The sequence below is a fragment of the Phalangium opilio genome, unplaced genomic scaffold (assembly GCF_054372755.1).
Source record: "Phalangium opilio isolate 3A_F unplaced genomic scaffold, DU_Popi_V2 ptg000390l_1, whole genome shotgun sequence".
Classification (NCBI taxonomy): Eukaryota; Metazoa; Arthropoda; class Arachnida; order Opiliones; family Phalangiidae; genus Phalangium; species Phalangium opilio.
In genome coordinates this window covers 4861910-5001654 of record NW_028324234.1, presented here as the reverse complement: position 1 = coordinate 5001654, position 139745 = coordinate 4861910, and the positions used below count along the sequence as shown (strand labels likewise).

The following is a 139745-nucleotide window of genomic DNA, read 5'->3' as shown; positions in this document are numbered from 1 at the left end:
TTAACAGTTTTTTGAATGAATATCGTTACATTTGCTTGAATTAAAGCAAAAAGTACAAAAATTATGGTTTCAGTCTTTATATTTTAAAATAGTGAAGAAATACTCAAAATATGCTTCTCTGGCCGTGAAATGTCGATTTTGAAAATGTTATTAAAAATCGAGGTACATTTTTATTAATTGTTCAATCGAGATGAAATCACTTTTAATGAGTATTTTATAAGGAATTAAGCTGAATTCGGTCAAAAATTTGTTCAGAAAAAAATGCATCCAAAAGTGTACCGAAAAAATCGCATGTTTTTTTTCCTTCAAGATGCAAAATCCGTGACAACGATTTCTTATTGAAAATTGAATTTTAACACTTTTTTGAATGAATATCGTCACATTTGCTTGAATTAAAGCAAAAAGTACAAAAATTATGGTTTCAGTGGTTATATTTGAAAATAGTGAAGAAATACTCAAAATATGCTTCTCTGGCCGTGAAACGTCGATTTTGAAAATGTTATTAAAAATCGAGGTACATTTTTATTTATTGTTCAATCGAGATGAAATCACTTTTAATGAGTATTTTATAGGGAATTAAGCTGATTTCGGCCAGACATTTGTCCAGAAAAAAATGCATTCAAAAGTGTACCGAAAAAATCGCATGTTTTTTTTTCTTCAAGATACGAAATCCGTGACAACGATTTCTTATTGAAAATTGAATTTTAACAGTTTTGTGAATGAATATCGTTACATTTGCTTGAATTAAAGCAAAAAGTACAAAAATTATGGTTTCAGTGGTTATATTTGAAAATAGTGAAGAAATACTCAAAATATGCTTCTCTGGCCGTGAAATGTCGATTTTGAAAATGTTATTAAAAATCGAGGTACATTTTTATTTATTGTTCAATCGAGATGAAATCACTTTTAATGAGTATTTTATAAGGAATTAAGCTGAATTCGGTCAAAAATTTGTTCAGAAAAAAATGCATCCAAAAGTGTACCGAAAAAATCGCATGTTTTTTTTCCTTCAAGATGCAAAATCCGTGACAACGATTTCTTATTGAAAATTGAATTTTAACACTTTTTTGAATGAATATCGTCACATTTGCTTGAATTAAAGCAAAAAGTACAAAAATTATGGTTTCAGTGGTTATATTTGAAAATAGTGAAGAAATACTCAAAATATGCTTCTCTGGCCGTGAAACGTCGATTTTGAAAATGTTATTAAAAATCGAGGTACATTTTTATTTATTGTTCAATCGAGATGAAATCACTTTTAATGAGTATTTTATAGGGAATTAAGCTGATTTCGGCCAGACATTTGTCCAGAAAAAAATGCATTCAAAAGTGTACCGAAAAAATCGCATGTTTTTTTTTCTTCAAGATACGAAATCCGTGACAACGATTTCTTATTGAAAATTGAATTTTAACAGTTTTTTGAATGAATATCGTTACATTTGCTTGAATTAAAGCAAAAAGTACAAAAATTATGGTTTCAGTGGTTATATTTGAAAATAGTGAAGAAATACTCAAAATATGCTTCTCTGGCCGTGAAATGTCGATTTTGAAAATGTTATTAAAAATCGAGGTACATTTTTATTTATTGTTCAATCGAGATGAAATCACTTTTAATGAGTATTTTATAAGGAATTTAGCTGAATTCGGTCAAAAATTTGTCCAGAAAAAAATGCATTCAAAAGTGTACCGAAAAAATCGCATGTTTTTTTTCTTCAAGATACAAAATCCGTGACAACGATTTCTTATTGAAAATTGAATTTTAACAGTTTTTTGAATGAATATCGTTACATTTGCTTGAATTAAAGCAAAAAGTACAAAAATTATGGTTTCAGTCTTTATATTTTAAAATAGTGAAGAAATACTCAAAATATGCTTCTCTGGCCGTGAAATGTCGATTTTGAAAATGTTATTAAAAATCGAGGTACATTTTTATTTATTGTTCAATCGAGATGAAATCACTTTTAATGAGTATTTTATAAGGAATTAAGCTGAATTCGGTCAAAAATTTGTTCAGAAAAAAATGCATCCAAAAGTGTACCGAAAAAATCGCATGTTTTTTTTCCTTCAAGATGCAAAATCCGTGACAACGATTTCTTATTGAAAATTGAATTTTAACACTTTTTTGAATGAATATCGTCACATTTGCTTGAATTAAAGCAAAAAGTACAAAAATTATGGTTTCAGTGGTTATATTTGAAAATAGTGAAGAAATACTCAAAATATGCTTCTCTGGCCGTGAAACGTCGATTTTGAAAATGTTATTAAAAATCGAGGTACATTTTTATTTATTGTTCAATCGAGATGAAATCACTTTTAATGAGTATTTTATAGGGAATTAAGCTGATTTCGGCCAGACATTTGTCCAGAAAAAAAAGCATTCAAAAGTGTACCGAAAAAATCGCATGTTTTTTTTTCTTCAAGATACAAAATCCGTGACAACGATTTCTTATTGAAAATTGAATTTTAACAGTTTTTTGAATGAATATCGTTACATTTGCTTGAATTAAAGCAAAAAGTACAAAAATTATGGTTTCAGTGGTTATATTTGAAAATAGTGAAGAAATACTCAAAATATGCTTCTCTGGCCGTGAAATGTCGATTTTGAAAATGTTATTAAAAATCGAGGTACATTTTTATTTATTGTTCAATCGAGATGAAATCACTTTTAATGAGTATTTTATAAGGAATTTAGCTGAATTCGGTCAAAAATTTGTCCAGAAAAAAATGCATTCAAAAGTGTACCGAAAAAATCGCATGTTTTTTTTCCTTCAAGATGCAAAATCCGTGACAACGATTTCTTATTGAAAATTGAATTTTAACACTTTTTTGAATGAATATCGTCACATTTGCTTGAATTAAAGCAAATAGTACAAAAATTATGGTTTCAGTGGTTATATTTGAAAATAGTGAAGAAATACTCAAAATATGCTTCTCTGGCCGTGAAACGTCGATTTTGAAAATGTTATTAAAAATCGAGGTACATTTTTATTTATTGTTCAATCGAGATGAAATCACTTTTAATGAGTATTTTATAAGGAATTTAGCTGAATTCGGTCAAAAATTTGTCCAGAAAAAAATGCATTCAAAAGTGTACCGAAAAAATCGCATGCTTTTTTTCCTTCAAGATGCAAAATCCGTGACAACGATTTCTTATTGAAAATTGAATTTTAACAGTATTTTGAATGAATATCGTTACATTTGCTTGAATTAAAGCAAAAGGTACAAAAATAATGGTTTCAGTGGTTATATTTGAAAATATTGAAGAAATACTCAAAATATGCTTCTCTGGCCGTGAAACGTCGATTTTGAAAATGTTATTAAAAATCGAGGTACATTTTTATTTATTGTTCAATCGAGATGAAATCACTTTTAATGAGTATTTTATAGGGAATTAAGCTGATTTCGGCCAGACATATGTCCAGAAAAAAATGCATTCAAAAGTGTACCGAAAAAATCGCATGTTTTTTTTTCTTCAAGGTACAAAATCCGTGACAACGATTTCTTATTGAAAATTGAATTTTAACAGTTTTTTGAATGAATATCGTTACATTTGCTTGAATTAAAGCAAAAAGTACAAAAATTATGGTTTCAATGGTTATATTTGAAAATAGTGAAGAAATACTCAAAATATGCTTCTCTGGCCGTGAAATGTCGATTTTGAAAATGTTATTAAAAATCGAGGTACATTTTTATTTATTGTTCAATCGAGATGAAATCACTTTTAATGAATATTTTATAAGGAATTTAGCTGAATTCGGTCAAAAATTTGTCCAGAAAAAAATGCATTCAAAAGTGTACCGAAAAAATCGCATGCTTTTTTTCCTTCAAGATGCAAAATCCGTGACAACGATTTCTTATTGAAAATTGAATTTTAACAGTTTTTTGAATGATTATCGTTACATTTGCTTGAATTAAAGCAAAAGGTACAAAAATACTGGTTTCAGTGGTTATATTTGAAAATATTGAAGAAATACTCAGAATATGCTTTTCTGGCCGTGAAACGTCGATTTTGAAAATGTTATTAAAAATCGAGGTACATTTTTATTTATTGTTCAATCGAGGTGAAATCACTTTTAATGAGTATTTTATAGGGAATTAAGCTGAATTCGGTCAAAATTTATCCAGAAAAAAATGCATTCAAAAGTGTACCGAAAAAATCGCATGCTTCTTTTCCTTCAAGATACAAAATCTGTTACAACGATTTCTTATTGAAAATTGAATTTTAACAGTTTTTTGAATGAATGTCGTTACATTTGCTTGAATTAAAGCAAAAAGTACAAAAATAATGGTTTCAGTGGTTATATTTGAAAATAGTGAAGAAATACTCAGAATATGCTTCTCTGGCCGTGAAACGTCGATTTTGAAAATGTTATTAAAAATCGAGGTACATTTTTATTTTTTGTTCAATCGAGATGAGCATTTTATAAGGAATTAAGCTGAATTCGGTCAAAATCTATCCAGAAAAAAATGCATTCAAAAGTGTACCGAAAAAATCGCATGTTTTTTTCCTTCAAGATACAAAATCCGTGACAACGATTTCTCATTGAAAATTGAATTTTAACAGTTTTTTGAATGAATATCGTTACATTTGCTATAATTAAAGCAAAAAGTACAAAAATTATGGTTTCAGTGGTTATATTTGAAAATAGTGAAGATATACTCAAAATATGCTTCTCTGGCCGTGAAACGTCGATTTTGAAAATGTTATTAAAAATCGAGGTACATTTTTATTTTTCTTCAATCGAGATGAAATCACTTTTAATGAGTATTTTATAGGGAATTAAGCTGATTTCGGCCAGAAATTTGTCCAGAAAAAAATGCATTCAAAAGTGTACCGAAAAAATCGCATGTTTTTTTCTTCAAGATACAAAATCCGTGACAACGATTTCTCATTGAAAATTGAATTTTAACAGTTTTTTGAATGAATATCGTTACATTTGCTATAATTAAAGCAAAAAGTACAAAAATTATGGTTTCAGTGGTTATATTTGAAAATAGTGAAGATATACTCAAAATATGCTTCTCTGGCCGTGAAACGTCGATTTTGAAAATGTTATTAAAAATCGAGGTACATTTTTATTTATTGTTCAATCGAGATGAAATCACTTTTAATGAGTATTTTATAAGGAATTTAGCTGAATTCGGTCAAAAATTTGTCCAGAAAAAAATGCATTCAAAAGTGTACCGAAAAAATCGCATGTTTTTTTTCCTTCAAGATGCAAAATCCGTGACAACGATTTCTTATTGAAAATTGAATTTTAACACTTTTTTGAATGAATATCGTCACATTTGCTTGAATTAAAGCAAATAGTACAAAAATTATGGTTTCAGTGGTTATATTTGAAAATAGTGAAGAAATACTCAAAATATGCTTCTCTGGCCGTGAAACGTCGATTTTGAAAATGTTATTAAAAATCGAGGTACATTTTTATTTATTGTTCAATCGAGATGAAATCACTTTTAATGAGTATTTTATAAGGAATTTAGCTGAATTCGGTCAAAAATTTGTCCAGAAAAAAATGCATTCAAAAGTGTACCGAAAAAATCGCATGCTTTTTTTCCTTCAAGATGCAAAATCCGTGACAACGATTTCTTATTGAAAATTGAATTTTAACAGTATTTTGAATGAATATCGTTACATTTGCTTGAATTAAAGCAAAAGGTACAAAAATAATGGTTTCAGTGGTTATATTTGAAAATATTGAAGAAATACTCAAAATATGCTTCTCTGGCCGTGAAACGTCGATTTTGAAAATGTTATTAAAAATCGAGGTACATTTTTATTTATTGTTCAATCGAGATGAAATCACTTTTAATGAGTATTTTATAAGGAATTTAGCTGAATTCGGTCAAAAATTTGTCCAGAAAAAAATGCATTCAAAAGTGTACCGAAAAAATCGCATGTTTTTTTTCCTTCAAGATGCAAAATCCGTGACAACGATTTCTTATTGAAAATTGAATTTTAACACTTTTTTGAATGAATATCGTCACATTTGCTTGAATTAAAGCAAATAGTACAAAAATTATGGTTTCAGTGGTTATATTTGAAAATAGTGAAGAAATACTCAAAATATGCTTCTCTGGCCGTGAAACGTCGATTTTGAAAATGTTATTAAAAATCGAGGTACATTTTTATTTATTGTTCAATCGAGATGAAATCACTTTTAATGAGTATTTTATAAGGAATTTAGCTGAATTCGGTCAAAAATTTGTCCAGAAAAAAATGCATTCAAAAGTGTACCGAAAAAATCGCATGCTTTTTTTCCTTCAAGATGCAAAATCCGTGACAACGATTTCTTATTGAAAATTGAATTTTAACAGTATTTTGAATGAATATCGTTACATTTGCTTGAATTAAAGCAAAAGGTACAAAAATAATGGTTTCAGTGGTTATATTTGAAAATATTGAAGAAATACTCAAAATATGCTTCTCTGGCCGTGAAACGTCGATTTTGAAAATGTTATTAAAAATCGAGGTACATTTTTATTTATTGTTCAATCGAGATGAAATCACTTTTAATGAGTATTTTATAGGGAATTAAGCTGATTTCGGCCAGACATATGTCCAGAAAAAAATGCATTCAAAAGTGTACCGAAAAAATCGCATGTTTTTTTTTCTTCAAGGTACAAAATCCGTGACAACGATTTCTTATTGAAAATTGAATTTTAACAGTTTTTTGAATGAATATCGTTACATTTGCTTGAATTAAAGCAAAAAGTACAAAAATTATGGTTTCAATGGTTATATTTGAAAATAGTGAAGAAATACTCAAAATATGCTTCTCTGGCCGTGAAATGTCGATTTTGAAAATGTTATTAAAAATCGAGGTACATTTTTATTTATTGTTCAATCGAGATGAAATCACTTTTAATGAATATTTTATAAGGAATTTAGCTGAATTCGGTCAAAAATTTGTCCAGAAAAAAATGCATTCAAAAGTGTACCGAAAAAATCGCATGCTTTTTTTCCTTCAAGATGCAAAATCCGTGACAACGATTTCTTATTGAAAATTGAATTTTAACAGTTTTTTGAATGATTATCGTTACATTTGCTTGAATTAAAGCAAAAGGTACAAAAATACTGGTTTCAGTGGTTATATTTGAAAATATTGAAGAAATACTCAGAATATGCTTTTCTGGCCGTGAAACGTCGATTTTGAAAATGTTATTAAAAATCGAGGTACATTTTTATTTATTGTTCAATCGAGGTGAAATCACTTTTAATGAGTATTTTATAGGGAATTAAGCTGAATTCGGTCAAAATTTATCCAGAAAAAAATGCATTCAAAAGTGTACCGAAAAAATCGCATGCTTCTTTTCCTTCAAGATACAAAATCTGTTACAACGATTTCTTATTGAAAATTGAATTTTAACAGTTTTTTGAATGAATGTCGTTACATTTGCTTGAATTAAAGCAAAAAGTACAAAAATAATGGTTTCAGTGGTTATATTTGAAAATAGTGAAGAAATACTCAGAATATGCTTCTCTGGCCGTGAAACGTCGATTTTGAAAATGTTATTAAAAATCGAGGTACATTTTTATTTTTTGTTCAATCGAGATGAGCATTTTATAAGGAATTAAGCTGAATTCGGTCAAAATCTATCCAGAAAAAAATGCATTCAAAAGTGTACCGAAAAAATCGCATGTTTTTTTCCTTCAAGATACAAAATCCGTGACAACGATTTCTCATTGAAAATTGAATTTTAACAGTTTTTTGAATGAATATCGTTACATTTGCTATAATTAAAGCAAAAAGTACAAAAATTATGGTTTCAGTGGTTATATTTGAAAATAGTGAAGATATACTCAAAATATGCTTCTCTGGCCGTGAAACGTCGATTTTGAAAATGTTATTAAAAATCGAGGTACATTTTTATTTTTCTTCAATCGAGATGAAATCACTTTTAATGAGTATTTTATAGGGAATTAAGCTGATTTCGGCCAGAAATTTGTCCAGAAAAAAATGCATTCAAAAGTGTACCGAAAAAATCGCATGTTTTTTTCTTCAAGATACAAAATCCGTGACAACGATTTCTCATTGAAAATTGAATTTTAACAGTTTTTTGAATGAATATCGTTACATTTGCTATAATTAAAGCAAAAAGTACAAAAATTATGGTTTCAGTGGTTATATTTGAAAATAGTGAAGATATACTCAAAATATGCTTCTCTGGCCGTGAAACGTCGATTTTGAAAATGTTATTAAAAATCGAGGTACATTTTTATTTATTGTTCAATCGAGATGAAATCACTTTTAATGAGTATTTTATAAGGAATTTAGCTGAATTCGGTCAAAAATTTGTCCAGAAAAAAATGCATTCAAAAGTGTACCGAAAAAATCGCATGCTTTTTTTCCTTCAAGATGCAAAATCCGTGACAACGATTTCTTATTGAAAATTGAATTTTAACAGTATTTTGAATGAATATCGTTACATTTGCTTGAATTAAAGCAAAAGGTACAAAAATAATGGTTTCAGTGGTTATATTTGAAAATATTGAAGAAATACTCAAAATATGCTTCTCTGGCCGTGAAACGTCGATTTTGAAAATGTTATTAAAAATCGAGGTACATTTTTATTTATTGTTCAATCGAGATGAAATCACTTTTAATGAGTATTTTATAGGGAATTAAGCTGATTTCGGCCAGACATATGTCCAGAAAAAAATGCATTCAAAAGTGTACCGAAAAAATCGCATGTTTTTTTTTCTTCAAGGTACAAAATCCGTGACAACGATTTCTTATTGAAAATTGAATTTTAACAGTTTTTTGAATGAATATCGTTACATTTGCTTGAATTAAAGCAAAAAGTACAAAAATTATGGTTTCAATGGTTATATTTGAAAATAGTGAAGAAATACTCAAAATATGCTTCTCTGGCCGTGAAATGTCGATTTTGAAAATGTTATTAAAAATCGAGGTACATTTTTATTTATTGTTCAATCGAGATGAAATCACTTTTAATGAATATTTTATAAGGAATTTAGCTGAATTCGGTCAAAAATTTGTCCAGAAAAAAATGCATTCAAAAGTGTACCGAAAAAATCGCATGCTTTTTTTCCTTCAAGATGCAAAATCCGTGACAACGATTTCTTATTGAAAATTGAATTTTAACAGTTTTTTGAATGATTATCGTTACATTTGCTTGAATTAAAGCAAAAGGTACAAAAATACTGGTTTCAGTGGTTATATTTGAAAATATTGAAGAAATACTCAGAATATGCTTTTCTGGCCGTGAAACGTCGATTTTGAAAATGTTATTAAAAATCGAGGTACATTTTTATTTATTGTTCAATCGAGGTGAAATCACTTTTAATGAGTATTTTATAGGGAATTAAGCTGAATTCGGTCAAAATTTATCCAGAAAAAAATGCATTCAAAAGTGTACCGAAAAAATCGCATGCTTCTTTTCCTTCAAGATACAAAATCTGTTACAACGATTTCTTATTGAAAATTGAATTTTAACAGTTTTTTGAATGAATGTCGTTACATTTGCTTGAATTAAAGCAAAAAGTACAAAAATAATGGTTTCAGTGGTTATATTTGAAAATAGTGAAGAAATACTCAGAATATGCTTCTCTGGCCGTGAAACGTCGATTTTGAAAATGTTATTAAAAATCGAGGTACATTTTTATTTTTTGTTCAATCGAGATGAGCATTTTATAAGGAATTAAGCTGAATTCGGTCAAAATCTATCCAGAAAAAAATGCATTCAAAAGTGTACCGAAAAAATCGCATGTTTTTTTCCTTCAAGATACAAAATCCGTGACAACGATTTCTCATTGAAAATTGAATTTTAACAGTTTTTTGAATGAATATCGTTACATTTGCTATAATTAAAGCAAAAAGTACAAAAATTATGGTTTCAGTGGTTATATTTGAAAATAGTGAAGATATACTCAAAATATGCTTCTCTGGCCGTGAAACGTCGATTTTGAAAATGTTATTAAAAATCGAGGTACATTTTTATTTTTCTTCAATCGAGATGAAATCACTTTTAATGAGTATTTTATAGGGAATTAAGCTGATTTCGGCCAGAAATTTGTCCAGAAAAAAATGCATTCAAAAGTGTACCGAAAAAATCGCATGTTTTTTTCTTCAAGATACAAAATCCGTGACAACGATTTCTCATTGAAAATTGAATTTTAACAGTTTTTTGAATGAATATCGTTACATTTGCTATAATTAAAGCAAAAAGTACAAAAATTATGGTTTCAGTGGTTATATTTGAAAATAGTGAAGATATACTCAAAATATGCTTCTCTGGCCGTGAAACGTCGATTTTGAAAATGTTATTAAAAATCGAGGTACATTTTTATTTTTGTTCAATCGAGATGAAAGCACTTTTAATGAGTATTTTATAAGGAATTTAGCTGAATTCGGTCAAAAATTTGTCCAGAAAAAAATGCATTCAAAAGTGTACCGAAAAAATCGCATGTTTTTTTTCTTTAAGATACAAAATCTGTTACAACGATTTCTTATTGAAAATTGAATTTTAACAGTTTTTTGAATGAATGTCGTTACATTTGCTTGAATTAAAGCAAAAAGTACAAAAATAATGGTTTCAGTGGTTATATTTGAAAATAGTGAAGAAATACTCAGAATATGCTTCTCTGGCCGTGAAACGTCGATTTTGAAAATGTTATTAAAAATCGAGGTACATTTTTATTTATTGTTCAATCGAGATGAGCATTTTATAAGGAATTAAGCTGAATTCGGTCAAAATCTATCCAGAAAAAAATGCATTCAAAAGTGTACCGAAAAAATCGCATGTTTTTTTCCTTCAAGATACAAAATCCGTGACAACGATTTCTCATTGAAAATTGAATTTTAACAGTTTTTTGAATGAATATCGTTACATTTGCTATAATTAAAGCAAAAGGTACAAAAATAATGGTTTCAGTGGTTATATTTGAAAATATTGAAGAAATACTCAAAATATGCTTCTCTGGCCGTGAAACGTCGATTTTGAAAATGTTATTAAAAATCGAGGTACATTTTTATTTATTGTTCAATCGAGATGAAATCACTTTTAATGAGTATTTTATAGGGAATTAAGCTGATTTCGGCCAGACATTTGTCCAGAAAAAAATGCATTCAAAAGTGTACCGAAAAAATCGCATGTTTTTTTTTCTTCAAGGTACAAAATCCGTGACAACGATTTCTTATTGAAAATTGAATTTTAACAGTTTTTTGAATGAATATCGTTACATTTGCTTGAATTAAAGCAAAAAGTACAAAAATTATGGTTTCAGTGGTTATATTTGAAAATAGTGAAGAAATACTCAAAATATGCTTCTCTGGCCGTGAAATGTCGATTTTGAAAATGTTATTAAAAATCGAGGTACATTTTTATTTATTGTTCAATCGAGATGAAATCACTTTTAATGAGTATTTTATAAGGAATTTAGCTGAATTCGGTCAAAAATTTGTCCAGAAAAAAATGCATTCAAAAGTGTACCGAAAAAATCGCATGCTTTTTTTCCTTCAAGATGCAAAATCCGTGACAACGATTTCTTATTGAAAATTGAATTTTAACAGTTTTTTGAATGAATATCGTTACATTTGCTTGAATTAAAACAAAAGGTACAAAAATACTGGTTTCAGTGGTTATATTTGAAAATATTGAAGAAATACTCAGAATATGCTTTTCTGGCCGTGAAACGTCGATTTTGAAAATGTTATTAAAAATCGAGGTACATTTTTATTTATTGTTCAATCGAGGTGAAATCACTTTTAATGAGTATTTTATAGGGAATTAAGCTGAATTCGGTCAAAATTTATCCAGAAAAAAATGCATTCAAAAGTGTACCGAAAAAATCGCATGTTTTTTTCCTTCAAGATGCAAAATCCGTGACAACGATTTCTTATTGAAAATTGAATTTTAACACTTTTTTTAATGAATATCGTCACATTTGCTTGAATTAAAGCAAATAGTACAAAAATTATGGTTTCAGTGGTTATATTTGAAAATAGTGAAGAAATACTCAAAATATGCTTCTCTGGTCGTGAAACGTCGATTTTGAAAATGTTATTAAAAATCGAGGTACATTTTTATTTATTGTTCAATCGAGATGAAATCACTTTTAATGAGTATTTTATAGGGAATTAAGCTGATTTCGGCCAGACATTTGTCCAGAAAAAAATGCATTCAAAAGTGTACCGAAAAAATCGCATGTTTTTTTTCTTCAAGATACAAAATCCGTGACAACGATTTCTTATTGAAAACTGAATTTTAACAGTTTTTTGAATGAATATCGTTACATTTGCTTGAATTAAAGCAAAAGGTACAAAAATAATGGTTTCAGTGGTTATATTTGAAAATATTGAAGAAATACTCAAAATATGCTTCTCTGGCCGTGAAACGTCGATTTTGAAAATGTTATTAAAAATCGAGGTACATTTTTATTTATTGTTCAATCGAGATGAAATCACTTTTAATGAGTATTTTATAGGGAATTAAGCTGATTTCGGCCAGACATTTGTCCAGACATTTGTCCAGAAAAAAATGCATTCAAAAGTGTACCGAAAAAATCGCATGTTTTTTTTTCTTCAAGATACAAAATCCGTGACAACGATTTCTTATTGAAAATTGAATTTTAACAGTTTTTTGAATGAATATCGTTACATTTGCTTGAATTAAAGCAAAAAGTACAAAAATTATGGTTTCAGTGGTTATATTTGAAAATAGTGAAGAAATACTCAAAATATGCTTCTCTGGCCGTGAAATGTCGATTTTGAAAATGTTATTAAAAATCGAGGTACATTTTTATTTATTGTTCAATCGAGATGAAATCACTTTTAATGAGTATTTTATAGGGAATTAAGCTGATTTCGGCCAGACATTTGTCCAGAAAAAAATGCATTCAAAAGTGTACCGAAAAAATCGCATGTTTTTTTTCTTCAAGATACAAAATCCGTGACAACGATTTCTTATTGAAAATTGAATTTTAACAGTTTTTTGAATGAATATCGTCAGATTTGCTTGAATTAAAGCAAATAGTACAAAAATTATGGTTTCAGTGGTTATATTTGAAAATTGTGAAGAAATACTCAGAATATGCTTCTCTGGCCGTGAAACGTCGATTTTGAAAATGTTATTAAAAATCGAGGTACATTTTTATTTATTGTTCAATCGAGATGAGCATTTTATAAGGAATTAAGATGAATTCGGTCAAAATCTATCCAGAAAAAAATGCATTCAAAAGTGTACCGAAAAAATCGCATGTTTTTTTCCTTCAAGATACAAAATCCGTGACAACGATTTCTCATTGAAAATTGAATTTTAACAGTTTTTTGAATGAATATCGTTACATTTGCTATAATTAAAGCAAAAAGTACAAAAATTATGGTTTCAGTGGTTATATTTGAAAATAGTGAAGATATACTCAAAATATGCTTCTCTGGCCGTGAAACGTCGATTTTGAAAATGTTATTAAAATTCGAGGTACATTTTTATTTTTCTTCAATCGAGATGAAATCACTTTTAATGAGTATTTTATAGGGAATTAAGCTGATTTCGGCCAGAAATTTGTCCAGAAAAAAATGCATTCAAAAGTGTACCGAAAAAATCGCATGTTTTTTTCTTCAAGATACAAAATCCGTGACAACGATTTCTCATTGAAAATTGAATTTTAACAGTTTTTTGAATGAATATCGTCAGATTTGCTTGAATTAAAGCAAAAAGTACAAAAATTATGGTTTCAGTGGTTATATTTGAAAATAGTGAAGATATACTCAAAATATGCTTCTCTGGCCGTGAAACGTCGATTTTGAAAATGTTATTAAAAATCGAGGTACATTTTTATTTTTGTTCAATCGAGATGAAATCACTTTTAATGAGTAATTTATAGGGAATTAAGCTGATTTCGGCCAGAAATTTGTCCAGAAAAAAATGCGTTCAAAAGTGTACCGAAAAAATCGCATGTTTTTTTCTTCAAGATACAAAATCTGTTACAACGATTTCTTATTCAAAATTGAATTTTAACAGTTTTTTGAATGAATGTCGTTACATTTGCTTGAATTAAAGCAAAAAGTACAAAAATAATGGTTTCAGTGGTTATATTTGAAAATAGTGAAGAAATACTCAGAATATGCTTCTCTGGCCGTGAAACGTCGATTTTGAAAATGTTATTAAAAATCGAGGTACATTTTTATTTATTGTTCAATCGAGATGAGCATTTTATAAGGAATTAAGATGAATTCGGTCAAAATCTATCCAGAAAAAAATGCATTCAAAAGTGTACCGAAAAAATCGCATGTTTTTTTCCTTCAAGATACAAAATCCGTGACAACGATTTCTCATTGAAAATTGAATTTTAACAGTTTTTTGAATGAATATCGTTACATTTGCTATAATTAAAGCAAAAAGTACAAAAATTATGGTTTCAGTGGTTATATTTGAAAATAGTGAAGATATACTCAAAATATGCTTCTCTGGCCGTGAAACGTCGATTTTGAAAATGTTATTAAAATTCGAGGTACATTTTTATTTTTCTTCAATCGAGATGAAATCACTTTTAATGAGTATTTTATAGGGAATTAAGCTGATTTCGGCCAGAAATTTGTCCAGAAAAAAATGCATTCAAAAGTGTACCGAAAAAATCGCATGTTTTTTTCTTCAAGATACAAAATCCGTGACAACGATTTCTCATTGAAAATTGAATTTTAACAGTTTTTTGAATGAATATCGTTACATTTGCTATAATTAAAGCAAAAAGTACAAAAATTATGGTTTCAGTGGTTATATTTGAAAATAGTGAAGATATACTCAAAATATGCTTCTCTGGCCGTGAAACGTCGATTTTGAAAATGTTATTAAAAATCGAGGTACATTTTTATTTTTGTTCAATCGAGATGAAAGCACTTTTAATGAGTATTTTATAAGGAATTTAGCTGAATTCGGTCAAAAATTTGTCCAGAAAAAAATGCATTCAAAAGTGTACCGAAAAAATCGCATGTTTTTTTTCTTTAAGATACAAAATCTGTTACAACGATTTCTTATTGAAAATTGAATTTTAACAGTTTTTTGAATGAATGTCGTTACATTTGCTTGAATTAAAGCAAAAAGTACAAAAATAATGGTTTCAGTGGTTATATTTGAAAATAGTGAAGAAATACTCAGAATATGCTTCTCTGGCCGTGAAACGTCGATTTTGAAAATGTTATTAAAAATCGAGGTACATTTTTATTTATTGTTCAATCGAGATGAGCATTTTATAAGGAATTAAGCTGAATTCGGTCAAAATCTATCCAGAAAAAAATGCATTCAAAAGTGTACCGAAAAAATCGCATGTTTTTTTCCTTCAAGATACAAAATCCGTGACAACGATTTCTCATTGAAAATTGAATTTTAACAGTTTTTTGAATGAATATCGTTACATTTGCTATAATTAAAGCAAAAAGTACAAAAATTATGGTTTCAGTGGTTATATTTGAAAATAGTGAAGATATACTCAAAATATGCTTCTCTGGCCGTGAAACGTCGATTTTGAAAATGTTATTAAAAATCGAGGTACATTTTTATTTTTCTTCAATCGAGATGAAATCACTTTTAATGAGTATTTTATAGGGAATTAAGCTGATTTCGGCCAGAAATTTGTCAAGAAAAAAATGCATTCAAAAGTGTACCGAAAAAATCGCATGTTTTTTTCTTCAAGATACAAAATCTGTTACAACGATTTCTTATTCAAAATTGAATTTTAACAGTTTTTTGAATGAATGTCGTTACATTTGCTTGAATTAAAGCAAAAAGTACAAAAATAATGGTTTCAGTGGTTATATTTGAAAATAGTGAAGAAATACTCAAAATATGCTTCTCTGGCCGTGAAATGTCGATTTTGAAAATGTTATTAAAAATCGAGGTACATTTTTATTTATTGTTCAATCGAGATGAAATCACTTTTAATGAGTATTTTATAAGGAATTTAGCTGAATTCGGTCAAAAATTTGTCCAGAAAAAAATGCATTCAAAAGTGTACCGAAAAAATCGCATGCTTTTTTTCCTTCAAGATGCAAAATCCGTGACAACGATTTCTTATTGAAAATTGAATTTTAACAGTTTTTTGAATGAATATCGTTACATTTGCTTGAATTAAAACAAAAGGTACAAAAATACTGGTTTCAGTGGTTATATTTGAAAATATTGAAGAAATACTCAGAATATGCTTTTCTGGCCGTGAAACGTCGATTTTGAAAATGTTATTAAAAATCGAGGTACATTTTTATTTATTGTTCAATCGAGGTGAAATCACTTTTAATGAGTATTTTATAGGGAATTAAGCTGAATTCGGTCAAAATTTATCCAGAAAAAAATGCATTCAAAAGTGTACCGAAAAAATCGCATGTTTTTTTCCTTCAAGATGCAAAATCCGTGACAACGATTTCTTATTGAAAATTGAATTTTAACACTTTTTTTAATGAATATCGTCACATTTGCTTGAATTAAAGCAAATAGTACAAAAATTATGGTTTCAGTGGTTATATTTGAAAATAGTGAAGAAATACTCAAAATATGCTTCTCTGGTCGTGAAACGTCGATTTTGAAAATGTTATTAAAAATCGAGGTACATTTTTATTTATTGTTCAATCGAGATGAAATCACTTTTAATGAGTATTTTATAGGGAATTAAGCTGATTTCGGCCAGACATTTGTCCAGAAAAAAATGCATTCAAAAGTGTACCGAAAAAATCGCATGTTTTTTTTCTTCAAGATACAAAATCCGTGACAACGATTTCTTATTGAAAACTGAATTTTAACAGTTTTTTGAATGAATATCGTTACATTTGCTTGAATTAAAGCAAAAGGTACAAAAATAATGGTTTCAGTGGTTATATTTGAAAATATTGAAGAAATACTCAAAATATGCTTCTCTGGCCGTGAAACGTCGATTTTGAAAATGTTATTAAAAATCGAGGTACATTTTTATTTATTGTTCAATCGAGATGAAATCACTTTTAATGAGTATTTTATAGGGAATTAAGCTGATTTCGGCCAGACATTTGTCCAGAAAAAAATGCATTCAAAAGTGTACCGAAAAAATCGCATGTTTTTTTTTCTTCAAGATACAAAATCCGTGACAACGATTTCTTATTGAAAATTGAATTTTAACAGTTTTTTGAATGAATATCGTTACATTTGCTTGAATTAAAGCAAAAAGTACAAAAATTATGGTTTCAGTGGTTATATTTGAAAATAGTGAAGAAATACTCAAAATATGCTTCTCTGGCCGTGAAATGTCGATTTTGAAAATGTTATTAAAAATCGAGGTACATTTTTATTTATTGTTCAATCGAGATGAAATCACTTTTAATGAGTATTTTATAGGGAATTAAGCTGATTTCGGCCAGACATTTGTCCAGAAAAAAATGCATTCAAAAGTGTACCGAAAAAATCGCATGTTTTTTTTCTTCAAGATACAAAATCCGTGACAACGATTTCTTATTGAAAATTGAATTTTAACAGTTTTTTGAATGAATATCGTTACATTTGCTTGAATTAAAGCAAAAGGTACAAAAATAATGGTTTCAGTGGTTATATTTGAAAATATTGAAGAAATACTCAAAATATGCTTCTCTGGCCGTGAAACGTCGATTTTGAAAATGTTATTAAAAATCGAGGTACATTTTTATTTATTGTTCAATCGAGATGAAATCACTTTTAATGAGTATTTTATAGGGAATTAAGCTGATTTCGGCCAGACATTTGTCCAGAAAAAAATGCATTCAAAAGTGTACCGAAAAAATCGCATGTTTTTTTTTCTTCAAGATACAAAATCCGTGACAACGATTTCTTATTGAAAATTGAATTTTAACAGTTTTTTGAATGAATATCGTTACATTTGCTTGAATTAAAGCAAAAAGTACAAAAATTATGGTTTCAGTGGTTATATTTGAAAATAGTGAAGAAATACTCAAAATATGCTTCTCTGGCCGTGAAATGTCGATTTTGAAAATGTTATTAAAAATCGAGGTACATTTTTATTTATTGTTCAATCGAGATGAAATCACTTTTAATGAGTAATTTATAGGGAATTAAGCTGATTTCGGCCAGAAATTTGTCCAGAAAAAAATGCGTTCAAAAGTGTACCGAAAAAATCGCATGTTTTTTTCTTCAAGATACAAAATCTGTTACAACGATTTCTTATTCAAAATTGAATTTTAACAGTTTTTTGAATGAATGTCGTTACATTTGCTTGAATTAAAGCAAAAAGTACAAAAATAATGGTTTCAGTGGTTATATTTGAAAATAGTGAAGAAATACTCAGAATATGCTTCTCTGGCCGTGAAACGTCGATTTTGAAAATGTTATTAAAAATCGAGGTACATTTTTATTTATTGTTCAATCGAGATGAGCATTTTATAAGGAATTAAGATGAATTCGGTCAAAATCTATCCAGAAAAAAATGCATTCAAAAGTGTACCGAAAAAATCGCATGTTTTTTTCCTTCAAGATACAAAATCCGTGACAACGATTTCTCATTGAAAATTGAATTTTAACAGTTTTTTGAATGAATATCGTTACATTTGCTATAATTAAAGCAAAAAGTACAAAAATTATGGTTTCAGTGGTTATATTTGAAAATAGTGAAGATATACTCAAAATATGCTTCTCTGGCCGTGAAACGTCGATTTTGAAAATGTTATTAAAATTCGAGGTACATTTTTATTTTTCTTCAATCGAGATGAAATCACTTTTAATGAGTATTTTATAGGGAATTAAGCTGATTTCGGCCAGAAATTTGTCCAGAAAAAAATGCATTCAAAAGTGTACCGAAAAAATCGCATGTTTTTTTCTTCAAGATACAAAATCCGTGACAACGATTTCTTATTGAAAATTGAATTTTAACAGTTTTTTGAATGAATATCGTTACATTTGCTATAATTAAAGCAAAAAGTACAAAAATTATGGTTTCAGTGGTTATATTTGAAAATAGTGAAGATATACTCAAAATATGCTTCTCTGGCCGTGAAACGTCGATTTTGAAAATGTTATTAAAAATCGAGGTACATTTTTATTTTTGTTCAATCGAGATGAAAGCACTTTTAATGAGTATTTTATAAGGAATTTAGCTGAATTCGGTCAAAAATTTGTCCAGAAAAAAATGCATTCAAAAGTGTACCGAAAAAATCGCATGTTTTTTTTCTTTAAGATACAAAATCTGTTACAACGATTTCTTATTGAAAATTGAATTTTAACAGTTTTTTGAATGAATGTCGTTACATTTGCTTGAATTAAAGCAAAAAGTACAAAAATAATGGTTTCAGTGGTTATATTTGAAAATAGTGAAGAAATACTCAGAATATGCTTCTCTGGCCGTGAAACGTCGATTTTGAAAATGTTATTAAAAATCGAGGTACATTTTTATTTATTGTTCAATCGAGATGAGCATTTTATAAGGAATTAAGCTGAATTCGGTCAAAATCTATCCAGAAAAAAATGCATTCAAAAGTGTACCGAAAAAATCGCATGTTTTTTTCCTTCAAGATACAAAATCCGTGACAACGATTTCTCATTGAAAATTGAATTTTAACAGTTTTTTGAATGAATATCGTTACATTTGCTACAATTAAAGCAAAAAGTACAAAAATTATGGTTTCAGTGGTTATATTTGAAAATAGTGAAGATATACTCAAAATATGCTTCTCTGGCCGTGAAACGTCGATTTTGAAAATGTTATTAAAAATCGAGGTACATTTTTATTTTTCTTCAATCGAGATGAAATCACTTTTAATGAGTATTTTATAGGGAATTAAGCTGATTTCGGCCAGAAATTTGTCAAGAAAAAAATGCATTCAAAAGTGTACCGAAAAAATCGCATGTTTTTTTCTTCAAGATACAAAATCTGTTACAACGATTTCTTATTCAAAATTGAATTTTAACAGTTTTTTGAATGAATGTCGTTACATTTGCTTGAATTAAAGCAAAAAGTACAAAAATAATGGTTTCAGTGGTTATATTTGAAAATAGTGAAGAAATACTCAGAATATGCTTCTCTGGCCGTGAAACGTCGATTTTGAAAATGTTATTAAAAATCGAGGTACATTTTTATTTATTGTTCAATCGAGATGAGCATTTTATAAGGAATTAAGCTGAATTCGGTCAAAATCTATCCAGAAAAAAATGCATTCAAAAGTGTACCGAAAAAATCGCATGTTTTTTTCCTTCAAGATACAAAATCCGTGACAACGATTTCTCATTGAAAATTGAATTTTAACAGTTTTTTGAATGAATATCGTTACATTTGCTATAATTAAAGCAAAAAGTACAAAAATTATGGTTTCAGTGGTTATATTTGAAAATAGTGAAGTAATACTCAAAATATGCTTCTCTGGCCGTGAAATGTCGATTTTGAAAATGTTATTAAAAATCGAGTTACATTTTTATTTATTGTTCAATCGAGATGAAAGCACTTTTAATGAGTATTTTATAAGGAATTTAGCTGAATTCGGTCAAAAATTTGTCCAGAAAAAAATGCATTCAAAAGTGTACCGAAAAAATCGCATGCTTTTTTTCCTTCAAGATGCAAAATCCGTGACAACGATTTCTTATTGAAAATTGAATTTTAACACTTTTTTGAATGAATATCGTCACATTTGCTTGAATTAAAGCAAATAGTACAAACATTATGGTTTCAGTGGTTATATTTGAAAATAGTGAAGAAATACTCAAAATATGCTTCTCTGGCGGTGAAACGTCGATTTTGAAAATGTTATTAAAAATCGAGGTACATTTTTATTTATTGTTCAATCGAGATGAAATCACTTTTAATGAGTATTTTATAAGCAATTTAGCTGAATTCGGTCAAAAATTTGTTCAGAAAAAAATGCATTCAAAAGTGTACCGAAAAAATCGCATGCTTTTTATCCTTCAAGATGCAAAATCCCTGACAACGATTTCTTATTGAAAATTGAATTTTAACACTTTTTTGAATGAATATCGTCACATTTGCTTGAATTAAAGCAAATTGTACAAAAATTATGGTTTCAGTGGTTATATTTGAAAATAGTGACGAAATACTCAAAATATGCTTCTCTGGCCGTGAAACGTCGATTTTGAAAATGTTATTAAAAATCGAGGTACATTTTTATTTATTGTTCAATCGAGATGAAATCACTTTTAATGAGTAATTTATAGGGAATTAAGCTGATTTCGGCCAGAAATTTGTCCAGAAAAAAATGCATTCAAAAGTGTACCGAAAAAATCGCATGTTTTTTTCTTCAAGATACAAAATCCGTTACAACGATTTCTAATTGAAAATTGAATTTTAACAGTTTTTTGAATGAATATCGTTACATTTCCTTGAATTAAAGCAAAAAGTACAAAAATTATGGTTTCAGTGGTTATATTTGAAAATAGTGAAGAAATACTCAAAATATGCTTCTCTGGCCGTGAAATGTCGATTTTGAAAATGTTATTAAAAATCGAGGTACATTTTTATTTATTTTTCCATCGAGATGAAAGCACTTTTAATGAGTAATTTATAGGGAATTAAGCTGATTTCGGCCAGAAATTTGTCCAGAAAAAAATGCATTCAAAAGTGTACCGAAAAAATCGCATGTTTTTTTCTTCAAGATACAAAATCTGTTACAACGATTTCTTATTGAAAATTGAATTTTAACAGTTTTTGAATGAATGTCGTTACATTTGCTTGAATTAAAGCAAAAAGTACAAAAATAATGGTTTCAGTGGTTATATTTGAAAATAGTGAAGAAATACTCAGAATATGCTTCTCTGGCCGTGAAACGTCGATTTTGAAAATGTTATTAAAATCGAGGTACATTTTTATTTATTGTTCAATCGAGATGAAATCACTTTTAATGAGTATTTTATAAGGAATTTAGCTGAATTCGGTCAAAAATTTGTCCAGAAAAAAATGCATTCAAAAGTGTACCGAAAAAATCGCATGCTTTTTTCCCTTCAAGATGCAAAATCCGAGACAACGATTTCTTATTGAAAATTGAATTTTAACACTTTTTTGAATGAATATCGTCACATTTGCTTGAATTAAAGCAAATAGTACAAAAATTAAGGTTTCAGTGGTTATATATTTGAAAATAGTGAAGAAATACTCAAAATATGCTTCTCTGGCGGTGAAACGTCGATTTTGAAAATGTTATTAAAAATCGAGGTACATTTTTATTTATTGTTCAATCGAGATGAAATCACTTTTAATGAGTATTTTATAAGCAATTTAGCTGAATTCGGTCAAAAATTTGTTCAGAAAAAAATGCATTCAAAAGTGTACCGAAAAAATCGCATGCTTTTTTTCCTTCAAGATGCAAAATCCCTGACAACGATTTCTTATTGAAAATTGAATTTTAACACTTTTTTGAATGAATATCGTCACATTTGCTTGAATTAAAGCAAATAGTACAAAAATTATGGTTTCAGTGGTTATATTTGAAAATAGTGACGAAATTCTCAAAATATGCTTCTCTGGCCGTGAAACGTCGATTTTGAAAATGTTATTAAAAATCGAGGTACATTTTTATTTATTGTTCAATCGAGATGAAATCACTTTTAATGAGTAATTTATAGGGAATTAAGCTGATTTCGGCCAGAAATTTGTCCAGAAAAAAATGCATTCAAAAGTGTACCGAAAAAATCGCATGTTTTTTTCTTCAAGATACAAAATCCGTTACAACGATTTCTAATTGAAAATTGAATTTTAACAGTTTTTTGAATGAATATCGTTACATTTCCTTGAATTAAAGCAAAAAGTACAAAAATTATGGTTTCAGTGGTTATATTTGAAAATAGTGAAGAAATACTCAAAATATGCTTCTCTGGCCGTGAAATGTCGATTTTGAAAATGTTATTAAAAATCGAGGTACATTTTTATTTATTTTTCCATCGAGATGAAAGCACTTTTAATGAGTAATTTATAGGGAATTAAGCTGATTTCGGCCAGAAATTTGTCCAGAAAAAAATGCATTCAAAAGTGTACCCAAAAAATCGCATGTTTTTTTCTTCAAGATACAAAATCTGTTACAACGATTTCTTATTGAAAATTGAATTTTAACAGTTTTTGAATGAATGTCGTTACATTTGCTTGAATTAAAGCAAAAAGTACAAAAATAATGGTTTCAGTGGTTATATTTGAAAATAGTGAAGAAATACTCAGAATATGCTTCTCTGGCATTGAAACGTCGATTTTGAAAATGTTATTAAAAATCGAGGTACATTTTTATTTATTGTTCAATCGAGATGAAATCACTTTTAATGAGTATTTTATAAGCAATTTAGCTGAATTCGGTCAAAAATTTGTTCAGAAAAAAATGCATTCAAAAGTGTACCGAAAAAATCGCATGCTTTTTTTCCTTCAAGATGCAAAATCCCTGACAACGATTTCTTATTGAAAATTGAATTTTAACACTTTTTTGAATGAATATCGTCACATTTGCTTGAATTAAAGCAAATAGTACAAAAATTATGGTTTCAGTGGTTATATTTGAAAATAGTGAAGAAATACTCAAAATATGCTTCTCTGGCGGTGAAACGTCGATTTTGAAAATGTTATTAAAAATCGAGGTACATTTTTATTTATTGTTCAATCGAGATGAAAGCACTTTTAATGAGTAATTTATAGGGAATTAAGCTGATTTCGGCCAGAAATTTGTCCAGAAAAAAATGCATTCAAAAGTGTACCGAAAAAATCGCATGTTTTTTTCTTCAAGATACAAAATCTGTTACAACGATTTCTTATTGAAAATTGAATTTTAACAGTTTTTGAATGAATGTCGTTACATTTGCTTGAATTAAAGCAAAAAGTACAAAAATAATGGTTTCAGTGGTTATATTTGAAAATAGTGAAGAAATACTCAGAATATGCTTCTCTGGCCGTGAAACGTCGATTTTGAAAATGTTATTAAAAATCGAGGTACATTTTTATTTATTGTTCAATCGAGATGAAATCACTTTTAATGAGTATTTTATAAGCAATTTAGCTGAATTCGGTCAAAAATTTGTTCAGAAAAAAATGCATTCAAAAGTGTACCGAAAAAATCGCATGCTTTTTTTCCTTCAAGATGCAAAATCCCTGACAACGATTTCTTATTGAAAATTGAATTTTAACACTTTTTTGAATGAATATCGTCACATTTGCTTGAATTAAAGCAAATAGTACAAAAATTATGGTTTCAGTGGTTATATTTGAAAATAGTGAAGAAATACTCAAAATATGCTTCTCTGGCGGTGAAACGTCGATTTTGAAAATGTTATTAAAAATCGAGGTACATTTTTATTTATTGTTCAATCGAGATGAAATCACTTTTAATGAGTATTTTATAAGCAATTTAGCTGAATTCGGTCAAAAATTTGTTCAGAAAAAAATGCATTCAAAAGTGTACCGAAAAAATCGCATGCTTTTTTTCCTTCAAGATGCAAAATCCCTGACAACGATTTCTTATTGAAAATTGAATTTTAACACTTTTTTGAATGAATATCGTCACATTTGCTTGAATTAAAGCAAATAGTACAAAAATTATGGTTTCAGTGGTTATATTTGAAAATAGTGACGAAATTCTCAAAATATGCTTCTCTGGCCGTGAAACGTCGATTTTGAAAATGTTATTAAAAATCGAGGTACATTTTTATTTATTGTTCAATCGAGATGAAAGCACTTTTAATGAGTAATTTATAGGGAATTAAGCTGATTTCGGCCAGAAATTTGTCCAGAAAAAAATGCATTCAAAAGTGTACCGAAAAAATCGCATGTTTTTTTCTTCAAGATACAAAATCTGTTACAACGATTTCTTATTGAAAATTGAATTTTAACAGTTTTTGAATGAATGTCGTTACATTTGCTTGAATTAAAGCAAAAAGTACAAAAATAATGGTTTCAGTGGTTATATTTGAAAATAGTGAAGAAATACTCAGAATATGCTTCTCTGGCCGTGAAACGTCGATTTTGAAAATGTTATTAAAAATCGAGGTACATTTTTATTTATTGTTCAATCGAGATGAAATCACTTTTAATGAGTATTTTATAAGCAATTTAGCTGAATTCGGTCCAAAATTTGTTCAGAAAAAAATGCATTCAAAAGTGTACCGAAAAAATCGCATGCTTTTTTTCCTTCAAGATGCAAAATCCCTGACAACGATTTCTTATTGAAAATTGAATTTTAACACTTTTTTAATGAATATCGTCACATTTGCTTGAATTAAAGCAAATAGTACAAAAATTATGGTTTCAGTGGTTATATTTGAAAATAGTGAAGAAATACTCAAAATATGCTTCTCTGGCGGTGAAACGTCGATTTTGAAAATGTTATTAAAAATCGAGGTACATTTTTATTTATTGTTCAATCGAGATGAAATCACTTTTAATGAGTATTTTATAAGCAATTTAGCTGAATTCGGTCAAAAATTTGTTCAGAAAAAAATGCATTCAAAAGTGTACCGAAAAAATCGCATGCTTTTTTTCCTTCAAGATGCAAAATCCCTGACAACGATTTCTTATTGAAAATTGAATTTTAACACTTTTTTGAATGAATATCGTCACATTTGCTTGAATTAAAGCAAATAGTACAAAAATTATGGTTTCAGTGGTTATATTTGAAAATAGTGACGAAATTCTCAAAATATGCTTCTCTGGCCGTGAAACGTCGATTTTGAAAATGTTATTAAAAATCGAGGTACATTTTTATTTATTGTTCAATCGAGATGAAATCACTTTTAATGAGTAATTTATAGGGAATTAAGCTGATTTCGGCCAGAAATTTGTCCAGAAAAAAATGCATTCAAAAGTGTACCGAAAAAATCGCATGCTTTTTTTCCTTCAAGATGCAAAATCCATGACAACGATTTCTTATTGAAAATTGAATTTTAACACTTTTTTGAATGAATATCGTCACATTTTCTTGAATTAAAGCAAATAGTACAAAAATTATGGTTTCAGTGGTTATATTTGAAAATAGTGAAGAAATACTCAAAATATGCTTCTCTGGCGGTGAAACGTCGATTTTGAAAATGTTATTAAAAATCGAGGTACATTTTTATTTATTGTTCAATCAAGATGAAATCACTTTTAATGAGTAATTTATAGGGAATTAAGCTGATTTCGGCCAGAAATTTGTCCAGAAAAAAATGCATTCAAAAGTGTACCGAAAAAATCGCATGTTTTTTTCTTCAAGATACAAAATCCGTTACAACGATTTCTAATTGAAAATTGAATTTTAACAGTTTTTTGAATGAATATCGTTACATTTCCTTGAATTAAAGCAAAAAGTACAAAAATTATGGTTTCAGTGGTTATATTTGAAAATAGTGAAGAAATACTCAAAATATGCTTCTCTGGCCGTGAAATGTCGATTTTGAAAATGTTATTAAAAATCGAGGTACATTTTTATTTATTTTTCCATCGAGATGAAAGCACTTTTAATGAGTAATTTATAGGGAATTAAGCTGATTTCGGCCAGAAATTTGTCCAGAAAAAAATGCATTCAAAAGTGTACCGAAAAAATCGCATGTTTTTTTCTTCAAGATACAAAATCTGTTACAACGATTTCTTATTGAAAATTGAATTTTAACAGTTTTTGAATGAATGTCGTTACATTTGCTTGAATTAAAGCAAAAAGTACAAAAATAATGGTTTCAGTGGTTATATTTGAAAATAGTGAAGAAATACTCAGAATATGCTTCTCTGGCCGTGAAACGTCGATTTTGAAAATGTTATTAAAAATCGAGGTACATTTTTATTTATTGTTCAATCGAGATGAAATCACTTTTAATGAGTATTTTATAAGCAATTTAGCTGAATTCGGTCAAAAATTTGTTCAGAAAAAAATGCATTCAAAAGTGTACCGAAAAAATCGCATGCTTTTTTTCCTTCAAGATGCAAAATCCCTGACAACGATTTCTTATTGAAAATTGAATTTTAACACTTTTTTGAATGAATATCGTCGCATTTGCTTGAATTAAAGCAAATAGTACAAAAATTATGGTTTCAGTGGTTATATTTGAAAATAGTGACGAAATTCTCAAAATATGCTTCTCTGGCCGTGAAACGTCGATTTTGAAAATGTTATTAAAAATCGAGGTACATTTTTATTTATTGTTCAATCGAGATGAAATCACTTTTAATGAGTAATTTATAGGGAATTAAGCTGATTTCGGCCAGAAATTTGTCCAGAAAAAAATGCATTCAAAAGTGTACCGAAAAAATCGCATGCTTTTTTTCCTTCAAGATGCAAAATCCGTGACAACGATTTCTTATTGAAAATTGAATTTTAACACTTTTTTGAATGAATATCGTCACATTTTCTTGAATTAAAGCAAATAGTACAAAAATTATGGTTTCAGTGGTTATATTTGAAAATAGTGAAGAAATACTCAAAATATGCTTCTCTGGCGGTGAAACGTCGATTTTGAAAATGTTATTAAAAATCGAGGTACATTTTTATTTATTGTTCAATCGAGATGAAATCACTTTTAATGAGTATTTTATAAGCAATTTAGCTGAATTCGGTCAAAAATTTGTTCAGAAAAAAATGCATTCAAAAGTGTACCGAAAAAATCGCATGCTTTTTATCCTTCAAGATGCAAAATCCCTGACAACGATTTCTTATTGAAAATTGAATTTTAACACTTTTTTGAATGAATATCGTCACATTTGCTTGAATTAAAGCAAATTGTACAAAAATTATGGTTTCAGTGGTTATATTTGAAAATAGTGACGAAATACTCAAAATATTCTTCTCTGGCCGTGAAACGTCGATTTTGAAAATGTTATTAAAAATCGAGGTACATTTTTATTTATTGTTCAATCGAGATAAAATCACTTTTAATGAGTAATTTATAGGGAATTAAGCTGATTTCGGCCAGAAATTTGTCCAGAAAAAAATGCATTCAAAAGTGTACCGAAAAAATCGCATGTTTTTTTCTTCAAGATACAAAATCCGTTACAACGATTTCTAATTGAAAATTGAATTTTAACAGTTTTTTGAATGAATATCGTTACATTTCCTTGAATTAAAGCAAAAAGTACAAAAATTATGGTTTCAGTGGTTATATTTGAAAATAGTGACGAAATTCTCAAAATATGCTTCTCTGGCCGTGAAACGTCGATTTTGAAAATGTTATTAAAAATCGAGGTACATTTTTATTTATTGTTCAATCGAGATGAAATCACTTTTAATGAGTAATTTATAGGGAATTAAGCTGATTTCGGCCAGAAATTTGTCCAGAAAAAAATGCATTCAAAAGTGTACCGAAAAAATCGCATGCTTTTTTTCCTTCAAGATGCAAAATCCGTGACAACGATTTCTTATTGAAAATTGAATTTTAACACTTTTTTGAATGAATATCGTCACATTTTCTTGAATTAAAGCAAATAGTACAAAAATTATGGTTTCAGTGGTTATATTTGAAAATAGTGAAGAAATACTCAAAATATGCTTCTCTGGCGGTGAAACGTCGATTTTGAAAATGTTATTAAAAATCGAGGTACATTTTTATTTATTGTTCAATCGAGATGAAATCACTTTTAATGAGTATTTTATAAGCAATTTAGCTGAATTCGGTCAAAAATTTGTTCAGAAAAAAATGCATTCAAAAGTGTACCGAAAAAATCGCATGCTTTTTATCCTTCAAGATGCAAAATCCCTGACAACGATTTCTTATTGAAAATTGAATTTTAACACTTTTTTGAATGAATATCGTCACATTTGCTTGAATTAAAGCAAATTGTACAAAAATTATGGTTTCAGTGGTTATATTTGAAAATAGTGACGAAATACTCAAAATATTCTTCTCTGGCCGTGAAACGTCGATTTTGAAAATGTTATTAAAAATCGAGGTACATTTTTATTTATTGTTCAATCGAGATGAAATCACTTTTAATGAGTAATTTATAGGGAATTAAGCTGATTTCGGCCAGAAATTTGTCCAGAAAAAAATGCATTCAAAAGTGTACCGAAAAAATCGCATGTTTTTTTCTTCAAGATACAAAATCCGTTACAACGATTTCTAATTGAAAATTGAATTTTAACAGTTTTTTGAATGAATATCGTTACATTTCCTTGAATTAAAGCAAAAAGTACAAAAATTATGGTTTCAGTGGTTATATTTGAAAATAGTGAAGAAATACTCAAAATATGCTTCTCTGGCGGTGAAACGTCGATTTTGAAAATGTTATTAAAAATCGAGGTACATTTTTATTTATTGTTCAATCGAGATGAAATCACTTTTAATGAGTATTTTATAAGCAATTTAGCTGAATTCGGTCAAAAATTTGTTCAGAAAAAAATGCATTCAAAAGTGTACCGAAAAAATCGCATGCTTTTTATCCTTCAAGATGCAAAATCCCTGACAACGATTTCTTATTGAAAATTGAATTTTAACACTTTTTTGAATGAATATCGTCACATTTGCTTGAATTAAAGCAAATTGTACAAAAATTATGGTTTCAGTGGTTATATTTGAAAATAGTGACGAAATACTCAAAATATTCTTCTCTGGCCGTGAAACGTCGATTTTGAAAATGTTATTAAAAATCGAGGTACATTTTTATTTATTGTTCAATCGAGATAAAATCACTTTTAATGAGTAATTTATAGGGAATTAAGCTGATTTCGGCCAGAAATTTGTCCAGAAAAAAATGCATTCAAAAGTGTACCGAAAAAATCGCATGTTTTTTCTTCAAGATACAAAATCCGTTACAACGATTTCTAATTGAAAATTGAATTTTAACAGTTTTTTGAATGAATATCGTTACATTTCCTTGAATTAAAGCAAAAAGTACAAAAATTATGGTTTCAGTGGTTATATTTGAAAATAGTGACGAAATTCTCAAAATATGCTTCTCTGGCCGTGAAACGTCGATTTTGAAAATGTTATTAAAAATCGAGGTACATTTTTATTTATTGTTCAATCGAGATGAAATCACTTTTAATGAGTAATTTATAGGGAATTAAGCTGATTTCGGCCAGAAATTTGTCCAGAAAAAAATGCATTCAAAAGTGTACCGAAAAAATCGCATGCTTTTTTTCCTTCAAGATGCAAAATCCGTGACAACGATTTCTTATTGAAAATTGAATTTTAACACTTTTTTGAATGAATATCGTCACATTTTCTTGAATTAAAGCAAATAGTACAAAAATTATGGTTTCAGTGGTTATATTTGAAAATAGTGAAGAAATACTCAAAATATGCTTCTCTGGCGGTGAAACGTCGATTTTGAAAATGTTATTAAAAATCGAGGTACATTTTTATTTATTGTTCAATCGAGATGAAATCACTTTTAATGAGTATTTTATAAGCAATTTAGCTGAATTCGGTCAAAAATTTGTTCAGAAAAAAATGCATTCAAAAGTGTACCGAAAAAATCGCATGCTTTTTATCCTTCAAGATGCAAAATCCCTGACAACGATTTCTTATTGAAAATTGAATTTTAACACTTTTTTGAATGAATATCGTCACATTTGCTTGAATTAAAGCAAATTGTACAAAAATTATGGTTTCAGTGGTTATATTTGAAAATAGTGACGAAATACTCAAAATATTCTTCTCTGGCCGTGAAACGTCGATTTTGAAAATGTTATTAAAAATCGAGGTACATTTTTATTTATTGTTCAATCGAGATGAAATCACTTTTAATGAGTAATTTATAGGGAATTAAGCTGATTTCGGCCAGAAATTTGTCCAGAAAAAAATGCATTCAAAAGTGTACCGAAAAAATCGCATGTTTTTTTCTTCAAGATACAAAATCCGTTACAACGATTTCTAATTGAAAATTGAATTTTAACAGTTTTTTGAATGAATATCGTTACATTTCCTTGAATTAAAGCAAAAAGTACAAAAATTATGGTTTCAGTGGTTATATTTGAAAATAGTGAAGAAATACTCAAAATATGCTTCTCTGGCCGTGAAATGTCGATTTTGAAAATGTTATTAAAAATCGAGGTACATTTTTATTTATTTTTCCATCGAGATGAAAGCACTTTTAATGAGTAATTTATAGGGAATTAAGCTGATTTCGGCCAGAAATTTGTCCAGAAAAAAATGCATTCAAAAGTGTACCGAAAAAATCGCATGTTTTTTTCTTCAAGATACAAAATCTGTTACAACGATTTCTTATTGAAAATTGAATTTTAACAGTTTTTGAATGAATGTCGTTACATTTGCTTGAATTAAAGCAAAAAGTACAAAAATAATGGTTTCAGTGGTTATATTTGAAAATAGTGAAGAAATACTCAGAATATGCTTCTCTGGCCGTGAAACGTCGATTTTGAAAATGTTATTAAAAATCGAGGTACATTTTTATTTATTGTTCAATCGAGATGAAATCACTTTTAATGAGTATTTTATAAGCAATTTAGCTGAATTCGGTCAAAAATTTGTTCAGAAAAAAATGCATTCAAAAGTGTACCGAAAAAATCGCATGCTTTTTTTCCTTCAAGATGCAAAATCCCTGACAACGATTTCTTATTGAAAATTGAATTTTAACACTTTTTTGAATGAATATCGTCACATTTTCTTGAATTAAAGCAAATAGTACAAAAATTATGGTTTCAGTGGTTATATTTGAAAATAGTGAAGAAATACTCAAAATATGCTTCTCTGGCGGTGAAACGTCGATTTTGAAAATGTTATTAAAAATCGAGGTACATTTTTATTTATTGTTCAATCGAGATGAAATCACTTTTAATGAGTATTTTATAAGCAATTTAGCTGAATTCGGTCAAAAATTTGTTCAGAAAAAAATGCATTCAAAAGTGTACCGAAAAAATCGCATGCTTTTTATCCTTCAAGATGCAAAATCCCTGACAACGATTTCTTATTGAAAATTGAATTTTAACACTTTTTTGAATGAATATCGTCACATTTGCTTGAATTAAAGCAAATTGTACAAAAATTATGGTTTCAGTGGTTATATTTGAAAATAGTGACGAAATACTCAAAATATGCTTCTCTGGCCGTGAAACGTCGATTTTGAAAATGTTATTAAAAATCGAGGTACATTTTTATTTATTGTTCAATCGAGATGAAATCACTTTTAATGAGTAATTTATAGGGAATTAAGCTGATTTCGGCCAGAAATTTGTCCAGAAAAAAATGCATTCAAAAGTGTACCGAAAAAATCGAATGTTTTTTTCTTCAAGATACAAAATCCGTTACAACGATTTCTAATTGAAAATTGAATTTTAACAGTTTTTTGAATGAATATCGTTACATTTCCTTGAATTAAAACAAAAAGTACAAAAATTATGGTTCAGTGGTTATATTTGAAAATAGTGAAGAAATACTCAAAATATACTTCTCTGGCCGTGAAATGTCGATTTTGAAAATGTTATTAAAAATCGAGGTACATTTTTATTTATTTTTCCATCGAGATGAAAGCACTTTTAATGAGTAATTTATAGGGAATTATGCTGATTTCGGCCAGAAATTTGTCCAGAAAAAATGCATTCAAAAGTGTACCGAAAAAATCGCATGTTTTTTTCTTCAAGATACAAAATCTGTTACAACGATTTCTTATTGAAAATTGAATTTTAACAGTTTTTGAATGAATGTCGTTACATTTGCTTGAATTAAAGCAAAAAGTACAAAAATAATGGTTTCATTGGTTATATTTGAAAATAGTGAAGAAATACTCAGAATATGCTTCTCTGGCCGTGAAACGTCGATTTTGAAAATGTTATTAAAATCGAGGTACATTTTTATTTATTGTTCAATCGAGATGAAATCACTTTTAATGAGTATTTTATAAGGAATTTAGCTGAATTCGGTCAAAAATTTGTCCAGAAAAAAATGCATTCCAAAGTGTACCGAAAAAATCGCATGCTTTTTTTCCTTCAAGATGCAAAATCCGTGACAACGATTTCTTATTGAAAATTGAATTTTAACACTTTTTTGAATGAATATCGTCACATTTGCTTGAATTAAAGCAAATAGTACAAAAATTATGGTTTCAGTGGTTATATTTGAAAATAGTGAAGAAATACTCAAAATATGCTTCTCTGGCGGTGAAACGTCGATTTTGAAAATGTTATTAAAAATCGAGGTACATTTTTATTTATTGTTCAATCGAGATGAAATCACTTTTAATGAGTATTTTATAAGCAATTTAGCTGAATTCGGTCAAAAATTGTTCAGAAAAAAATGCATTCAAAAGTGTACCGAAAAAATCGCATGCTTTTTTTCCTTCAAGATGCAAAATCCGTGACAACGATTTCTTATTGAAAATTGAATTTTAACACTTTTTTGAATGAATATCGTCACATTTGCTTGAATTAAAGCAAATAGTACAAAAATTATGGTTTCAGTGGTTATATTTGAAAATAGTGACGAAATTCTCAAAATATGCTTCTCTGGCCGTGAAACGTCGATTTTGAAAATGTTATTAAAAATCGAGGTACATTTTTATTTATTGTTCAATCGAGATGAAATCACTTTTAATGAGTAATTTATAGGGAATTAAGCTGATTTCGGCCAGAAATTTGTCCAGAAAAAAATGCATTCAAAAGTGTACCGAAAAAATCGAATGTTTTTTTCTTCAAGATACAAAATCCGTTACAACGATTTCTAATTGAAAATTGAATTTTAACAGTTTTTTGAATGAATATCGTTACATTTCCTTGAATTAAAACAAAAAGTACAAAAATTATGGTTTCAGTGGTTATATTTGAAAATAGTGAAGAAATACTCAAAATATACTTCTCTGGCCGTGAAATGTCGATTTTGAAAATGTTATTAAAAATCGAGGTACATTTTTATTTATTTTTCCATCGAGATGAAAGCACTTTTAATGAGTAATTTATAGGGAATTAAGCTGATTTCGGCCAGAAATTTGTCCAGAAAAAATGCATTCAAAAGTGTACCGAAAAAATCGCATGTTTTTTTCTTCAAGATACAAAATCTGTTACAACGATTTCTTATTGAAAATTGAATTTTAACAGTTTTTGAATGAATGTCGTTACATTTGCTTGAATTAAAGCAAAAAGTACAAAAATAATGGTTTCATTGGTTATATTTGAAAATAGTGAAGAAATACTCAGAATATGCTTCTCTGGCCGTGAAACGTCGATTTTGAAAATGTTATTAAAAATCGAGGTACATTTTTATTTATTGTTCAATCGAGATGAAATCACTTTTAATGAGTATTTTATAAGCAATTTAGCTGAATTCGGTCAAAAATTGTCCAGAAAAAAATGCATTCAAAAGTGTACCGAAAAAATCGCATGCTTTTTTTCCTTCAAGATGCAAAATCCGTGACAACGATTTCTTATTGAAAATTGAATTTTAACACTTTTTTGAATGAATATCGTCACATTTGCTTGAATTAAAGCAAATAGTACAAAAATTATGGTTTCAGTGGTTATATTTGAAAATAGTGAAGAAATACTCAAAATATGCTTCTCTGGCGGTGAAACGTCGATTTTGAAAATGTTATTAAAAATCGAGGTACATTTTTATTTATTGTTCAATCGAGATGAAATCACTTTTAATGAGTATTTTATAAGCAATTTAGCTGAATTCGGTCAAAAATTGTTCAGAAAAAAATGCATTCAAAAGTGTACCGAAAAAATCGCATGCTTTTTTTCCTTCAAGATGCAAAATCCGTGACAACGATTTCTTATTGAAAATTGAATTTTAACACTTTTTTGAATGAATATCGTCACATTTGCTTGAATTAAAGCAAATAGTACAAAAATTATGGTTTCAGTGGTTATATTTGAAAATAGTGACGAAATTCTCAAAATATGCTTCTCTGGCCGTGAAACGTCGATTTTGAAAATGTTATTAAAAATCGAGGTACATTTTTATTTATTGTTCAATCGAGATGAGTATTTTATAAGGAATTAAGCTGAATTCGGTCAAAATTTATCCAGAAAAAAATGCATTCAAAAGTGTACCGAAAAAATCGCATGTTTTTTTTTCCTTCAAGATGCAAAATCCGTGACAACGATTTCTTATTGAAAATTGAATTTTAACACTTTTTTGAATGAATATCGTCACATTTGCTTGAATTAAAGCAAATAGTACAAAAATTATGGTTTCAGTGGTTATATTTGAAAATAGTGAAGAAATACCCAAAATATGCTTCTCTGGCCGTGAAACGTCGATTTTGAAAATGTTATTAAAAATCGAGGTACATTTTTATTTATTGTTCAATCGAGATGAAATCACTTTTAATGAGTATTTTATAGGGAATTAAGCTGAATTCGGTCAAAAATTTGTCCAGAAAAAAATGCATTCAAAAGTGTACCGAAAAAATCGCATGTTTTTTTTCCTTCAAGATACAAAATCCGTGACAACGATTTCACATTGAAAATTGAATTTTAACAGTTTTTTGAATGAATATCGTTACATTTGCTTGAATTAAAGCAAAAAGTACAAAAATTATGGTTTCAGGGGTTACATTTGAAAATAGTGAGAAATACTCAAAATACGCTTCTTTGGCCGTGAAACGTCGATTTTGAAAATGTTATTAAAAATCGAGGTACTATTTTATTTATTGTTCAATCGAGATGAAATCACTTTCAATGAGTATTTTATAAGGAATTAAGCTGAATTCGGTCAAAAATTTGTCCAGAAAAAAATGCATTCAAAAGTGTACCGAAAAAATCGCATGTTTTTCTTCCTTCAAGATGCAAAATCCGTGACAACGATTTCTTATTGAAAATTGAATTTTAACACTTTTTTGAATGAATATCGTCACATTTGCTTGAATTAAAGCAAATTGTACAAAAATTATGGTTTCAGTGGTTATATTTGAAAATAGTGAAGAAATACCCAAAATATGCTTCTCTGGCCGTGAAACGTCGATTTTGAAAATGTTATTAAAAATCGAGGTACATTTTTATTTATTGCTCAATCGAGATGAAATCACTTTTAATGAAAAATTTATAGGGAATTAAGCTGATTTCGGCCAGAAATTTGTCCAGAAAAAAATGCATTCAAAAGTGTACCGAAAAAATCGCATGTTTTCCTTCTTCCATATACAAAATCTGTTACAACGATTTCTTATTCAAAATTGAATTTTAACAGTTTTTTGAATGAATGTCGTTACATTTGCTTGAACTAAAGCAAAAAGTACAAAAATAATGGTTTCAGTGGTTATATTTGAAAATAGTGAAGAAATACTCAGAATTTGCTTCTCTGGCCGTGAAACGTCGATTTTGAAAATGTTATTAAAAATCGAGGTACATTTTTATTTATTGTTCAATCGAGATGAGTATTTTATAAGCAATTTAGCTGAATTCGGTCAAAAATTTGTCCAGAAAAAAATGCATTCAAAAGTATACCGAAAAAATCGCATGTTTTTTTTCCCTTCAAGATGCAAAATCCGTGACAACGATTTCTTATTGAAAATTGAATTTTAACACTTTTTTGAATGAATATCGTCACATTTGCTTGAATTAAAGCAAATAGTACAAAAATTATGGTTTCAGTGGTTATATTTGAAAATAGTGAAGAAATACCCAAAATATGCTTCTCTGGCCGTGAAACGTCGATTTTGAAAATGTTATTAAAAATCGAGGTACATTTTTATTTATTGTTCAATCGAGATGAAATCACTTTTAATGAGTATTTTATAGGGAATTAAGCTGAATTCGGTCAAAAATTTGTCCAGAAAAAAATGCATTCAAAAGTGTACCGAAAAAATCGCATGTTTTTTTTCCTTCAAGATACAAAATCCGTGACAACGATTTCACATTGAAAATTGAATTTTAACAGTTTTTTGAATGAATATCGTTACATTTGCTATAATTAAAGCAAAAAGTACAAAAATTATGGTTTCAGTGGTTATATTTGAAAATAGTGAAGATATACTCAAAATATGCTTCTCTGGCCGTGAAACGTCGATTTTGAAAATGTTATTAAAAATCGAGGTACATTTTTATTTTTGTTCAATCGAGATGAAATCACTTTTAATGAGTATTTTATAAGCAATTTAGCTGAATTCGGTCAAAAATTTGTCCAGAAAAAAATGCATTCAAAAGTGTACCGAAAAAATCGCATGTTTTTTTCCTTCAAGATGCAAAATCCGTGACAACGATTTCTTATTGAAAATTGAATTTTAACACTTTTTTGAATGAATATCGTCACATTTGCTTGAATTAAAGCAAATGGTACAAAAATTATGGTTTCAGTGGTTATATTTGAAAATAGTGAAGAAATACTCAAAATATGCCTCTCTGGCCGTGAAACGTCGATTTTGAAAATGTTATTAAAAATCGAGGTACATTTTTATTTATTGTTCAATCGAGATGAAATCACTTTTAATGAGTATTTTATAAGGAATTAAGCTGAATTCTGTCAAAAATTTATCCAGAAAAAAATGCATTCAAAAGTGTACAGAAAAAATCGCATGTTTTTTTTCCTTCAAGATACAAAATCCGTTACAACGATTTCTTATTGAAAATTGAATTTTAACAGTTTTTTGAATGAATATCGTTACATTTGCTTGAATTAAAGCAAAAAGTACAAAAATAATGGTTTCAGTAGTTATATTTGAAAATAGTGAAGAAATACTCAGAATATGCTTCTCTGGCCGTGAAACGTCGATTTTGAAAATGTTATTAAAAATCGAGGTACTATTTTATTTATTGTTCAATCGAGATGAAATCACTTTTAATGAGTATTTTATAAGGAATTGAGCTGAATTCGGTCAAAAATTTGTCCAGAAAAAAATGCATTCAAAAGTGTACCGAAAAAATCGCATGTTTATTTTGCTTCAAGATACAAAATCCGTGACAACGATTTCTTATTGAAAATTGAATTTTAACACTTTTTTAATGAATATCGTCACATTTGCTTGAATTAAAGCAAAAAGTACAAAAATTATGGTTTCAGTGGTTATATTTGAAAATAGTGAAGAAATACCCAAAATATGCTTCTCTGGCCGTGAAACGTCGATTTTGAAAATGTTATTAAAAATCGAGGTACATTTTTATTTATTGTTCAATCGAGATGAGTATTTTATAAGGAATTAAGCTGAATTCGGTCAAAATTTGTCCAGAAAAAAATGCATTCAAAAGTGTACCGAAAAAATCGCATGTTTTTTTTCCTTCAAGATGCAAAATCCGTGACAACGATTTCTTATTGAAAATTGAATTTTAACAGTTTTTTGAATGAATATCGTTACATTTGCTTGAATTAAAGCAAAAAGTACAAAAATTATGGTTTCAGTGGTTACATTTGAAAATAGTGAGAAATACTCAAAATACGCTTCTTTGGCTGTGAAACGTCGATTTTGAAAATGTTATTAAAAATCGAGGTACTATTTTATTTATTGTTCAATCGAGATGAAATCACTTTCAATGAGTATTTTATAAGGAATTAAGCTGAATTCGGTCAAAAATTTGTCCAGAAAAAATGCATTCAAAAGTGTACCGAAAAAATCGCATGTTTTTCTTCCTTCAAGATGCAAAATCCGTGACAACGATTTCTTATTGAAAATTGAATTTTTTTTCCTTCAAGATGCAAAATCCGTGACAACGATTTCTTATTGAAAATTGAATTTTAACACTTTTTTGAATGAATATCGTCACATTTGCTATAATTAAAGCAAAAAGTACAAAAATTATGGTTTCAGTGGTTATATTTGAAAATAGTGAAGATATACTCAAAATATGCTTCTCTGGCCGTGAAACGTCGATTTTGAAAATGTTATTAAAAATCGAGGTACATTTTTATTTTTGTTCAATCGAGATGAAATCACTTTTAATGAGTATTTTATAAGCAATTTAGCTGAATTCGGTCAAAAATTTGTCCAGAAAAAAATGCATTCAAAAGTGTACCGAAAAAATCGCATGTTTTTTTCCTTCAAGATGCAAAATCCGTGACAACGATTTCTTATTGAAAATTGAATTTTAACACTTTTTTGAATGAATATCGTCACATTTGCTTGAATTAAAGCAAATGGTACAAAAATTATGGTTTCAGTGGTTATATTTGAAAACAGTGAAGAAATACTCAAAATATGCCTCTCTGGCCGTGAAACGTCGATTTTGAAAATGTTATTAAAAATCGAGGTACATTTTTATTTATTGTTCAATCGAGATGAAATCACTTTTAATGAGTATTTTATAAGGAATTAAGCTGAATTCTGTCAAAAATTTATCCAGAAAAAAATGCATTCAAAAGTGTACAGAAAAAATCGCATGTTTTTTTTCCTTCAAGATACAAAATCCGTTACAACGATTTCTTATTGAAAATTGAATTTTAACAGTTTTTTGAATGAATATCGTTACATTTGCTTGAATTAAAGCAAAAAGTACAAAAATAATGGTTTCAGTAGTTATATTTGAAAATAGTGAAGAAATACTCAGAATATGCTTCTCTGGCCGTGAAACGTCGATTTTGAAAATGTTATTAAAAATCGAGGTACTATTTTATTTATTGTTCAATCGAGATGAAATCACTTTCAATGAGTATTTTATAAGGAATTAAGCTGAATTCGGTCAAAAATTTGTCCAGAAAAAAATGCATTCAAAAGTGTACCGAAAAAATCGCATGTTTTTCTTCCTTCAAGATGCAAAATCCGTGACAACGATTTCTTATTGAAAATTGAATTTTAACACTTTTTTGAATGAATATCGTCACATTTGCTTGAATTAAAGCAAATTGTACAAAAATTATGGTTTCAGTGGTTATATTTGAAAATAGTGAAGAAATACCCAAAATATGCTTCTCTGGCCGTGAAACGTCGATTTTGAAAATGTTATTAAAAATCGAGGTACATTTTTATTTATTGTTCAATCGAGATGAGTATTTTATAAGCAATTTAGCTGAATTCGGTCAAAAATTTGTCCAGAAAAAAATGCATTCAAAAGTGTACCGAAAAAATCGCATGTTTTTTTTTCCTTCAAGATGCAAAATCCGTGACAACGATTTCTTATTGAAAATTGAATTTTAACACTTTTTTGAATGAATATCGTCACATTTGCTTGATTTAAAGCAAATAGTACAAAAATTATGGTTTCAGTGGTTATATTTGAAAATAGTGAAGAAATACCCAAAATATGCTTCTCTGGCCGTGAAACGTCGATTTTGAAAATGTTATTAAAAATCGAGGTACATTTATTTATTGTTCAATCGAGATGAAATCACTTTTAATGAGTATTTTATAGGGAATTAAGCTGAATTCGGTCAAAAATTTGTCCAGAAAAAAATGCATTCAAAAGTGTACCGAAAAAATCGCATGTTTTTTTTCCTTCAAGATACAAAATCCGTGACAACGATTTCACATTGAAAATTGAATTTTAACAGTTTTTTGAATGAATATCGTTACATTTGCTATAATTAAAGCAAAAAGTACAAAAATTATGGTTTCAGTGGTTATATTTGAAAATAGTGAAGATATACTCAAAATATGCTTCTCTGGCCGTGAAACGTCGATTTTGAAAATGTTATTAAAAATCGAGGTACATTTTTATTTTTGTTCAATCGAGATGAAATCACTTTTAATGAGTATTTTATAAGCAATTTAGCTGAATTCGGTCAAAAATTTGTCCAGAAAAAAATGCATTCAAAAGTGTACCGAAAAAATCGCATGTTTTTTTCCTTCAAGATGCAAAATCCGTGACAACGATTTCTTATTGAAAATTGAATTTTAACACTTTTTTGAATGAATATCGTCACATTTGCTTGAATTAAAGCAAATGGTACAAAAATTATGGTTTCAGTGGTTATATTTGAAAATAGTGAAGAAATACTCAAAATATGCCTCTCTGGCCGTGAAACGTCGATTTTGAAAATGTTATTAAAAATCGAGGTACATTTTTATTTATTGTTCAATCGAGATGAAATCACTTTTAATGAGTATTTTATAAGGAATTAAGCTGAATTCTGTCAAAAATTTATCCAGAAAAAAATGCATTCAAAAGTGTACAGAAAAAATCGCATGTTTTTTTTCCTTCAAGATACAAAATCCGTTACAACGATTTCTTATTGAAAATTGAATTTTAACAGTTTTTTGAATGAATATCGTTACATTTGCTTGAATTAAAGCAAAAAGTACAAAAATAATGGTTTCAGTAGTTATATTTGAAAATAGTGAAGAAATACTCAGAATATGCTTCTCTGGCCGTGAAACGTCGATTTTGAAAATGTTATTAAAAATCGAGGTACTATTTTATTTATTGTTCAATCGAGATGAAATCACTTTTAATGAGTATTTTATAAGGAATTGAGCTGAATTCGGTCAAAAATTTATCCAGAAAAAAATGCATTCAAAAGTGTACCGAAAAAATCGCATGTTTATTTTCCTTCAAGATACAAAATCCGTGACAACGATTTCTTATTGAAAATTGAATTTTAACACTTTTTTAATGAATATCGTCACATTTGCTTGAATTAAAGCAAAAAGTACAAAAATTATGGTTTCAGTGGTTATATTTGAAAATAGTGAAGAAATACCCAAAATATGCTTCTCTGGCCGTGAAACGTCGATTTTGAAAATGTTATTAAAAATCGAGGTACATTTTTATTTATTGTTCAATCGAGATGAGTATTTTATAAGCAATTTAGCTGAATTCGGTCAAAAATTTGTCCAGAAAAAAATGCATTCAAAAGTGTACCGAAAAAATCGCATGTTTTTTTTTCCTTCAAGATGCAAAATCCGTGACAACGATTTCTTATTGAAAATTGAATTTTAACACTTTTTTGAATGAATATCGTCACATTTGCTTGATTTAAAGCAAATAGTACAAAAATTATGGTTTCAGTGGTTATATTTGAAAATAGTGAAGAAATACCCAAAATATGCTTCTCTGGCCGTGAAACGTCGATTTTGAAAATGTTATTAAAAATCGAGGTACATTTATTTATTGTTCAATCGAGATGAAATCACTTTTAATGAGTATTTTATAGGGAATTAAGCTGAATTCGGTCAAAAATTTGTCCAGAAAAAAATGCATTCAAAAGTGTACCGAAAAAATCGCATGTTTTTTTCCTTCAAGATACAAAATCCGTGACAACGATTTCACATTGAAAATTGAATTTTAACAGTTTTTTGAATGAATATCGTTACATTTGCTATAATTAAAGCAAAAAGTACAAAAATTATGGTTTCAGTGGTTATATTTGAAAATAGTGAAGATATACTCAAAATATGCTTCTCTGGCCGTGAAACGTCGATTTTGAAAATGTTATTAAAAATCGAGGTACATTTTTATTTTTGTTCAATCGAGATGAAATCACTTTTAATGAGTATTTTATAAGCAATTTAGCTGAATTCGGTCAAAAATTTGTCCAGAAAAAAATGCATTCAAAAGTGTACCGAAAAAATCGCATGTTTTTTTTCCTTCAAGATGCAAAATCCGTGACAACGATTTCTTATTGAAAATTGAATTTTAACACTTTTTTGAATGAATATCGTCACATTTTCTTGAATTAAAGCAAATGGTACAAAAATTATGGTTTCAGTGGTTATATTTGAAAATAGTGAAGAAATACTCAAAATATGCCTCTCTGGCCGTGAAACGTCGATTTTGAAAATGTTATTAAAAATCGAGGTACATTTTTATTTATTGTTCAATCGAGATGAAATCACTTTTAATGAGTATTTTATAAGGAATTAAGCTGAATTCTGTCAAAAATTTATCCAGAAAAAAATGCATTCAAAAGTGTACAGAAAAAATCGCATGTTTTTTTTCCTTCAAGATACAAAATCCGTTACAACGATTTCTTATTGAAAATTGAATTTTAACAGTTTTTTGAATGAATATCGTTACATTTGCTTGAATTAAAGCAAAAAGTACAAAAATAATGGTTTCAGTAGTTATATTTGAAAATAGTGAAGAAATACTCAGAATATGCTTCTCTGGCCGTGAAACGTCGATTTTGAAAATGTTATTAAAAATCGAGGTACTATTTTATTTATTGTTCAATCGAGATGAAATCACTTTTAATGAGTATTTTATAAGGAATTGAGCTGAATTCGGTCAAAAATTTATCCAGAAAAAAATGCATTCAAAAGTGTACCGAAAAAATCGCATGTTTATTTTCCTTCAAGATACAAAATCCGTGACAACGATTTCTTATTGAAAATTGAATTTTAACACTTTTTTAATGAATATCGTCACATTTGCTTGAATTAAAGCAAAAAGTACAAAAATTATGGTTTCAGTGGTTATATTTGAAAATAGTGAAGAAATACCCAAAATATGCTTCTCTGGCCGTGAAACGTCGATTTTGAAAATGTTATTAAAAATCGAGGTACATTTTTATTTATTGTTCAATCGAGATGAGTATTTTATAAGCAATTTAGCTGAATTCGGTCAAAAATTTGTCCAGAAAAAAATGCATTCAAAAGTGTACCGAAAAAATCGCATGTTTTTTTTTCCTTCAAGATGCAAAATCCGTGACAACGATTTCTTATTGAAAATTGAATTTTAACACTTTTTTGAATGAATATCGTCACATTTGCTTGATTTAAAGCAAATAGTACAAAAATTATGGTTTCAGTGGTTATATTTGAAAATAGTGAAGAAATACCCAAAATATGCTTCTCTGGCCGTGAAACGTCGATTTTGAAAATGTTATTAAAAATCGAGGTACATTTATTTATTGTTCAATCGAGATGAAATCACTTTTAATGAGTATTTTATAGGGAATTAAGCTGAATTCGGTCAAAAATTTGTCCAGAAAAAAATGCATTCAAAAGTGTACCGAAAAAATCGCATGTTTTTTTTCCTTCAAGATACAAAATCCGTGACAACGATTTCACATTGAAAATTGAATTTTAACAGTTTTTTGAATGAATATCGTTACATTTGCTATAATTAAAGCAAAAAGTACAAAAATTATGGTTTCAGTGGTTATATTTGAAAATAGTGAAGATATACTCAAAATATGCTTCTCTGGCCGTGAAACGTCGATTTTGAAAATGTTATTAAAAATCGAGGTACATTTTTATTTTTGTTCAATCGAGATGAAATCACTTTTAATGAGTATTTTATAAGCAATTTAGCTGAATTCGGTCAAAAATTTGTCCAGAAAAAAATGCATTCAAAAGTGTACCGAAAAAATCGCATGTTTTTTTTCCTTCAAGATGCAAAATCCGTGACAACGATTTCTTATTGAAAATTGAATTTTAACACTTTTTTGAATGAATATCGTCACATTTTCTTGAATTAAAGCAAATGGTACAAAAATTATGGTTTCAGTGGTTATATTTGAAAATAGTGAAGAAATACTCAAAATATGCCTCTCTGGCCGTGAAACGTCGATTTTGAAAATGTTATTAAAAATCGAGGTACATTTTTATTTATTGTTCAATCGAGATGAAATCACTTTTAATGAGTATTTTATAGGGAATTAAGCTGAATTCGGTCAAAAATTTGTCCAGAAAAAAATGCATTCAAAAGTGTACCGAAAAAATCGCATGTTTTTTTTCCTTCAAGATACAAAATCCGTGACAACGATTTCACATTGAAAATTGAATTTTAACAGTTTTTTGAATGAATATCGTTACATTTGCTATAATTAAAGCAAAAAGTACAAAAATTATGGTTTCAGTGGTTATATTTGAAAATAGTGAAGATATACTCAAAATATGCTTCTCTGGCCGTGAAACGTCGATTTTGAAAATGTTATTAAAAATCGAGGTACATTTTTATTTTTGTTCAATCGAGATGAAATCACTTTTAATGAGTATTTTATAAGCAATTTAGCTGAATTCGGTCAAAAATTTGTCCAGAAAAAAATGCATTCAAAAGTGTACCGAAAAAATCGCATGTTTTTTTTCCTTCAAGATGCAAAATCCGTGACAACGATTTCTTATTGAAAATTGAATTTTAACACTTTTTTGAATGAATATCGTCACATTTTCTTGAATTAAAGCAAATGGTACAAAAATTATGGTTTCAGTGGTTATATTTGAAAATAGTGAAGAAATACTCAAAATATGCCTCTCTGGCCGTGAAACGTCGATTTTGAAAATGTTATTAAAAATCGAGGTACATTTTTATTTATTGTTCAATCGAGATGAAATCACTTTTAATGAGTATTTTATAAGGAATTAAGCTGAATTCTGTCAAAAATTTATCCAGAAAAAAATGCATTCAAAAGTGTACCGAAAAAATCGCATGTTTATTTTCCTTCAAGATACAAAATCCGTGACAACGATTTCTTATTGAAAATTGAATTTTAACACTTTTTTAATGAATATCGTCACATTTGCTTGAATTAAAGCAAAAAGTACAAAAATTATGGTTTCAGTGGTTATATTTGAAAATAGTGAAGAAATACTCAAAATATGCTTCTCTGGCCGTGAAACGTCGATTTTGAAAATGTTATTAAAAATCGAGGTACTATTTTATTTATTGTTCAATCGAGATGAAATCACTTTTCATGAGTATTTTATAAGGAATTTAGCTGAATTCGGTCAAAAATTTGCCCAGAAAAAAATGCATTCAAAAGTGTACCGAAAAAATCGCATGTTTTTTTTCCTTCAAGATGCAAAATCCGTGACAACGATTCCTTATTGAAAATTGAATTTTAACACTTTTTTGAATGAATATCGTCACATTTGCTTGAATTAAAGCAAATAGTACAAAAATTATGGTTTCAGTGGTTATATTTGAAAATAGTGAAGAAATACCCAAAATATGCTTCTCTGGCCGTGAAACGTCGATTTTGAAAATGTTATTAAAAATCGAGGTACATTTTTATTTATTGTTCAATCGAGATGAGTATTTTATAAGGAATTAAGCTGAATTCGGTCAAAATTTGTCCAGAAAAAAATGCATTCAAAAGTGTACCGAAAAAATCGCATGTTTTTTTTCCTTCAAGAAGCAAAATCCGTGACAACGATTTCTTATTGAAAATTGAATTTTAACACTTTTTTGAATGAATATCGTCACATTTGCTTGAATTAAAGCAAATAGTACAAAAATTATGGTTTCAGTGGTTATATTTGAAAATAGTGAAGAAATACCCAAAATATGCTTCTCTGGCCGTGAAACGTCGATTTTGAAAATGTTATTAAAAATCGAGGTACATTTTTATTTATTGTTCAATCGAGATGAGTATTTTATAAGGAATTAAGCTGAATTCGGTCAAAATTTGTCCAGAAAAAAATGCATTCAAAAGTGTACCGAAAAAATCGCACGTTTTTTTTCCTTCAAGATGCAAAATCCGTGACAACGATTTCTTATTGAAAATTGAATTTTAACACTTTTTTGAATGAATATCGTCACATTTGCTTGAATTAAAGCAAATGGTACAAAAATTATGGTTTCAGTGGTTATATTTGAAAATAGTGAAGAAATACTCAAAATATGCCTCTCTGGCCGTGAAACGTCGATTTTGAAAATGTTATTAAAAATCGAGGTACATTTTTATTTATTGTTCAATCGAGATGAAATCACTTTTAATGAGTATTTTATAAGGAATTAAGCTGAATTCTGTCAAAAATTTATCCAGAAAAAAATGCATTCAAAAGTGTACAGAAAAAATCGCATGTTTTTTTTCCTTCAAGATACAAAATCCGTTACAACGATTTCTTATTGAAAATTGAATTTTAACAGTTTTTTGAATGAATATCGTTACATTTGCTTGAATTAAAGCAAAAAGTACAAAAATAATGGTTTCAGTAGTTATATTTGAAAATAGTGAAGAAATACTCAGAATATGCTTCTCTGGCCGTGAAACGTCGATTTTGAAAATGTTATTAAAAATCGAGGTACTATTTTATTTATTGTTCAATCGAGATGAAATCACTTTTAATGAGTATTTTATAAGGAATTGAGCTGAATTCGGTCAAAAATTTGTCCAGAAAAAAATGCATTCAAAAGTGTACCGAAAAAATCGCATGTTTATTTTCCTTCAAGATACAAAATCCGTGACAACGATTTCTTATTGAAAATTGAATTTTAACACTTTTTTAATGAATATCGTCACATTTGCTTGAATTAAAGCAAAAAGTACAAAAATTATGGTTTCAGTGGTTATATTTGAAAATAGTGAAGAAATACCCAAAATATGCTTCTCTGGCCGTGAAACGTCGATTTTGAAAATGTTATTAAAAATCGAGGTACATTTTTATTTATTGTTCAATCGAGATGAGTATTTTATAAGCAATTTAGCTGAATTCGGTCAAAAATTTGTCCAGAAAAAATGCATTCAAAAGTGTACCGAAAAAATCGCATGTTTTTTTTTCCTTCAAGATGCAAAATCCGTGACAACGATTTCTTATTGAAAATTGAATTTTAACACTTTTTTGAATGAATATCGTCACATTTGCTTGATTTAAAGCAAATAGTACAAAAATTATGGTTTCAGTGGTTATATTTGAAAATAGTGAAGAAATACCCAAAATATGCTTCTCTGGCCGTGAAACGTCGATTTTGAAAATGTTAATAAAAATCGAGGTACATTTATTTATTGTTCAATCGAGATGAAATCACTTTTAATGAGTATTTTATAGGGAATTAAGCTGAATTCGGTCAAAAATTTGTCCAGAAAAAAATGCATTCAAAAGTGTACCGAAAAAATCGCATGTTTTTTTTCCTTCAAGATACAAAATCCGTGACAACGATTTCACATTGAAAATTGAATTTTAACAGTTTTTTGAATGAATATCGTTACATTTGCTATAATTAAAGCAAAAAGTACAAAAATTATGGTTTCAGTGGTTATATTTGAAAATAGTGAAGATATACTCAAAATATGCTTCTCTGGCCGTGAAACGTCGATTTTGAAAATGTTATTAAAAATCGAGGTACATTTTTATTTTTGTTCAATCGAGATGAAATCACTTTTAATGAGTATTTTATAAGCAATTTAGCTGAATTCGGTCAAAAATTTGTCCAGAAAAAAATGCATTCAAAAGTGTACCGAAAAAATCGCATGTTTTTTTTCCTTCAAGATGCAAAATCCGTGACAACGATTTCTTATTGAAAATTGAATTTTAACACTTTTTTGAATGAATATCGTCACATTTTCTTGAATTAAAGCAAATGGTACAAAAATTATGGTTTCAGTGGTTATATTTGAAAATAGTGAAGAAATACTCAAAATATGCCTCTCTGGCCGTGAAACGTCGATTTTGAAAATGTTATTAAAAATCGAGGTACATTTTTATTTATTGTTCAATCGAGATGAAATCACTTTTAATGAGTATTTTATAAGGAATTAAGCTGAATTCTGTCAAAAATTTATCCAGAAAAAAATGCATTCAAAAGTGTACCGAAAAAATCGCATGTTTATTTTCCTTCAAGATACAAAATCCGTGACAACGATTTCTTATTGAAAATTGAATTTTAACACTTTTTTAATGAATATCGTCACATTTGCTTGAATTAAAGCAAAAAGTACAAAAATTATGGTTTCAGTGGTTATATTTGAAAATAGTGAAGAAATACTCAAAATATGCTTCTCTGGCCGTGAAACGTCGATTTTGAAAATGTTATTAAAAATCGAGGTACTATTTTATTTATTGTTCAATCGAGATGAAATCACTTTTCATGAGTATTTTATAAGGAATTTAGCTGAATTCGGTCAAAAATTTGCCCAGAAAAAAATGCATTCAAAAGTGTACCGAAAAAATCGCATGTTTTTTTTCCTTCAAGATGCAAAATCCGTGACAACGATTCCTTATTGAAAATTGAATTTTAACACTTTTTTGAATGAATATCGTCACATTTGCTTGAATTAAAGCAAATAGTACAAAAATTATGGTTTCAGTGGTTATATTTGAAAATAGTGAAGAAATACCCAAAATATGCTTCTCTGGCCGTGAAACGTCGATTTTGAAAATGTTATTAAAAATCGAGGTACATTTTTATTTATTGTTCAATCGAGATGAGTATTTTATAAGGAATTAAGCTGAATTCGGTCAAAATTTGTCCAGAAAAAAATGCATTCAAAAGTGTACCGAAAAAATCGCATGTTTTTTTTCCTTCAAGAAGCAAAATCCGTGACAACGATTTCTTATTGAAAATTGAATTTTAACACTTTTTTGAATGAATATCGTCACATTTGCTTGAATTAAAGCAAATAGTACAAAAATTATGGTTTCAGTGGTTATATTTGAAAATAGTGAAGAAATACCCAAAATATGCTTCTCTGGCCGTGAAACGTCGATTTTGAAAATGTTATTAAAAATCGAGGTACATTTTTATTTATTGTTCAATCGAGATGAGTATTTTATAAGGAATTAAGCTGAATTCGGTCAAAATTTGTCCAGAAAAAAATGCATTCAAAAGTGTACCGAAAAAATCGCACGTTTTTTTTCCTTCAAGATGCAAAATCCGTGACAACGATTTCTTATTGAAAATTGAATTTTAACAGTTTTTTGAATGAATATCGTTACATTTGCTATAATTAAAGCAAAAAGTACAAAAATTATGGTTTCAGTGGTTATATTTGAAAATAGTGAAGAAACACTCAAAATATGCTTCTCTGGCCGTGAAACGTCGATTTTGAAAATGTTATTAAAAATCGAGGTATATTTTTATTTATTGTTCAATCGAGATGAAATCACTTTTAATGACTATTTTATAAGGAATTAAGCTGAATTCGGTCAAAAATTTGTCCAGAAAAAAATGCATTCAAAAGTGTACCGAAAAAATCGCATGTTTTTTTCCTTCAAGATACAAAATTCGTGACAACGATTTCTTATTGAAAATTGAATTTTAACAGTTTTTTGAATGAATATCGTTACATTTGCTATAATTAAAGCAAAAAGTACAAAAATTATGGTTTCAGTGGTTATATTTGAAAATAGTGAAGATATACTCAAAATATGCTTCTCTGGCCGTGAAACGTCGATTTTGAAAATGTTATTAAAAATCGAGGTACATTTTTATTTTTGTTCAATCGAGATGAAATCACTTTTAATGAGTATTTTATAAGCAATTTAGCTGAATTCGGTCAAAAATTTGTCCAGAAAAAAATGCATTCAAAAGTGTACCGAAAAAATCGCATGTTTTTTTTCCTTCAAGATGCAGAATCCGTGACAACGATTTCTTATTGAAAATTGAATTTTAACACTTTTTTGAATGAATATCGTCACATTTGCTTGAATTAAAGCAAATAGTACAAAAATTATGGTTTCAGTGGTTATATTTGAAAATAGTGAAGAAACACTCAAAATATGCTTCTCTGGCCGTGAAACGTCGATTTTGAAAATGTTATTAAAAGTCGAGGTACATTTTTATTTATTGTTCAATCGAGATGAAATCACTTTTAATGAGTATTTTATAAGGAATTAAGCTGGATTCGGTCAAAAATTTGTCCAGAAAAAAATGCATTCAAAAGTGTACCGAAAAAATCGCATGTTTTTTTCCTTCAAGATACAAAATTCGTGACAACGATTTCTCATTGAAAATTGAATTTTAACAGTTTTTTGAATGAATATCGTTACATTTGCTATAATTAAAGCAAAAAGTACAAAAATTATGGTTTCAGTGGTTATATTTGAAAATAGTGAAGATATACTCAAAATATGCTTCTCTGGCCGTGAAACGTCGATTTTGAAAATGTTATTAAAAATCGAGGTACATTTTTATTTTTGTTCAATCGAGATGAAATCACTTTTAATGAGTATTTTATAAGCAATTTAGCTGAATTCGGTCAAAAATTTGTCCAGAAAAAAATGCATTCAAAAGTGTACCGAAAAAATCGCATGTTTTTTTTTCCTTCAAGATGCAAAATCCGTGACAACGATTTCGTATTGAAAATTGAATTTTAACACTTTTTTGAATGAATATCGTCACATTTGCTTGAATTAAAGCAAATAGTACAAAAATTATGGTTTCAGTGGTTATATTTGAAAATAGTGAAGAAATACCCAAAATATGCTTCTCTGGCCGTGAAACGTCGATTTTGAAAATGTTATTAAAAATCGAGGTACATTTTTATTTATTGTTCAATCGAGATGAAATCACTTTTAATGAGTATTTTATAAGGAATTAAGCTGAATTCGGTCAAAAATTTGTTCAGAAAAAAATGCATTCAAAAGTGTACCGAAAAAATCGCATGTTTTTTTCCTTCAAGATACAAAATCCGTTACAACGATTTCTTATTGAAAATTGAATTTTAACAGTTTTTTGAATGAATATCGTTACATTTGCTTGAATTAAAGCAAAAAGTTCAAAAATTATGGTTTCAGTGGTTACATTTGAAAATAGTGAGAAATACTCAAAATACGCTTCTTTGGCCGTGAAACGTCGATTTTGAAAATGTTATTAAAAATCGAGGTACTATTTTATTTATTGTTCAATCGAGATGAAATCACTTTTAATGAGTATTTTATAAGGAATTAAGCTGAATTCGGTCAAAAATTTGTCCAGAAAAAAATGCATTCAAAAGTGTACCGAAAAAATCGCATGTTTTTTTCCTTCAAGATACAAAATTCGTGACAACGATTTCTCATTGAAAATTGAATTTTAACAGTTTTTTGAATGAATATCGTTACATTTGCTTGAATTAAAGCAAATAGTACAAAAATTATGGTTTCAGTGGTTATATTTGAAAATAGTGAAGAAATACCCAAAATATGCTTCTCTGGCCGTGAAACGTCGATTTTGAAAATGTTATTAAAACTCGAGGTACATTTTTATTTATTATTCAATCGAGATGAGTATTTTATAAGGAATTAAGCTGAATTCGGTCAAAATTTGTCCAGAAAAAAATGCATTCAAAAGTGTACCGAAAAAATCGCATGTTTTTTTTCCTTCAAGATACAAAATCCGTGATTGAATTTTAACAGTTTTTTGAATGAATATCGTTACATTTGCTTGAATTAAAGCAAAAAGTACAAAAATTATGGTTTCAGTGGTTATATTTGAAAATAGTGAGAAATACTCAAAATACGCTTCTTTGGCCGTGAAACGTCGATTTTGAAAATGTTATTAAAAATCGAGGTACATTTTTATTTATTGTACAATCGAGATGAAATCACTTTTAATGAGTATTTTATAGGGAATTAAGCTGAATTCGGCCAAAAATTTGTCCAGAAAAAAATGCATTCAAAAGTGTACCGAAAAAATCGCATGTTTTTTTTCTTCAAGATACAAAATCCGTTACAACGATTTCTTATTGAAAACTGAATTTTAACAGTTTTTTGAATGAATATCTTTACATTTGCTTGAATTAAAGCAAAAAGTACAAAAATAATGGTTTCAGTGGTTATATTTGAAAATAGTGAAGAAATACTCAAAATATGCTTCTCTGGCCGTGAAACGTCGATTTTTAAAATGTTATTAAAAATCGAGGTACATTTTTATTTATTGTTCAATCGAGATGAAATCACTTTTAGCGAGTATTTTATAAGGAATTAAGCTGAATTTGGTCAAAAATTTGTCCAGAAAAAAATGCATTCAAAAGTGTACCGAAAAAATTGCATGTTTTTTTTCTTCAAGATACAAAATCCGTTACAACGATTTCTTAGTCACTGGTAACAAGATCTAACTGCATTCTCGACGCTCCCACTACCGTGATTATTGCTATCTTTCTGTTGTGCCCTACTTGTGAGAAGTCAGTTCGCTTTCGCTCGTGATCGATTAGTTTTTTTGCCAAATCCGGCCCCATCAAAAACGAGTAACTAGCAAACCGTGTTAAAAATCTTCTGTTATTGCGTCGCATCCTAAAAAAACTGGCGTGTAAATTGAAGACCAACGTACTTTCGTGAAACATTCAACGCCCGCTATATAAAAAAAATAAAAAATAAAATCGAATATCTCTTATCTTATCAGCAACCGACGAAAAATTTGGAATCTCAATTTTTCACTCTTCAGAGCACCAGCCACTGTGAACAAGGACTAACTGTATTTTATCTTTCAGGTGGTATAGTATCTATTTTTTACACAATTATCTTTCACTGGTGCTCTCACAAAGAACTTATCCATCCACCGTAACTATGGCTGATACCCAATCAATCCTATCCGAATTACAAAAAATGAGGACAGAGGCTAGGAATGACAATACTGAAGTTGTTAAAAAAATTGAAGCTAACAATAGTAAAATTCCAGATACTAATATTAAGATAGATAAAATATGTCGGAAAGTAAACGAGCATGAATTGAGAATTGAAAAGCTAGAAAAACAGGTCGAGAAAATAGACACCTTAGAATTTGAAACAGGGGCTTAGCTGAAGAGGTAAATGGGAAGCTAGATCAGAAAAATAAGGAGATCCAGGAATTACAAAAACAACTTGATATTCTTGAAACTGACAATCGCAAAAATAATATAGTAATAACAGGTCTACCAGAAAAAACAGGTGAAGATAGAAATAATCTGGCCAAGGAAGTCAACACTGTACTTAAGGAGTTATTAGGAATTGATTTTAATTGATTTTAATTGATATCAAGTGTCTAGGAGAGGCGAAAACCGTCGAATAATCTTAAAGCTAGATAACGCCGAACTTAACTCTATAATTCTAAAAAATGCTTATAAATTAAGAGGTTCAAAAATCTATATATCGCATGACTTTACAATACGACAGGAACTTGCAAGGTATCACTTAAGAAATTTTGTTAGAGAAAAGGGGAAAGAACACGCCAAATTTAAAACTAATTTTACTGTGGAATTTGAACATAACATTTACCATTTTAACGAAACTAAGCTTAAAGTTCAAATAAAACACTAAAACCGCATAAAAACCAAAGCCTTTCGAATTTAATCCACATTTTTTTAACCTGTAATGAAAGCTGTTTATGCCAATATAAGAAGTGCGAATTTAAACTTCCCTAGCCTTGTTAGCCACTTTGCAAAGATAAAAATTGACATTTATGCTCTAACTGAAACATGGTTCCAGAATAATTATTCTGTCTACATCCCAAACTATCTTTTTACTGGTATTGGAAACAGACGAGGAGGTGGTGTGGGTTTTTATGTTCATAAGGACATAAATTTCTCTATTTTAGAGGGAACTTGCGTATTTAATAGCGATATTGAGAGTTATGGTATAAAATTGCAAGACACTGGGGACGTTTTTGTTATTATATATCGACCACATTCTTCAAATTTTGACACATTCATAATGACTTGCGAATCTATTTTATGCACTGCAGGCAACTGCAAAGTTAACAAAACTGTACTTGGAGACTTTAATTTCGATTTTAATTCAGATACTCCCTGCCCACAATCTATAATAGATCTCTATTCTAGCTACGGTCTCAAGAGAATGATTTATGCCGCAACTAGGGTAACCTTAAGTACCTCGAGTTGCATAGACAATATATTTACGAGCGCTCAGGCCAATGCTGAAATATTTAGTGATATTGATGTCTCAGACCACCTACCCATCCTCCTTACTTATGATAAAGTCACAACCGGGAAATTCCAGCAAATCAGAGACCTAAGTGAAGCAAATCTTTTAAAATTTGCCAACATTGTCCGTAATATTAATTGGACTGATCTGTACAGCCAGAAAGACTCAGACCTTGCTTATAACTTCTTTGAAGACAAGATAATCGCCGCCTATAATAATAGTTTCAAAATTAAAACTATAAAATTTTCCCCCGAATCCTGGATTACAGAAAACCTAAAACAATCAATTAGAATCAAAAGAAAACTGTTTAAAATTTACAGGAAAAAACCTACCATAGAAAACCATAAGGAATATACCACCTACAGAAATTCTTTAAATAACCAAATACGAAATGCTAGAAGTACATACATTAGAAATAAGATATCTAAGGCCACATCAAATAAATCCAAGTGGAAAATAATAAATGAAACAACCGGCAGGCTAAAATCGAATTCGAAGATTCCTGGTAGTATCAAACCTAACGCTATTAATATACATTTTACAACTGTTATTGATTCAACCCGAAATTTTAACGTACCGCTTATGTTTAAATCAAACCCATCAACCTTTGCCCTATTTAATACTTTTGAACTTGAGGTAAAGAATGTAATTGACGGTCTACCTCAATCATCTGCACCAGGAAAAGATGAAATACACCCCAAACCCTTAAAATTTGTAGCAAACTATTTAATAGGTCCCCTTGTCTTCCTAATCAACCTCTCGTTCGCTACAGGAGTTTATCCTGGACGGCTAAAACATGCAATGATAACACCAATTTTAAAAAAGGTGATCCTCTTATCCTTAGTAACTATAGACCTATATCTGTACTCTCGACATTTGCTAAAATTTATGACAAACTTTTTCTAAATAGGCTGAGCTCTTTTTGTGATAAATACAATATCTTATCGACAAACCAATTTGGGTTTCGTAAAGATAGTAGTACCGAGCTAGCCATTACTAACTTATATAAGTCAATTTTGAATGCACTTGACAAGTCATGGTATTGCCTAGGGATTTTTCTTGACCTTGAAAAAGCTTTCGATAGTGTGCCTCATAAAAGACTATTAGATAAACTGGATCGACTGGGTGTAAGAGGACTGTCTCTGAAATGGATATCAAGTTACCTCTCAAATCGGAAATGCTCAACCAAATTAAATAATAATATATCAGATTCGCAGGACATAACTATCGGTGTCCCTCAAGGTTCGGTATTATCCCCACTGCTTTTTAATCTATATATTAACGATATAGTAGAAAAGCTACCCAAAGAGCTTCTTCGTCTTTATGCAGATGACACAGTTTTACTATTGGAAAATAAGCACTTACCTGCTTTAATATTGCATGGAAACACGTATTTACAAATTATAAACTCTTGGCTAGAGGAAAACGGTCTAAAATTGAACAAATTAAAAACAGAATATATTGTTTTCGCCAACCATGGGAAAAGAATTGAGGACACTATCTGTAAGATAGAAATTGGTGGTACAGCTATAAATCGAGTATATACGTATAAGTACCTGGGGATATGGTTTGACCATCAAGTAAATTGGAATGAGCATATAAATTATCTTTGCAAAAAATTATCTAACACATCCTATCTTATCAAACAAGGTAGTATGTTATTCCCAAGGTGTATTCTATTCGAACTATACTATAGTATGTTCTATTCCTTATTGATATACGGCTCGGTCGCGTGGGGTAATACCTCTCAACACAAGTTAAACAGAATCAATATCCTGCAAAAAAGAGTTCTCAGAAGTATTTATAACGTGAACTGGATATCACATACAAAAATATTATATGCAAAAAGTAAAACGTTAGACATATTTCAAATTATTAAGTATAATAATCTAATATTTATTCATAAAAATATTAATGGTGTACATAAACTATTTAATACAACATCCTCTAACATACTAACAAGAACAAACAATATTTTAGAATGCCCCCAATGCAAAACTTCAAAAAAGCTAAACTCAATCTTTTATGTAGGAGTAAAACTATACAACCAAATTTATTTACTTATATGTGATACCAAATCCTTTGCTTTAGTTAAAAAAAAACTTAAAATTCATATACTTAATGGCAGTGTGTAGCCATCTTTGATCTATTTGTTTATTTATTTTTTTATTTATATATTTATTTAATCCTGATTTTATTGTTTTATTTAAAGAAAAACAATAACTCGTTTATATTTTATATTAAACGAAGTAAAAAAGTCGTGCTTTACAAAAGATATTAAACTATATTCATGTATTTGCAAAACTTTATTTAAATTTTAATTTATATTATTTTTTTATGGTTATTCTCTTTTAATGTTCTTTATCTAATTTTGTTGTCCAATTGACGTTAATCTTAAGAAATTTAAGGAGGGCAATAAGTCGCTTGAAGACTTGGTCCCTCCTCATGAGCTTTTGTACTAAACTATGCCAAATAAACTTTGAAACTTATTGAAAATTGAATTTTAACAGTTTTTTGAATGAATATCTTTACATTTGCTTGAATTAAAGCAAAAAGTACAAAAATAATGGTTTCAGTGGTTATATTTGAAAATAGTGAAGAAATACTCAAAATATGCTTCTCTGGCCGTGAAACGTCGATTTTTAAAATGTTATTAAAAATCGAGGTACATTTTTATTTATTGTTCAATCGAGATGAAATCACTTTTAATGAGTATTTTATAAGGAATTAAGCTGAATTCGGTCAAAAATTTATCCAGAAAAAAATGCATTCAAAAGTGTACCGAAAAATCGCATGTTTTTTTTCCTTCAAGATGCAAAATCCGTGACAACAATTTCTTATTGAAAATTGAATTTTAACACTTTTTTCAATGAATATCGTCACATTTGCTTGAATTAAAGCAAAAAGTACAAAAATTATGGTTTCAGTGGTTATATTTGAAAATAGTGAAGAAATACTCAGAATATGCTTCTCTGGCCGTGAAACGTCGATTTTGAAAATGTTATTAAAAATCGAGGTACATTTTTATTTATTGTTCAATCGAGGTGAAATCACTTTTAATGAGTATTTTATAAGGAATTAAGCTGAATTCGGTCAAAAATTTATCCAGAAAAAAATGCATTCAAAAGTGTACCGAAAAATCGCATGTTTTTTTTCCTTCAAGATGCAAAATCCGTGACAACGATTTCTTATTGACAATTGAATTTTAACAGTTTTTTGAATGAATATCGTTACATTTGCTTGAATTAAAGCAAAAAGTACAAAAATTATGGTTTCAGTGGTTATATTTGAAAATAGTGAAGAAATACTCAAAATATGATTCTCTGGCCGTGAAACGTCGATTTTGAAAATGTTATTAAAAATCGAGGTACATTTTTATTTATTGTTCAATCGAGATGAAATCACTTTTAATGAGTATTTTATAGGGAATTAAGCTGAATTCGGCCAAAAATTAGTCCAGAAAAAAAATGCATTCAAAAGTGTACCGAAAAAATCGCATGTTTTTTTCCTTCAAGATGCAAAATCTGTGACAACGATATCTTTTTGAAAATTGAATTTTAACAGTTTTTTGAATGGATCTCAAATGAAACGTAAAAAGCCAAAGTTTTTCCACAATACCTGACGACCATTTAATTTTTGGGCTTCCGTGGCGCAATGGTTAGCGCGTTCGGCTGTTAAACGAAAGGCTGGTGGTTCGAGCCCACCCGGGAGAGGTGTTGTGGGGTCTCAGATGTGACGTAAAAAGTCAAAGGTTTTCCACAATACCTGACGAACATTTCATTCCTGAGCTTCCTTGGCTCCATGAATAGCGCGTTCGGATGTTAACCAAAAGGTTGGTGGTTCAAGCCCACCCGGGAGCGGTGTTGTGAAGTCTCAAATGTAACGTAAAAAGCCAAAGTTTTTCCACAATACCTGACGACCATTTATTTTTTGGGCTTCCGTGGCGCGATGGTTAGCGCGTTCGGCTGTTAACCGAAAGGTTGGTGGTTCGAGCCCATCCGGGAGCGGTGTTGTGCAGTCTCAGATGTGACGTAAAAATTCAAAGTTTTTCCACAATACCTGACGACCATTTCATTCCTGAGCTTCCTTGGCTCCATGAATAGCGCGTTCGGATGTTAACCAAAAGGTTGGTGGTTCGAGCCCACCCGGGAGCGGTGTTGTGAAGTCTCAAATGTAACGTAAAAAGCCAAAGTTTTTCCACAATACCTGACGACCATTTAATTTTTGGGCTACCGTGGCACCATGGTTAGTGCGTTCAGCTGTTATTCAAAAGACTGGTGGTTTGAGCCCTCCCGGGAGCAGTGGTGTGAGGTCTCAGATGTAATTTGAAATGTCCGAGTTTTTCCACAATACCTGACGAACATTTAATTTTTGGGCTTCCGTGGCGCAATTGTTAGCGGTTCAGCTGTTAACCGAAAGGTTGGTGGTTCGAGCCCACCCGGGAGAGGTGTTGTGGGGTCTCAGATGTAGCGTAAAATTCAAAACTTTTCCACAATACGTGATAACCATTTAATTTCTGAGCTCAATGGTTAGCGCGTTCGGCTGTTAACCGAAAGGCTGGTGGTTCGAGCCCACCCGTGAGGGGTGTTGTGGGGTCTCAGATGTAGCGTAAAAAGTCAAAACCTTTCCATAATACCTGACGACCATTTAGTTTTTGGGCTTCCGTGGCGCAATGGTTAGCACGTTCGGCTGTTAACCGAAAGGTTAGTGGTTCGAGCCCATCCGGGAGCGGTGTTGTGAGGTCTCAGATGTGACGTAAAAAGTCATAGTTTTTCCACAATAACTGACGACCATTTCATTTCTGAGCTTCCTTGGCTCCATGGTTAGAGCGTTCGGATCTTAACCAAAAGGTTGGTGGTTCGAGCCCACCGGGAGAGGTGTTGTAAAGTCTCAAATGTAAAGTAAAAAGCCAAAGTTTTTCCACAATACCTGACGACCATTTAATTTTTGGGCTTCCGTGGCGCAATGGTTAGCGCGATCAGCTGTTATTCAAAAGACTGGTGGTTTGAGCCCTCCCGGGAGCGGTGTTGTGAGGCCTCAGATGTAACGTAAAATGTCAGAGTTTTTCCACAATACCTGACGAACATTTAATTTTTGGGCTTCCGTGGCGCAATGGTTAGCGGTTCAGCTGTTAACCGAAAGGTTGGTGGTTCGAGCCCACCCGAGAGAGGTGTTGTGGGGTCTCAGATGTAGCGTAAAAATTCAAAACTTTTCCACAATACGTGATAACAATTTAATTTCTGAGCTTCCGTGGCTCAATGGTTAGCGCGTTCGGCTGTTAACCAATAGGTTGGTGGTTCGAGCTCACCCGGTAGCGGTGTTTAGGATTCTCAAGTGTAACGTAAAAAGCCAAAGTTTTTAAACAATACCTGACGAACATTTCATTTCTGAGCTTCGTTGGCTCCATGGCTAGCGCGTTCGGATGTTAACCAAAAGGTTAATGGTTCGAGCCCACCCGGGAGCGGTGTTGTGAAGTCTCAAATGTGAAGTAAAAAGCCAAAGATTTCCACAATACCTGACGACCATTTAATTTTTGGGCTTCCGTGGCGCAATGGTTAGCGCGTTCGGCTGTTAACCGAAAGGCTGGTGGTTCGAGCCCACCCGGGAGGGGTGTTGTGGGGTCTCAGATGTAGCGTAAAAATTCAAAACTTTTCCACAATACGTGACAACCATTAAATTTCTGAGCTTCCGTGGCTCAATGGTTAGCGCGTTCGGCTGTTAACCAATAGGTTGGTGGTTCGAGCCCACCCGGGAGCGGTGTATTGGGGTCTCAAATGAAACGTAAAAAGCCAAAGTTTTTCCACAATACCTGACGACCATTTAATTTTTGGGCTTCCGTGGCGCAATGGTTAGTGCGTTCGGCTGTTAACCGAAAGGCTGGTGGTTCGAGCCCACCCGAGAGGGGTGTTGTGGGGTCTCAGATGTAGCGTAAAAAGTCAAAACTTTTCCACAATACGTGACAACCATTAAATTTCTGAGCTACCGTGGCTCAATGGTCAGCGCGTTCGGCTGTTATCCAATAGGTTTGTGGTTCGAGCCCACCCGGGAGCGGTGTTGTGGGATCTCAAATGAGACGTAAAAACCCAAAGTTTTTACACAATACCTGACGACCATTTAACTTTTGGGCTTCCGTGGCGCAATGGTTTGCGCGTTCGGCTTTTAACCGAAAGGCTGGTGGTTCTAGCCCATCCGAGAGCGGTGTTGTGAGGTCTCAGATGTGACGTAAAGAGTCAAGGTTTTTCCACAATACCTGACGACCATTTAATTTTTGGGCTTCCGTGGCGCAATGGTTAGCGCGTTCAGCTGTTATTCAAAGACTGGTGGTTTGAGCCCTCCCGGGTGCGGTGTTGTGAGGTCTCAGATGTAACGTAAAATGTCAGAGTTTTTCCACAATACCTGACGAACATTTAATTTTTGGGCTTCCGTGGCGATATGGTTAGCGCGTTCGGCTGTTAACTGAAAAGATGGTGGTTCGAGCCCATCCGGGAGCGGTGTTGTGAGGTCTCAGATGTGACGTAAAAAGTCAAGGTTTTTCCACAATACCTGACGACCATTTAATTTTTGGGCTTCCGTGGCGCAATGGTTAGCGCGATCAGCTGTTATTCAAAAGACTGGTGGTTTGAGCCCTCCCGGGAGCGGTGTTGTGAGGTCTCAGATGTAACGTAAAATGTCTGAGTTTTTCCACAATACCTGACGAACATTTAATTTTCGGGCTTCCGTGGCGCATTGGTTAGCGCGTTCAGCTGTTAACCGAAAGGTTGGTGGTTCGAGCCCACCCGGGAGAGGTGTTGTGGGGTCTCAGATGTAGCGTAAAAATTCAAAACTTTTCCACAATACGTGATAACCATTTAATTTCTGAGCTTCCGTGGCTCAATGGTTAGCGCGTTTGGCTGTTAACCAATAGGTTGGTGGTTCAAGCTCACCCGGTAGCGGTGTTGTGGGATCTCAAATGTAACGTAAAAAGCCAAAGTTTTTCCACAATACCTGACGACCATTTATTTTTTGGGCTATCGTGGCGCGATGGTTAGCGCGTTCGGCTGTTAACCGAAAGGTTGGTGGTTCGAGCTCATCCGGGAGCGGTGTTGTGGGGTCTCAGATGTAGCGTAAAAATTCTAAACTTTTCCACAAAACGTGATAACCATTTAATTTCTGAGCTTCCGTGGCTCAATGGTTAGCGCGTTCGGCTGTTAACCAATAGGTTGGTGGTTCCAGCCCACCCGGTAGCGGTGTTGTGGGATCTCAAATGTAACGTAAAAAGCCAAAGCTTTTCCACAATACCTGACGACCATTTAATTTTTGGGCTTCCGTGGCGCAATGGTTAGCGCGATCAGCTGTTATTCAAAAGACTGGTGGTTTGAGCCCTCACGGGAGCGGTGTTGTGAGGTCTCAGATGTGACGTAAAAAGTCAAGGTTTTTCCACAATACCTGACGAACATTTAATTTTCGGGCTTCCGTGGCGCATTGGTTAGCGCGTTCAGCTGTTAACCGAAAGGTTGGTGGTTCGAGCCCACCCGGGAGAGGTGTTGTGGGGTCTCAGATGTAGCGTAAAAATTCAAAACTTTTCCACAATACGTGATAGCAATTTAATTTCTGAGCTTCCGTGGCTCAATGGTTAGCGCGTTTGGCTGTTAACCAATAGGTTGGTGGTTCGAGCTCACCCGGTAGCGGTGTTGTGGGATCTCAAATGTAACGTAAAAAGCCAAAGTTTTTCCACAATACCTGAAGACCATTTATTTTTTGGGCTTCCGTGGCGCGATGGTTAGCGCGTTCGGCTGTTAACCGATAGGTTGGTGGTTCGAGCCCATCCGGGAGCGGTGTTGTGAGGTCTCAGTTAGACGTAAAAAGTCAAGGTTTTTCCACAAAACCTGACGACCATTTAAATTTTGGGCTTCCGTGGCGCAATGGTTAGCGCGATCAGCTGTTATTCAAAAGACTGGTGGTTTGAGCCCTCCCGGGAGCGGTGTTGTGAGGTCTCAGATGTAACGTAAAATGTCAGAGTTTTTCCACAATACCTGACGAAAATTTAATATTTGGACTTCCGTGGCGCAATGGTTAGCGCGTTCAGCTGCTAACCGAAACGTTGGTGGTTCGAGCCCACCCGGGTGAGGTGTTGTGGGGTCTCAGATGTAGCGTAAAAAGCCAAAGTTTTTCCACAATACCTGACGACCATTCAATTTTTGGGCTTCCGTGGCGCAATGGTTAGCGCGTTCGGCTGTTAACTGAAAAGATGGTGGTTCGAGCCCATCCGGGAGCGGTGTTGTGAGGTCTCAGATGTGACGTAAAAAGTCAAGGTTTTTCCACAATACCTGACGACCATTTAATTTTTGGGCTTCCGTGGCGCAATGGTTAGCGCGATCAGCTGTTATTCAAAAGACTGGTGGTTTGAGCCCTCCCGGGAGCGGTGTTGCGAGGTCTCAGATGTAACGTAAAATATCAGAGTTTTTCCACGATACCTGACGAAAATTTAATTTTTGGGCTTCCTTGGCGCAATGGTTAGCGCGATCAGCTGTTATTCAAAAGACTGGTGGTTTGAGCCCTCACGGGAGCGGTGTTGTGAGGTCTCAGATGTGACGTAAAAAGTCAAGGTTTTTCCACAATACCTGACGACCATTTAATTTTTGGGCTTCAGTGGCGCAATGGTTAGCGCGATCAGCTGTTATTCAAAAGACTGGTGGTTTGAGCCCTCCCGGGAGCGGTGTTGTGAGGTCTCAGATGTAACGTAAAATGTCTGAGTTTTTCCACAATACCTGACGAACATTTAATTTTCGGGCTTCCGTGGCGCATTGGTTAGCGCGTTCAGCTGTTAACCGAAAGGTTGGTGGTTCGAGCCCACCCGGGAGAGGTGTTGTGGGGTCTCAGATGTAGCGTAAAAATTCAAAACTTTTCCACAATACGTGATAACAATTTAATTTCTGAGCTTCCGTGGCTCAATGGTTAGCGCGTTCGGCTGTTAACCAATAGGTTGGTGGTTCGAGCTCACCCGGTATCGGTGTTGTGGGATCTCAAATGTAACGTAAAAAGCCAAAGTTTTTCCACAATACCTGACGACCATTTATTTTTTGGGCTTCCGTGGCGCGATGGTTAGCGCGTTCGGCTGTTAACCGATAGGTTGGTGGTTCGAGCCCATCCGGGAGCGGTGTTGTGAGGTCTCAGTTAGACGTAAAAAGTCAAGGTTTTTCCACAAAACCTGACGACCATTTAAATTTTGGGCTTCCGTGGCGCAATGGTTAGCGCGATCAGCTGTTATTCAAAAGACTGGTGGTTTGAGCCCTCCCGGGAGCGGTGTTGTGAGGTCTCAGATGTGACGTAAAAAGTCAAGGTTTTTAAACAATACCTGACGACCATTTAATTTTTGGGCTTCCGTGGCGCAATGGTTAGCGCGATCAGCTGTTATTCAAAAGACTGGTGGTTTGAGCCCTCCCGGGAGCGGTGTTGTGAGGTCTCAGATGTAACGTAAAATGTCTGAGTTTTTCCACAATACCTGACGAACATTTAATTTTCGGGCTTCCGTGGCGCATTGGTTAGCGCGTTCAGCTGTTAACCGAAAGGTTGGTGGTTCGAGCCCACCCGGGAGAGGTGTTGTGGGGTCTCAGATGTAGCGTTAAAATTCAAAACTTTTCCACAATACGTGATAACAATTTAATTTCTGAGCTTCCGTGGCTCAATGGTTAGCGCGTTCGGCTGTTAACCAATAGGTTGGTGGTTCGAGCTCACCCGGTAGCGGTGTTGTGGGATCTCAAATGTAACGTAAAAAGCCAAAGTTTTTCCACAATACCTGACGACCATTTATTTTTTGGGCTTCCGTGGCGCGATGGTTAGCGCGTTCGGCTGTTAACCGAAAGGTTGGTGGTTCGAGCCCATCCGGGAGCGGTGTTGTGAGGTCTCAGTTAGACGTAAAAAGTCAAGGTTTTTCCACAAAAACTGACGACCATTTAAATTTTGGGCTTCCGTGGCGCAATGGTTAGCGCGATCAGCTGTTATTCAAAAGACTGGTGGTTTGAGCCCTCCTGGGAGCGGTGTTGTGAGGTCTCAGATGTAACGTAAAATGTCAGAGTTTTTCCACAATACCTGACGAAAATTTAATATTTGGACTTCCGTGGCGCAATGGTTAGCGCGTTCAGCTGCTAACCGAAAGGCTGGTGGTTCGAGCCCACCCGGGTGAGGTGTTGTGGGGTCTCAGATGTAGCGTAAAAAGCCAAAGTTTTTCCACAATACCTGACGACCATTCAATTTTTGGGCTTCCGTGGCGCAATGGTTAGCGCGTTCAGCTGTTATCCAATAGGTTTGTGGTTCGAGCCCACCCGGGAGCGGTGTTGTGGGATCTCAAATGTAACGTAAAAAGCCAAAGTTTTTCCACAATACCTGACGACCATTTATTTTTTGGGCTATCGTGGCGCGATGGTTAGCGCGTTCGGCTGTTAACCGAAAGGTTGGTGGTTCGAGCCCATCCGGGAGCGGTGTTGAGGGGTCTCAGATGTAGCGTAAAAATTCTAAACTTTTCCACAAAACGTGATAACCATTTAATTTCTGAGCTTCCGTTTCTCAATGGTTAGCGCGTTCGGCTGTTAACCAATAGGTTGGTGGTTCCAGCCCACCCGGTAGCGGTGTTGTGGGATCTCAAATGTAACGTAAAAAGCCAAAGTTTTTCCACAATACCTGACGACCATTTAATTTTTGGGCTTCCGTGGCGCAATGGTTAGCGCGTTCGGCTGTTAACTGAAAAGATGGTGGTTCGAGCCCATCCGGGAGCGGTGTTGTGAGGTCTCAGATGTGACGTAAAAAGTCAAGGTTTTTCCACAATACCTGACGACCATTTAATTTTTGGGCTTCCGTGGCGCGATGGTTAGCGCGATCAGCTGTTATTCAAAAGACTGGTGGTTTGAGCCCTCCCGGGAGCGGTGTTGTGAGGTCTCAGATGTAACGTAAAATATCAGAGTTTTTCCACGATACCTGACGAAAATTTAATTTTTGGGCTTCCTTGGCGCAATGGTTAGCGCGATCAGCTGTTATTCAAAAGACTGGTGGTTTGAGCCCTCACGGGAGCGGTGTTGTGAGGTCTCAGATGTGACGTAAAAAGTCAAGGTTTTTCCACAATACCTGACGACCATTTAATATTTGGGCTTCCGTGGCGCAATGGTTAGCGCGATCAGCTGTTATTCAAAAGACTGGTGGTTTGAGCCCTCCCGGGAGCGGTTTTGTGAGGTCTCAGATGTAACGTAAAATGTCTGAGTTTTTCCACAATACCTGACGAACATTTAATTTTCGGGCTTCCGTGGCGCATTGGTTAGCGCGTTCAGCTGTTAACCGAAAGGTTGGTGGTTCGAGCCCACCCGGGAGAGGTGTTGTGGGGTCTCAGATGTAGCGTAAAAATTCAAAACTTTTCCACAATACGTGATAACAATTTAATTTCTGAGCTTCCGTGGCTCAATGGTTAGCGCGTTCTGCTGTTAACCAATAGGTTGGTGGTTCGAGCTCACCCGGTAGCGGTGTTGTGGGATCTCAAATGTAACGTAAAAAGCCAAAGTTTTTCCACAATACCTGACGAACATTTAATTTTCGGGCTTCCTTGGCGCAATGGTTAGCGCGTTCAGCTGTTAACCGAAAGGTTGGTGGTTCGAGCCCACCCGGGAGAGGTGTTGCGGGGTCTCAGATGTAGCGTAAAAATTCAAAACTTTTCCACAATACGTAATAACCATTTAATTTCTGAGCTTCCGTGGCTCAATGGTTAGCGCGTTTGGCTGTTAACCAATAGGTTGGTGGTTCAAGCTCACCCGGTAGCGGTGTTGTGGGATCTCAAATGTAACGTAAAAAGCCAAAGTTTTTCCACAATACCTGACGACCATTTATTTTTTGGGCTATCGTGGCGCGATGGTTAGCGCGTTCGGCTGTTAACCGAAAGGTTGGTGGTTCGAGCCCATCCGGGAGCGGTGTTGTGGGGTCTCAGATGTAGCGTAAAAATTCTAAACTTTTCCACAAAACGTGATAACCATTTAATTTCTGAGCTTCCGTGGCTCAATGGTTAGCGCGTTCGGCTGTTAACCAATAGGTTGGTGGTTCCAGCCCACCCGGTAGCGGTGTTGTGGGATCTCAAATGTAACGTAAAAAGCCAAAGTTTTTCCACAATACCTGACGACCATTTAATTTTTGGGCTTCCGTGGCGCAATGGTTAGCGCGTTCGGCTGTTAACTGAAAAGATGGTGGTTCGAGCCCATCCGGGAGCGGTGTTGTGAGGTCTCAGATGTGACGTAAAAAGTCAAGGTTTTTCCACAATACCTGACGACCATTTAATTTTTGGGCTTCCGTGGCGCAATGGTTAGCGCGATCAGCTGTTATTCAAAAGACTGGTGGTTTGAGCCCTCCCGGGAGCGGTGTTGTGAGGTCTCAGATGTAACGTAAAATATCAGAGTTTTTCCACGATACCTGACGAAAATTTAATTTTTGGGCTTCCTTGGCGCAATGGTTAGCGCGATCAGCTGTTATTCAAAAGACTGGTGGTTTGAGCCCTCACGGGAGCGGTGTTGTGAGGTCTCAGATGTGACGTAAAAAGTCAAGGTTTTTCCACAATACCTGACGACCATTTAATATTTGGGCTTCCGTGGCGCAATGGTTAGCGCGATCAGCTGTTATTCAAAAGACTGGTGGTTTGAGCCCTCCCGGGAGCGGTGTTGTGAGGTCTCAGATGTAACGTAAAATGTCTGAGTTTTTCCACAATACCTGACGACCATTTAATTTTTGGGCTTCAGTGGCGCAATGGTTAGCGCGATCAGCTGTTATTCAAAAGACTAGTGGTTTGAGCCCTCCCGGGAGCGGTGTTGTGAGGTCTCAGATGTAACGTAAAATGTCTGAGTTTTTCCACAATACCTGACGAACATTTAATTTTCGGGCTTCCGTGGCGCATTGGTTAGCGCGTTCAGCTGTTAACCGAAAGGTTGGTGGTTCGAGCCCACCCGGGAGAGGTGTTGTGGGGTCTCAGATGTAGCGTAAAAATTCAAAACTTTTCCACAATACGTGATAACAATTTAATTTCTGAGCTTCCGTGGCTCAATGGTTAGCGCGTTCGGCTGTTAACCAATAGGTTGGTGGTTCGAGCTCACCCGGTATCGGTGTTGTGTGATCTCAAATGTAACGTAAAAAGCCAAAGTTTTTCCACAATACCTGACGACCATTTATTTTTTGGGCTTCCGTGGCGCGTTGGTTAGCGCGTTCGGCTGTTAACCGATAGGTTGGTGGTTCGAGCCCATCCGGGAGCGGTGTTGTGAGGTCTCAGTTAGACGTAAAAAGTCAAGGTTTTTCCACAAAACCTGACGACCATTTAAATTTTGGGCTTCCGTGGTGCAATGGTTAGCGCGATCAGCTGTTATTCAAAAGACTGGTGGTTTGAGCCCTCCCGGGAGCGGTGTTATGAGGTCTCAGATGTGACGTCTCAGATGTGACGTCTCAGATGTGACGTAAAAAGTCAAGGTTTTTCCACAATACCTGACGACCATTTAATTTTTGGGCTTCCGTGGCGCAATGGTTAGCGCGATCAGCTGTTATTCAAAAGACTGGTGGTTTGAGCCCTCCCGGGAGCGGTGTTGTGAGGTCTCAGATGTAACGTAAAATGTCTGAGTTTTTCCACAATACCTGACGAACATTTAATTTTCGGGCTTCCGTGGCGCATTGGTTAGCGCGTTCAGCTGTTAACCGAAAGGTTGGTGGTTCGAGCCCACCCGGGAGAGGTGTTGTGGGGTCTCAGATGTAGCGTTAAAATTCAAAACTTTTCCACAATACGTGATAACAATTTAATTTCTGAGCTTCCGTGGCTCAATGGTTAGCGCGTTCGGCTGTTAACCAATAGGTTGGTGGTTCGAGCTCACCCGGTAGCGGTGTTGTGGGATCTCAAATGTAACGTAAAAGCCAAAGTTTTTCCACAATACCTGACGACCATTTATTTTTTGGGCTTCCGTGGCGCGATGGTTAGCGCGTTCGGCTGTTAACCGAAAGGTTGGTGGTTCGAGCCCATCCGGGAGCGGTGTTGTGAGGTCTCAGTTAGACGTAAAAAGTCAAGGTTTTTCCACAAAAACTGACGACCATTTAAATTTTGGGCTTCCGTGGCGCAATGGTTAGCGCGATCAGCTGTTATTCAAAAGACTGGTGGTTTGAGCCCTCCCGGGAGCGGTGTTGTGAGGTCTCAGATGTAACGTAAAATGTCAGAGTTTTTCCACAATACCTGACGAAAATTTAATATTTGGACTTCCGTGGCGCAATGGTTAGCGCGTTCAGCTGCTAACCGAAAGGTTGGTGGTTCGAGCCCACCCGGGTGAGGTGTTGTGGGGTCTCAGATGTAGCGTAAAAAGCCAAAGTTTTTCCACAATACCTGACGACCATTCAATTTTTGGGCTTCCGTGGCGCAATGGTTAGCGCGTTCAGCTGTTATCCAATAGGTTTGTGGTTCGAGCCCACCCGGGAGCGGTGTTGTGGGATCTCAAATGTAACGTAAAAAGCCAAAGTTTTTCCACAATACCTGACGACCATTTATTTTTTGGGCTATCGTGGCGCGATGGTTAGCGCGTTCGGCTGTTAACCGAAAGGTTGGTGGTTCGAGCCCATCCGGGAGCGGTGTTGTGGGGTCTCAGATGTAGCGTAAAAATTCTAAACTTTTCCACAAAACGTGATAACCATTTAATTTCTGAGCTTCCGTGGCTCAATGGTTAGCGCGTTCGGCTGTTAACCAATAGGTTGGTGGTTCCAGCCCAACCGGTAGCGGTGTTGTGGGATCTCAAATGTAACGTAAAAAGCCAAAGTTTTTCCACAATACCTGAAGACCATTTAATTTTTGGGCTTCCGTGGCGCAATGGTTAGCGCGTTCGGCTGTTAACTGAAAAGATGGTGGTTCGAGCCCATCCGGGAGCGGTGTTGTGAGGTTTCAGATGTGACGTAAAAAGTCAAGGTTTTTCCACAATACCTGACGACCATTTAATTTTTGGGCTTCCGTGGCGCAATGGTTAGCGCGATCAGCTGTTATTCAAAAGACTGGTGGTTTGAGCCCTCCCGGGAGCGGTGTTGTGAGGTCTCAGATGTAACGTAAAATATCAGAGTTTTTCCACGATACCTGACGAAAATTTAATTTTTGGGCTTCCTTGGCGCAATGGTTAGCGCGATCAGCTGTTATTCAAATGACTGGTGGTTTGAGCCCTCACGGGAGCGGTGTTGTGAGGTCTCAGATGTGACGTAAAAAGTCAAGGTTTTTCCACAATACCTGACGACCATTTAATATTTGGGCTTCCGTGGCGCAATGGTTAGCGCGATCAGCTGTTATTCAAAAGACTGGTGGTTTGAGCCCTCCCGGGAGCGGTTTTGTGAGGTCTCAGATGTAACGTAAAATGTCTGAGTTTTTCCACAATACCTGACGAACATTTAATTTTCGGGCTTCCGTGGCGCATTGGTTAGCGCGTTCAGCTGTTAACCGAAAGGTTGGTGGTTCGAGCCCACCCGGGAGAGGTGTTGTGGGGTCTCAGATGTAGCGTAAAAATTCAAAACTTTTCCACAATACGTGATAACAATTTAATTTCTGAGCTTCCGTGGCTCAATGGTTAGCGCGTTCTGCTGTTAACCAATAGGTTGGTGGTTCGAGCTCACCCGGTAGCGGTGTTGTGGGATCTCAAATGTAACGTAAAAAGCCAAAGTTTTTCCACAATACCTGACGAACATTTAATTTTCGGGCTTCCTTGGCGCAATGGTTAGCGCGTTCAGCTGTTAACCGAAAGGTTGGTGGTTCGAGCCCACCCGGGAGAGGTGTTGCGGGGTCTCAGATGTAGCGTAAAAATTCAAAACTTTTCCACAATACGTAATAACCATTTAATTTCTGAGCTTCCGTGGCTCAATGGTTAGCGCGTTTGGCTGTTAACCAATAGGTTGGTGGTTCAAGCTCACCCGGTAGCGGTGTTGTGGGATCTCAAATGTAACGTAAAAAGCCAAAGTTTTTCCACAATACCTGACGACCATTTATTTTTTGGGCTATCGTGGCGCGATGGTTAGCGCGTTCGGCTGTTAACCGAAAGGTTGGTGGTTCGAGCCCATCCGGGAGCGGTGTTGTGGGGTCTCAGATGTAGCGTAAAAATTCTAAACTTTTCCACAAAACGTGATAACCATTTAATTTCTGAGCTTCCGTGGCTCAATGGTTAGCGCGTTCGGCTGTTAACCAATAGGTTGGTGGTTCCAGCCCACCCGGTAGCGGTGTTGTGGGATCTCAAATGTAACGTAAAAAGCCAAAGTTTTTCCACAATACCTGACGACCATTTAATTTTTGGGCTTCCGTGGCGCAATGGTTAGCGCGTTCGGCTGTTAACTGAAAAGATGGTGGTTCGAGCCCATCCGGGAGCGGTGTTGTGAGGTCTCAGATGTGACGTAAAAAGTCAAGGTTTTTCCACAATACCTGACGACCATTTAATTTTTGGGCTTCCGTGGCGCAATGGTTAGCGCGATCAGCTGTTATTCAAAAGACTGGTGGTTTGAGCCCTCCCGGGAGCGGTGTTGTGAGGTCTCAGATGTAACGTAAAATATCAGAGTTTTTCCACGATACCTGACGAAAATTTAATTTTTGGGCTTCCTTGGCGCAATGGTTAGCGCGATCAGCTGTTATTCAAAAGACTGGTGGTTTGAGCCCTCACGGGAGCGGTGTTGTGAGGTCTCAGATGTGACGTAAAAAGTCAAGGTTTTTCCACAATACCTGACGACCATTTAATATTTGGGCTTCCGTGGCGCAATGGTTAGCGCGATCAGCTGTTATTCAAAAGACTGGTGGTTTGAGCCCTCCCGGGAGCGGTGTTGTGAGGTCTCAGATGTAACGTAAAATGTCTGAGTTTTTCCACAATACCTGACGAACATTTAATTTTCGGGCTTCCGTGGCGCATTGGTTAGCGCGTTCAGCTGTTAACCGAAAGGTTGGTGGTTCGAGCCCACCCGGGAGAGGTGTTGTGGGGTCTCAGATGTAGCGTAAAAATTCAAAACTTTTCCACAATACCTGATAACAATTTAATTTCTGAGCTTCCGTGGCTCAATGGTTAGCGCGTTCTGCTGTTAACCAATAGGTTGGTGGTTCGAGCTCACCCGGTAGCGGTGTTGTGGGATCTCAAATGTAACGTAAAAAGCCAAAGTTTTTCCACAATACCTGACGAACATTTAATTTTCGGGCTTCCTTGGCGCAATGGTTAGCGCGTTCAGCTGTTAACCGAAAGGTTGGTGGTTCGAGCCCACCCGGGAGAGGTGTTGCGGGGTCTCAGATGTAGCGTAAAAATTCAAAACTTTTCCACAATACGTAATAACCATTTAATTTCTGAGCTTCCGTGGCTCAATGTTTAGCGCGTTTGGCTGTTAACCAATAGGTTGGTGGTTCAAGCTCACCCGGTAGCGGTGTTGTGGGATCTCAAATGTAACGTAAAAAGCCAAAGTTTTTCCACAATACCTGACGACCATTTATTTTTTGGGCTATCGTGGCGCGATGGTTAGCGCGTTCGGCTGTTAACCGAAAGGTTGGTGGTTCGAGCCCATCCGGGAGCGGTGTTGTGGGGTCTCAGATGTAGCGTAAAAATTCTAAACTTTTCCACAAAACGTGATAACCATTTAATTTCTGAGCTTCCGTGGCTCAATGGTTAGCGCGTTCGGCTGTTAACCAATAGGTTGGTGGTTCCAGCCCACCCGGTAGCGGTGTTGTGGGATCTCAAATGTAACGTAAAAAGCCAAAGTTTTTCCACAATACCTGACGACCATTTAATTTTTGGGCTTCCGTGGCGCAATGGTTAGCGCGTTCGGCTGTTAACTGAAAAGATGGTGGTTTGAGCCCATCCGGGAGCGGTGTTGTGAGGTCTCAGATGTGACGTAAAAAGTCAAGGTTTTTCCACAATACCTGACGACCATTTAATTTTTGGGCTTCCGTGGCGCAATGGTTAGCGCGATCAGCTGTTATTCAAAAGACTGGTGGTTTGAGCCCTCCCGGGAGCGGTGTTGTGAGGTCTCAGATGTAACGTAAAATATCAGAGTTTTTCCACGATACCTGACGAAAATTTAATTTTTGTGCTTCCTTGGCGCAATGGTTAGCGCGATCAGCTGTTATTCAAAAGACTGGTGGTTTGAGCCCTCACGGGAGCGGTGTTGTGAGGTCTCAGATGTGACGTAAAAAGTCAAGGTTTTTCCACAATACCTGACGACCATTTAATTTTTGGGCTTCCGTGGCGCAATGGTTAGCGCGATCAGCTGTTATTCAAAAGACTGGTGGTTTGAGCCCTCCCGGGAGCGGTGTTGTGAGGTCTCAGATGTAACGTAAAATGTCTGAGTTTTTCCACAATACCTGACGAACATTTAATTTTCGGGCTTCCTTGGCGCAATGGGTAGCGCGTTCAGCTGTTAACCGAAAGGTTGGTGGTTCGAGCCCACCCGGGAGAGGTGTTGCGGGGTCTCAGATGTAGCGTAAAAATTCAAAACTTTTCCACAATACGTAATAACCATTTAATTTCTGAGCTTCCGTGGCTCAATGGTTAGCGCGTTTGGCTGTTAACCAATAGGTTGGTGGTTCAAGCTCACCCGGTAGCGGTGTTGTGGGATCTCAAATGTAACGTAAAAAGCCAAAGTTTTTCCACAATACCTGACGACCATTTATTTTTTGGGCTATCGTGGCGCGATGGTTAGCGCGTTCGGCTGTTAACCGAAAGGTTGGTGGTTCGAGCCCATCCGGGAGCGGTGTTGTGGGGTCTCAGATGTAGCGTAAAAATTCTAAACTTTTCCACAAAACGTGATAACCATTTAATTTCTGAGCTTCCGTGGCTCAATGGTTAGCGCGTTCGGCTGTTAACCAATAGGTTGGTGGTTCCAGCCCACCCGGTAGCGGTGTTGTGGGATCTCAAATGTAACGTAAAAAGCCAAAGTTTTTCCACAATACCTGACGACCATTTAATTTTTGGGCTTCCGTGGCGCAATGGTTAGCGCGTTCGGCTGTTAACTGAAAAGATGGTGGTTTGAGCCCATCCGGGAGCGGTGTTGTGAGGTCTCAGATGTGACGTAAAAAGTCAAGGTTTTTCCACAATACCTGACGACCATTTAATTTTTGGGCTTCCGTGGCGCAATGGTTAGCGCGATCAGCTGTTATTCAAAAGACTGGTGGTTTGAGCCCTCCCGGGAGCGGTGTTGTGAGGTCTCAGATGTAACGTAAAATATCAGAGTTTTTCCACGATACCTGACGAAAATTTAATTTTTGTGCTTCCTTGGCGCAATGGTTAGCGCGATCAGCTGTTATTCAAAAGACTGGTGGTTTGAGCCCTCACGGGAGCGGTGTTGTGAGGTCTCAGATGTGACGTAAAAAGTCAAGATTTTTCCACAATACCTGACGACCATTTAATTTTTGGGCTTCCGTGGTGCAATGGTTAGCGCGATCAGCTGTTATTCAAAAGACTGGTGGTTTGAGCCCTCCCGGGAGCGGTGTTGTGAGGTCTCAGATGTAACGTAAAATGTCTGAGTTTTTCCACAATACCTGACGAACATTTAATTTTCGGGCTTCCGTGGCGCATTGGTTAGCGCGTTCAACTGTTAACCGAAAGGTTGGTGGTTCGAGCCCACCCGGGAGAGGTGTTGTGGGGTCTCAGATGTAGCGTAAAAATTCAAAACTTTTCCCCAATACGTGATAACAATTTAATTTCTGAGCTTCCGTGGCTCAATGGTTAGCGCGTTCGGCTGTTAACCAATAGGTTGGTGGTTCGAGCTCACCCGGTAGAGTTTTTCCACGATACCTGACGAAAATTTAATTTTTGTGCTTCCTTGGCGCAATGGTTAGCGCGATCAGCTGTTATTCAAAAGACTGGTGGTTTGAGCCCTCACGGGAGCGGTGTTGTGAGGTCTCAGATGTGACGTAAAAAGTCAAGATTTTTCCACAATACCTGACGACCATTTAATTTTTGGGCTTCCGTGGCGCAATGGTTAGCGCGATCAGCTGTTATTCAAAAGACTGGTGGTTTGAGCCCTCCCGGGAGCGGTGTAACGTAAAATGTCTGAGTTTTTCCACAATACCTGACGAACATTTAATTTTCGGGCTTCCGTGGCGCATTGGTTAGCGCGTTCAGCTGTTAACCGAAAGGTTGGTGGTTCGAGCCCACCCGGGAGAGGTGTTGTGGGGTCTCAGATGTAGCGTAAAAATTCAAAACTTTTCCACAATACGTGATAACAATTTAATTTCTGAGCTTCCGTGGCTCAATGGTTAGCGCGTTCGGCTGTTAACCAATAGGTTGGTGGTTCGAGCTCACCCGGTAGCGGTGTTGTGGGATCTCAAATGTAACGTAAAAAGCCAAAGTTTTTCCACAATACCTGACGAACATTTAATTTTCGGGCTTCCTTGGCGCAATGGTTAGCGCGTTCAGCTGTTAACCGAAAGGTTGGTGGTTCGAGCCCATCCGGGAGCGGTGTTGTGGGGTCTCAGATGTAGCGTAAAAATTCTAAACTTTTCCACAAAACGTGATAACCATTTAATTTCTGAGCTTCCGTGGCTCAATGGTTAGCGCGTTCGGCTGTTAACCAATAGGTTGGTGGTTCCAGCCCACCCGGTAGCGGTGTTGTGGGATCTCAAATGTAACGTAAAAAGCCAAAGTTTTTCCACAATACCTGACGACCATTTAATTTTTGGGCTTCCGTGGCGCAATGGTTAGCGCGTTCGGCTGTTAACTGAAAAGATGGTGGTTCGAGCCCATCCGGGAGCGGTGTTGTGAGGTCTCAGATGTGACGTAAAAAGTCAAGGTTTTTCCACAATACCTGACGACCATTTAATTTTTGGGCTTCCGTGGCGCAATGGTTAGCGCGATCAGCTGTTATTCAAAAGACTGGTGGTTTGAGCCCTCCCGGGAGCGGTGTTGTGAGGTCTCAGATGTAACGTAAAATATCAGAGTTTTTCCACGATACCTGACGAAAATTTAATTTTTGGGCTTCCTTGGCGCAATGGTTAGCGCGATCAGCTGTTATTCAAAAGACTGGTGGTTTGAGCCCTCACGGGAGCGGTGTTGTGAGGTCTCAGATGTGACGTAAAAAGTCAAGGTTTTTCCACAATACCTGACGACCATTTAATTTTTGGGCTTCCGTGGCGCAATGGTTAGCGCGATCAGCTGTTATTCAAAAGACTGGTGGTTTGAGCCCTCCCGGGAGCGGTGTTGTGAGGTCTCAGATGTAACGTAAAATGTCTGAGTTTTTCCACAATACCTGACGAACATTTAATTTTCGGGCTTCCGTGGCGCATTGGTTAGCGCGTTCAGCTGTTAACCGAAAGGTTGGTGGTTCGAGCCCACCCGGGAGAGGTGTTGTGGGGTCTCAGATGTAGCGTAAAAATTCAAAACTTTTCCACAATACGTGATAACAATTTAATTTCTGAGCTTCCGTGGCTCAATGGTTAGCGCGTTCGGCTGTTAACCAATAGGTTGGTGGTTCGAGCTCACCCGGTAGCGGTGTTGTGGGATCTCAAATGTAACGTAAAAAGCCAAAGTTTTTCCACAATACCTGACGAACATTTAATTTTCGGGCTTCCTTGGCGCAATGGTTAGCGCGTTCAGCTGTTAACCGAAAGGTTGGTGGTTCGAGCCCACCCGGGAGAGGTGTTGCGGGGTCTCAGATGTAGCGTAAAAATTCAAAACTTTTCCACAATACGTAATAACCATTTAATTTCTGAGCTTCCGTGGCTCAATGGTTAGCGCGTTTGGCTGTTAACCAATAGGTTGGTGGTTCAAGCTCACCCGGTAGCGGTGTTGTGGGATCTCAAATGTAACGTAAAAAGCCAAAGTTTTTCCACAATACCTGACGACCATTTATTTTTTGGGCTATCGTGGCGCGATGGTTAGCGCGTTCGGCTGTTAACCGAAAGGTTGATGGTTCGAGCCCATCCGGGAGCGGTGTTGTGGGGTCTCAGATGTAGCGTAAAAATTCTAAACTTTTCCACAAAACGTGATAACCATTTAATTTCTGAGCTTCCGTGGCTCAATGGTTAGCGCGTTCGGCTGTTAACCAATAGGTTGGTGGTTCCAGCCCACCCGGTAGCGGTGTTGTGGGATCTCAAATGTAACGTAAAAAGCCAAAGTTTTTCCACAATACCTGACGACCATTTAATTTTTGGGCTTCCGTGGCGCAATGGTTAGCGCGATCAGCTGTTATTCAAAAGACTGGTGGTTTGAGCCCTCCCGGGAGCGGTGTTGTGAGGTCTCAGATGTAACGTAAAATGTCTGAGTTTTTCCACAATACCTGACGAACATTTAATTTTCGGGCTTCCGTGGCGCATTGGTTAGCGCGTTCAGCTGTTAACCGAAAGGTTGGTGGTTCGAGCCCACCCGGGAGAGGTGTTGTGGGGTCTCAGATGTAGCGTAAAAATTCAAAACTTTTCCACAATACGTGATAACAATTTAATTTCTGAGCTTCCGTGGCTCAATGGTTAGCGCGTTCGGCTGTTAACCAATAGGTTGGTGGTTCGAGCTCACCCGGTAGCGGTGTTGTGGGATCTCAAATGTAACGTAAAAAGCCAAAGTTTTTCCACAATACCTGACGAACATTTAATTTTCGGGCTTCCTTGGCGCAATGGTTAGCGCGTTCAGCTGTTAACCGAAAGGTTGGTGGTTCGAGCCCACCCGGGAGAGGTGTTGCGGGGTCTCAGATGTAGCGTAAAAATTCAAAACTTTTCCACAATACGTAATAACCATTTAATTTCTGAGCTTCCGTGGCTCAATGGTTAGCGCGTTTGGCTGTTAACCAATAGGTTGGTGGTTCAAGCTCACCCGGTAGCGGTGTTGTGGGATCTCAAATGTAACGTAAAAAGCCAAAGTTTTTCCACAATACCTGACGACCATTTATTTTTTGGGCTATCGTGGCGCGATGGTTAGCGCGTTCGGCTGTTAACCGAAAGGTTGATGGTTCGAGCCCATCCGGGAGCGGTGTTGTGGGGTCTCAGATGTAGCGTAAAAATTCTAAACTTTTCCACAAAACGTGATAACCATTTAATTTCTGAGCTTCCGTGGCTCAATGGTTAGCGCGTTCGGCTGTTAACCAATAGGTTGGTGGTTCCAGCCCACCCGGTAGCGGTGTTGTGGGATCTCAAATGTAACGTAAAAAGCCAAAGTTTTTCCACAATACCTGACGACCATTTAATTTTTGGGCTTCCGTGGCGCAATGGTTAGCGCGTTCGGCTGTTAACTGAAAAGATGGTGGTTCGAGCCCATCCGGGAGCGGTGTTGTGAGGTCTCAGATGTGACGTAAAAAGTCAAGGTTTTTCCACAATACCTGACGACCATTTAATTTTTGGGCTTCCGTGGCGCAATGGTTAGCGCGATCAGCTGTTATTCAAAAGACTGGTGGTTTGAGCCCTCCCGGGAGCGGTGTTGTGAGGTCTCAGATGTAACGTAAAATATCAGAGTTTTTCCACGATACCTGACGAAAATTTAATTTTTGGGCTTCCTTGGCGCAATGATTAGCTCGATCAGCTGTTATTCAAAAGACTGGTGGTTTGAGCCCTCACGGGTGAGGTGTTGTGGGGTCTCAGATGTAGCGTAAAAAGCCAAAGTTTTTCCACAATACCTGACGACCATTCAATTTTTGGGCTTCCGTGGCGCAATGGTTAGCGCGTTCAGCTGTTATTCAAAAGACTGGTGGTTTGAGCCCTCCCAGGAGCAGTGGTGTGAGGTCTCAGATGTAACGTAATATGTCCGAGTTTTTACACAATACCTGACGAACATTTAATTTTTGGGCTTCTGTGGCACAATGGTTAGCGCGTTCAGCTGTTAAGCGAAAGGTTGGTGGTTCGAGCCCACCCGGGAGAGGTATTGTGTGTTCTTAGATGTAGCGTAAAAATTCAAAACTTTTCCACAATACGTGATAATCATTTATTTTCTGAGCTTGCATGGCTCAATGGTTAGCGCGTTCGGCTGTTAACCGAAAGGCTGGTGGTTCGAGCCCATCCGGGAACGGTGTTGTGAGGTCTCAGATGTGACGGAAAAAGTCAAGGTTTTTCCACAATACCTGACGAAAATTTAAGTTTTGGGCTTCCGTAGCGCAATGGTTAGCGCGTTCAGCTGTTAACCGAAAGGTTGGTGGTTCGAGCCCACCCGGGTGAGGTGTTGTGGGGTCTCAGATGTAGCGTAAAAAGCCAAAGCTTTTCCACAATACCTGACGACCATTTAATTTTTGGGCTTCCGTGGCGCCATGGTTAGCGCGTTCAGCTGTTATTCAAAAGACTGGTGGTTTGAGCCCTCCCGGGAGCAGTGGTGTGAGGTCTCAGATGTAATTTAAAATGTCCGAGTTTTTCCACAATACCTGACGAACATTTAATTTTTGGGCTTCCGTGGCGCAATGGTTAGCGGTTCAGCTGTTAACCGAAAGGTTGGTGGTTCGAGCCCACCGGGAGAGGTGTTGTGGGGTCTCAGATGTAGCGTAAAATTCAAAACTTTTCCACAATACGTGATAACCATCTAATTTCTGAGCTTCCATGGCTCAATGGTTAGCGCTTTCGGCTGTTAACCGAAAGGCTGGTGGTTCGAGCCCACCCGTGAGGGGTATTGTAGGGTCTCAGATGTAGCGTAAAAAGTCAAAGACTTTCCACAATACCTGACGACCATTTAGTTTTTGGGCTTCCGTGGCGCAATGGTTAGAACGTTCGGCTGTTAACCGAAAGGTTGGTGGTTCGAGCCCATCCGGGAGCGGTGTTGTGGGATCTAAAATGTAACGTAAAAAGCCATAGTTTTTCCACAATACCTGACGACCATTTACTTTTTGGGCTTCCGTGGCGCAATGGTTAGCGCGTTCGGCTGTTAACCGAAAGGCTGGGGGTTCGAGCCCATCCGGGAGCGGTGTTGTGAGGTCTCAGATGTGACGTAAAAAGTCAAGGTTTTTCCACAATACCTGACGACCATTTAATTTTTGGGCTTCCGTGGCGCAATGGTTAGCGCGTTCAGCTGTTATTCAAAAGACTGGTGGTTTGAGCCCTCCCGGGTGCGGTGTTGTGAGGTCTCAGATGTAACGTAAAATCTCAGAGTTTTTCCACAATACCTGACGAAAATTTAAGTTTTGGGCTTCCGTAGCGCAATGGTTAGCGCGTTCAGCTGTTAACCGAAAGGTTGGTGGTTCGAGCCCACCCGGGTGAGGTGTTGTGGGGTCTCAGATGTAGCGTAAAAAGCCAAAGCTTTTCCACAATACCTGACGAACATTTAATTTTTGGGCTTCTGTGGCGCAATGGTTAGCGCGTTCAGCTGTTAACCGAAAGGTTGGTGGTTCGAGCCCAACCGGGAGCGGTGTTGTGAGGTCTCAGATGTAACGTAAAATGTCCGAGTTTTTCCACAATACCTGACGAACATTTAATTTTTGGGCTTCCGTGGCGTAATGGTTAGCGGTTCAGCTGTTAACCGAAAGGATGGTGGTTCGAGCCCACCCGGGAGAGGTGTTGTGGGGTCTCAGATATAGCGTAAAAATTCCAAACTTTTCCACAATACGTGATAACCATTTAATTTCTGAGCTTCCATGGCTCAATGGTTAGCGCGTTCGGCTGTTAACCGAAAGGCTGGTGGTTCGAGCCCACCCGGGAGGGGTGTTGTGGGGTCTCAGATGTAGCGTAAAAAGGCAAAACTTTTCCACAATACCTGACGACCATTTAATTTTTGGGCTTCCGTGGCGCAATGGTTAGCGGGTTCAGCTGTTATTCAAAAGACTGGTGGTTTGAGCCGTCCCAGGAGCAGTGGTGCGAGGTCTCTGATGTAACGTAAAATGTCCGAGTTTTTCCACAATACCTGACGAACATTTAATTTTTGGGCTTCTGTGGCGCAATGGTTAGCGCGTTCAGCTGATAACCGAAAGGTTGGTGGTTCGAGCCCAACCGGGAGCGGTGTTGTGAGGTCTCAGATGTAACGTAAAATGTCCGAGTTTTTCCACAATACCTGACGAACATTTAATTTTTGGGCTTCCGTGGCGTAATGGTTAGCGGTTCAGCTATTAACCGAAAGGATGGTGGTTCGAGCCCACCCGGGAGAGGTGTTGTGGGGTCTCAGATGTAGCGTAAAAATTCCAAACTTTTCCACAATACGTGATAACCATTTAATTTCTGAGCTTCCATGGCTCAATGGTTAGCGCGTTCGGCTGTTAACCGAAAGGCTGGTGGTTCGAGCCCACCCGGGAGGGGTGTTGTGGGGTCTCAGATGTAGCGTAAAAAGGCAAAACTTTTCCACAATACCTGACGACCATTTAATTTTTGGGCTTCCGTGGCGCAATGGTTAGCGGGTTCAGCTGTTATTCAAAAGACTGGTGGTTTGAGCCCTCCCAGGAGCAGTGATGCGAGGTCTCTGATGTAACGTAAAATGTCCGAGTTTTTCCACAATACCTGACGAACATTTAATTTTTGGTATTCTGTGGCGCAATGGTTAGCGCGTTCAGCTGTTAACCGAAAGGTTGGTGGTTCGAGCCCAACCGGGAGCGGTGTTGTGAGGTCTCAGATGTAACGTAAAATGTCCGAGTTTTTCCACAATACCTGACGAACATTTAATTTTTGGGCTTCCGTGGCGTAATGGTTAGCGGTTCAGTTGTTAACCGAAAGGATGGTGGTTCGAGCCCACCCGGGAGAGGTGTTGTGGGGTCTCAGATGTAGCGTAAAAATTCCAAACTTTTCCACAATACGTGATAACCATTTAATTTCTGAGCTTCCATGGCTCAATGGTTAGCGCGTTCGGCTGTTAACCGAAAGGCTGGTGGTTCGAGCCCACCCGGGAGGGGTGTTGTGGGGTCTCAGATGTAGCGTAAAAAGTCAAAACTTTTCCACAATACATGACGACCATTTAATTTTTGGGCTTCCGTGGCGCAATGGTTAGCGGGTTCAGCTGTTATTCAAAAGACTGGTGGTTTGAGCCCTCCCAGGAGCAGTGATGCGAGGTCTCTGATGTAACGTAAAATGTCCGAGTTTTTCCACAATACCTGACGAACATTTAATTTTTGGTATTCTGGGGCGCAATGGTTAGCGCATTCAGCTGTTAACCGAAAGGTTGGTGGTTCGAGCCCAACCAGGAGCGGTGTTGTTAGGTCTCAGATGTAACGTAAAATGTCCGAGTTTTTCCACAATACGTGACGACCATTTAATTTTTGGGCTTCCGTGGCGCAATGGTTAGCGCGTTCAGCTGTTATTCAAAAGACTGGTGGTTTGAGCCCTCCCGGGTGCGGTGTTGTGAGGTCTCAGATGTAACGTAAAATCTCAGAGTTTTTCCACAATACCTGACGAAAATTTAAGTTTTGGGCTTCCGTAGCGCAATGGTTAGCGCGTTCAGCTGTTAACCGAAAGGTTGGTGGTTCGAGCCCACCCGGGTGAGGTGTTGTGGGGTCTCAGATGTAGCGTAAAAAGCCAAAGCTTTTCCACAATACCTGACGAACATTTAATTTTTGGGCTTCTGTGGCGCAATGGTTAGCGCGTTCAGCTGTTAACCGAAAGGTTGGTGGTTCGAGCCCAACCGGGAGCGGTGTTGTGAGGACTCAGATGTAACGTAAAATGTCCGAGTTTTTCCACAATACCTGACGAACATTTAATTTTTGGGCTTCCGTGGCGTAATGGTTAGCGGTTCAGCTGTTAACCGAAAGGATGGTGGTTCGAGCCCACCCGGGAGAGGTGTTGTGGGGTCTCAGATGTAGCGTAAAAATTTCAAACTTTTCCACAATACGTGATAACCATTTAATTTCTGAGCTTCCATGGCTCAATGGTTAGCGCGTTCGGCTGTTAACCGAAAGGCTGGTGGTTCGAGCCCACCCGGGAGGGGTGTTGTGGGGTCTCAGATGTAGCGTAAAAAGGCAAAACTTTTCCACAATACCTGACGACCATTTAATTTTTGGGCTTCCGTGGCGCAATGGTTAGCGGGTTCAGCTGTTATTCAAAAGACTGGTGGTTTGAGCCGTCCCAGGAGCAGTGGTGCGAGGTCTCTGATGTAACGTAAAATGTCCGAGTTTTTCCACAATACCTGACGAACATTTAATTTTTGGGCTTCTGTGGCGCAATGGTTAGCGCGTTCAGCTGATAACCGAAAGGTTTCTTGGTTCGAGCCCAACCGGGAGCGGTGTTGTGAGGTCTCAGATGTAACGTAAAATGTCCGAGTTTTTCCACAATACCTGACGAACATTTAATTTTTGGGCTTCCGTGGCGTAATGGTTAGCGGTTCAGCTGTTAACCGAAAGGATGGTGGTTCGAGCCCACCCGGGAGAGGTGTTGTGGGGTCTCAGATTTAGCGTAAAAACTCCAAACTTTTCCACAATACGTGATAACCATTTAATTTCTGAGCTTCCATGGCTCAATGGTTAGCGCGTTCGGCTGTTAACCGAAAGGCTGGTGGTTCGAGCCCACCCGGGAGGGGTGTTGTGGGGTCTCAGATGTAGCGTAAAAAGTCAAAACTTTTCCACAATACCTGACGACCATTTAATTTTTGGGCTTCCGTGGCGCAATGGTTAGCGGGTTCAGCTGTTATTCAAAAGACTGGTGGTTTGAGCCCTCCCAGGAGCAGTGATGCGAGGTCTCTGATGTAACGTAAAATGTCCGAGTTTTTCCACAATACCTGACGAACATTTAATTTTTGGTATTCTGTGGCGCAATGGTTAGCGCGTTCAGCTGTTAACCGAAAGGTTGGTGGTTCGAGCCCAACCGGGAGCGGTGTTGTGAGGTCTCAGATGTAACGTAAAATGTCCGAGTTTTTCCACAATTCCTGACGAACATTTAATTTTTGGGCTTCCGTGGCGTAATGGTTAGCGGTTCAGCTGTTAACCGAAAGGATGGTGGTTCGAGCCCACCCGGGAGAGGTGTTGTGGGGGCTCAGATGTAGCGTAAAAATTCAAAACTTTTCCACAATACGTGATAACCATTTAATTTCTGAGATTCCATAGCTCAATGGTTAGCGCGTTCGGCTGTTAACCGATTGGTTGGTGGTTCGAGCTCATCCGGGAGCGGTTCTCAGATGTCACGTAAAATGTCAAAGTTTTTCCACAATACCTGACGACCAATTAATTTTGGGCTTAACCATCATCTTTATAAAACAATAACAAAAAGAAAAATGTTTGCTTTATTCAAATCTGGTTTAATTTAAAAGTGAAAAACCCAACGGCTCGCAGCGTTCCTAAGTGGTCTCCCTCCCAAGTACTGACTGCGCTCGACGCTGCTTAACTTCGGGGACCAGAGGAGAACCGGTGTTTTCAGCGTGATATGGCCGTTGCCGAGAGTACTAGTATTAATTCGAAGTAAAACAAATGAGACAAATTAACCTTCACTTTTTTAAAACAATAACAAAAAGAAAATATGTTTGCTTTATACATATCTGGTGGAATTTGAAAGAGGAAACAAAAGTAAAAAAGCCAACGGCTCGCAGTGTTCCTAAGTGGTCTCCCTCCCAAGTACTGACTGCGGTCGACGCTGCTTAACTTCGGTGATAGGGCGAGAAACGATGTTTTCAACTTGATGTGGCCGTTGCCGAGAGTACTAGTTAATAATTCGAATTTAAAACAAATGAGACAAATTATCCTTCATCTTATTAAAACAATAACAAAAAGAAAAAATTTTTGCTTTATTCAAATCTGGTTTAATTTAAAATGAAAACAAAAGTGAAAAAACAAACGGCTCGCAGTGTTCCTAAGTGGTCTCCGTCCCAAGTACTGACTGCGCTTGACGTTTCTCAACTTCGGGGATCGGACGAGAACCGGTGTTTCCAGCGTGATATGGCCGTTGCCGAGAGTACTAGTTTTTAATTCGAATTTAAAACAAATGAGACAAATTAACCTTCATTTTTTTAAAAAAATAACAAAAAGAAAATATGTTTGCTTTTTTCATATCTGGTGGAATTTGAAAGAGGAAACAAAAGTAAAAAAGCCAACGGCTCGCAGTGTTCCTAAGTGGTCTCCCTCCCAAGTACTGACTGCGGTCGACGCTGCTGAACTTCGGTGATAGGGCGAGAACCGATGTTTTCATCTTGATGTGGCCGTTGCCGAGAGTACTAGTTAATAATTCGAATTTAAAACATATGAGACAAATTATCCTTCATCTTATTAAAACAATAACAAAAAGAAAATATATGCGCTTTATTCATATCTGGTGGAATTTAAAAGAGGAAACAAAAGTGAAAAAGCCAACGGCTCGCAGCGTTCCTTAGTGGTCTCCCTCCCAAGTACTGACTGCGCTCGACGCTGCTTAACTTCGGTGATCGGGCGGGAACCGGTGTTTCCATCATGACATGGTCGTTGCCGAGTGTACTTGTTTATAATTCGAATTTAAAACAAATGAGACAAATTAACCTTCATCTTTACAAAACAATAACAAAAAGAAAAAGTGTTTGCTTTATTCAAATCTGGTTTAATTTAAAGTGGGAAACATAAGTGAAAAAACAAACGGCTCGCAGTGTTCCTAAGTGGTATCCGTCCCAAGTACTGACTGCGCTCGACGCTGCTTTACTTCGGTGATCGGACAGGAACCGGTGTTTCCATAATGACATGGTCGTTGCCGAGTGTTCTTGTTAATAATTCGAATTTAAAACAAATGAGACAAATTAACCTTCATCTTTACAAAACAATAACAAAAAGAAAAAGTGTTTGCTTTATTCAAATCTGGTTTAATTTAAAAGAGGAAACAAAAGTGAAAAAGCCAACGGCTCGCAGCGTTCCTAAGTGGTCTCCCTCCCAAGTACTGACTGGGCTCGACGCTGCTGAACTTCGGTGATCGGATGAGAAATGGTGTTTTCAGCGTGACATGGGCGTTGCTGAGAGTACTAATTAATAATTCGAATCTAAAACAAATGAGACAAATTAACCTTCATCTTTATAAAACAATAACAAAATGAAAAAATGTTTGTTTTATTCAAATCTGGTGGAGTTTAAAAGAGGAAACAAAATTGAAACAGCCAACGGCTTGCAGTGTATCTAAGTGGTCTCCCACCCAAGTGCTGACTGCGCTCGACGCTGCTTTACTTCGGTGATCGGGCGGGAACCGGTGTTTCCAGCGTGACATGGTCGTTGCCGAGAGTACTTGTTAATAAATCGAATTTAAAACAAATGAGACAAATTAACCTTCATTTTTTTAAAATAATAACAAAACGAAAATATGTTTGCTTTATTCATATCTGGTGGAATTTAAAAGAGGAAACAAAAGTGAAAAAGCCAACGGGTCGCAGCGTTCCTAAGTGTTCTCCGTCCCAAGTACTGACTGCGCTCGACGTTGCTTTACTTCGGTGATCGGGTGGGAACCGGTGCTTCCATCATGACATGGTCGTTGCCGAGTGTACTTGCTAATAATTCGAATTTAAAACAAATGAGACAAATTAACCTTCATCTTTACAAAACAATAACAAAAAGAAAAAGTGTTTGCTTTATTGAAATCTGGTTTAATTTAAAAGAGGAAACAAAAGTGAAAATGCCAACGGCTCGCAGCGTTCCTAAGTGGTCTCCCTCCCAAGTACTGACTGCGCTTGACGTTTCTCAACTTCGGGGATCGGACGAGAACCGGTGTTTCCAGCGTGATATGGCCGTTGCCGAGAGTACTAGTTAATAATTCGAATTTAAAACAAATGAGACAAAATATCCTTCATCTTATAAAAACAATAACAAAATGAAAAATGTTTGCTTTGCTCAAATCTGGTTTAATTTAAAAGAGGAAACAAAAGTGAAAAAGCCAACGGCTCGCTGCGTTCCTAAGTGTTCTCCCTCCCAAGTTATGACTGCGCTCGACGCTGCTTAACTTCGGGGACCAGACGAGAACCGGTGTTTTCAGCGTGATATGGCCGTTGCCGAGAGTACTAGTTTTTAATTCGAATTTAAAACAAATGAGACAAATTAACCTTCATTTTTTTAAAAAAATAACAAAAAGAAAATATGTTTGCTTTATTCATATCTAGTGGAATTTGAAAGAGGAAACAAAAGTAAAAAAGCCAACGGCTCGCAGTGTTCCTAAGTGGTCTCCCTCCCAGGTACTGACTGCGGTCGACGCTGCTGAACTTCGGTGATAGGGCGAGAACCGATGTTTTCATCTTGATGTGGCCGTTGCCGAGAGTACTAGTTAATAATTCGAATTTAAAACATATGAGACAAATTATCCTTCATCTTATTAAAACAATAACAAAAAGAAAATATATGCGCTTTATTCATATCTGGTGGAATTTAAAAGAGGAAACAAAAGTGAAAAAGCCAACGGCTCGCAGCGTTCCTTAGTGGTCTCCCTCCCAAGTACTGATTGCGCTCGACGCTGCTTAACTTCGGTGATCGGGCGGGAACCGGTGTTTCCATCATGACATGGTCGTTGCCGAGTGTACTTGTTTATAATTCGAATTTAAAACAAATGAGACAAATTAACCTTCATCTTTACAAAACAATAACAAAAAGAAAAAGTGTTTGCTTTATTGAAATCTGGTTTAAATTAAAAGAGGAAACAAAAGTGAAAAAGCCAACGGCTCGCAGCGTTCCTTAGTGGTCTCCCTCCCAAGTACTGACTGCGCTTGACGTTTCTCAACTTCGGGGATCGGACGAGAACCGGTGTTTCCAGCGTGACATGGCCGTTGCCGAGAGTACTTGTTAATAAATCGAATTTAAAACAAATGAGACAAATTAACCTTCATTTTTTTAAAACAATAACAAAAAGAAAATATGTTTGCTTTATTCATATCTGGTGGAATTTAATAGAGGAAACAAAAGTGAAAAAGCCAACGGCTCGCAGCGTTCCTAAGTGGTCTCCCTCCCAAGTACTGACTGTGGACGCTGCTTAACTTCGGGGACCGGACGAGAACCGGTGTTTTCAGCGTGATATGGCCGTTGCCGAGAGTACTAGTTAATAATTCGAATTTAAAACAAATGAGACAAATTAACCTTCATCTTTATAAAACAATAACAAAAAGAAAAATTTTTGCTTTATTCAAATCTGGTTTAATTTAAAAGAGGAAACAAAAGTGAAAAAGCCAACGGCTCGCAGCGTTCCTTAGTGGTCTCCCTCCCAAGTACTGACTGCGCTCGACGTTGCTTTACTTCGGTGATCGGGTGGGAACCGGTGCTTCCATCATGACATGGTCGTTGCCGAGTGTACTTGTTAATAATTCGAATTTAAAACAAATGAGACAAATTAACCTTCATCTTTACAAAACAATAACAAAAAGAAAAAGTGTTTGCTTTATTGAAATCTGGTTTAATTTAAAAGAGGAAACAAAAGTGAAAAAGCCAACGGCTCGCAGCGTTCCTAAGTGGTCTCCCTCCCAAGTACTGAATGCGCTCGACGCTGCGTTATTTCGGTGAGCGGACGAGAACTGGTTTTTTCCTCGTGATATGGCCGTTGCTGAGAGTACTAGTTAATAATTCGAATTTAAAACCAATGAGACAAATTAACTTTCATCTTTATAAAACAATAACAAAAAGAAAAAATGTTTGTTTTATTCAAATCTGGTGGAATTTGAAAGAGGAAACAAAATTGAAAAAGCCAACGGCACGCAGTGTTCCTAAGTGGTTTCCTCCCAAGTACTGACTGCGGTCGACGCTGCTGAACTTCGGTGATCGGACGAGAAATGGTGTTTTCAGCGTGATATGGCCGTTGCCGAGAGTACTAGTTAATAATTCGAATTTAAAACAAATGAGACAAATTATCCTTCATCTTAAAAAAACAATAACAAAATGAAAAAATGTTTGTTTTATTCAAATCTGGTGGAATTTAAAAGAGGAAACAAAATTGAAACAGCCAACGGCTTGCAGTGTATCTAAGTGGTCTCCCACCCAAGCACTGACTGCGCTCGACGCTGCTTTACTGCGGTGATCGAGCGTGAACCGGTGTTTCCATCATGACATGGGCGTTGCTGAGAGTACTAGTTAATAATTCGAATTTAAAACAAATGAGACAAATTAACCTTCATCTTTACAAAACAATAACAAAAAGAAAAAGTGTTTGCTTTATTGAAATCTGGTTTAATTTAAAAGAGGAAACAAAAGTGAAAAAGCCAACGGCTCGCAGCGTTCCTAAGTGGTCTCCCTCCCAAGTACTGAATGCGCTCGACGCTGCGTTATTTCGGTGAGCGGACGAGAACTGGTTTTTTCCTCGTGATATGGCCGTTGCTGAGAGTACTAGTTAATAATTCGAATTTAAAACCAATGAGACAAATTAACTTTCATCTTTATAAAACAATAACAAAAAGAAAAAATGTTTGTTTTATTCAAATCTGGTGGAATTTGAAAGAGGAAACAAAATTGAAAAAGCCAACGGCACGCAGTGTTCCTAAGTGGTTTCCTCCCAAGTACTGACTGCGGTCGACGCTGCTGAACTTCGGTGATCGGACGAGAAATGGTGTTTTCAGCGTGATATGGCCGTTGCCGAGAGTACTAGTTAATAATTCGAATTTAAAACAAATGAGACAAATTATCCTTCATCTTAAAAAAACAATAACAAAATGAAAAAATGTTTGTTTTATTCAAATCTGGTGGAATTTAAAAGAGGAAACAAAATTGAAACAGCCAACGGCTTGCAGTGTATCTAAGTGGTCTCCCACCCAAGCACTGACTGCGCTCGACGCTGCTTTACTGCGGTGATCGAGCGGGAACCGGTGTTTCCATCATGACATGGGCGTTGCTGAGAGTACTAGTTAATAATTCGAATCTAAAACAAATGAGACAAATTAACCTTCATCTTATTAAAACAATAACAAAAAGAAAAATGTTTGCTTTATTCAAATCTGGTTTAATTTAAAAGAGGAAACAAAAGTGAAAAAGCCATCGGCTCGCAGCGTTCATAATTGGTCTCCCTCCCAAGTACTGACTGCGCTTGACGTTTCTCAACTTCGGGGATCGGACGAGCATTAACCTTCATTTTTTTAAAACAATAACAACAAGTTGGGAAAACCAAAATATTACCTCTCCGAGTCAAGAGGAGGCCTACTTACAAACTTATTTACCCAGATATGGAAATGTTTCTTTTTTTAAGAACAAATACTGAAGTTCATTTTATGAAATATTAAAGAGGTATACAAAGCATAGCGAATGTACTGTAAATCAGACGACATTTTACATCCAATAAGGATATACTTGTACACATTAAAATCATCCGATGGGGGAAAAACGGGAAATAAAGAGATAAAACTTTGGAGGGCTATTACTTTTACGTGTTTGTAGAGGCCCAAATTTTCTACTCCTCAACTGTATACCCTCTATGTTCAAAACCAGATTCACAACAGGGTTGCAGTTTAAACATGACACTTCTAACAGCGCTGAGCTCTGCTGAACGCGGCCTAGATTTTCACCATGATGCTCTATTCAATTATAAAATCTAAGCCTGATTATTTAAAAGTGTATTTAACTTTCGGCTCACTCTGAACCGTTAATGTCTCTGCATTACAGAAACGAAAACCAAACCCAAGCGTTTACTTTTTGGTTCACTAGGCCTATTGACAAATAAAAGTTTATTAGGCCGACATAGTAGCGTTCTTCTCGTTATCAATAACGAAAGGATTATGCTATAAACAGATGTAGTATAGCTTAAGTAATATATAAACATCCATTTCAAATAATAATATAAAAAAATATTCTTGGGATATCAAAATGAAACAGAGGATTAAAGCTACAAAAGTACTAAATGCATCGTAATTACGAAAAAGATTTCCACATATTCACTTTATATTATGGAAAAAGTGAATATTAACACATCAAAACAAAGCGAACTGTTAAAGCGGCGCACTAGTGTGAAAACGGACAGACACACAAAGACAAAAAAATAGACTGCTTTTTAACTTTTCCGTATTAATTTTGAATTGAGAAACAAGATTGTCTTAAATATTAAAATAAATATAATTAATATTTAGTATTTTCTTCGTTAGTTGTTCGCCTTATTGAGCGTTACATCGTTTTAAAAAAGAATAATTAAACAACCTTGAGAGACTTGACTATTATTGACGTTTGAAATGAAGCATCCTCCTGTTGCTTCGCCTTGCTCAAATAGGTAGTATATAAAGGATTCGAATAGCAGCTGTAGACACGAACATCGCAATTGCGTGAACCTTGGAGGAAGACCCCTCCATTGGAAGGCTAGACGTTTCTCGTAACCCTAGCCGATCGCCGCGTATGTCTTAACCTTAAGGATGATGATGGAGTAGAAGCCAGGTGTACAGACTGGTGTCCATGTGGGATGGACAAAAACAAAGACCAGAAGATGGTGGTGTTAGAAGCCAGGTGTACAGACTGGTGTCCATGTGGGATGGACAAAAACAAAGACCAGAAGATGGTGGTGTTAGAAGCCAGGTGTACAGACTGGTGTCCATGTGGGATGGACAAAAACAAAGACCAGAAGGTGGTGGTGTTAGAAGCCAGGTGTACAGACTGGTGTCCATGTGGAATGGACAAAGAATAGAAGATGGTGGTGTTTAGAAGCCAGTAAGTACAGACTGGTGTTCATGTGGAATGGGCGAAAGACTAGAAGATGGTGGTGTATAGAAGTCAGTAAGTTCAGACTGGTGTCCATGTGGGGTGGACAAATGAACAGAGTTGTTAGACAGGCAATGGAGTAATAGCCTGTAAGTGGAATAAAATTTCCGGGACTGTAAATGCGGTCTGGAAATTGAATACACGTTTGCTCCGATTTGGAAACTGCGAACGCGGTCACGTGGGTGTAACAACGGACAGACAGACACACAGACACGTCGAAATTAGAACCTCTCCGTGACATACGTCACTCGGAGAGGTAAAAAGAAAATATGTTTGCTTTATTCATATCTGGTTGAATTTGAAAGAGGAAACAAAAGTAAAAAAGCCAACGGCTCGCAGTGTTCCTAAGTGGTCTCCCTCCCAAGTACTGACTGCGATCGACGCTGCTGAACTTCGGTGATCGGACGAGAAATGGTGTTTTCAGCGTGATATGGCCGTTGCCGAGAGTACTAGCAGAAGTGGATCATATTACAGCTCCCTAGAAGTACTGGACGATATAACATCGCCGTGCATCAGCATTGTCTCCTAGCACTGAAGAGAAAACGGTATATGCGAAACGCAGCGGCGAATTTGTGAACTAAACCAGAGGAATGATTTTGGCGCGAAAGAAATTTTTAATAAGCGGGCGAAGGAAACGGAAGTAAGTGGTACGCTGGTAGCCAATGAGGAAAGGTTTGAGAGAGAAGAGCGCGGAAGGAAACAAGTTGTTCCATACAAAGTGTTGGGTTCTGAATATAATAGTAGAAGTCCACTTTTTTTTAATAATTGGCGGTCTCTAGGTATTTTTTAAACGCTTGTGTTGAAAAGGAAATTAATATGAACTCAAATTATCAAAATAGCCCTCATCATGCTAGAATATTTTTCATGCATCCTTAATACAGCACTGAGCTTCCACCAAGTGTCCTCTGCTTCCACCGATTTAAAGGTTTTTAGCGGGGATAGTTGGACCGATTTATAACTAATTAAAGGTTGTGTTCGTCGACATAGAAATTTGTTTTCCTTTTGTAAGTGTGACAAATTTTTTCAATGGTAGAACGTTTTCCGTTTGCGAAAGATGCTGGTCAACATTTTTCAGTTTTACAAAACGTTTTTTTAGTTGCTTACGGTTAAGTGCTTTTAATATCGCATAGATCGTGTTCAGAAGTGTCTTTCATTTGGGCATGCGACGATTGCAATTAGTTACATTGATCCTAACATAAGCCATTCTAAATAAAAATTACAACACGATAATAAGCTTCACACAAATCACGACACTGACGGCGGTCTGACAGCCATTATCATCAACCGGAACTTCCGTATGTTAACCTAACTCAAGATCCGGGTTAATGGGAAAACTATACTTGTAAAACTGAGCTACAGATGGCGGGCTTGGATGTCTTGGAAGAAAACGCTGTTTACAAAAGCACAACCTACGTCCAGTACTTATAGGGAGCTGTAATATGATTCACTTATGGTACTAGTTAATAATTCAAATTTAAAACAAATGAGACAAATTAACCTTCATTTTTTTAAGACAAAAACAATAAGAAAATATGTTTGCTTTATTCATATCTGGTGGAATTTGAAAGAGGAAACAAAATTAAAAAAGCCAACGGCTCGAAGTGTTCCTAAGTGGTCTCCCTCCCAAGTACTGACTGCGGTCGACGCAGCTTAACTTCGGTGATAGGGCGAGAACCGATGTTTTCATCTTGATGTGGCCGTTGCCGAGAGTACTTGTTAATAATTCGAATTTAAAACAAATGAGACAAATTAACCTTCATCTTTATAAAACAATAACAAAAAGAAAAATGTTTGCTTTACTCAAATCTGGTTTAATTTAAAAGAGGAAACAAAAGTGAAAAAGCCAACGGCTCGCAGCGTTCCTAAGTGGTCTCCCTCCCAAGTACTGACTGCGCTCGACGCTACTTAACTTCGGGGACCAGACGAGAACCGGTGTTTTCAGCGTGATATGGCCGTTGCCGAGAGTACTAGTTTTTAATTCGAATTTAAAACAAATGAGACAAATTAACCTTCATTTTTTTAAAAAAATAACAAAAAGAAAATATGTTTGCTTTATTCATATCTGGTGGAATTTGAAAGAGGAAACAAAAGTAAAAAAGCCAACGGCTCGCAGTGTTCCTAAGTGGTCTCCCTCCCAAGTACTGACTGCGGTCGACGCTGCTGAACTTCGGTGATAGGGCGAGAACCGATGTTTTCATCTTGATGTGGCCGTTGCCGAGAGTACTAGTTAATAATTCGAATTTAAAACCTATGAGACAAATTATCCTTCATCTTATTAAAACAATAACAAAAAGAAAATATATGCGCTTTATTCATATCTGGTGGAATTTAAAAGAGGAAACAAAAGTGAAAAAGCCAACGGCTCGCAGCGTTCCTTAGTGGTCTCCCTCCCAAGTACTGACGGCGCTCGACGCTGCTTAACTTCGGTGATCGGGCGGGAACCGGTGTTTCATCATGACATGGTCGTTGCCGAGTGTACTTGTTTATAATTCGAATTTAAAACAAATGAGACAAATTAATCTTCATCTTTATAAAACAATAACAAAAAGAAAAATTTTTGCTTTATTCAAATCTGGTTTAATTTAAAAGAGGAAACAAAAGTGAAAAAGCCAACGGCTCGAAGCGTTCCTTAGTGGTCTCCCTCCCAAGTACTGACTGCGCTTGACGTTTCTCAACTTCGGGGATCGGACGAGAACCGGTGTTTCCAGCGTGACATGGTCGTTGCCGAGAGTACTTGTTAATAAATCGAATTTAAAACAAATGAGACAAATTAACCTTCATTTTTTTAAAATAATAACAAAACGAAAATATGTTTGCTTTATTCATATCTGGTGGAATTTAAAAGAGGAAACAAAAGTGAAAAAGCCAACGGGTCGCAGCGTTCCTAAGTGTTCTCCGTCCCAAGTACTGACTGCGCTCGACGTTGCTTTACTTCGGTGATCGGGTGGGAACCGGTGCTTCCATCATGACATGGTCGTTGCCGAGTGTACTTGCTAATAATTCGAATTTAAAACAAATGAGACAAATTAACCTTCATCTTTACAAAACAATAACAAAAAGAAAAAGTGTTTGCTTTATTGAAATCTGGTTTAATTTAAAAGAGGAAACAAAAGTGAAAAAGCCAACGGCTCGCAGCGTTCCTAAGTGGTCTCCCTCCCAAGTACTGACTGCGCTTGACGTTTCTCAACTTCGGGGATCGGACGAGAACCGGTGTTTCCAGCGTGATATGGCCGTTGCCGAGAGTACTAGTTAATAATTCGAATTTAAAACAAATGAGACAAATTATCCTTCATCTTATAAAAACAATAACAAAAAGAAAAATGTTTGCTTTACTCAAATCTGGTTTAATTTAAAAGAGGAAACAAAAGTGAAAAAGCCAACGGCTCGCTGCGTTCCTAAGTGTTCTCCCTCCCAAGTAATGACTGCGCTCGACGCTGCTTAACTTCGGTGATCGGGCGGGAACCGGTGTTTCCATCATGACATGGTCGTTGCCGAGTGTACTTGTTTATAATTCGAATTTAAAACAAATGAGACAAATTAACCTTCATTTTTTTAAAAAAATAACAAAAAGAAAATATGTTTGCTTTATTCATATCTGGTGGAATTTGAAAGAGGAAACAAAAGTAAAAAAGCCAACGGCTCGCAGTGTTCCTAAGTGGTCTCCCTCGCAAGTACTGACTGCGGTCTTCGCTGCTGAACTTCGTTGATAGGGCGAGAACCGATGTTATCATCTTGATGTGGCCGTTGCCGAGAGTACTAGTTAATAATTCGAATTTAAAACATATGAGACAAATTATCCTTCATCTTATTAAAACAATAACAAAAAGAAAATATATGCGCTTAATTCATATCTGGTGGAATTTAAAAGAGGAAACAAAAGTGAAAAAGCCAACGGCTCGCAGCGTTCCTTAGTGGTCTCCCTCCCAAGTACTGACTGCGCTCGACGCTGCTTAACTTCGGTGATCGGGCGGGAACCGGTGTTTCCATCATGACATGGTCGTTGCCGAGTGTACTTGTTTATAATTCGAATTTAAAACAAATGAGACAAATTAACCTTCATCTTTACAAAACAATAACAAAAAGAAAAAGTGTTTGCTTTATTGAAATCTGGTTTAATTTAAAAGAGGAAACAAAAGTGAAAAAGCCAACGGCTCGCAGCGTTCCTAAGTGGTCTCCCTCCCAAGTACTGAATGCGCTCGACGCTGCGTTACTTCGGTGAGCGGACGAGAACTGGTTTTTTCCTCGTGATATGGCCGTTGCTGAGAGTACTAGTTAATAATTCGAATTTAAAACAAATGAAACAAATTAACCTTCATCTTTATAAAACAATAACAAAAAGAAAAAATGTTTGTTTTATTCAAATCTGGTGGAATTTGAAAGAGGAAACAAAATTGAAAAAGCCAACGGCACGCAGTGTTCCAAAGTGGTTTCCTCCCAAGTACTGACTGCGGTCGACGCTGCTGAACTTCGGTGATCGGACGAGAAATGGTGTTTTCAGCGTGATATGGCCGTTGCCGAGAGTACTAGTTAATAATTCGAATTTAAAACAAATGAGAAAAATTATCCTTCATCTTATAAAAACAATATGAAAAAGAAAATATATGTGCTTTATTCATGTCTGGTGGAATTTAAAAAAGGAAACAAAAGTGAAAAAGCCAACGGCTCGCGGCGTTCCTTAGTGGTCTCCCACCCAAGTACTGACTGCGCTCGACGCTGCTTAACTTCGGGGACCGGACGAGAACCGGTGTTTTCAGCACGATATGGCCGTTGCCGAGAGTACTAGTTTTTAATTCGAATTTAAAACAAATGAGACAAATTATCCTTCATCTTATAAAAACAATAACAAAAAGAAAAGTTTTTTGCTTTATTCAAATCTGGTTTAATTTAAAATGGGAAACAACAGTGACAAAACAAACGGCTCGCAGTGTTCCTAAGTGTTCTCCGTCCCAAGTACTGACTGCGCTCGACGCTGCTTTACTTCAGTGATCGGGCGGGAACCGGTGTTTCCATCATGACATGGTCGTTGCCGAGTGTACTTGTTAATAATTCGAATTTAAAACAAATGAGACAAATTATCCTTCATCTTTACAAAACAATAACAAAAAGAAAAAGTGTTTGCTTTATTGAAATCTGGTTTAATTTAAAAGAGGAAACAAAAGTGAAAAAGCCAACGGCTCGCAGCGTTCCTTAGTGGTCTCCCTCCCAAGTACTGACTGCGCTCGACGCTGCTTAACTTCGGTGATCGGGCGGGAACCGGTGTTTCCATCATGACATGGTCGTTGCCGAGTGTACTTGTTTATAATTCGAATTTAAAACAAATGAGACAAATTAACCTTCATCTTTACAAAACAATAACAAAAAGAAAAAGTGTTTGCTTTATTGAAATCTGGTTTAATTTAAAAGAGGAAACAAAAGTGAAAAAGCCAACGGCTCGCAGCGTTCCTTAGTGGTCTCCCTCCCAAGTACTGACTGCGCTTGACGTTTCTCAACTTCGGGGATCGGACGAGAACCGATGTTTCCAGCGTGACATGGCCGTTGCCGAGAGTACTTGTTAATAAATCGAATTTAAAACAAATGAGACAAATTAACCTTCATTTTTTTAAAACAATAACAAAAAGAAAATATGTTTGCTTTATTCATATCTGGTGGAATTTAATAGAGGAAACAAAAGTGAAAAAGCCAACGGCTCGCAGCGTTCCTAAGTGGTCTCCCTCCCAAGTACTGACTGCGGACGCTGCTTAACTTCGGGGACCGGACGAGAACCGGTGTTTTGAGCGTGATATGGCCGTTGCCGACAGTACTAGTTTTTAATTCGAATTTAAAACAAATGAGACAAATTATCCTTCATCTTATAAAAACAATAACAAAATGAAAATATATGTGCTTTATTCATATCTGGTGGAATTTAAAAGAGGAAACAAAAGTGAAAAAGCCAACGGCTCGCAGCGTTCCTAAGTGGTCTCCCTCCCAAGTACTGACTGCGCTCGACGCTGCTTAACTTCGGGGACCGGACGAGAACCGGTGTTTTCAGCGTGATATGGCCGTTGCCGAGGGTACTAGATTTTAATTCGAATTTAAAACAAATGAGACAAATTATCCTTCATCTTATAAAAACAATAACAAAAAGAAAATATATGTGCTTTATTCATATCTGGTGGAATTTAAAAGAGGAAACAAAAGTGAAAAAGACAACGGCTCGCAGCGTTCCTAAGTGGTCTCCCTCCCAAATACTGACTGCGGACGCTGCTTAACTTCGGGGACCGGACGAGAACCGGTGTTTTCAGCGTGATATGGCCGTTGCCGAGAGTACTAGTTAATAATTCGAATTTAAAACAAATGAGACAAATTAACCTTCATCTTTATAAAACAATAACAAAAAGAAAAATTTTTGCTTTATTCAAATCTGGTTTAATTTAAAAGAGGAAACAAAAGTGAAAAAGCCAACGGCTCGCAGCGTTCCTTAGTGGTCTCCCTCCCAAGTACTGACTGCGCTCGACGTTGCTTTACTTCGGTGATCGGGTGGGAACCGGTGCTTCCATCATGACATGGTCGTTGCCGAGTGTACTTGTTAATAATTCGAATTTAAAACAAATGAGACAAATTAACCTTCATCTTTACAAAACAATAACAAAAAGAAAAAGTGTTTGCTTTATTGAAATCTGGTTTAATTTAAAAGAGGAAACAAAACTGAAAAAGCCAACGGCTCGCAGCGTTCCTAAGTGGTCTCCCTCCCAAGTACTGAATGCGCTCGTCGCTGCGTTATTTCGGTGAGCGGACGAGAACTGGTTTTTTCCTCGTGATATGGCCGTTGCTGAGAGTACTAGTTAATAATTCGAATTTAAAACCAATGAGACAAATTAACCTTCATCTTTATAAAACAATAACAAAAAGAAAAAATGTTTGTTTTATTCAAATCTGGTGGAATTTGAAAGAGGAAACAAAATTGAAAAAGCCAACGGCACGCAGTGTTCCTAAGTGGTTTCCTCCCAAGTACTGACTGTGGACGCTGCTTAACTTCGGGGACCGGACGAGAACCGGTGTTTTCAGCGTGATATGGCCGTTGCCGAGAGTACTAGTTTTTAATTCGAATTTAAAACAAATGAGACAAATTATCCTTCATCTTATAAAAACAATAACAAAATGAAAATATATGTGCTTTATTCATATCTGGTGGAATTTAAAAGAGGAAACAAAAGTGAAAAAGCCAACGGCTCGCAGCGTTCCTAAGTGGTCTCCCTCCCAAGTACTGACTGCGCTCGACGCTGCTTAACTTCGGGGACCGGACGAGAACCGGTGTTTTCAGCGTGATATGGCCGTTGCCGAGGGTACTAGATTTTAATTCGAATTTAAAACAAATGAGACAAATTATCCTTCATCTTATAAAAACAATAACAAAAAGAAAATATATGTGCTTTATTCATATCTGGTGGAATTTAAAAGAGGAAACAAAAGTGAAAAAGACAACGGCTCGCAGCGTTCCTAAGTGGTCTCCCTCCCAAGTACTGACTGCGGACGCTGCTTAACTTCGGGGACCGGACGAGAACCGGTGTTTTCAGCGTGATATGGCCGTTGCCGAGAGTACTAGTTAATAATTCGAATTTAAAACAAATGAGACAAATTAACCTTCATCTTTATAAAACAATAACAAAAAGAAAAATTTTTGCTTTATTCAAATCTGGTTTAATTTAAAAGAGGAAACAAAAGTGAAAAAGCCAACGGCTCGCAGCGTTCCTTAGTGGTCTCCCTCCCAAGTACTGACTGCGCTCGACGTTGCTTTACTTCGGTGATCGGGTGGGAACCGGTGCTTCCATCATGACATGGTCGTTGCCGAGTGTACTTGTTAATAATTCGAATTTAAAACAAATGAGACAAATTAACCTTCATCTTTACAAAACAATAACAAAAAGAAAAAGTGTTTGCTTTATTGAAATCTGGTTTAATTTAAAAGAGGAAACAAAAGTGAAAAAGCCAACGGCTCGCAGCGTTCCTAAGTGGTCTCCCTCCCAAGTACTGAATGCGCTCGTCGCTGCGTTATTTCGGTGAGCGGACGAGAACTGGTTTTTTCCTCGTGATATGGCCGTTGCTGAGAGTACTAGTTAATAATTCGAATTTAAAACCAATGAGACAAATTAACCTTCATCTTTATAAAACAATAACAAAAAGAAAAAATGTTTGTTTTATTCAAATCTGGTGGAATTTGAAAGAGGAAACAAAATTGAAAAAGCCAACGGCACGCAGTGTTCCTAAGTGGTTTCCTCCCAAGTACTGACTGTGGACGCTGCTTAACTTCGGGGACCGGACGAGAACCGGTGTTTTCAGCGTGATATGGCCGTTGCCGAGAGTACTAGTTTTTAATTCGAATTTAAAACAAATGAGACAAATTATCCTTCATCTTATAAAAACAATAACAAAATGAAAATATATGTGCTTTATTCATATCTGGTGGAATTTAAAAGAGGAAACAAAAGTGAAAAAGCCAACGGCTCGCAGCGTTCCTAAGTGGTCTCCCTCCCAAGTACTGACTGCGCTCGACGCTGCTTAACTTCGGGGACCGGACGAGAACCGGTGTTTTCAGCGTGATATGGCCGTTGCCGAGGGTACTAGATTTTAATTCGAATTTAAAACAAATGAGACAAATTATCCTTCATCTTATAAAAACAATAACAAAAAGAAAATATATGTGCTTTATTCATATCTGGTGGAATTTAAAAGAGGAAACAAAAGTGAAAAAGACAACGGCTCGCAGCGTTCCTAAGTGGTCTCCCTCCCAAGTACTGACTGCGGACGCTGCTTAACTTCGGGGACCGGACGAGAACCGGTGTTTTCAGCGTGATATGGCCGTTGCCGAGAGTACTAGTTAATAATTCGAATTTAAAACAAATGAGACAAATTAACCTTCATCTTTATAAAACAATAACAAAAAGAAAAATTTTTGCTTTATTCAAATCTGGTTTAATTTAAAAGAGGAAACAAAAGTGAAAAAGCCAACGGCTCGCAGCGTTCCTTAGTGGTCTCCCTCCCAAGTACTGACTGCGCTCGACGTTGCTTTACTTCGGTGATCGGGTGGGAACCGGTGCTTCCATCATGACATGGTCGTTGCCGAGTGTACTTGTTAATAATTCGAATTTAAAACAAATGAGACAAATTAACCTTCATCTTTACAAAACAATAACAAAAAGAAAAAGTGTTTGCTTTATTGAAATCTGGTTTAATTTAAAAGAGGAAACAAAAGTGAAAAAGCCAACGGCTCGCAGCGTTCCTAAGTGGTCTCCCTCCCAAGTACTGAATGCGCTCGTCGCTGCGTTATTTCGGTGAGCGGACGAGAACTGGTTTTTTCCTCGTGATATGGCCGTTGCTGAGAGTACTAGTTAATAATTCGAATTTAAAACCAATGAGACAAATTAACCTTCATCTTTATAAAACAATAACAAAAAGAAAAAATGTTTGTTTTATTCAAATCTGGTGGAATTTGAAAGAGGAAACAAAATTGAAAAAGCCAACGGCACGCAGTGTTCCTAAGTGGTTTCCTCCCAAGTACTGACTGTGGACGCTGCTTAACTTCGGGGACCGGACGAGAACCGGTGTTTTCAGCGTGATATGGCCGTTGCCGAGAGTACTAGTTTTTAATTCGAATTTAAAACAAATGAGACAAATTATCCTTCATCTTATAAAAACAATAACAAAATGAAAATATATGTGCTTTATTCATATCTGGTGGAATTTAAAAGAGGAAACAAAAGTGAAAAAGCCAACGGCTCGCAGCGTTCCTAAGTGGTCTTCCTCCCAAGTACTGACTGCGCTCGACGCTGCTTAACTTCGGGGACCGGACGAGAACCGGTGTTTTGAGCGTGATATGGCCGTTGCCGAGAGTACTAGTTTTTAATTCGAATTTAAAACAAATGAGACAAATTATCCTTCATCTTATAAAAACAATAACAAAATGAAAATATATGTGCTTTATTCATATCTGGTGGAATTTAAAAGAGGAAACAAAAGTGAAAAAGCCAACGGCTCGCAGCGTTCCTAAGTGGTCTCCCTCCCAAGTACTGACTGCGCTCGACGCTGCTTAACTTCGGGGACCGGACGAGAACCGGTGTTTTCAGCGTGATATGGCCGTTGCCGAGGGTACTAGATTTTAATTCGAATTTAAAACAAATGAGACAAATTATCCTTCATCTTATAAAAACAATAACAAAAAGAAAATATATGTGCTTTATTCATATCTGGTGGAATTTAAAAGAGGAAACAAAAGTGAAAAAGACAACGGCTCGCAGCGTTCCTAAGTGGTCTCCCTCCCAAGTACTGACTGCGGACGCTGCTTAACTTCGGGGACCGGACGAGAACCGGTGTTTTCAGCGTGATATGGCCGTTGCCGAGAGTACTAGTTAATAATTCGAATTTAAAACAAATGAGACAAATTAACCTTCATCTTTATAAAACAATAACAAAAAGAAAAATTTTTGCTTTATTCAAATCTGGTTTAATTTAAAAGAGGAAACAAAAGTGAAAAAGCCAACGGCTCGCAGCGTTCCTTAGTGGTCTCCCTCCCAAGTACTGACTGCGCTCGACGTTGCTTTACTTCGGTGATCGGGTGGGAACCGGTGCTTCCATCATGACATGGTCGTTGCCGAGTGTACTTGTTAATAATTCGAATTTAAAACAAATGAGACAAATTAACCTTCATCTTTACAAAACAATAACAAAAAGAAAAAGTGTTTGCTTTATTGAAATCTGGTTTAATTTAAAAGAGGAAACAAAAGTGAAAAAGCCAACGGCTCGCAGCGTTCCTAAGTGGTCTCCCTCCCAAGTACTGAATGCGCTCGTCGCTGCGTTATTTCGGTGAGCGGACGAGAACTGGTTTTTTCCTCGTGATATGGCCGTTGCTGAGAGTACTAGTTAATAATTCGAATTTAAAACCAATGAGACAAATTAACCTTCATCTTTATAAAACAATAACAAAAAGAAAAAATGTTTGTTTTATTCAAATCTGGTGGAATTTGAAAGAGGAAACAAAATTGAAAAAGCCAACGGCACGCAGTGTTCCTAAGTGGTTTCCTCCCAAGTACTGACTGTGGACGCTGCTTAACTTCGGGGACCGGACGAGAACCGGTGTTTTCAGCGTGATATGGCCGTTGCCGAGAGTACTAGTTTTTAATTCGAATTTAAAACAAATGAGACAAATTATCCTTCATCTTATAAAAACAATAACAAAATGAAAATATATGTGCTTTATTCATATCTGGTGGAATTTAAAAGAGGAAACAAAAGTGAAAAAGCCAACGGCTCGCAGCGTTCCTAAGTGGTCTCCCTCCCAAGTACTGACTGCGCTCGACGCTGCTTAACTTCGGGGACCGGACGAGAACCGGTGTTTTCAGCGTGATATGGCCGTTGCCGAGGGTACTAGATTTTAATTCGAATTTAAAACAAATGAGACAAATTATCCTTCATCTTATAAAAACAATAACAAAAAGAAAATATATGTGCTTTATTCATATCTGGTGGAATTTAAAAGAGGAAACAAAAGTGAAAAAGACAACGGCTCGCAGCGTTCCTAAGTGGTCTCCCTCCCAAGTACTGACTGCGGACGCTGCTTAACTTCGGGGACCGGACGAGAACCGGTGTTTTCAGCGTGATATGGCCGTTGCCGAGAGTACTAGTTAATAATTCGAATTTAAAACAAATGAGACAAATTAACCTTCATCTTTATAAAACAATAACAAAAAGAAAAATTTTTGCTTTATTCAAATCTGGTTTAATTTAAAAGAGGAAACAAAAGTGAAAAAGCCAACGGCTCGCAGCGTTCCTTAGTGGTCTCCCTCCCAAGTACTGACTGCGCTCGACGTTGCTTTACTTCGGTGATCGGGTGGGAACCGGTGCTTCCATCATGACATGGTCGTTGCCGAGTGTACTTGTTAATAATTCGAATTTAAAACAAATGAGACAAATTAACCTTCATCTTTACAAAACAATAACAAAAAGAAAAAGTGTTTGCTTTATTGAAATCTGGTTTAATTTAAAAGAGGAAACAAAAGTGAAAAAGCCAACGGCTCGCAGCGTTCCTAAGTGGTCTCCCTCCCAAGTACTGAATGCGCTCGTCGCTGCGTTATTTCGGTGAGCGGACGAGAACTGGTTTTTTCCTCGTGATATGGCCGTTGCTGAGAGTACTAGTTAATAATTCGAATTTAAAACCAATGAGACAAATTAACCTTCATCTTTATAAAACAATAACAAAAAGAAAAAATGTTTGTTTTATTCAAATCTGGTGGAATTTGAAAGAGGAAACAAAATTGAAAAAGCCAACGGCACGCAGTGTTCCTAAGTGGTTTCCTCCCAAGTACTGACTGTGGACGCTGCTTAACTTCGGGGACCGGACGAGAACCGGTGTTTTCAGCGTGATATGGCCGTTGCCGAGAGTACTAGTTTTTAATTCGAATTTAAAACAAATGAGACAAATTATCCTTCATCTTATAAAAACAATAACAAAATGAAAATATATGTGCTTTATTCATATCTGGTGGAATTTAAAAGAGGAAACAAAAGTGAAAAAGCCAACGGCTCGCAGCGTTCCTAAGTGGTCTTCCTCCCAAGTACTGACTGCGCTCGACGCTGCTTAACTTCGGGGACCGGACGAGAACCGGTGTTTTGAGCGTGATATGGCCGTTGCCGAGAGTACTAGTTTTTAATTCGAATTTAAAACAAATGAGACAAATTATCCTTCATCTTATAAAAACAATAACAAAATGAAAATATATGTGCTTTATTCATATCTGGTGGAATTTAAAAGAGGAAACAAAAGTGAAAAAGCCAACGGCTCGCAGCGTTCCTAAGTGGTCTCCCTCCCAAGTACTGACTGCGCTCGACGCTGCTTAACTTCGGGGACCGGACGAGAACCGGTGTTTTCAGCGTGATATGGCCGTTGCCGAGGGTACTAGATTTTAATTCGAATTTAAAACAAATGAGACAAATTATCCTTCATCTTATAAAAACAATAACAAAAAGAAAATATATGTGCTTTATTCATATCTGGTGGAATTTAAAAGAGGAAACAAAAGTGAAAAAGACAACGGCTCGCAGCGTTCCTAAGTGGTCTCCCTCCCAAGTACTGACTGCGGACGCTGCTTAACTTCGGGGACCGGACGAGAACCGGTGTTTTCAGCGTGATATGGCCGTTGCCGAGAGTACTAGTTAATAATTCGAATTTAAAACAAATGAGACAAATTAACCTTCATCTTTATAAAACAATAACAAAAAGAAAAATTTTTGCTTTATTCAAATCTGGTTTAATTTAAAAGAGGAAACAAAAGTGAAAAAGCCAACGGCTCGCAGCGTTCCTTAGTGGTCTCCCTCCCAAGTACTGACTGCGCTCGACGTTGCTTTACTTCGGTGATCGGGTGGGAACCGGTGCTTCCATCATGACATGGTCGTTGCCGAGTGTACTTGTTAATAATTCGAATTTAAAACAAATGAGACAAATTAACATTCATCTTTACAAAACAATAACAAAAAGAAAAAGTGTTTGCTTTATTGAAATCTGGTTTAATTTAAAAGAGGAAACAAAAGTGAAAAAGCCAACGGCTCGCAGCGTTCCTAAGTGGTCTCCCTCCCAAGTACTGAATGCGCTCGACGCTGCGTTATTTCGGTGAGCGGACGAGAACTGGTTTTTTCCTCGTGATATGGCCGTTGCTGAGAGTACTAGTTAATAATTCGAATTTAAAACCAATGAGACAAATTAACCTTCATCTTTATAAAACAATAACAAAAAGAAAAAATGTTTGTTTTATTCAAATCTGGTGGAATTTGAAAGAGGAAACAAAATTGAAAAAGCCAACGGCACGCAGTGTTCCTAAGTGGTTTCCTCCCAAGTACTGACTGCGGTCGACGCTGCTGAACTTCGGTGATCGGACGAGAAATGGTGTTTTCAGCGTGATATGGCCGTTGCCGAGAGTACTAGTTAATAATTCGAATTTAAAACAAATGAGACAAATTATCCTTCATCTTAAAAAAACAATAAGAAAAAGAAAATATATGTGCTTTATTCATATCTGGTGGAATTTAAAAGAGGAAACAAAAGTGAAAAAGCCAACGGCTCGCAGCGTTCCTTCGTGGTCTCCCTCCCAAGTACTGACTGCGGACGCTGCTTAACTTCGGGGACCGGACGAGAACCGGTGTTTTCAGCGTGATATGGCCGTTGCCGAGAGTACTAGTTAATAATTCGAATTTAAAACAAATGAGACAAATTAACCTTCATCTTTATAAAACAATAACAAAAAGAAAAATTTTTGCTTTATTCAAATCTGGTTTAATTTAAAAGAGGAAACAAAAGTGAAAAAGCCAACGGCTCGCAGCGTTCCTTAGTGGTTTCCCTCCCAAGTACTGACTGCGCTTGACGTTTCTCAACTTCGGGGATCGGACGAGAACCGGTGTTTCCAGCGTGACATGGTCGTTGCCGAGAGTACTTGTTAATAAATCGAATTTAAAACAAATGAGACAAATTAACCTTCATTTTTTTAAAATAATAACAAAACCAAAATATGTTTGCTTTATTCATATCTGGTGGAATTTAAAAGAGGAAACAAAAGTGAAAAAGCCAACGGGTCGCAGCGTTCCTAAGTGTTCTCCGTCCCAAGTACTGACTGCGCTCGACGTTGCTTTACTTCGGTGATCGGGTGGGAACCGGTGCTTCCATCATGACATGGTCGTTGCCGAGTGTACTTGCTAATAATTCGAATTTAAAACAAATGAGACAAATTAACCTTCATCTTTACAAAACAATAACAAAAAGAAAAAATGTTTGTTTTATTCAAATCTGGTGGAATTTGAAGGAGGAAACAAAATTGAAAAAGCCAACGGCACGCAGTGTTCCAAAGTGTTTCCTCCCAAGTACTGACTTCGGTCGACGCTGCTGAACTTCGGTGATCGGACGAGAAATGGTGTTTTCAGCGTGATATGGCCGTTGCCGAGAGTACTAGTTAATAATTCGAATTTAAAACAAATGAGACAAATTATCCTTCATCTTATAAAAACAATAAGAAAAAGAAAATATATGTGCTTTATTCATGTCTGGTGGAATTTAAAAAAGGAAACAAAAGTGAAAAAGCCAACGGCTCGCGGCGTTCCTTAGTGGTCTCCCACCCAAGTACTGACTGCGCTCGACGCTGCTTAACTTCGGGGACCGGACGAGAACCGGTGTTTTCAGCATGATATGGCCGTTGCCGAGAGTACTAGTTTTTAATTCGAATTTAAAACAAATGAGACAAATTATCCTTCATCTTATAAAAACAATAACAAAAAGAAAAGTTTTTTGCTTTATTCAAATCTGGTTTAATTTAAAATGGGAAACAACAGTGACAAAACAAACGGCTCGCAGTGTTCCTAAGTGTTCTCCGTCCCAAGTACTGACTGCGCTCGACGCTGCTTTACTTCGGTGATCGGGCGGGAACCGGTGTTTCCATCATGACATGGTCGTTGCCGAGTGTACTTGTTAATAATTCGAATTTAAAACAAATGAGACAAATTATCCTTCATCTTATAAAAACAATAAGAAAAAGAAAATATATGTGCTTTATTCATATCTGGTGGAATTTAAAAGAGGAAACAAAAGTGAAAAAGCCAACGGTTCGCAGCGTTCCTTAGTGGTCTCCCTCCCAAGTACTGACTGCGCTCGACGCTGCTTAACTTCGGTGATCGGGCGGGAACCGGTGTTTCCATCATGACATGGTCGTTGCCGAGTGTACTTGTTTATAATTCGAATTTAAAACAAATGAGACAAATTAACCTTCATCTTTATAAAACAATAACAAAAAGAAAAAGTGTTTGCTTTATTGAAATCTGGTTTAATTTAAAAGAGGAATCAAAAGTGAAAAAGCCAACGGCTCGCAGCGTTCCTTAGTGGTCTCCCTCCCAAGTACTGACTGCGCTTGACGTTTCTCAACTTCGGGGATCGGACGAGAACCGGTGTTTCCAGCGTGACATGGCCGTTGCCGAGAGTACTTGTTAATAAATCGAATTTAAAACAAATGAGACAAATTAACCTTCATTTTTTTAAAACAATAACAAAAAGAAAATATGTTTGCTTTATTCATATCTGGTGGAATTTAATAGAGGAAACAAAAGTGAAAAAGCCAACGGCTCGCAGCGTTCCTAAGTGGTCTCCCTCCCAAGTACTGACTGCGGACGCTGCTTAACTTCGGGGACCGGACGAGAACCGGTGTTTTCAGCGTGATATGGCCGTTGCCGAGAGTACTAGTTTTTAATTCGAATTTAAAACAAATGAGACAAATTATCCTTCATCTTATAAAAACAATAACAAAAAGAAAATATATGTGCTTTATTCATATCTGGTGGAATTTAAAAGAGGAAACAAAAGTGAAAAAGCCAACGGCTCGCAGCGTTCCTTCGTGGTCTCCCTCCCAAGTACTGACTGCGGACGCTGCTTAACTTCGGGGACCGGACGAGAACCGGTGTTTTCAGCGTGATATGGCCGTTGCCGAGAGTACTAGTTAATAATTCGAATTTAAAACAAATGAGACAAATTAACCTTCATCTTTATAAAACAATAACAAAAAGAAAAATTTTTGCTTTATTCAAATCTGGTTTAATTTAAAAGAGGAAACAAAAGTGAAAAAGCCAACGGCTCGCAGCGTTCCTTAGTGGTTTCCCTCCCAAGTACTGACTGCGCTTGACGTTTCTCAACTTCGGGGATCGGACGAGAACCGGTGTTTCCAGCGTGACATGGTCGTTGCCGAGAGTACTTGTTAATAAATCGAATTTAAAACAAATGAGACAAATTAACCTTCATTTTTTTAAAATAATAACAAAACCAAAATATGTTTGCTTTATTCATATCTGGTGGAATTTAAAAGAGGAAACAAAAGTGAAAAAGCCAACGGGTCGCAGCGTTCCTAAGTGTTCTCCGTCCCAAGTACTGACTGCGCTCGACGTTGCTTTACTTCGGTGATCGGGTGGGAACCGGTGCTTCCATCATGACATGGTCGTTGCCGAGTGTACTTGCTAATAATTCGAATTTAAAACAAATGAGACAAATTAACCTTCATCTTTACAAAACAATAACAAAAAGAAAAAATGTTTGTTTTATTCAAATCTGGTGGAATTTGAAAGAGGAAACAAAATTGAAAAAGCCAACGGCACGCAGTGTTCCAAAGTGTTTCCTCCCAAGTACTGACTTCGGTCGACGCTGCTGAACTTCGGTGATCGGACGAGAAATGGTGTTTTCAGCGTGATATGGCCGTTGCCGAGAGTACTAGTTAATAATTCGAATTTAAAACAAATGAGACAAATTATCCTTCATCTTATAAAAACAATAAGAAAAAGAAAATATATGTGCTTTTTTCATGTCTGGTGGAATTTAAAAAAGGAAACAAAAGTGAAAAAGCCAACGGCTCGCGGCGTTCCTTAGTGGTCTCCCACCCAAGTACTGACTGCGCTCGACGCTGCTTAACTTCGGGGACCGGACGAGAACCGGTGTTTTCAGCATGATATGGCCGTTGCCGAGAGTACTAGTTTTTAATTCGAATTTAAAACAAATGAGACAAATTATCCTTCATCTTATAAAAACAATAACAAAAAGAAAAGTTTTTTGCTTTATTCAAATCTGGTTTAATTTAAAATGGGAAACAACAGTGACAAAACAAACGGCTCGCAGTGTTCCTAAGTGTTCTCCGTCCCAAGTACTGACTGCGCTCGACGCTGCTTTACTTCGGTGATCGGGCGGGAACCGGTGTTTCCATCATGACATGGTCGTTGCCGAGTGTACTTGTTAATAATTCGAATTTAAAACAAATGAGACAAATTATCCTTCATCTTATAAAAACAATAAGAAAAAGAAAATATATGTGCTTTATTCATATCTGGTGGAATTTAAAAGAGGAAACAAAAGTGAAAAAGCCAACGGTTCGCAGCGTTCCTTAGTGGTCTCCCTCCCAAGTACTGACTGCGCTCGACGCTGCTTAACTTCGGTGATCGGGCGGGAACTGGTGTTTCCATCATGACATGGTCGTTGCCGAGTGTACTTGTTTATAATTCGAATTTAAAACAAATGAGACAAATTAACATTCATCTTTACAAAACAATAACAAAAAGAAAAAGTGTTTGCTTTATTGAAATCTGGTTTAATTTAAAAGAGGAAACAAAAGTGAAAAAGCCAACGGCTCGCAGCGTTCCTAAGTGGTCTCCCTCCCAAGTACTGAATGCGCTCGACGCTGCGTTATTTCGGTGAGCGGACGAGAACTGGTTTTTTCCTCGTGATATGGCCGTTGCTGAGAGTACTAGTTAATAATTCGAATTTAAAACCAATGAGACAAATTAACCTTCATCTTTATAAAACAATAACAAAAAGAAAAAATGTTTGTTTTATTCAAATCTGGTGGAATTTGAAAGAGGAAACAAAATTGAAAAAGCCAACGGCACGCAGTGTTCCTAAGTGGTTTCCTCCCAAGTACTGACTGCGGTCGACGCTGCTGAACTTCGGTGATCGGACGAGAAATGGTGTTTTCAGCGTGATATGGCCGTTGCCGAGAGTACTAGTTAATAATTCGAATTTAAAACAAATGAGACAAATTATCCTTCATCTTAAAAAAACAATAAGAAAAAGAAAATATATGTGCTTTATTCATATCTGGTGGAATTTAAAAGAGGAAACAAAAGTGAAAAAGCCAACGGCTCGCAGCGTTCCTTCGTGGTCTCCCTCCCAAGTACTGACTGCGGACGCTGCTTAACTTCGGGGACCGGACGAGAACCGGTGTTTTCAGCGTGATATGGCCGTTGCCGAGAGTACTAGTTAATAATTCGAATTTAAAACAAATGAGACAAATTAACCTTCATCTTTATAAAACAATAACAAAAAGAAAAATTTTTGCTTTATTCAAATCTGGTTTAATTTAAAAGAGGAAACAAAAGTGAAAAAGCCAACGGCTCGCAGCGTTCCTTAGTGGTTTCCCTCCCAAGTACTGACTGCGCTTGACGTTTCTCAACTTCGGGGATCGGACGAGAACCGGTGTTTCCAGCGTGACATGGTCGTTGCCGAGAGTACTTGTTAATAAATCGAATTTAAAACAAATGAGACAAATTAACCTTCATTTTTTTAAAATAATAACAAAACCAAAATATGTTTGCTTTATTCATATCTGGTGGAATTTAAAAGAGGAAACAAAAGTGAAAAAGCCAACGGGTCGCAGCGTTCCTAAGTGTTCTCCGTCCCAAGTACTGACTGCGCTCGACGTTGCTTTACTTCGGTGATCGGGTGGGAACCGGTGCTTCCATCATGACATGGTCGTTGCCGAGTGTACTTGCTAATAATTCGAATTTAAAACAAATGAGACAAATTAACCTTCATCTTTACAAAACAATAACAAAAAGAAAAAATGTTTGTTTTATTCAAATCTGGTGGAATTTGAAGGAGGAAACAAAATTGAAAAAGCCAACGGCACGCAGTGTTCCAAAGTGTTTCCTCCCAAGTACTGACTTCGGTCGACGCTGCTGAACTTCGGTGATCGGACGAGAAATGGTGTTTTCAGCGTGATATGGCCGTTGCCGAGAGTACTAGTTAATAATTCGAATTTAAAACAAATGAGACAAATTATCCTTCATCTTATAAAAACAATAAGAAAAAGAAAATATATGTGCTTTATTCATGTCTGGTGGAATTTAAAAAAGGAAACAAAAGTGAAAAAGCCAACGGCTCGCGGCGTTCCTTAGTGGTCTCCCACCCAAGTACTGACTGCGCTCGACGCTGCTTAACTTCGGGGACCGGACGAGAACCGGTGTTTTCAGCATGATATGGCCGTTGCCGAGAGTACTAGTTTTTAATTCGAATTTAAAACAAATGAGACAAATTATCCTTCATCTTATAAAAACAATAACAAAAAGAAAAGTTTTTTGCTTTATTCAAATCTGGTTTAATTTAAAATGGGAAACAACAGTGACAAAACAAACGGCTCGCAGTGTTCCTAAGTGTTCTCCGTCCCAAGTACTGACTGCGCTCGACGCTGCTTTACTTCGGTGATCGGGCGGGAACCGGTGTTTCCATCATGACATGGTCGTTGCCGAGTGTACTTGTTAATAATTCGAATTTAAAACAAATGAGACAAATTATCCTTCATCTTATAAAAACAATAAGAAAAAGAAAATATATGTGCTTTATTCATATCTGGTGGAATTTAAAAGAGGAAACAAAAGTGAAAAAGCCAACGGTTCGCAGCGTTCCTTAGTGGTCTCCCTCCCAAGTACTGACTGCGCTCGACGCTGCTTAACTTCGGTGATCGGGCGGGAACCGGTGTTTCCATCATGACATGGTCGTTGCCGAGTGTACTTGTTTATAATTCGAATTTAAAACAAATGAGACAAATTAACCTTCATCTTTATAAAACAATAACAAAAAGAAAAAGTGTTTGCTTTATTGAAATCTGGTTTAATTTAAAAGAGGAATCAAAAGTGAAAAAGCCAACGGCTCGCAGCGTTCCTTAGTGGTCTCCCTCCCAAGTACTGACTGCGCTTGACGTTTCTCAACTTCGGGGATCGGACGAGAACCGGTGTTTCCAGCGTGACATGGCCGTTGCCGAGAGTACTTGTTAATAAATCGAATTTAAAACAAATGAGACAAATTAACCTTCATTTTTTTAAAACAATAACAAAAAGAAAATATGTTTGCTTTATTCATATCTGGTGGAATTTAATAGAGGAAACAAAAGTGAAAAAGCCAACGGCTCGCAGCGTTCCTAAGTGGTCTCCCTCCCAAGTACTGACTGCGGACGCTGCTTAACTTCGGGGACCGGACGAGAACCGGTGTTTTCAGCGTGATATGGCCGTTGCCGAGAGTACTAGTTTTTAATTCGAATTTAAAACAAATGAGACAAATTATCCTTCATCTTATAAAAACAATAACAAAAAGAAAATATATGTGCTTTATTCATATCTGGTGGAATTTAAAAGAGGAAACAAAAGTGAAAAAGCCAACGGCTCGCAGCGTTCCTTCGTGGTCTCCCTCCCAAGTACTGACTGCGGACGCTGCTTAACTTCGGGGACCGGACGAGAACCGGTGTTTTCAGCGTGATATGGCCGTTGCCGAGAGTACTAGTTAATAATTCGAATTTAAAACAAATGAGACAAATTAACCTTCATCTTTATAAAACAATAACAAAAAGAAAAATTTTTGCTTTATTCAAATCTGGTTTAATTTAAAAGAGGAAACAAAAGTGAAAAAGCCAACGGCTCGCAGCGTTCCTTAGTGGTTTCCCTCCCAAGTACTGACTGCGCTTGACGTTTCTCAACTTCGGGGATCGGACGAGAACCGGTGTTTCCAGCGTGACATGGTCGTTGCCGAGAGTACTTGTTAATAAATCGAATTTAAAACAAATGAGACAAATTAACCTTCATTTTTTTAAAATAATAACAAAACCAAAATATGTTTGCTTTATTCATATCTGGTGGAATTTAAAAGAGGAAACAAAAGTGAAAAAGCCAACGGGTCGCAGCGTTCCTAAGTGTTCTCCGTCCCAAGTACTGACTGCGCTCGACGTTGCTTTACTTCGGTGATCGGGTGGGAACCGGTGCTTCCATCATGACATGGTCGTTGCCGAGTGTACTTGCTAATAATTCGAATTTAAAACAAATGAGACAAATTAACCTTCATCTTTACAAAACAATAACAAAAAGAAAAAATGTTTGTTTTATTCAAATCTGGTGGAATTTGAAAGAGGAAACAAAATTGAAAAAGCCAACGGCACGCAGTGTTCCAAAGTGTTTCCTCCCAAGTACTGACTTCGGTCGACGCTGCTGAACTTCGGTGATCGGACGAGAAATGGTGTTTTCAGCGTGATATGGCCGTTGCCGAGAGTACTAGTTAATAATTCGAATTTAAAACAAATGAGACAAATTATCCTTCATCTTATAAAAACAATAAGAAAAAGAAAATATATGTGCTTTATTCATGTCTGGTGGAATTTAAAAAAGGAAACAAAAGTGAAAAAGCCAACGGCTCGCGGCGTTCCTTAGTGGTCTCCCACCCAAGTACTGACTGCGCTCGACGCTGCTTAACTTCGGGGACCGGACGAGAACCGGTGTTTTCAGCATGATATGGCCGTTGCCGAGAGTACTAGTTTTTAATTCGAATTTAAAACAAATGAGACAAATTATCCTTCATCTTATAAAAACAATAACAAAAAGAAAAGTTTTTTGCTTTATTCAAATCTGGTTTAATTTAAAATGGGAAACAACAGTGACAAAACAAACGGCTCGCAGTGTTCCTAAGTGTTCTCCGTCCCAAGTACTGACTGCGCTCGACGCTGCTTTACTTCGGTGATCGGGCGGGAACCGGTGTTTCCATCATGACATGGTCGTTGCCGAGTGTACTTGTTAATAATTCGAATTTAAAACAAATGAGACAAATTATCCTTCATCTTATAAAAACAATAAGAAAAAGAAAATATATGTGCTTTATTCATATCTGGTGGAATTTAAAAGAGGAAACAAAAGTGAAAAAGCCAACGGTTCGCAGCGTTCCTTAGTGGTCTCCCTCCCAAGTACTGACTGCGCTCGACGCTGCTTAACTTCGGTGATCGGGCGGGAACTGGTGTTTCCATCATGACATGGTCGTTGCCGAGTGTACTTGTTTATAATTCGAATTTAAAACAAATGAGACAAATTAACCTTCATCTTTACAAAACAATAACAACAAGTTGGGAAACCAAAATAAACCTCTCCGAGCCGAGACGAATTTACTTTCCAAACACAGTTCCGCAAGCCAATGAGGCAAACCGGAAATACATAGTTCTAATCGGCGAGATATTGCCATGATCATTTAGTTTAAAGCGTTTTAATAATTTCCTGCGTATCCACAATAATTCTAATGAGGACCTAATATCTATCACTTAAATGTGTATTTAACTTTCGGCTCAATCTGAACCGTTAAGACCTCCTATAAGAGGACATGAAACAAGGTCAATTATGGTTAAGATCTAGGTTATCTTATCTCATAGACCCAGTCGTTTCAACACGTATGGAGAGATGAAGTATTAACATCCTTATTATTTAATGAAGCTAAAAGTTACGTTTACACTATATATAAATGTAGTAAAGATGAATTAAAAAGTAAACACCAAATTTTAAATGTTAATATCAAAAGATGTTCTTGGAATATTGAGATGAAATAGAGCTTTATAGCTACACAACTACTAAGAGAAGCGTAATGCCGAAAAATATTTAAGTATTTCCATTTAATATTCTGCAAAAAGAAAATGTTATCGTTTTGTAAGAGATCTTTTCACCCTACTCGCTTTATATTAACTTTGATATGCGTGTACTGTTTCGATTCAGATGCAATCTTCATTACTCGTTCTATATTAACTCTCACTTGTGTCAGTACATAGAATTAAGTTTATCTTAAATAATTAATTAAATATAAATGATATTAATTATTTTAATCGCCAGTAAATAACTTTAAAAATAGTTAAATCGTTTAAAATAAAGTTGTTCCTATTTTCTTTCGAAACTTTGCTAATATTGACGTTTAAAGTAAAGGGTACCCCTCTTGTCCGCTTTCTTCAAATTTTGGGGTATATATACGATTCGTTTCCATTATAATAATAGATAAAAACGCATTCGCGTGAACCGATGGTGGAAGCCCTGCCATTGGGAGGCTAGACGTTTCTCGTAACCCTAGCCGATCGCCGCGTATATCTTGAAACCAAACGTTGACGAAGGAAAAGAAGCCGGAATGGACAAAGACCTGAAGATGGTGGTGCATAGAAGCTGCTGGTGTCAATGTGGAATTGACGAAGAATAGAAGATGGTGGTGCATAGAAGCTGGGGTCACGGTGGAATGGACAAAGACCTGAAGATGGTGGTGCATAGAAGCTGGTGTCAATGTGGAATTGACGAAGAACAGAAGATGGTGGTGCATAGAAGCTGGTATCAATGTGGAATTGACGAAGAACAGAATATGTTTGTGCTTGGAAGCTAGCAAGTACAGACTAGTGTCCATGTGGAGTGGACGAAAACCAAAGCTGGTGGTGTTGGAACTCAAGTAGAATAGCCAGAGGAGACAAACCCAAATTTCCGTGAACTGCCAATGCAGTCCGGAAATTGGGAACACGTTTGCTCCGATACGCAAACTGCGAACGCGGTCACGTGGGGCGTGACAGACACACAGACAGACAGACAGACACGGCCGGTGTAATACCTCTCCGTGACATACGTCACTCGGAGAGGTAAAAAGAAAAAGTGTTTGCTTTATTGAAATCTGGTTTAATTTAAAAGAGGAATCAAAAGTGAAAAAGCCAACGGCTCGCAGCGTTCCTTAGTGGTCTCCCTCCCAAGTACTGACTGCGCTTGACGTTTCTCAACTTCGGGGATCGGACGAGAACCGGTGTTTCCAGCGTGACATGGCCGTTGCCGAGAGTACTTGTTAATAAATCGAATTTAAAACAAATGAGACAAATTAACCTTCATTTTTTTAAAACAATAACAAAAAGAAAATATGTTTGCTTTATTCATATCTGGTGGAATTTAATAGAGGAAACAAAAGTGAAAAAGCCAACGGCTCGCAGCGTTCCTAAGTGGTCTCCCTCCCAAGTACTGACTGCGGACGCTGCTTAACTTCGGGGACCGGACGAGAACCGGTGTTTTCAGCGTGATATGGCCGTTGCCGAGAGTACTAGTTTTTAATTCGAATTTAAAACAAATGAGACAAATTATCCTTCATCTTATAAAAACAATAAGAAAAAGAAAATATATGTGCTTTATTCATGTCTGGTGGAATTTAAAAAAGGAAACAAAAGTGAAAAAGCCAACGGCTCGCGGCGTTCCTTAGTGGTCTCCCACCCAAGTACTGACTGCGCTCGACGCTGCTTAACTTCGGGGACCGGACGAGAACCGGTGTTTTCAGCATGATATGGCCGTTGCCGAGAGTACTAGTTTTTAATTCGAATTTAAAACAAATGAGACAAATTATCCTTCATCTTATAAAAACAATAACAAAAAGAAAAGTTTTTTGCTTTATTCAAATCTGGTTTAATTTAAAATGGGAAACAACAGTGACAAAACAAACGGCTCGCAGTGTTCCTAAGTGTTCTCCGTCCCAAGTACTGACTGCGCTCGACGCTGCTTTACTTCGGTGATCGGGCGGGAACCGGTGTTTCCATCATGACATGGTCGTTGCCGAGTGTACTTGTTAATAATTCGAATTTAAAACAAATGAGACAAATTATCCTTCATCTTATAAAAACAATAAGAAAAAGAAAATATATGTGCTTTATTCATATCTGATGGAATTTAAAAGAGGAAACAAAAGTGAAAAAGCCAACGGTTCGCAGCGTTCCTTAGTGGTCTCCCTCCCAAGTACTGACTGCGCTCGACGCTGCTTAACTTCGGTGATCGGGCGGGAACCGGTGTTTCCATCATGACATGGTCGTTGCCGAGTGTACTTGTTTATAATTCGAATTTAAAACAAATGAGACAAATTAACCTTCATCTTTACAAAACAATAACAAAAAAAAAAGTGTTTGCTTTATTGAAATCTGGTTTAATTTAAAAGAGGAATCAAAAGTGAAAAAGCCAACGGCTCGCAGCGTTCCTTAGTGGTCTCCCTCCCAAGTACTGACTGCGCTTGACGTTTCTCAACTTCGGGGATCGGACGAGAACCGGTGTTTCCAGCGTGACATGGCCGTTGCCGAGAGTACTTGTTAATAAATCGAATTTAAAACAAATGAGACAAATTAACCTTCATTTTTTTAAAACAATAACAAAAAGAAAATATGTTTGCTTTATTCATATCTGGTGGAATTTAATAGAGGAAACAAAAGTGAAAAAGCCAACGGCTCGCAGCGTTCCTAAGTGGTCTCCCTCCCAAGTACTGACTGCGGACGCTGCTTAACTTCGGGGACCGGACGAGAACCGGTGTTTTCAGCGTGATATGGCCGTTGCCGAGAGTACTAGTTTTTAATTCGAATTTAAAACAAATGAGACAAATTATCCTTCATCTTATAAAAACAATAACAAAAAGAAAATATATGTGCTTTATTCATATCTGGTGGAATTTAAAAGAGGAAACAAAAGTGAAAAAGCCAACGGCTCGCAGCGTTCCTAAGTGGTCTCCCTCCCAAGTACTGACTGCGCTCGACGCTGCTTAACTTCGGGGACCGGACGAGAACCGGTGTTTTCAGCGTGATATGGCCGTTGCCGAGAGTACTAGTTTTTAATTCGAATTTAAAACAAATGAGACAAATTATCCTTCATCTTATAAAAACAATAACAAAAAGAAAATATATGTGCTTTATTCATATCTGGTGGAATTTAAAAGAGGAAACAAAAGTGAAAAAGCCAACGGCTCGCAGCGTTCCTAAGTGGTCTCCCTCCCAAGTACTGACTGCGGACGCTGCTTAACTTCGGGGACCGGACGAGAACCGGTGTTTTCAGCGTGATATGGCCGTTGCCGAGAGTACTAGTTAATAATTCGAATTTAAAACAAATGAGACAAATTAACCTTCATCTTTATAAAACAATAACAAAAAGAAAAATTTTTGCTTTATTCAAATCTGGTTTAATTTAAAAGAGGAAACAAAAGTGAAAAAGCCAACGGCTCGCAGCGTTCCTTAGTGGTCTCCCTCCCAAGTACTGACTGCGCTCGACGTTGCTTTACTTCGGTGATCGGGTGGGAACCGGTGCTTCCATCATGACATGGTCGTTGCCGAGTGTACTTGTTAATAATTCGAATTTAAAACAAATGAGACAAATTAACCTTCATCTTTACAAAACAATAACAAAAAGAAAAAGTGTTTGCATTATTGAAATCTGGTTTAATTTAAAAGAGGAAACAAAAGTGAAAAAGCCAACGGCTCGCAGCGTTCCTAAGTGGTCTCCCTCCCAAGTACTGAATGCGCTCGACGCTGCGTTATTTCGGTGAGCGGACGAGAACTGGTTTTTTCCTCGTGATATGGCCGTTGCTGAGAGTACTAGTTAATAATTCGAATTTAAAACCAATGAGACAAATTAACCTTCATCTTTATAAAACAATAACAAAAAGAAAAAATGTTTGTTTTATTCAAATCTGGTGGAATTTGAAAGAGGAAACAAAATTGAAAAAGCCAACGGCACGCAGTGTTCCTAAGTGGTTTCCTCCCAAGTACTGACTGCGGTCGACGCTGCTGAACTTCGGTGATCGGACGAGAAATGGTGTTTTCAGCGTGATATGGCCGTTGCCGAGAGTACTAGTTAATAATTCGAATTTAAAACAAATGAGACAAATTATCCTTCATCTTAAAAAAACAATAAGAAAAAGAAAATATATGTGCTTTATTCATATCTGGTGGAATTTAAAAGAGGAAACAAAAGTGAAAAAGCCAACGGCTCGCAGCGTTCCTAAGTGGTCTCCCTCCCAAGTACTGACTGCGCTCGACGCTGCTTAACTTCGGGGACCGGAGGAGAACCGGTGTTTTCAGCGTGATATGGCCGTTGCCGAGAGTACTAGCTTTTAATTCGAATTTAAAACAAGTGAGACAAATTATCGTTCATCTTATAAAAACAATAACAAAAAGAAAATATATGTGCTTTATTCATATCTGGTGGAATTTAAAAGAGGAAACAAAAGTGAAAAAGCCAACGGCTCGCAGCGTTCCTAAGTGGTCTCCCTCCCAAGTACTGACTGCGGACGCTGCTTAACTTCGGGGACCGGACGAGAACCGGTGTTTTCAGCGTGATATGGCCGTTGCCGAGAGTACTAGTTAATAATTCGAATTTAAAACAAATGAGACAAATTAACCTTCATCTTTATAAAACAATAACAAAAAGAAAAATTTTTGCTTAATTCAAATCTGGTTTAATTTAAAAGAGGAAACAAAAGTGAAAAAGCCAACGGCTCGCAGCGTTCCTTAGTGGTTTTCCTCCCAAGTACTGACTGCGCTTGACGTTTCTCAACTTCGGGGATCGGACGAGAACCGGTGTTTCCAGCGTGACATGGCCGTTGCCGAGAGTACTTGTTAATAAATCGAATTTAAAACAAATGAGACAAATTAACCTTCATTTTTTTAAAACAATAACAAAAAGAAAATATGTTTGCTTTATTCATATCTGGTGGAATTTAAAAGAGGAAACAAAAGTGAAAAAGCCAACTAGTCGCAGCGTTCCTAAGTGTTCTCCGTCCCAAGTACTGACTGCGCTCGACGTTGCTTTACTTCGGTGATCGGGTGGGAACCGATGCTTCCATCATGACATGGTCGTTGCCGAGTGTACTTGTTAATAATTCGAATTTAAAACAAATGAGACAAATTAACCTTCATCTTTACAAAACAATAACAAAAAGAAAAAGTGTTTGCTTTATTGAAATCTGGTTTAATTTAAAAGAGGAAACAAAAGTGAAAAAGCCAACGGCTCGCAGCGTTCCTAAGTGGTCTCCCTCCCAAGTACTGAATGCGCTCGACGCTGCGTTACTTCGTTGAGCGGACGAGAACTGGTTTTTTCCTCGTGATATGGCCGTTGCTGAGAGTACTAGTTAATAATTCGAATTTAAAACCAATGAGACAAATTAACCTTCATCTTTATAAAACAATAACAAAAAGAAAAAATGTTTGTTTTATTCAAATCTGGTGGAATTTGAAAGAGGAAACAAAATTGAAAAAGCCAACGGCACGCAGTGTTCCTAAGTGGTTTCCTCCCAAGTACTGACTGCGGTCGACGCTGCTGAACTTCGGTGATCGGACGAGAAATGGTGTTTCCATCATGACATGGTCGTTGCCGAGTGTACTTGTTAATAATTCGAATTTAAAACAAATGAGACAAATTATCCTTCATCTTATAAAAACAATAAGAAAAAGAAAATATATGTGCTTTATTCATATCTGGTGGAATTTAAAAGAGGAAACAAAAGTGAAAAAGCCAACGGCTCGCAGCGTTCCTAAGTGGTCTCCCTCCCAAGTACTGACTGCGCTCGACGCTGCTTAACTTCGGGGACCGGACGAGAACCGGTGTTTTCAGCGTGATATTGCCGTTGCCGAGTGTACTTGTTAATAATTCGAATTTAAAACAAATGAGACAAATTATCCTTCATCTTATAAAAACAATAAGAAAAAGAAAATATATGTGCTTTATTCATATCTGGTGGAATTTAAAAGAGGAAACAAAAGTGAAAAAGCCTACGGCTCGCAGCGTTCCTAAGTGGTCTCCCTCCCAAGTACTGACTACGCTCGACGCCGCTAAACTTCGGGGACCGGACGAGAACCGGTGTTTTCAGCGTGATATGGCCGTTGCCGAGAGTACTAGTTAATAATTCGAATTTAAAACAAATGAGACAAATTATCCTTCATCTTATTAAAACAATAACAAAAAGAAATTTTTTTTGCTTTATTCAAATCTGGTTTAATTTAAAAGAGGAAACAAAAGTGAAAAAGCCAACGGCTCGCAGCGTTCGTAAGTGGTCTCCCTCCCTAGTACTGACTGCGCTTGACGTTTCCCAACTTCGGGGATCGGACGAGAACCGGTATTTCCAGCGTGACATTTCCGTTGCCGAGAGTACTTGTTAATAAATCGAATTTAAAACAAATGAGACAAATTAACCTTCATTTTTTAAAACAATAACAAAAAGAAAATATGTTTGCTTTATTCATATCTGGAGGAATTTAAATGAGGAAACAAAAGTGAAAAAGCCAACGTCTCGCAGCGTTCCTAAGTGGTCTCCCTCCCAAGTAATGACTGCGCTCGACGCTGCTTAACTTCGGGGACCGGACGAGAACCGGTGTTTTCAGCGTGATATGGCCGTTGCCGAGAGTACTAGTTTTTAATTCGAATTTAAAACAAATGAGACAAATTAACCTTTATTTTTTTAAAACAATAACAAAAAGAAAATATGTTTGCTTAATTCATATCTGGTGGAATTTGAAAGAGGAAACAAAAGTAAAAAAGCCAACGGCTAGCAGTGTTCCTAAGTTGTCTCCCTCCCAAGTACTGACTGCGGTCGACGCTGCGTTACTTCGGTGAGCGGACGAGAACTGGTTTTTTCCTCGTGATATGGCCGTTGCTGAGAGTACTAGTTAATAATTCGAATTTAAAACCAATGAGACAAATTAACCTTCATCTTTATAAAACAATAACAAAAAGAAAAAATGTTTGTTTTATTCAAATCTGGTGGAATTTGAAAGAGGAAACAAAATTGAAAAAGCCAACGGCACGCAGTGTTCCTAAGTCGTTTCCTCCCAAGTACTGACTGCGGTCGACGCTGCTGAACTTCGGTGATCGGACGAGAAATGGTGTTTCCATCATGACATGGTCGTTGCCGAGTGTACTTGTTAATAATTCGAATTTAAAACAAATGAGACAAATTATCCTTCATCTTATAAAAACAATAAGAAAAAGAAAATATATGTGCTTTATTCATATCTGGTGGAATTTAAAAGAGGAAACAAAAGTGAAAAAGCCAACGGCTCGCAGCGTTCTTAAGTGGTCTCCCTCCCAAGTACTGACTGCGCTCGACGCTGCTTAACTTCGGGGACCGGACGAGAACCGGTGTTTTCAGCGTGATATGGCCGTTGCCGAGTGTACTTGTTAATAATTCGAATTTAAAACAAATGAGACAAATTATCCTTCATCTTATAAAAACAATAAGAAAAAGAAAATATATGTGCTTTATTCATATCTGGTGGAATTTAAAAGAGGAAACAAAAGTGAAAAAGCCTACGGCTCGCAGCGTTCCTAAGTGGTCTCCCTCCCAAGTACTGACTACGGACGCTGCTTAACTTCGGGGACCGGACGAGAACCGGTGTTTTCAGCGTGATATGGCCGTTGCCGAGAGTACTTGTTAATAATTCGAATTTAAAACAAATGAGACAAATTATCCTTCATCTTATTAAAACAATAACAAAAAGAAAATTTTTTTGCTTTATTCAAATCTGGTTTAATTTAAAAGAGGAAACAAAAGTGAAAAAGCCAACGGCTCGCAGTGTTCGTAAGTGGTCTCCCTCCCTAGTACTGACTGCGCTTGACGTTTCCCAATTTCGGGGATCGGACGGGAACCGGTATTTCCAGCGTGACATTTCCGTTGCCGAGAGTACTTGTTAATAAATCGAATTTAAAACAAATGAGACAAATTAACTTTCATTTTTTTAAAACAATAACAAAAAGAAAATATGTTTGCTTTATTCATATCTGGAGGAATTTAAATGAGGAAACAAAAGTGAAAAAGCCAACGGCTCGCAGCGTTCCTAAGTGGTCTCCCTCCCAAGTACTGACTGCGCTCGACGCTGCTTAACTTCGGGGACCGTCGAGAACCGGTGTTTTCAGCGTGATATGGCCGTTGCCGAGAGTACAAGTTTTTAATTCGAATTTAAAACAAATGAGACAAATTAACCTTCATCTTTTTAAAAACAATAACAAAAAGAAAATATGTTTGCTTTATTCATATCTGGAGGAATTTAAAAGAGGAAACAAAAGTGAAAAAGCCAACGGCACGCAGTGTTCCTAAGTGGTTTCCTCCCAAGTACTGACTGCGGTCGACGCTGCTGAACTTCGGTGATCGGACGAGAAATGGTGTTTTCAGCGTGATATGGCTGTTGCCGAGAGTACTAGTTAATAATTCGAATTTAAAACAAATGAGACAAATTATCCTTCATCTTATAAAAACAATAAGAAAAAGAAAATATATGTGCTTTATTCATGTCTGGTGGAATTTAAAAAAGGAAACAAAAGTGAAAAAGCCAACGGCTCGCGGCGTTCCTTAGTGGTCTCCCACCCAAGTACTGACTGCGCTCGACGCTGCTTAACTTCGGGGACCGGACGAGAACCGGTGTTTTCAGTGTGATATGGCCGTTGCCGAGAGTACTAGTTTTTAATTCGAATTTAAAACAAATGAGACAAATTATCCTTCATCTTATAAAAACAATAACAAAAAGAAACGTTTTTTGCTTTATTCAAATCTGGTTTAATTTAAAATGGGAAACAAAAGTGACTAAACAAACGGCTCGCAGTGTTCCTAAGTGTTCTCCGTCCCAAGTACTGACTGCGCTCGACGCTGCTTTACTTCGGTGATCGGGCGGGAACCGGTGTTTCCATCATGACATGGTCGTTGCCGAGTGTACTTTTTAATAATTCGAATTTAAAACAAATGAGGCAAATTAACCTTCATCGTTACAAAACAATAACAAAAAGAAAAAGTGTTTGCTTTATTGAAATCTTGTTTAATTTAAAAGAGGAGACAAAAGTGAAAAAGCCAACAGCTCGCAGCGTTCCTAAGTGGTCTCCCTCCCAAGTACTGAATGCGCTCGACGCTACGTTACTTCGGTGAGCGGACGAGAACTGGTTTTTTCCTCGTGATATGGCCGTTGCTGAGAGTACTAGTTAATAATTCGAATTTAAAACAAATGAGACAAATTAACCTTCATCTTTATAAAACAATAACAAAAAGAAAAAATGTTTGTTTAATTCAAATCTGGTTTAATTTAAAATGGGAAACAAAAGTGACTAAACAAACGGCTCGCAGTATTCCTAAGTGTTCTCCGTCCCAAGTACTGACTGCGCTCGACGCTGCTTTACTTCGGTGATCGGGCGGGAACCGGTGTTTCCATCATGACATGGTCGTTGCCGAGTGTACTTGTTAATAATTCGAATTTAAAACAAATGAGACAAATTATCCTTCATCTTATAAAAACAATAAGAAAAAGAAAATATATGTGCTTTATTCATATCTGGTGGAATTTAAAAGAGGAAACAAAAGTGAAAAAGCCAACGGCTCGCAGCGTTCCTAAGTGGTCTCCCTCCCAAGTACTGACTGCGGACGCTGCTTAACTTCGGGGACCGGACGAGAACCGGTGTTTTCAGCGTGATATGGCCGTTGCCGAGAGTACTAGTTTTTAATTCGAATTTAAATCAAATGAGACAAATTATCCTTCATCTTATAAAAACAATAAGAAAAAGAAAATATATGTGCTTTATTCATATCTGGTGGAATTTAAAAGAGGAAACAAAAGTGAAAAAGCCAACGGCTCGCAGCGTTCCTTAGTGGTCTCCCTCCCAAGTACTGACTGCGCTTGACGTTTCTCAACTTCGGGGATCGGACGAGAACCGATGTTTCCAGCGTGACATGGCCGTTGCCGAGAGTACTTGTTAATAAATCGAATTTAAAACAAATGAGACAAATTAACCTTCATTTTTTTAAAACAATAACAAAAAGAAAATATGTTTGCTTTATTCATATCTGGTGGAATTTAATAGAGGAAACAAAAGTGAAAAAGCCAACGGCTCGCAGCGTTCCTAAGTGGTCTCCCTCCCAAGTACTGACTGCGGACGCTGCTTAACTTCGGGGACCGGACGAGAACCGGTGTTTTGAGCGTGATATGGCCGTTGCCGAGAGTACTAGTTTTTAATTCGAATTTAAAACAAATGAGACAAATTATCCTTCATCTTATAAAAACAATAACAAAAAGAAAATATATGTGCTTTATTCATATCTGGTGGAATTTAAAAGAGGAAACAAAAGTGAAAAAGACAACGGCTCGCAGCGTTCCTAAGTGGTCTCCCTCCCAAGTACTGACTGCGGACGCTGCTTAAGTTCGGGGACCGGACGAGAACCGGTGTTTTCAGTGTGATATGGCCGTTGCCGAGAGTACTAGTTAATAATTCGAATTTAAAACAAATGAGACAAATTAACCTTCATCTTTATAAAACAATAACAAAAAGAAAAATTTTTGCTTTATTCAAATCTGGTTTAATTTAAAAGAGGAAACAAAAGTGAAAAGCCAACGGCTCGCAGCGTTCCTTAGTGGTCTCCCTCCCAAGTACTGACTGCGCTTGACGTTTCTCAACTTCGGAGATCGGACGAGAACCGGTGTTTCCAGCGTGACATGGTCGTTGCCGAGAGTACTTGTTAATAAATCGAATTTAAAACAAATGAGACAAATTATCCTTCATCTTTAAAAACAATAAGAAAAAGAAAATATATGTGCTTTATTCCTATCTGGTGGAATTTAAAAGAGGAAACAAAAGTGAAAAAGCCAACGGCTCGCAGCGTTCCTAAGTGGTCTCCCTCCCAAGTACTGACTGCGCTCGACGCTGCTTAACTTCGGGGACCGGACGAGAACCGGTGTTTTCAGCGTGATATGGCCGTTGCCGAGAGTACTAGTTTTTAATTCGAATTTAAAACAAGTGAGACAAATTATCGTTCATCTTATAAAAACAATAACAAAAAGAAAATATATGTGCTTTATTCATATCTGGTGGAATTTAAAAGAGGAAACAAAAGTGAAAAAGCCAACGGCTCGCAGCGTTCCTAAGTGGTCTCCCTCCCAAGTACTGACTGCGGACGCTGCTTAAGTTCGGGGACCGGACGAGAACCGGTGTTTTCAGTGTGATATGGCCGTTGCCGAGAGTACTAGTTAATAATTCGAATTTAAAACAAATGAGACAAATTAACCTTCATCTTTATAAAACAATAACAAAAAGAAAAATTTTTGCTTTATTCAAATCTGGTTTAATTTAAAAGAGGAAACAAAAGTGAAAAGCCAACGGCTCGCAGCGTTCCTTAGTGGTCTCCCTCCCAAGTACTGACTGCGCTTGACGTTTCTCAACTTCGGAGATCGGACGAGAACCGGTGTTTCCAGCGTGACATGGTCGTTGCCGAGAGTACTTGTTAATAAATCGAATTTAAAACAAATGAGACAAATTAACCTTCATTTTTTTAAAACAATAACAAAAAGAAAATATGTTTGCTTTATTCATATCTGGTGGAATTTAAAAGAGGAAACAAAAGTGAAAAAGCCAACGGGTCGCAGCGTTCCTAAGTGTTTTCCGTCCCAAGTACTGACTGCGCTCGACGTTGCTTTACTTCGGTGATCGGGTGGGAACCGGTGCTTCCATCATGACATGGTCGTTGCCGAGTGTACTTGTTAATAATTCGAATTTAAAACAAATGAGACAAATTAACCTTCATCTTTACAAAACAATAACAAAAAGAAAAAGTGTTTGCTTTATTGAAATCTGGTTTAATTTAAAAGAGGAAACAAAAGTGAAAAAGGCAACGGCTCGCAGCGTTCCTAAGTGGTCTCCCTCCCAAGTACTGAATGCGCTCGACGCTGCGTTACTTCGGTGAGCGGACGAGAACTGGTTTTTTCCTCGTGATATGGCCGTTGCTGAGAGTACTAGTTAATAATTCGAATTTAAAACCAATGAGACAAATTAACCTTCATCTTTATAAAACAATAACAAAAAGAAAAAATGTTTGTTTAATTCAAATCTGGTTTAATTTAAAATGGGAAACAAAAGTGACTAAACAAACGGCTCGCAGTGTTCCTAAGTGTTCTCCGTCCCAAGTACTGACTGCGCTCGACGCTGCTTTACTTCGGTGATCGGGCGGGAACCGGTGTTTCCATCATGACATGGTCGTTGCCGAGTGTACTTGTTAATAATTCGAATTTAAAACAAATGAGACAAATTATCCTTCATCTTATAAAAACAATAAGAAAAAGAAAATATATGTGCTTTATTCATATCTGGTGGAATTTAAAAGAGGAAACAAAAGTGAAAAAGCCAACGGCTCGCAGCGTTCCTAAGTGGTCTCCCTCCCAAGTACTGACTGCGGACGCTGCTTAACTTCGGGGACCGGACGAGAACCGGTGTTTTCAGCGTGATATGGCCGTTGCCGAGAGTACTAGTTTTTAATTCGAATTTAAATCAAATGAGACAAATTATCCTTCATCTTATAAAAACAATAAGAAAAAGAAAATATATGTGCTTTATTCATATCTGGTGGAATTTAAAAGAGGAAACAAAAGTGAAAAAGCCAACGGCTCGCAGCGTTCCTTAGTGGTCTCCCTCCCAAGTACTGACTGCGCTTGACGTTTCTCAACTTCGGGGATCGGACGAGAACCGATGTTTCCAGCGTGACATGGCCGTTGCCGAGAGTACTTGTTAATAAATCGAATTTAAAACAAATGAGACAAATTAACCTTCATTTTTTTAAAACAATAACAAAAAGAAAATATGTTTGCTTTATTCATATCTGGTGGAATTTAATAGAGGAAACAAAAGTGAAAAAGCCAACGGCTCGCAGCGTTCCTAAGTGGTCTCCCTCCCAAGTACTGACTGCGGACGCTGCTTAACTTCGGGGACCGGACGAGAACCGGTGTTTTGAGCGTGATATGGCCGTTGCCGAGAGTACTAGTTTTTAATTCGAATTTAAAACAAATGAGACAAATTGTCCTTCATCTTATAAAAACAATAACAAAAAGAAAATATATGTGCTTTATTCATATCTGGTGGAATTTAAAAGAGGAAACAAAAGTGAAAAAGACAACGGCTCGCAGCGTTCCTAAGTGGTCTCCCTCCCAAGTACTGACTGCGGACGCTGCTTAAGTTCGGGGACCGGACGAGAACCGGTGTTTTCAGTGTGATATGGCCGTTGCCGAGAGTACTAGTTAATAATTCGAATTTAAAACAAATGAGACAAATTAACCTTCATCTTTATAAAACAATAACAAAAAGAAAAATTTTTGCTTTATTCAAATCTGGTTTAATTTAAAAGAGGAAACAAAAGTGAAAAGCCAACGGCTCGCAGCGTTCCTTAGTGGTCTCCCTCCCAAGTACTGACTGCGCTTGACGTTTCTCAACTTCGGAGATCGGACGAGAACCGGTGTTTCCAGCGTGACATGGTCGTTGCCGAGAGTACTTGTTAATAAATCGAATTTAAAACAAATGAGACAAATTAACCTTCATTTTTTTAAAACAATAACAAAAAGAAAATATGTTTGCTTTATTCATATCTGGTGGAATTTAAAAGAGGAAACAAAAGTGAAAAAGCCAACGGGTCGCAGCGTTCCTAAGTGTTCTCCGTCCCAAGTACTGACTGCGCTCGACGTTGCTTTACTTCGGTGATCGGGTGGCAACCGGTGCTTCCATCATGACATGGTCGTTGCCGAGTGTACTTGTTAATAATTCGAATTTAAAACAAATGAGACAAATTAACCTTCATCTTTACAAAACAATAACAAAAAGAAAAAGTGTTTGCTTTATTGAAATCTGGTTTAATTTAAAAGAGGAAACAAAAGTGAAAAAGCCAACGGCTCGCAGCGTTCCTAAGTGGTCTCCCTCCCAAGTACTGAATGCGCTCGACGCTGCGTTACTTCGGTGAGCGGACGAGAACTGGTTTTTTCCTCGTGATATGGCCGTTGCTGAGAGTACTAGTTAATAATTCGAATTTAAAACCAATGAGACAAATTAACCTTCATCTTCATAAAACAATAACAAAAAGAAAAAATGTTTGTTTATTTCAAATCTGGTGGAATTTGAAAGAGGAAACAAAATTGAAAAAGCCAACGGCACGCAGTGTTCCTAAGTGGTTTCCTCCCAAGTACTGACTGCGGTCGACGCTTCTGAACTTCGGTGATCGGACGAGAAATGGTGTTTTCAGCGTGATATGGCCGTTGCCGAGAGTACTAGTTAATAATTCGAATTTAAAACAAATGAGACAAATTAACCTTCATCTTTATAAAACAATAACAAAAAGATAAATTTTTGCTTTATTCAAATCTGGTTTAATTTAAAAGAGGAAACAAAAGTGAAAAGCCAACGGCTCGCAGCGTTCCTTAGTGGTCTCCCTCCCAAGTACTGACTGCGCTTGACGTTTCTCAACTTCGGAGATCGGACGAGAACCGGTGTTTCCAGCGTGACATGGTCGTTGCCGAGAGTACTTGTTAATAAATCGAATTTAAAACAAATGAGACAAATTAACCTTCATTTTTTTAAAACAATAACAAAAAGAAAATATGTTTGCTTTATTCATATCTGGTGGAATTTAAAAGAGGAAACAAAAGTGAAAAAGCCAACGGGTCGCAGCGTTCCTAAGTGTTCTCCGTCCCAAGTACTGACTGCGCTCGACGTTGCTTTACTTCGGTGATCGGGTGGGAACCGGTGCTTCCATCATGACATGGTCGTTGCCGAGTGTACTTGTTAATAATTCGAATTTAAAACAAATGAGACAAATTAACCTTCATCTTTACAAAAAAATAACAAAAAGAAAAAGTGTTTGCTTTATTGAAATCTGGTTTAATTTAAAAGAGGAAACAAAAGTGAAAAAGCCAACGGCTCGCAGCGTTCCTAAGTGGTCTCCCTCCCAAGTACTGAATGCGCTCGACGCTGCGTTACTTCGGTGAGCGGACGAGAACTGGTTTTTTCCTCGTGATATGGCCGTTGCTGAGAGTACTAGTTAATAATTCGAATTTAAAACCAATGAGACAAATTAACCTTCATCTTTATAAAACAATAACAAAAAGAAAAAATGTTTGTTTAATTCAAATCTGGTGGAATTTGAAAGAGGAAACAAAATTGAAAAAGCCAACGGCACGCAGTGTTCCTAAGTGGTTTCCTCCCAAGTACTGACTGCGGTCGACGCTGCTGAACTTCGGTGATCGGACGAGAAATGGTGTTTTCAGCGTGATATGGCCGTTGCCGAGAGTACTAGTTTTTAATTCGAATTTAAAACAAATGAGACAAATTATCCTTCATCTTATAAAAACAATAACAAGAAGAAAATACATGTGCTTTATTCATATCTGGTGGAATTTAAAAGAGGAAACAAAAGTGAAAAGCCACCGGCTCGCAGCGTTCCTAAGTGGTCTCCCTCCCAAGTACTGACTGCGTACGCTGCTTAACTTCGGGGACCAGACGAGAACCGGTGTTTTCAGCGTGATATGGCCGTTGCCGAGAGTACTAGTTAATAATTCGAATTTAAAACAAATGAGACAAATTATCCTTCATCTTATTAAAACAATAACAAAAACAAAATTTTTTTGCTTTATTCAAATCTGGTTTAATTTAAAAGAGGAAACAAAAGTGAAAAAGCCAACGGCTTGCAGCGTTCGTAAGTGGTCTCCCTCCCTAGTACTGACTGCGCTTGACGTTTCCCAACTTCGGGGATCGGACGAGAACCGGTGTTTCCAGCGTGACAAGGCCGTTGCCGAGAGTACTTGTTAATAAATCGAATTTAAAACAAATGAGACAAATTAACCTTCATTTTTTTAAAAAAATAACAAAAAGAAAATATGTTTGCTTTATTCATATCTGGTGGAATTTAAATGAGGAAACAAAAGTGAAAAAGCCAACGGCTCGCAGCGTTCCTAAGTGGTCTCCCTCCCAAGTAATGACTGCGCTCGACGCTGCTTAACTTCGGGGACCGGACGAGAACCGGTGTTTTCAGCGTGATATGGCCGTTGCCGAGAGTACTAGTTTTTAATTCGAATTTAAAACAAATGAGACAAATTAACCTTTATTTTTTTAAAACAATAACAAAAAGAAAATATGTTTGCTTAATTCATATCTGGTGGAATTTGAAAGAGGAAACAAAAGTGAAAAAGCCAACGGCTCGCAGCGTTCCTAAGTGGTCTCACTCCCAAGTACTGACCGCGCTCGACGCTGCTTAACTACTTTATAGGGACAAGGGGAGTTGCATTAAAGCCTACTTTACAGGGGCAGTTGCGTACTCGAATCACCAACCTATTGGTTAACAACCGAACGCGCGAACCATTGAGCCACGGAAGCTCAGAAATTAAATGGTTGTCACGTATTGTGGAAAAGTTTTGACTTTTTACGCTACGTCTGAGACCCCACAACACCTCTCCCGGGTGGGCTTGAACCACCAAGCTTTCGGTTAACATCAGAACACGCTAACCATTGAGCCATGGAAGCTCAGAAATTAAACGGTTATCACGTATTGTGGAAAAGTTTTGAATTTTTACGCTACATCTGAGACCCCACAACACCTCTCCCGGGTGGGCTTGAACCACCAAGCTTTCGGTTAACAGCCGAACGCGCTAACCATCGCGTTACGGAAGAACAAAAATTAAATGTTCGTCAGGTATTGTGGAAAAACCTTGACTTTTTACGTCAAATCTGAGACCGCACAACACCGCTCCCGGATGGGCTCGAACCACCAACCTTTTGGTTAACATCCGAACGCGCTAACCATGGAGCCAAGGAAGCTCAGGAATGAAATTGTTGTCAGGTATTGTGGAAAAACTTTGACTTTTTACGTCACATCTGAGACCTCACCACACCGCTCCCGGATGGGCTCGAACCACCAACCTTTCGGTTAACAGCCGAACGCGCTAACCATCGCGCCACGGAAGAACAAAAATTAAATGTTCGTCAGGTATTGTGGAAAAACCTTGACTTTTTACGTCAAATCTGAGACCTCAAAACACCGCTCCCGGATGGGCTCGAACCACCAACCTTTCGGTTAACAGCCGAACGCGCTAACTATTGCGCCACGGAAGCCCGAAAATTTAGTGGTCTTCAGGTATTGTGGAAAAACTTCGGCTTTTTACGTTACATTTGAGATCCCACAACACCGTTACCGGGTGGACTCGAACCACCAACCTATTGGTTAACAGCCGAAGGCGCGAACCATTGAGCCATGGAAAGTCAGAAATTAAATGGCTATCACGTATTGTGGAAAAGTTTTGAATTTTTACTCTACATCTGAGACCCCACAACACCTCTCCCGGGTGGGCTCGAATCACCAACCTTTCGGTTAACAGCTGAACGCGCTAACCAATGCGCCACGGAAGAACAAAAAGTAAATGTTCGTCAGGTATTTTGGAAAAACTCTGACTTTTTACGTTACATCTGACCTCACAACACCGCTCCCGGGTGGGCTCGAACCACCAACCTTTCGGTTAACAGCCGAACGCGCTAACTATTGCGCCACGGAAGCCCGAAAATTAAATGGTAGTCAGGTATTGTGGAAAAGTTTTGACTTTTTACGCTACATCTGAGACCCCACAACACCCTCCCGGGTGGGCTCGAACCACCAACCCTTTGGTTAACAGCCGAACGCGCTAACCATTGAGCCATGGAAGCTCAGAAATTAAACGGTTATCACGTATTGTGGAAAAGTTTTGAATTTTTACGCTACATCTGAGACCCCACAACAACCCTCCCGGGTGGGCTCGAACCACCAACCTTTTGGTTAACAGCCGAACGCGCTAACCATTGAGCCATGGAAGCTTAGAAATTAAATGGTTATCACGTATTGTGGAAAAGTTTTGAATTTTTAAGCTGCATCTGAGACCCCACAACACCTTTCCCGGGTAGCCTCGAATAACCAACCTTTCGGTTAACAGCTGAACGCGCTAACCATTTCGCCACGGAAGCCCAAAAATTAAATGTTCGTCAGATATTGTGTAAAAACTCGGACATTTTACGTTACATCTGAGACCTCACACCACTGCTCCCGGGAGGGCTCAAACCACCAGTCTTTTGAATAACAGCTGAACGCGCTAACCATTGCGCCACGGAAGCCCAAAAATTAAATGTTCGTCAGGTATTGTGGAAAAACTCTGACTTTTTACGTTACATCTGAGACCTCACAACACCGCTCCCGGGTGGGCTCGAACCACCAACCTTTCGGTTAACAGCCGAACGCGCTAACTATTGCGCCACAGAAGCCCAAAAAATAAATGGTCGTCAGGTATTGTGGAAAAACTTTGGCGTTTTACGTTACATTTGAGACTTAACAACACCGCTCCCGGGTGGGCTCGAACCACCAACCTTTTGGTTAACATCCGAACGCGCTAACCATGGAGCCAAGGAAGCTCAGAAATGAAATGGTCGTCAGGTATTGTGGAAAAACTTTGGCGTTTTACGTTACATTTGAGACTTAACAACACCGCTCCCGGGTGGGTTCGAACCACCAACCTTTTGGCTAACATCCGAACGCGCTAACCATGGAGCCAAAGAAGCTCAAAAATGAAATGGTCGTCAGGTATTGTGGAAAAACTTCGGTTTTTTACGTTTAATTTGAGGTCCCACAACACCGCTCCCGGGTGGGCTCGAACCACCAACCTATTGGTTAACAGCCGAACGCGCTAACCATTGAGCCACGGAAGCTCAGAAATGAAATGGTTGACACGTATTGTGGAAAAGTTTTGACTTTTTACGCTACATCTGAGACCCCACAACACCCCCCCCCCGGGTGGGCTCGAACCACCAAGCTTTCGGTTAACATCAGAACACGCTAACCATTGAGCCATGGAAGCTCAGAAATTAAACGGTTATCACGTATTGTGGAAAAGTTTTGAATTTTTACGCTACATCTGAGACCCCACAACACCTCTCCCGGGTGGGCTTGAACCACCAAGCTTTCGGTTAACAGCCGAACGCGCTAACCATCGCGTTACGGAAGAACAAAAATTAAATGTTCGTCAGGTATTGTGGAAAAACCTTGACTTTTTACGTCAAATCTGAGACCGCACAACACCGCTCCCGGATGGGCTCGAACCACTAACCTTTTGGTTAACATCCGAACGCGCTAACCATGGAGCCAAGGAAGCTCAGGAATGAAATTGTTGTCAGGTATTGTGGAAAAACTTTGACTTTTTACGTCACATCTGAGACCTCACCACACCGCTCCCGGATGGGCTCGAACCACCAACCTTTCGGTTAACAGCCGAACGCGCTAACCATCGCGCCACGGAAGAACAAAAATTAAATGTTCGTCAGGTATTGTGGAAAAACCTTGACTTTTTACGTCAAATCTGAGACCTCAAAACACCGCTCCCGGATGGGCTCGAACCACCAACCTTTCGGTTAACAGCCGAACGCGCTAACTATTGCGCCACGGAAGCCCGAAAATTTAGTGGTCTTCAGGTATTGTGGAAAAACTTCGGCTTTTTACGTTACATTTCTCCCGGGTGGGCTCGAATCACCAACCTTTCAGTTAACAGCTGAACGCGCTAACCATTGCGCCACGGAAGAACAAAAAGTAAATGTTCGTCAGGTATTGTGGAAAAACTCTGACTTTTTACGTTACATATGACCTCACAACACCGCTCCCGGGTGGGCTCGAACCACCAAAATTTCGGTTAACAGCCGAACGCGCTAACTATTACGCCACGGAAGCCCGAAAATTAAATGGTAGTCAGGTATTGTGGAAAAACTCTGACTTTTTACGTTACATATGACCTCACAACACCGCTCCCGGGTGGGCTCGAACCACCAACCTTTCGGTTAACAGCCGAACGCGCTAACTATTGCGCCACGGAAGCCCAAAAATTAAATGGTCGTCAGGTATTGTGGAAAAACTTTGGCGTTTTACGTTACATTTGAGACTTAACAACACCGCTCCCGGGTGGGCTCGAACCACCAACCTTTTGGTTAACATCCGAACGCGCTAACCATGGAGCCAAGGAAGCTCAGAAATGAAATGGTCGTCAGGTATTGTGGAAAAACTTTGGCGTTTTACGTTACATTTGAGACTTAACAACACCGCTCCTGGGTGGGCTCGAACCACCAACCTTTTGGTTAACATCCGAACGCGCTAACCATGGAGCCAAAGAAGCTCAGAAATGAAATGGTCGTCAGGTATTGTGGAAAAACTTCGGTTTTTTACGTTTAATTTGAGGTCCCACAACACCGCTCCCGGGTGAGCTCGAACCACCAACCTATTGGTTAACAGCCGAACGCGCTAACCATTGAGCCACGGAAGCTCAGAAATGAAATGGTTGACACGTATTGTGGAAAAGTTTTGACTTTTTACGCTACATCTGAGACCCCACAACACCCCCCCCGGGTGGGCTCGAACCTCCAACCTTTTTGTTAACAGCTGAACGCGCTAACCATTGAGCCATGGAAGCTCAGACATTAAACTGTTATCACGTATTGTGGAAAATTTTGGAATTTTTACGCTACATCTCAGACCCCACAACACCTTTCCCGGGTAGGCTCGAACCACCAACCTTTCGGTTAACATCCGAACGCGCTAACCATTGCGCCACGGAAGCCCAAAAATTAAATGTTCGTCAGGTATTGTGGAAAAACTTTGTCTTTTACGTAACATCTGAGACCTCACAACACCGTTACCTGGTGTGCTCGAACCACCAACCTTTCTGAGAACTCACAACACCGCTCCCGGGTTGGCTCAAACCACCAACCTTTCGGTTAACAGCCGAACGCGCTAACCATTGCGCCACGGAAGCCCAAAAATTTAGTGGTCTTCAGGTATTGTGGAAAAACTTCGGCTTTTTACGTTACATTTGAGATCCCACAACACCGTTTCCGGGTGGACTCGAACCACCAACCTATTGGTTAACAGCCGAAGGCGCTAACCATTGAGCCATGGAAAGTCAGAAATTAAATGGCTATCACGTATTGTGGAAAAGTTTTGAATTTTTACGCTACATCTGAGACCCCACAACACCTCTCCCGGGTGGGCTCGAATCACCAACCTTTCGGTTAACAGCTGAACGCGCTAACCATTGCGCCACGGAAGAACAAAAAGTAAATGTTCGTCAGGTATTGTGGAAAAACTCTGACTTTTTACGCTACATCTGAGACCCCAACACCCCCCCGGGTGGGCTCGAACCTCCAACCTTTTGGTTAACAGCTGAACGCGCTAACCATTGAGCCATGGAAGCTCAGAAATTAAACTGTTATCACGTATTGTGGAAAATTTTGGAATTTTTACGCTACATCTCAGATCCCACAACACCTTTCCCGGGTAGGCTCGAACCACCAACCTTTCGGTTAACATCCGAACGCGCTAACCATTGCGCCACGGAAGCCCAAAAATTAAATGTTCGTCAGGTATTGTGGAAAAACTTTGTCTTTTACGTAACACCTGAGACCTCACAACACCGTTACCTGGTGTGCTCGAACCACCAACCTTTCTGAGAACACACAACACCGCTCCCGGGTTGGCTCAAACCACCAACCTTTTGATTAACAGCCGAACGCGCTAACCATTGCGCCACGGAAGCCCGGAAATTAAATGATGATCAGGTATTGTGGAATATCTTTGACTTTTTACGTTACATCTGAGACCTCACAACACCGCTCCCGGGTGGGCTCGAACCACCAACCTTTTGATTAACAGCTGAACTCCCTAACCATTGCGCTAGGGAAGCCCAAAAACTAAATGAAAGCCTACATTCCAGGGGCCAGTTGATTTGTTGAGGGAAAGCCTACATTCCAGGGGCCAGTTGATTTGTTGAGGGAAAGCCTACCTTCCAGGGGCAAGTTGATTTGTTGATGGAAAGCCTACATTCCAGGGGCCAGTTGTTTTGTTGAGGGAAAGCCTACCTTCCAGGGGCAAGTTGATTTGTTGAGGGATAGCCTACCTTCCAGGGGCAAGTTGATTTGTTGAGGGAAAGCCTACCTTCCAGGGGCAAGTTGATTTGATGAAAGAAAGCCTACCTTCCAGGGGCAAGTTGATTTTTTGAGGGAAAGCCTACCTTCCAGGGGCAAGTTGATTTGTTGAGGGAAAGCGTACCTTCCAGGGGCAAGTTGATTTGTTGAAGGAAAGCCTACCTTCCAGGGGCATGTTGATTTGTTGAGAGAAAGCCTACCTTTCAGGGTCAAGTTGATTTGTTGAGGGAAAGCCTACCTTCCAGGGGCAAGTTGATTTAGTGAGGGAAAGCCTACCTTCCAGGGGCAAGTTGATTTGGTGAGGGAAAGGCTACCTTCCAGGGGCAAGTTGATTAGTTGAGGGAAAGGCTACCTTCCAGGGGCAAGATGATTTGTTGACGGAAAGCCTACCTTCCAGGGGCAAGTTGATTTGTTGAGGGAAAGCCTACCTTCCAGGGGCAAGTTGATTTGTTGAGGGAAAGCCTACCTTTCAGGGGCAAGTTGATTTGTTGAGGGAAAGCCTACCTTGAAGGGGCAAGTTTATTTGTTGAGGGAAAGGCTACCTTCCAGGGGCGAGCTGTTTTGTTGAGGGAAAGGCTAACTTCCAGGGGCAAGTTGATTTGTTGAGGGAAAGCCTACCTTCCAGGGGCAAGTTGATTTGTTGAGGGAAAGCCTACCTTCCAGGGGCAAGTTGAATTGTTGAGGGAAAGCCTACCTTCAAGGGGCAAGTTGATTTGTTGAGGGAAAGCCTACCTTCCAGGGGCAAGTTGATTTGTTGAGGGAAAGTCTACCTTCCAGGGGCAAGTTGTTTTGTTGAGGGAAAGCCTACCTTCCAGGGGCAAGTTGATCTGTTGAGGGAAAGCCTACCTTTCAGGGGCAAGGTAATTTGTTGAGGGAAAGCCTACCTTCCAGGGGCAAGTTGATTTGTTGAGGGAAAAGCTACCTTCCAGGGGCAAGTTGATTTGTTGAGGGAAAGCCTACCTTCCAGGGGCAAGTTGATTTGTTGAGGGAAAGCCTACCTTCCACGGGCAAGTTGATTTGTTGAGGGAAAGCCTACCTTCCAGGGGCTAGTTGATTTGGTGAGGGAAAGCCTACCTTCCAGGGGCAAGTTGATTTGTTGAGGGAAAGCCTACCTTCCAGGGGCAAGTTGATTTGTTGAGGGAAAGCCTACCTTCCAGGGGCAAGTTGATTTGATGAGGGAAAGCCTACCTTCCAGGGGCAAGTTGATTTGTTGAGGGAAAGCCTACCTTCCAGGGGCAAGTTGATTTGTTGAGGGAAAGCGTACCTTCCAGGGGCAAGTTGATTTGTTGAAGGAAAGCCTACCTTCCAGGGGCATGTTGATTTGTTGAGAGAAAGCCTACCTTTCAGGGTCAAGTTGATTTGTTGAGGGAAAGCCTACCTTCCAGGGGCAAGTTGATTTAGTGAGGGAAAGCCTACCTTCCAGGGGCAAGTTGATTTGGTGAGGGAAAGGTTACCTTCCAGGGGCAAGTTGATTAGTTGAGGGAAAGGCTACCTTCCAGGGGCAAGATGATTTGTTGACGGAAAGCCTACCTTCCAGGGGCAAGTTGATTTGTTGAGGGAAAGCCTACCTTCCAGGGGCAAGTTGATTTGTTGAGGGAAAGCCTACCTTTCAGGGGCAAGTTGATTTGTTGAGGGAAAGCCTACCTTGAGGGGGCAAGTTTATTTGTTGAGGGAAAGGCTACCTTCCAGGGGCGAGCTGTTTTGTTGAGGGAAAGGCTAACTTCCAGGGGCAAGTTGATTTGTTGAGGGAAAGCCTACCTTCCAGGGGCAAGTTGATTTGTTGAGGGAAAGCCTACCTTCCAGGGGCAAGTTGAATTGTTGAGGGAAAGCCTACCTTCAAGGGGCAAGTTGATTTGTTGAGGGAAAGCCTACCTTCCAGGGGCAAGTTGATTTGTTGACGGAAAGTCTACCTTCCAGGGGCAAGTTGTTTTGTTGAGGGAAAGCCTACCTTCCAGGGGCAAGTTGATCTGTTGAGGGAAAGCCTACCTTTCAGGGGCAAGTTGATTTGTTGAGGGAAAGCCTACCTTCCAGGGGCAAGTTGATTTGGTGAGGGAAAGGCTACCTTCCAGGGGCAAGTTGATTTGTTGAGGGAAAGGCTACCTTCCAGGGGCAAGTTGATTTGTTGAGGGAAAGCCTACCTTCCAGGGGCAAGTTGATTTGTTGAGGGAAAGCCTACCTTCCACGGGCAAGTTGATTTGTTGAGGGAAAGCCTACACTCCAGGGGCAAGTTGATTTGTTAAGGGAATGTCTACCTTTCAGGGGCAAGTTAATTTGTTGAGGGAAAGCCTACCTTCCATTGGCAAGTTCATTTGTTGAGGGAAAGCCTACCTTCCAGGGGCAAGTTTATTTGTTGAGGGAAGGCTTAGATATAAACAAGACGGCCCAAGCGCTCGTAATAGTAGCCACATCGAACGAGTGAATAGCCACTCTATACCCTACCCTTAAGAGTGGATAACCCCTCTCTACCTTACCCTGTGAATAGCGTTTAGTTTTCAATTTAAACAAACGAGCATAAAAAAAATAACTCCGCATTCACGCGGTCTCGAACCCGTAGCCTTCCGTGTGTGAAGCGGGTGAGATACTACACAGCAGATACACATACAAGAGGGCATCGTTTGACTGAATCTTATGCGAATTAAAAACTAACTTTAAAAAAATAACTCCCGTATCTTCATTAGACTATAATTTATTGGGTACTGACCATCTTAAACGATTCATCTTGCAGGCACTATCATTCAATGCCGCTACCAACTGCGCCACGATACACGATGATGCACTCTCTTTGAACTAATTTAGTTGTCAATTTAAACAAACGAACATAAAAGAGTTTCTCCGCACCCTCGTGGTCTCGAACCCAGCGCCTTCCGTTTGTTAAGCGGGTGAGATAACCACTACACAGCAGACACATATACATGAAGGCATCGTTTGACTAAATCATATGTGAATTAAAAACTAACTATAAAAAATAACTTCTGTGTGTGAGTCCTATCTTTATTACACATAACCTCATTGGGTAATGACCATCTTCGAAGATTGATCTTTCAGGCACCAGCATTCAACGGCGCTACCAACAGCGCCATGATACACGCTTCTGAACGCTATTTGAGCTAATTTAGTTGTCAATTTGAACTAGAAAACTTAAAAAACTTCGGCGCACCTACACGGTATCGAACCCGGGCCTCTCCGGATTTGGGGCGGATAAGACAACCACTTCTCAAGAAAAAAGGTACTGACCCCATATGGGATACCGACCTCATGAGGTACTGACCCCAATTGGGATACCGACCTCTTGAGGTACTGACCCCAATTGGGATACGGACCTCTTGAGGTACTGACCCCAATTGGGATTCCGACCTCTTGAGGTTATGACCCTAATTGGGATACCGACCTCATGAAGTACCAACCCCAATTATGATACCGACCTCTTAACTCTGTTTGAGCTACTTTAGTTGTCAATTTAAACAAACGAGCATAAAAGAATTTCTCCGCACCCACGAGGTCCCGAACCCGGGTCCTTCCGATTGTGAAGCGGATGCGATGACCAATACACAACAAAAACATTTACAAACACAAATCGTTTGACTAATTCTTGCCACGGAAGCCCGGAAATTAAATTGTCGTCAGGTATTGTGGAAAAACTTTGAATTTTTAGGTTATTTATAAAACTTAACACCAACGTTCCCGGGTGGGCTTGAGCCACCAACCTTTCGGATAACAGCCGAACGCGCTAAAATATGCGCCACAGAAGCCCGGAAATTAAATGGTTGTCAGGTATTGTGGAAAAACTTTGACGTTTGACGTCACATCTGCAACCACACAACACCGGTCTCGGGTGTGCTGGAACCACCAACCTTTCGGTTAACAGCCGAACGCGCTAACCATTGCGCCACGGAAGCTCGGAAATTAAATGGTCGTCAGGTATTGTGGAAAGACTTTGACTTTTTACGTTACACAACACCGTTCCCGGGTGGGCTCTAACCACCACTCTTTTGATTAACAGCTGAATGCTCTAACCATTGCGCCAGGGAAGCCCAAAAAT

The 139745-nt window shown here is 36.9% G+C and overlaps 4 non-coding genes and 76 pseudogenes across 4 annotated transcripts; 4 read left to right on the top strand and 76 right to left on the bottom strand.

Moving 5' to 3' along the window:
- The first annotated feature begins 64259 nt into the window (after positions 1–64259).
- Positions 64260–64332, top strand: TRNAS-GCU (transfer RNA serine (anticodon GCU)). Its single transcript has one exon. It is a non-coding gene; the product is annotated as a tRNA-Ser (tRNA).
- Positions 64333–68400: 4068 nt separating this feature from the next.
- On the top strand, positions 68401–68473 carry TRNAS-GCU (transfer RNA serine (anticodon GCU)). The gene has a single exon. It is a non-coding gene; the product is annotated as a tRNA-Ser (tRNA).
- Positions 68474–79954: 11481 nt separating this feature from the next.
- Positions 79955–80027, top strand: TRNAI-GAU (transfer RNA isoleucine (anticodon GAU)). The gene has a single exon. It is a non-coding gene; the product is annotated as a tRNA-Ile (tRNA).
- A 2129-nt stretch (positions 80028–82156) lies between these two features.
- Positions 82157–82230, top strand: TRNAI-GAU (transfer RNA isoleucine (anticodon GAU)). The gene has a single exon. It is a non-coding gene; the product is annotated as a tRNA-Ile (tRNA).
- Positions 82231–83256: 1026 nt separating this feature from the next.
- On the bottom strand, positions 83257–83375 carry LOC149596420 (5S ribosomal RNA; annotated as a pseudogene).
- Positions 83376–84277: 902 nt separating this feature from the next.
- On the bottom strand, positions 84278–84396 carry LOC149596419 (5S ribosomal RNA; annotated as a pseudogene).
- Positions 84397–85557: 1161 nt separating this feature from the next.
- LOC149596418 (5S ribosomal RNA) lies at positions 85558–85676 on the bottom strand (annotated as a pseudogene).
- Positions 85677–86324: 648 nt separating this feature from the next.
- On the bottom strand, positions 86325–86443 carry LOC149596417 (5S ribosomal RNA; annotated as a pseudogene).
- Positions 86444–86836: 393 nt separating this feature from the next.
- Positions 86837–86952, bottom strand: LOC149596416 (5S ribosomal RNA; annotated as a pseudogene).
- Positions 86953–87088: 136 nt separating this feature from the next.
- Positions 87089–87207, bottom strand: LOC149596415 (5S ribosomal RNA; annotated as a pseudogene).
- Positions 87208–87600: 393 nt separating this feature from the next.
- Positions 87601–87718, bottom strand: LOC149596414 (5S ribosomal RNA; annotated as a pseudogene).
- Positions 87719–88367: 649 nt separating this feature from the next.
- On the bottom strand, positions 88368–88485 carry LOC149596413 (5S ribosomal RNA; annotated as a pseudogene).
- Positions 88486–90906: 2421 nt separating this feature from the next.
- On the bottom strand, positions 90907–91025 carry LOC149596412 (5S ribosomal RNA; annotated as a pseudogene).
- Positions 91026–92424: 1399 nt separating this feature from the next.
- On the bottom strand, positions 92425–92543 carry LOC149596411 (5S ribosomal RNA; annotated as a pseudogene).
- Positions 92544–93702: 1159 nt separating this feature from the next.
- Positions 93703–93821, bottom strand: LOC149596410 (5S ribosomal RNA; annotated as a pseudogene).
- Positions 93822–94469: 648 nt separating this feature from the next.
- LOC149596409 (5S ribosomal RNA) lies at positions 94470–94588 on the bottom strand (annotated as a pseudogene).
- A 393-nt stretch (positions 94589–94981) lies between these two features.
- On the bottom strand, positions 94982–95099 carry LOC149596408 (5S ribosomal RNA; annotated as a pseudogene).
- A 137-nt stretch (positions 95100–95236) lies between these two features.
- Positions 95237–95355, bottom strand: LOC149596407 (5S ribosomal RNA; annotated as a pseudogene).
- A 393-nt stretch (positions 95356–95748) lies between these two features.
- Positions 95749–95867, bottom strand: LOC149596406 (5S ribosomal RNA; annotated as a pseudogene).
- A 646-nt stretch (positions 95868–96513) lies between these two features.
- On the bottom strand, positions 96514–96632 carry LOC149596405 (5S ribosomal RNA; annotated as a pseudogene).
- A 137-nt stretch (positions 96633–96769) lies between these two features.
- On the bottom strand, positions 96770–96885 carry LOC149596404 (5S ribosomal RNA; annotated as a pseudogene).
- Positions 96886–97021: 136 nt separating this feature from the next.
- Positions 97022–97140, bottom strand: LOC149596403 (5S ribosomal RNA; annotated as a pseudogene).
- A 645-nt stretch (positions 97141–97785) lies between these two features.
- On the bottom strand, positions 97786–97904 carry LOC149596402 (5S ribosomal RNA; annotated as a pseudogene).
- A 137-nt stretch (positions 97905–98041) lies between these two features.
- On the bottom strand, positions 98042–98157 carry LOC149596401 (5S ribosomal RNA; annotated as a pseudogene).
- Positions 98158–98293: 136 nt separating this feature from the next.
- Positions 98294–98412, bottom strand: LOC149596400 (5S ribosomal RNA; annotated as a pseudogene).
- A 645-nt stretch (positions 98413–99057) lies between these two features.
- On the bottom strand, positions 99058–99176 carry LOC149596399 (5S ribosomal RNA; annotated as a pseudogene).
- Positions 99177–99313: 137 nt separating this feature from the next.
- On the bottom strand, positions 99314–99429 carry LOC149596398 (5S ribosomal RNA; annotated as a pseudogene).
- A 136-nt stretch (positions 99430–99565) lies between these two features.
- LOC149596397 (5S ribosomal RNA) lies at positions 99566–99684 on the bottom strand (annotated as a pseudogene).
- Positions 99685–100329: 645 nt separating this feature from the next.
- Positions 100330–100448, bottom strand: LOC149596396 (5S ribosomal RNA; annotated as a pseudogene).
- Positions 100449–100585: 137 nt separating this feature from the next.
- LOC149596395 (5S ribosomal RNA) lies at positions 100586–100704 on the bottom strand (annotated as a pseudogene).
- Positions 100705–100841: 137 nt separating this feature from the next.
- On the bottom strand, positions 100842–100957 carry LOC149596394 (5S ribosomal RNA; annotated as a pseudogene).
- Positions 100958–101093: 136 nt separating this feature from the next.
- LOC149596393 (5S ribosomal RNA) lies at positions 101094–101212 on the bottom strand (annotated as a pseudogene).
- Positions 101213–101857: 645 nt separating this feature from the next.
- On the bottom strand, positions 101858–101976 carry LOC149596392 (5S ribosomal RNA; annotated as a pseudogene).
- A 137-nt stretch (positions 101977–102113) lies between these two features.
- Positions 102114–102229, bottom strand: LOC149596391 (5S ribosomal RNA; annotated as a pseudogene).
- Positions 102230–102365: 136 nt separating this feature from the next.
- On the bottom strand, positions 102366–102484 carry LOC149596390 (5S ribosomal RNA; annotated as a pseudogene).
- A 645-nt stretch (positions 102485–103129) lies between these two features.
- Positions 103130–103248, bottom strand: LOC149596389 (5S ribosomal RNA; annotated as a pseudogene).
- A 137-nt stretch (positions 103249–103385) lies between these two features.
- Positions 103386–103504, bottom strand: LOC149596388 (5S ribosomal RNA; annotated as a pseudogene).
- A 137-nt stretch (positions 103505–103641) lies between these two features.
- Positions 103642–103757, bottom strand: LOC149596387 (5S ribosomal RNA; annotated as a pseudogene).
- A 136-nt stretch (positions 103758–103893) lies between these two features.
- LOC149596386 (5S ribosomal RNA) lies at positions 103894–104012 on the bottom strand (annotated as a pseudogene).
- A 393-nt stretch (positions 104013–104405) lies between these two features.
- On the bottom strand, positions 104406–104523 carry LOC149596385 (5S ribosomal RNA; annotated as a pseudogene).
- A 137-nt stretch (positions 104524–104660) lies between these two features.
- LOC149596384 (5S ribosomal RNA) lies at positions 104661–104776 on the bottom strand (annotated as a pseudogene).
- Positions 104777–105424: 648 nt separating this feature from the next.
- Positions 105425–105541, bottom strand: LOC149596383 (5S ribosomal RNA; annotated as a pseudogene).
- A 137-nt stretch (positions 105542–105678) lies between these two features.
- Positions 105679–105797, bottom strand: LOC149596382 (5S ribosomal RNA; annotated as a pseudogene).
- Positions 105798–106190: 393 nt separating this feature from the next.
- Positions 106191–106309, bottom strand: LOC149596381 (5S ribosomal RNA; annotated as a pseudogene).
- A 393-nt stretch (positions 106310–106702) lies between these two features.
- On the bottom strand, positions 106703–106818 carry LOC149596380 (5S ribosomal RNA; annotated as a pseudogene).
- Positions 106819–106955: 137 nt separating this feature from the next.
- Positions 106956–107071, bottom strand: LOC149596379 (5S ribosomal RNA; annotated as a pseudogene).
- Positions 107072–107719: 648 nt separating this feature from the next.
- LOC149596378 (5S ribosomal RNA) lies at positions 107720–107836 on the bottom strand (annotated as a pseudogene).
- Positions 107837–107973: 137 nt separating this feature from the next.
- LOC149596377 (5S ribosomal RNA) lies at positions 107974–108092 on the bottom strand (annotated as a pseudogene).
- A 393-nt stretch (positions 108093–108485) lies between these two features.
- LOC149596376 (5S ribosomal RNA) lies at positions 108486–108604 on the bottom strand (annotated as a pseudogene).
- Positions 108605–108997: 393 nt separating this feature from the next.
- LOC149596375 (5S ribosomal RNA) lies at positions 108998–109115 on the bottom strand (annotated as a pseudogene).
- A 137-nt stretch (positions 109116–109252) lies between these two features.
- LOC149596374 (5S ribosomal RNA) lies at positions 109253–109368 on the bottom strand (annotated as a pseudogene).
- Positions 109369–110016: 648 nt separating this feature from the next.
- Positions 110017–110133, bottom strand: LOC149596373 (5S ribosomal RNA; annotated as a pseudogene).
- A 137-nt stretch (positions 110134–110270) lies between these two features.
- On the bottom strand, positions 110271–110389 carry LOC149596372 (5S ribosomal RNA; annotated as a pseudogene).
- A 393-nt stretch (positions 110390–110782) lies between these two features.
- On the bottom strand, positions 110783–110901 carry LOC149596371 (5S ribosomal RNA; annotated as a pseudogene).
- A 393-nt stretch (positions 110902–111294) lies between these two features.
- Positions 111295–111410, bottom strand: LOC149596370 (5S ribosomal RNA; annotated as a pseudogene).
- A 137-nt stretch (positions 111411–111547) lies between these two features.
- On the bottom strand, positions 111548–111663 carry LOC149596369 (5S ribosomal RNA; annotated as a pseudogene).
- A 648-nt stretch (positions 111664–112311) lies between these two features.
- LOC149596368 (5S ribosomal RNA) lies at positions 112312–112428 on the bottom strand (annotated as a pseudogene).
- Positions 112429–112565: 137 nt separating this feature from the next.
- Positions 112566–112684, bottom strand: LOC149596367 (5S ribosomal RNA; annotated as a pseudogene).
- A 393-nt stretch (positions 112685–113077) lies between these two features.
- On the bottom strand, positions 113078–113196 carry LOC149596366 (5S ribosomal RNA; annotated as a pseudogene).
- A 1931-nt stretch (positions 113197–115127) lies between these two features.
- Positions 115128–115243, bottom strand: LOC149596365 (5S ribosomal RNA; annotated as a pseudogene).
- Positions 115244–115380: 137 nt separating this feature from the next.
- Positions 115381–115499, bottom strand: LOC149596364 (5S ribosomal RNA; annotated as a pseudogene).
- A 393-nt stretch (positions 115500–115892) lies between these two features.
- Positions 115893–116011, bottom strand: LOC149596363 (5S ribosomal RNA; annotated as a pseudogene).
- Positions 116012–116403: 392 nt separating this feature from the next.
- LOC149596362 (5S ribosomal RNA) lies at positions 116404–116519 on the bottom strand (annotated as a pseudogene).
- Positions 116520–116656: 137 nt separating this feature from the next.
- On the bottom strand, positions 116657–116775 carry LOC149596361 (5S ribosomal RNA; annotated as a pseudogene).
- A 137-nt stretch (positions 116776–116912) lies between these two features.
- On the bottom strand, positions 116913–117028 carry LOC149596360 (5S ribosomal RNA; annotated as a pseudogene).
- A 136-nt stretch (positions 117029–117164) lies between these two features.
- Positions 117165–117283, bottom strand: LOC149596359 (5S ribosomal RNA; annotated as a pseudogene).
- A 393-nt stretch (positions 117284–117676) lies between these two features.
- On the bottom strand, positions 117677–117794 carry LOC149596358 (5S ribosomal RNA; annotated as a pseudogene).
- Positions 117795–117931: 137 nt separating this feature from the next.
- On the bottom strand, positions 117932–118050 carry LOC149596357 (5S ribosomal RNA; annotated as a pseudogene).
- Positions 118051–118187: 137 nt separating this feature from the next.
- LOC149596356 (5S ribosomal RNA) lies at positions 118188–118303 on the bottom strand (annotated as a pseudogene).
- A 1159-nt stretch (positions 118304–119462) lies between these two features.
- LOC149596355 (5S ribosomal RNA) lies at positions 119463–119581 on the bottom strand (annotated as a pseudogene).
- A 137-nt stretch (positions 119582–119718) lies between these two features.
- LOC149596354 (5S ribosomal RNA) lies at positions 119719–119837 on the bottom strand (annotated as a pseudogene).
- Positions 119838–120229: 392 nt separating this feature from the next.
- LOC149596353 (5S ribosomal RNA) lies at positions 120230–120348 on the bottom strand (annotated as a pseudogene).
- A 648-nt stretch (positions 120349–120996) lies between these two features.
- LOC149596352 (5S ribosomal RNA) lies at positions 120997–121115 on the bottom strand (annotated as a pseudogene).
- A 646-nt stretch (positions 121116–121761) lies between these two features.
- Positions 121762–121879, bottom strand: LOC149596351 (5S ribosomal RNA; annotated as a pseudogene).
- Positions 121880–122272: 393 nt separating this feature from the next.
- On the bottom strand, positions 122273–122391 carry LOC149596350 (5S ribosomal RNA; annotated as a pseudogene).
- Positions 122392–123296: 905 nt separating this feature from the next.
- Positions 123297–123412, bottom strand: LOC149596349 (5S ribosomal RNA; annotated as a pseudogene).
- A 1152-nt stretch (positions 123413–124564) lies between these two features.
- Positions 124565–124683, bottom strand: LOC149596348 (5S ribosomal RNA; annotated as a pseudogene).
- A 1412-nt stretch (positions 124684–126095) lies between these two features.
- Positions 126096–126211, bottom strand: LOC149596347 (5S ribosomal RNA; annotated as a pseudogene).
- Positions 126212–128897: 2686 nt separating this feature from the next.
- Positions 128898–129015, bottom strand: LOC149596346 (5S ribosomal RNA; annotated as a pseudogene).
- A 645-nt stretch (positions 129016–129660) lies between these two features.
- Positions 129661–129779, bottom strand: LOC149596345 (5S ribosomal RNA; annotated as a pseudogene).
- Positions 129780–139745: the final 9966 nt, after the last annotated feature.